General features: G+C 36.9%; 1 protein-coding gene and 1 pseudogene across 1 annotated transcript; both read right to left on the bottom strand.

Annotated features, from left to right (window-relative positions):
• Positions 1–35,746: 35,746 nt before the first annotated feature.
• RASEF (RAS and EF-hand domain containing) lies at positions 35,747–114,164 on the bottom strand. The gene is made up of 17 exons (XM_049770700.1): positions 113,731–114,164; positions 92,930–93,076; positions 89,259–89,349; positions 84,034–84,129; positions 81,928–82,005; positions 69,511–69,626; positions 61,811–61,879; positions 60,682–60,766; positions 57,440–57,528; positions 53,783–54,017; positions 53,358–53,492; positions 53,104–53,251; positions 51,842–51,923; positions 49,445–49,559; positions 43,910–44,029; positions 41,951–42,027; positions 35,747–35,860 (listed from the first exon to the last, which is right to left on the bottom strand). The coding sequence occupies exons 1-17, from the start codon at positions 114,162–114,164 to the stop codon at positions 35,761–35,763; spliced, it is 2,217 nt and encodes a 738-aa protein (XP_049626657.1). The 3' UTR covers positions 35,747–35,760.
• LOC126005361 (uncharacterized) lies at positions 98,610–98,763 on the bottom strand (annotated as a pseudogene).
• Positions 114,165–144,179: the final 30,015 nt, after the last annotated feature.

The raw sequence follows: 144,179 nt of genomic DNA, 5'->3' as shown, positions 1-144,179 counted from the left end.
ATAAGTTTCAAATATGTTTTATTTTAAATAAACATCTGTATTTTATGAATTGGGGGCTTATGGGCACTTCGGTAGAGAACCAATTATTTTTTACATCATAACAAAAAGTTAGAGTATTGGAGCTATATTGTATAAACTGCAATAAAGAAATAAACCACCATTTGTATTATACCACTAAGTTGAAACTGAAAATTCAATTCTATCTTTTATATACCCCTTTGCTCAATTTTCCCACTCCTCCTGCAATTAGTTCCCTCTGATATTACTAATTTGATTTTATGTGGTTATTGTAGTCTACATCTTGTAGAAAAGAAATTGAGACCTATAGAAAAGCGAATTACTTTTTAAAAAAATCAGAATAGAATTACTGAAACTTTTTAGATATTAAATTCATAATGTGAGTCAAATATATTTTACATGGCTATTATGCCCTTTAAGAAATAAACATCCTGATTACTAATTATAAATTATTCTGATTAATAACTATTAAGTCTGATGCATTATTTTGGAGAATAGAGCCATCATCTATGACTAAAAGTATTTTGTGTGTGTCATTAACTTGCAAAAATAACATTTTAGAAAAGAGATGAAGAACTAAGAAGAGGCACAGAAAAACTCTTCAAAATATGCATGAAAAAAATAATGTAAAATAGTTGGAAAATAGTTTACATATCACTTAAAGCTGTTTCTAAGAATAAGCAATTCTCTTTTATAAATATATTTGAGCTTCATGCTACATCCCAGATCTAGATATCACATTTTTTATGAATTCCATTTGAGCCTAAGTATTTTATAAGCTACTATATCTTAATTGTATTCTACTATATTTGTCCTTTGGCCCAGTACGCACAATGCAGCTGTAAATTAAATCCAGTTTTCTTTTCTATTTTTTCTATTTTTCGTTTGATTTGGGGGCCAAAGTAAGAAATGCTCAGGAATTACTCCTGGCAGTGCTCAGGAGATGATGTGGAATGCTGAGGTTTGAACTCAGGTTGACTACATGCAAGGGAAGCTCCCTAACAACTGTACTATCTATCTCTTCAGCCCCATAAACTCAATTTTTCCATCAATGTATAAAGAATATAATTCAGTTACACTACTTCAACTATTACTATTTACCCAAGGACTACTGATATGGATTTGACCTCAAAAGAGAGTGAAAATAAAAATAATCCAAGAATGTATCTGAGATTACTGGAAGCAAAGATAAGTAACAAATTTTCTATTTCCAATGAGATTGGTTCTTTGTTATATAAAAATACACTTGACTTCTTTTTATATGACTATAATTTTATAGTTCCAGAAGAGAAGAAAAATGTTCCTGATGTTTCAGAAATTAAGGAAAAGCAAAAGAAGTTGACAGAACTTAAGAATAAGCACCTAAACAAAAAGAAAGACATTTGCTCAAAAGATACTTCATAAGTGAAAAGGAAAAAATCTATGAATTTTTTTCTATAAAAAAATCTAAGCCTTATCACAAAGATTATAGGCATATATGCAGAAATGAGACTCAAATGTCAAGAATGACAAGAAAAACTGGCAACTCTTACTCATCTGTAGAACCCAAATTGGCATATATCTTCAGGATATGAGGCCTAGAATATGCTTCTTTACCCTCACTGGATCTTAAATCGCACCTTTCCTAAGATCAATAAGCTAATGGGCATTAAAAAAAAAACCCTCTGAATTCAATAAATGAGTTGCTCTATAAAAGTGATTATGGAAAAACCCACAAGAAATCAATTGCCCTAATAGATAATGCATTGATTGCTTGATATCTTAGTAAATACAGCAACACCTTCATGGAGAATCTGATTCCTAAAATCAATCATTGGAAAATGCTTTATAGAATTGAACAACTTCCTCTGGCCCTTCAGATGATCTTTTCCATGAGGTGAAAGGTGAAAAAGTTCTTTCTTTGTAGATGCTAGCAACAAGAATGACTATATCAACTGACTGATTAGAAGGATAAACTAAGATAATTATCATATTATTTTAATCTGATCAGTAAGTAATTGACAGCTTTAAGGCCCAAGAAATAGTACTGAAAGTAAGGACATTGCAGTGTAGGCAGTTTACTTTGGTTCAATCCCACACACCTAAATCCAACCAGAATTTATCCCTAAGCAGAGACCCAGAAATAAACCCTGAGCACAGCTGGCTAAAACCCCCCAAAATAAATAAATAAATATCAAGTGATTTCAAATTGAAAAATGAGGTTCATTTAAAACTACATAAAATCCTATAAGAACCCATATATTTTATAATACAGGGGCGCCTTCCACCCTGCATGTGTCATGTGGACCCAACTTAGATTCCATTAGTGATGAGGCAGCGACAGTCCAATCCCAAGACCTAGATCCCAGACATAGAACTGACACAGTTCCCTGTAACTGCACAAGGAACCAAACTCTCCCTGGAAAATTCCTAATAGTGCTCTAGCACCAACTTGCGCCAGTTTTGATATGACACCTGACAATGAGGAAACAACTTGATATAAGTGCAGGTTGTCCTATCTCATCACCTAAAGGTAATATTTTTGCTCTGTGAAAAAATCAAGATCGCTAACTACAGAAAACTGACTTTTACAACCATGACTGGGTAGACTTATCCTGGGACCAATAAGAAAGACCCTAGCTTAGGCTTTAGCCTAGGATATGTACAAAAGCCAATATCTCTAACTCCAGAGATCTGACTTTGACAACTGCGACAGAGCAGATCTTCTGGAAACATAATGAAAACTATTCCAGACTTCGTCCCAGGATCTGTTCAAAAACCAAGACCACCAATTATAAAAGGTTGATTACAACAACACTGATGGAACAGAACTTCTAGAACCATAGAAAGACTCTATCCTAGGCTTTATCCTATGACCTGTGCAAATACCAAGATCTCTAGTTACAGAGGCCTGATTTTATTATCCACAACTGAGCAGAAATCCACAACTGGCACCATAAAAAGGCCTTGAGATGTGAAAATGAGCATGTATGGAGCCTATTGTTATTCCCATAACTGTATGCTTCAATAGCAGAAAAATCCTATATCTCTTAGTCTCTTAGGCCAAGGGAACTCCCTTTCTAATTTCCCCAATATTTACTGTGCCTATGCAAAAAAAAAAAAAAGGCACAATATCTTGCTACACGAGCCCTCCTTCCTTATTTTCTTGCTTTTTTGTTTTCGTCATGGTTATTGTTTGGTTGTTGTCTTTGTTGCTTTGGTGCTTTTTTCTTAAAGTTGCTAGTTTTGCTTTTTGTTTTTCTTTGTTTTTTGTTTGCTTTTGTTTGTTTTTGTTTGCTTGTTTTGTTTTTTTGGTCATGTTTTTCTTCTTTTTTCCCTTTAGTCTTTTAGTTAATATTTATAACCTCTAGACCAGTGCTTCTCAATTATCTTCTGTCATGCCCCCTAGGAAGAAGAAAACATTTTTCACACCCCTCGCAAAACTGTAAGTATTATCTTTATTAAAAAATACTTTAACCTGCAAAACAAAAATATATCAAATAATTTGAGCTGATTTTTTAATAAGAGGTGATGTCTGGATTAATGGCTACAATGAGCATGTTTTACAATGCATAGCTTTTCAAAGCGGGGTTTGAAGCAGAACACAGCAACTCTCAGCTCCAGAGACATACAGAGACATAAACACGGGGCTTAGTTTGTTATGACAGAGTTTGCTGAGGTCAAACGAGTCCCCCTTTATGGAGCCTTGCATACCCCCTGAGAGGGATGTGCCCACTATTTGAGAACCACTGCTAAACAGACTCCTCCGGGGGTTTTTTCCCCTTTTTTCCTTTATTCTTTTTTCTTTTTCTTTTTTTCTCAAACAGAACCACATATCTTGAATCATCTTGTTCTGCCTCATAAATTGAAGGGGGAAAATTGGATGGTACCAGGATCAAACAGTCATATGAAAATTGAGTAGTAGAAATAAAAAAAAAATGATCAGACTTAAACACCAAATCCAAGTCAACAACAACAGAAATTATGCCCAATCTATACACAGAGGGGACCAGTTATACTAACAAAAGAGGGAAGGGGGCAAAAGAGGGAAATACAGGATGCATGCTGGGAACAGGGGTAGAGGGAGAACAACAATTGTGGTTGGAATGCCCGATTCATTGTCACTCTGTACCTTAAATATCACTGTGAAAGATTCGTAATTCACTTTGGTCACAAAAAAAATTATTTAAAAAAATAAAAAATAAAACTACATAAAATCCCATATTTTCATATTATTACTCATTAAAATATAGAACACAAAACAATGATATACATGATTGATAACATTTGACCTTTCTGGATGCTAACAGTGATTATGAGTGCTAGTTAAATATCCCAGTTTAATGATCTCTTATTAAAATGCCTAAAGTATACTTTTATTTCAGGACTTTATAATAGCAAATAATTAAGTCTTAGCAACATGTCAGGCTTCTTTTTTAAAAGCAAGTAACATGTACTAATTTATTTTATTTTCAGACAACTCTAAGAGGTTAGTCATTTTACAGCAGCAGATGTTGAAATAAGTGATGGCTAGATACAGGCTGAAAAAGAGCACCCCACCAGTTTTAAGGACTTAATAGGATTTTTCTTCCTTTTATCCCAGTCTCTTTCACCCCACGCTTAACTCTTTAATACCTTCCCCTGTTTTGTGGCCAGTTGTAGCTTCTACTTCATATGCCACAAATGTTATTGCACCAAGATTAGGGTGTTTCCTGTTTCTATGATCCTGAACATGTATGTATTTTATGCTCTCCTCTGGACATATTTGATCAAAATAAGGGGAAATTTTCTTAAGGTATTAATTCAAAACCTGTGCCAATACTTTGAACCCTGGCATATATGGTTCCTTGAGCACAACTAGGGGTGATTCCTTAACATAGAGCTAGCATTAAATCCTGAGCATAGCTGGATGTTGCTCAAAAATGAAAACACCAAAAAAACAAACAAAAAAAGAGTGAGGAAAATACCAGTACTCTGAAACTGTTTGGTCCATAAATAGAATATAAGATTTCCCTCTTCTATTTGTATTCTTCTTCTCTAGCAGCTAAAAGCAGAACTGAAGGAAGTGGAAACAGAAAGAAGGCTTTGCCTGAGAGTTTTCATCAGTCAAGTATTAAAGTAATTACTGCACCTGACAAATTCCTTCTTCTTGTTTTAACCTGGTTTTAATAAAAGAAAGATTCAACAATGGTTTATATCATCTGGCGTTGCCTCTAATTTCATCAAGCTCCAATATGAAGACTTGCCACATTTACACTGAAATGCTTTTTCTTGAAGTTCATTTGTAAAGGCAGCCTCTGGGGCTTTAATAATCTTTTCCACAATCTTTCATTTCTAACACACTGTGATTGATAATGGTACCCCGTGGTTCCCCTGTAGATGTGGCAAATTCTCCTTTATATAAGTGCCAGGTAGTCGATGGTAGAGAAAGCATCTACTAATTAAGGACTGAAGGGCAATTTCAAATGTGCTGGCTATAAAGACTTAGTATTTTACATTTAGAATGGGGCCACCTTCAGAGGTAAGATTCTCAATTTGCCAAGACCAGTCTTTATTTCAGGAGCTTGAGAATCTAGGCATTTCTGAACTTTGCTGAAATCTTGAGCAATAAAATGCTGACTGTGTTTAGGAGCCCAAAGTTCTTAAAATAAAGTTATCTGTATTAAGTAGATCACAGGAGTGGTGCTGTTGTTTGAAAAAACATACAAGAACATCTCAAAAAAAATCTTCCAGGATAACTCATCACTAAGTAATGATGTTATTTTAAAAAGTTATTTTCCTGTGACTTTCTAAAAACAAAAACTATAAGCAGATAGCTCATCCTTTTGCACAATTTTAAAAATGCTTAAAATTTAGTCTAATTTGTGAGTAAGAAGTTACAAAATTCATGCTACAGAAGTATGAGTCAGTAATTAAAATTCAGCTGAAATATATTATCCATTTTATTTATGAAGAAAAATACTCAAAAGTACTTCACCCTTCAAAATTTAGAGTATTTCTAATATAGAATGTGCCTAATAAATTCTTATGTGGTCTAATTATTGTGGCTTGCATAAATCTTCTGAATCAGAAAGTTAGCTAGAACCACTGAAATAGAAGACAATGCTTCATATCTCCACACACAGTATTTATTTAAACATTTCTGACTAAAGTACCTCAGTAAGTGTTCTAAAAATTCTCATTCCTGAGATTTGCTAACAGATGTTTCACGGTATGCTAAGCAACCCTGTTTAAATGAGAAAAGTATTGATGGGTGAGAATAGACTGGAAAATAATCAGACCACAGAACTGCAAGGATGGGAGACAGGACCGGAGAGGAACTTGTCCAAGGCAGTCATGGCTTTCTTTTGACCAAACATATATCAAGAAATCATTTGAATGAGGCCAAAAGATTTAATAGTTAACATTTGATATATATGTTTGACCAAGTACTCAATCTACCAATATTTGAGTGAATGATTTCATTTGGTTAATTATTAAAGTTATTAAAATATCATTATGCAAAATGTTTGTTTTCTAGCTTTGTTTTGCTAGTCCTGTAGCTTCCTAGGAAGGCTCACTCCCATGGAGTCTCTGTTAGTTCTGGGAACCTTCAGAAGTACATGTCCTGGATTCTAAAACACATTCCATTTGGTCTTTCCATTTGGCACCCTTGAAATGTTTTGAGACCAGGAAGCTTTGTGAGGACATTTCTGAGTTGCTTTCTTTCTCTAGTGCTTAGTTCTCCAGGAATCCCAGAAGAAACCAACCCTGAAGACAGTAAGACAGGTCAGATTGCAGTGGTCTCTATTATTCTCCTTTGGGCCATGCTCTATGCAAAAACACAGATTCTCTATCAAAATCTTAATGAATATTTTAAGGCAAATATTTAAATTTTATAGATTGAGTCATTTGATAAGATACAGAATATGATGGATAACTCAAAGTGAGATTAATTTCTAAAAAACAGGAAAATGGTATATCAGACAAATTAAAGTTGAGATTAATTTAGACATAATCCAGGCTAGGCAAGTGAAGCCTTTATTTCTCTGTTGATCAGTTACAGAGTGTTAGGGAGGATGTGGGAAGGAAGTGTACTCTTTCTTCAAAAGTGTTCTTGTTAGAACACTTCTTCTGTGACAGGAGCTCTTCTGTGACAGGAGCCTAAATTTTTTAAAAATTTAGTGACCGGCCGGAGTGATAGCACAGTGGTAAGGTGTTTGCCTTGCAAGCAGCCAGTCCAGGATAGACCTTAATTCAATCCCTGGTGTCCCAGATGGTCCCCCGAGCCAGGAGCAATTTTTGAACATATAGCCAGTAGTAACCCCTGAATGTTACCAGCTGTGCCCCTCCCCCCCAAAAAAAGCACTGAGTGGCAAAATAAGACAAAATATAGACATTTCATCCACCTTAATTATATTTACCTATAAATAAATCCTGAAAAATCAAGCAAGATCTTCCACAAATCAAATATTTTTCTTTCAGAATATTTGAAACTTTTACTTGAAGTAAATTCTCATTAATAGTCTTATATTAATAAATATTATTACTAATTTAGTTTTATAGATAAAGTTATATAATTTACATATTGATTTGTATAAATGAATTTAATTAATAATAACATTATTATTGCTTTAATCATCAATAATGCCTTGTGGATAAGAAAATTAATTTACACACACACATGAACACATACTTCTTTAAGGTGGGGGCCATAAGAATCACAAGAAAAGTTTTTTTCTATTTTTTTTAAATAATACATTTAAGCACCATGACTACAAACATGATTGTAGTGGGTTTCAGTCATAAAAAGAACACCCCCCTTCACCAGTGCAACATTCCCTTCACCAATGCCCCTAGTGTCCCTCCTCCCCCCCCCCGCCTGTATTCAAGATAGGAATTCTACTTCTCTCACTCAATAACATTGTTATATTGTCTTAATAGTTGTCAGTGTAGTTATTCCTCTAACAAGGAAAGTTTATAGTAATAAAGATTATTGACCTTGTGATAGCTTTACTCACTATTTGAAATCATTATGCATAATATAATTCTATATATCCATGTCACTTGCCGTTTGATAAAGAATGTTAGCTGTTACATCTTAGTCCTTTTTTTTGGGGGGGGGGCACAACCAGCAGCACTCAGGGATTACTCCTGGCTCTGTTCTTAGAAATCGCTCCTGGCAGGCTCGGGGGACCAACCATATGTGATACTGGGAATAGAGCCAGGGTCCGTTCTGGGTTGGCAATGAGCAAGATAAATGCCCTATCACTGTGCTATCACTCTGGCCACATTCTTAGTCCTTCAACCTTCTTGGTACAACAGGCAGCAGGAGACCTCTCACTTGAGAATTCCAGTTGCGTTACTTGCTTTAATTTTTTCTTTTGAGCAAAGTAAATTACATATCTTTCACAGTAATATTTTAGGTACATATTGATATTGAATCAGGGGAATTCCTACCACCAAAGTTGTCCTTCCACCACCCCCATTCCCAGTATGCATCTCATATCCCCCTTATTTACCCCCCGGGCTGCTAGTATAAGTGGTTCCCTCTGTGTCTAGCTTGTTGTAGAATGGGTATCAATTTTGTTGTCATTGGCTTTGGGTTAGGTGTTTAAGTCCGATCATTTTTATTACTGCTTAATGATCATACAACTGTTTGATCTTGGTACTCTCCATATGTCCCCCTCGATTTCAGAGGTGGAACGACATGGTACAAGTTATGTGGTTTTGTTTGAAGAAAAGAAAAAAATAAAATGGGGTCAAAAATATCAAACAAGCAATAAATGGGTGGAGTCCTTCTAGAAGCTATAAATATTAATTTGGGAGAAGACAAGGAAAAAGAAAGAGAAACACAACAACAATACAAAAAGAGCGATCCAACAAATAATCCAAAAAGCACCACAGCAATAAAGACAACCACTACACAATAACCACTGTCCTAAAATAAAAACAAAACAAAGCGCAAAAAAAGAAAACAACAGCAACAACAGTAACAAATAAAAAAAAATTAATTTGGTTTTTCCTAATGTCTCTGATTTGCCACATGAAGAAAAGACTCTGGATAGTTTTTTAGTCCAAGGATGATGAGAAACTCCTGAGTAAACCCAAATTAAGCTTGAGCCATGGCTCCGAATTTAGAGCACTAGTTCTAGCCTTGCCCATCAAAGTTCACAGGATCCATAGACCATAAGCAAGTCAGAATGCTTGGAAATGCAGTCCAGTTGCAGAATTAGCTGAATAATACAACCTACTCCTCCACTCTACAACAATCTATACCCATAGTGATGAAACTCCTGGAGTATTTTGGGAATTAATTTACAATATATCTAGATCTTTTTAAATTTTCATAGAAATGTGAAATACCTACTTGAATTCTACAGCACAAACTGTAGTGTATAGAAATTTACTATAAAGTTTCCATTTCTGTTGTATGCTAGTATGCATATTTGCTTCACACTCTGTTCCTAACTTATTATTTGATTTCATGATAACTTATCGCATCAATTCTTCAAAAGGAGTAATTTCAATTACATGGAAGCTTCCCAGCATTGTCATTAAGAAGAAAACATAGTAGGCGGCAAAATTCAAGGCTAGATATTCATTCAGAAAAAGTAATAATTACCTCCAAAGTCCACATTTTCTTAATTATAGCATCACTTGAAATAAAGTTACAGCTTTGTCAGCTGTCTTTTTGAATTTGAGCTTGAATAGTTTATGCATTTAGGAGGAAGGGAATTTTTATCATTCAGCATTGTTATGAGCAAAGGTTACTACCAAAACGAAATACATTGCACAGCAGTCTTCATTTTTGAAATAACATATTCTTATGAAATATAAAAACAAATATAAGTACAAATAAACATTGTTGTTACAAATTTCTAAATTCTACTATTTCCTAAAATACAATTGGTTTTTATTTTAAAAGTTTAATTTTTTTTATGAGGTCCAGACAAGAAATAAGAGATACAAGTGCTTCTTGAGATGATACAACAGGTTTTGTTTAAAGAAATGTTCTTGGTTTTTGTGATTCTTTGTTTATGTTTTGGGGTCACACCCAGTAATGCTGAGGGCTTATCTCTCCTGGCAGTTTTTAGGGGACTATGGGGTTCCAGGTATCCTGTGGGCTGCTCAGTAGCTTGTAAGATAAACGTCTCGTGCCCACTGTCCTAGCTCTCTAGCCTCTTATTATTTCTTCTTTAAAAAATAAAATAAATTTAATTCAGTATTTTAAATTAATGTAATTAAGAACTACACTGTTAAACTGGATTCTATATGCTCAATAAATTTAAGATGACTGACCCATGGGGCTTGAAGTGGAAGAAGAGAGGAAGTGAAAGAGAGGAAAAGAGAAATAGACAGTAAATACATTCTGTAAGAAAAGCAGGGACCAGGAAATTTACCAGTCCTTCCTTGTTAGTATTAGTGACCCTGATACTACCTCACCTATATTTTGAGTTTTTAGTTTCTTCTATTCCATCTATCAGTATATAAATAATAAATCATGCAATGTACTCATTAATAAGTGGTTGTATAGTGCTAGTAGCAAAAATTGATTTTTTTAATGATTTTTCTTTCCATGTTTGTGAAAGAAAATGGGAAAATATTTGCCAAGTGAAGGCTCTGATTAAGTAATCTTAGACAGAACTGTTTTATGGGAAATATTAGTCTGAGTTTTAAGAGTAGTTGTTACTGTCCTAGTATTAAAACAAATTTTCTCCAGAACTTTGGAAATGAGGCCTGCCCCTCTAAATCTCTATTTTATTTACTATGAGACACACAACACTTAAATTGTTTTTTTACAACAAGTGTATAAAACTATCATAGAAAGACTTATAGACAATACTATATAAACAATAATATTACAACTAATGAATACACTCCAAAATAAGAATATATAACCACAGACTTCCACATATTATTTGCTCAAGTTAATATTATGATATGTAATACTGGGCAGAAGGCAAAGAAGTCACAAAATTATTCTGATTTTTTGTTTAAGGGCCTATATAACTAAGGAATACTTCTGGATCTATGATCTGGAGATTAAATTTGATGGTACTCTAAGTTGGTTCAGGTCTCACCCTTTGAACTATCTCTCTATCCTTGAACTCCTATTAAAGCAGTAATCCAAGTAAGTTTTGTGATCTGTCTCAATTTACCTATCTATAATCAATATGCTATTCTTTCTAACTCTGTCCAGTATGTCATAAGCATACATACTACCTAAAACCTGGAGTCATATGCAATCACATCCACTTAACTGTGTGCTTTCTGTATTGGTTAATGCTAATCGTTCTGCCTATAACTCTTCCCTTTTACAGCCCCTGGAAAAAGACAAAACATGTTTAAGAGGCCTCTGCTCATGTCCCAGACATATTCCCAGAAGTCCTTCCTTCATCTAATCCCCTTCTTTCTCCAAATCTTTTCCCAGCTTTCACTGCAGGATCTTGTTTCATCATTTTCTTAGCTGTCGGCAGTCTTCCCCTCAGGACTCATCAACTTGACTCCCAACTTACTCTACCTAATGTATGACAGAGATTCAGTCCAGCCTTTCCATGTTCACTATATTTGGCTGCCTGTGGCATCATCTGGAACAAATGAGGCTTCCCAGGTTCAGTTTGAAGGAGATAGCTCCTTGATGAGGGAAGAGTGTGATAAAACTACATTCATTTCTCTCCTCTAGCATTACTATTGCGGGATAAAGCCACAAGCAAATAAAGCTGCTCTTTATTTTAACTCATTATCTGCTGATCACCTAAGTGAAGCAACATTTTTCCCTATCCAACACTCAACCTAAGAAAAAACGCACAGGATTTAGAAGCCCTAAACCAGCTCAATCACTCCCCCTGGTGTGTACTCCTGAAAGTTTACTTTCTCGTGAAAGTGTACTTGCTTCTTTGCTGGGTCAATTTCAATTGACAAAATCTCTCCTTATTTCTGAAGAGAACTAAGATACTGACTGTTGCAAAGTTCACTCTATCTCTCAGAGCACCGTGTCTCTGATGCGTGGAAGAGTTTCAGTTAATTCTACCAATGAATCAAATATTAAGTATGAGTGTGTTTTATTAAAAAGCACATGACTAAAATTGATTGCATTGTGTAGACAAGGCTCCCCTCCAAAAACCTAGAGATGGGAACTTTACCTGCGAATTCTCACAGTACACTTGTTGAATTGAGTGTCCCAAATGTGTGTGTCTCTGAAAATTTGGATAATATAGTTTACCTTACATAACTCTTCCCTATAAAACTAATAGAAGACTTTGTGTTTTTAAAAAACAATTGGCATATTCCTATGCACAGAATGATGCAATAAAAACAAATTCACTACTTCGTCAAACTCATTTGAGAAGGTTAATCTAAAATCTTTCTGTGAGCTCTATGCGCAGTTTTACAGAAACAAAACAGATGAAAGGAAAATCTTTGTGTCTTTCTCATAGAATAGAAACAGATGGTTTATCACAGACATTTTTATAAGTACTACATTCTTCACAGATATGCAAATTTAGACTCAGTGATGAGGGGTTAATTACCCTATTAGTATCTCTGCCTGATATTTCTAACTTTATAATTTTCTCTCTGTTTTTACTATAAAAAAGTAAACCTTTGAAATAAAGTAAAAAAAATCAGAATCTCTAAATTAGCACTAAGTGTCATAAATTTTTGGAACTTTTTTAAATAAATGAATCTAAATAAAACACTCAAGCCTAGAATTGGCTTTGAACAATTTTTACACGAACCTAATATGTAACCCAGGGCAACACCACTTACCCTTTTGATGACATGTTCCTTCATCTGGAAAATGAAAGTGCCATAATAAGGGCTCAGTGCCTTACAGGGCTGAGAGGAAAAGTCATGACTAATTCATTTCCCACATTCAAGACCATAATTGTATAGCATAAAAAAGCATAAGCCAGAAAGGCACCACTGTTTTAAGATTCCTATGTAGACTAAAGAATACTTCAACTGCAAATACAATGGCAAGAGTATTTCAAACTTGGATATTATTAACCCCTAAACTGAAAGGGAGTCTTTCATGGATAAAATATTGGATGAGGCCTCCAGAGAGTCTTGGAGCACATGTCAATGCCTCTTATTATATACTTATTATATACTCTTATTATATATATATACTTATTATATACTCTGATGGCTCAGCAAATTATGTTAAAAATGACAATATTTCCTTGTCTCCATATTCAAACATGTTAGGTTCACTGTCAAAATGTTCACTGTCAGTCCAAGGTTCAAGAATTTCTACTATCATTAGACATCTAGTGTTTCCATAATCATTATTTTACCTTATAGCTTCAATTTAACTTATTATTCACTTTTGAGGGACCCTACTTTTATTAGCATGTTAGAGTTATTTCATGTTAGAGTTATTTCAAAGTTGCTTCATTTTATTTTGTATTATAGAACAAATACTATCAAAAAAGCAATATAAAAATGTCTTTTAAATAGAGAGTGAAAATATCTTACAGAATTTCATGAGCCACTTCAGTGTCTTTTTCTCTATAGTTTTATAAGAACACAAATTACTGGTTTTGACTATTAAAATATATTACATGTACTTTTTTATAAAATACTTTTATTTTAAAATTCTTCATGATCAAGTATATATCTTTCTTTATGACTACATTAGGTGCCTGTGTGAGTCTTTGCTATTAAACAGACATCCTTCTGATAAATTTCTTGCCTAATTTGCTCCAATGAAAATTTTTCTACTCACTGGCCAGAGTGATAGTACAATACATTGGGCCTTGCATGAAACCAACCATGGTTTGAACTCCAGTATCACATATGGTCCTCGAAGTACCAACAGTGATTCTTAAAGTGTAGAGTCAAGAATATGTCATAATAACAGCTAGGTGTGGCCCCAAACAAAAAGCAAGACAGAACAAAAAAAAACCCACAATTTTTCCTATTCATAACCTTCTTATATGTGATATCTTTGTACATTTGTAGAATAATTCATGCAAAATGGGAACTGACAATAGCTTTATAGGATGTCTTTGGGACTGTTAATAAATTAACAATGTCAACATTTATCATTAGTTAAAAATGGCACAACACACTGTCCTATGATATAAATGAAGGGTATACAAAATATGCTGCTGTGTATGACAAAAACTTAATTAGCTATTTTCAAAAATAATATTATAACTTTTAAATGACTGTCTTTTTTTGTTTGCTAAAATGTTCATTTTGATACATGAAATACACTAAGCAACATTTTGCCTGCATCCCATCAAGCAAATTCACTGAGGCATGAGTACTATATAAGCAGTGAAGCGGAAGACCATGCTATTACATGGATAAATGCTCTGGAGTCACTGAAGCAAGACAAAAACAATCACAGGAACATGGGTTTCAGAATATGCTAAAGCAACTGTGTTTAGAGAGGCAGAGAAAGGAAGAGAATTACCCTTAAACGTGAAGAACACAGATCTCATAGATATTCTATAAAAGTATGTGTACCTGGTCTCACTCAGAAAAAAACTAGAGCTTACCCCCCCCATTAGACATTTTAAATGTATCAAGAAGTAATGACCAGTTAGCAGGTATACATTAAAATCCTATAACATGATTTTCTTTTAAACACCCAAAGGTCCACTAGTGGGTTGGCCTGTTTCCCTAATAAGATTTAAGTTAGGTTTTACTTTAGATCATAAAGAAGTCTTGCAAAAGTTTATCTGTGACATCCACAACTGCCCAGTATCAAATAACTACACTAACAACTAGCATGACAATGTTAAAGAATGAGAAAAGTAGAATGCCTGTCGTGAATGCAGGCAGGAGTGGGGGAGAAGGGGGCATTGGTGGTGGGAATGTTGCATTGGTGAAGAGGGGTATTCTGTTTATGACTGAAACCCAACTACAAATATGCTTGTAATAATGGTGCTTAAATAAAGATTTAAAAAAAGAAAAAAAGAGACTATGATTACATCTTCTACGGGAAAGTGAATAATTATAACACACACATTCACTGACAGACTGAGAGAGACCCACACAAGTACACATACACACACACACACACACACACATTTCACATAGCAGTTTCCTAAACAAAACAAATTTCAGTTCATATTCTGTGTCTTTGCCTCGTTAAATTCAGAGAATACCTTTCAATCCCCTTTCTTGTCCTCCTGGTTTGACATTCCTCCTGATTCCTTCCTCTCCCACTGTATTACAGACCATAATTTGTTGTACTTTGTGCTTGACCTCAGCCTTTCTCATTATCTTGTATTTTTCAGGCGCATTTCCAAATGCTGAGCACAAATTCTACTTTTACCTGAGAGGCAATTAGACCAGCCCAATGATCAATCTTTAGTTCATCAGTTTCTCAGGACTTATGTGTTGTAGGGTGCGTGCATGTATCTAATCAGAGATAGACAAGTCCTACTCAGTTATTTCCAAAAGTAAAACTCAAAAGCTTTATCAAGAATTTGGCTTTACTTTTTCCCTAATTCTGTCCATTTTCTTTGAATTATGCTCTCCTTTCCTGTGCAGGTACGATAGTTATAGCAGCTCTCTATCTTCTTTTCCAAGTTCAGCAGAAGATTTTTCTTTTTATATCCACTCCTGAATTCTCAGGAACACATTTTATCATAAGTTTCTGGGTTTAAATAGGTTTCAATCCATTACCTGAATTAATTGTTGTGACTAGAAAATTTGACTACTTTATTTTCATCTGAAATACAGACAAAGAGCATTAAAGAGAAGCTACAGGTTTATTACTGAAAGAAGGAAGAAAAAATGTTGGGGTTGAACAGTTAAGTATGTAGGTTTATTTAACCAAATAAACTGCTTCCTATTTTCAATAATTATTTAAATAAGTAGTCCAAACAAGAATTTCTAAAAACTCACAAAATAAGAATCCTCTATCTGAATGTATTCTTATGAAGCTTTACATAAGCTGAAATGATGTGAAAAGTAAAAAATTAACCAACATGAATTTCTATGGAAATATTTTTAGTATCCCCATATCTCAAATGCAAATTGTCACATAATACAAAAACCTACTATATAATACATAAAACCTAAAAGAATATTCACAATAGTAAAAGAAATTATGACTACATTCAACTTTATGGTATCTTTCTCATTATTTGGATGCTCCCTCTCAAAATGCTTTATATACATTTTGTTTTAGTTATAAAATTAAAAATTCTCATTATAATTCTTTCAATTAATTAAAATTATAGCAACTTACATCTTTAACCAAAGAAAAGTATAGAAACAAAAAGATAGTATAGATTGTAAGATACATGCCTTGCACATCAATGGCTGACATAGGTACAGTTCCTGCTTCTCCACATATAGTCCAACAAGTCATACGAGGAGTGATGTTTACTGAGCGCAAAGCCAGGAGTAAGTTCTTAGAATTGCCAGGTATGTCTCCAAATAAAAAAATATAAAATAAAATAAATTAAACAAGGGGTCGGAATGGTGGCACAAGTGGTAAGGCATCTGCCTTACTGTAGTTCAATCCCCTGGCGTCTCCTATGGTCCCCCAAGCCAGGAGTGATTTTTGAGCACATAGCCAGGAGTAATTCCTGAGTGTCACCGAGTGTGGCCAAAAACCAAAAAATTAATTAATTAATTAATTAATTAAGCAAACTTTTGTAAAGAAGAAACTTTCTTTCCTGAAAGTTCTTAGCAATCACCTCCATACTGGTTTATGCAAAGTGTGCCTCATGGACTAAAATCAGCAGTAGTAGAAAACATATTAAAAATGCGAAATCTCATGCTCCTTGACTTAGGGATTCAGAATCTACATTTAATAGGATCTCTAGTTGATTGATAGATAGATGGATAGATAGAAAAATTGATAAATAGATAAATACAGATATATTAAAGTTAAAAAGTAATTATCTAGACTTACTACTCAATATCTATTATCTATGCCATATGTAAAAAGTGGGTGGAGGCAAATGCACAGTGTATCCCCTAATCATACAATTTGTAAGTAGATTGTCACTCATACTGATGCAAGACACAATCCAGTCTGTCATTATTTAGTAGAAAACTTTACTTCAAGATAATGCCGCTCTGCAAGATAAACTTCTTTCCATCATAATAATGTTTTATTATCAACAATCAAGATATAAGATTCTATTAAGCACAATGGTTCAGAAGTAGATTCTACAAGGAATCCTAGATTTAGACCCAGATTTAGTTCTAGCATTTTCTTGCCCCTAAATTTGGGGAGGTTACTAGTTGCTGAGAAATGCAACTTCCTCATTAAATCTATCTTATAATAATTAAAAAGAGAAGAAAGTGAAGCTAAAGTCATAAATAATACAGTGGGTAGGGTGTTTGCCTTGCATGTAGCCAACCTGGGTTTGATCTCCAGAATCCTATATGGTTCCATAAGTTGACGAGGAGTGGTGTCTGAGTGCAGAAAGGGATATAAGACGTGAGCACCACCAGGTGTGTTCCAAAACCAAAATAAGTAGAAATAAGAAGAAATAAGAAGAAAATAAGAAGAACAAGAACAAGAAAAAATAGAAGATACGGTCAATATGACATCAGAACTGGCACTAGAACTTAGTGGTGGGTTCTGTAAGGTTGATACAGAAGGCTACTTGGACACCTCCATCCTTTCCTTCTTCCAAATAAGAACAACAGAGTTTCTTATTTAAAAAAAAAGTACATAGCCACTGCTCTGATGGGTACACGAGGATCAAAGTACTCAATACAATTTTTATCTTTAAAGTACTAATAAATTTGTGCTGACATTGAAGGCTTCAAAGTTGACATTGAAAGTAACCTCATCAACAGAATCCTAAAATACAGAACTTACGTTGGAGGAAGTGATTGCTCACTGAATCTTGTCCCCACTCACATGCTGTTATATGCCATCATGGAAATTAGAAGTGAATGAAGAATTGTAGACAGATCATAGATGAGAGTGCTGACTCTCTTTGGTTCAATGCCAAGATAACAGAGCCTCTGTGATCAGGATCCTTTGTGATGCAAGTCATAAATGCTGAATAAATGAATGAATGAATAAAAATATCTTACAGTGATTGTAAATTATTCACATTTGAAGTCACTTGTCAACACTGAATATATGATCCAGAACACCTGACTCCTACAAGAGACCCTCCATTTTTCCTGGAGAGTGACTCCTCATCTTAAAGTGCAGGAAACCAGAGGAGCTGGAGATTGTTGGTAAACTTAGCTGGATCTTTACTAAATACCGCTTCCCAATCATTTGTTTCCTATTTATACAATAGTGTTCATAATTTAATTTTGAAATCCCACAAAGGACCATCTCTTTTCTATAGCCAATGAAACAGTAATATGTCATTGAGTCATAATGCATTTCAGCGTTACAAAAACAGTTATGAATTGCCTTAAGCAAAACAAATCCATCTGTGAGTCATTCTTTGTGAGCCATTCAAAGCTACCCAACCATCTAAAAATCAAACTTCTTAGGAATAAATAGGCTACAAGGCGGAAACCTACAAAGTGTCACTTTTAACCTCTAGCAAATTTTCACAGCTGAGTGGCAAACTCCTCCCAAACAACATTTCTAATGGGAGGCTGACAGACTTCTAACTGAAGCAGTTCCACTGTGCCACTATAATAACCTACTTCTTTTGATTGCATTTATTTTTAATGATTATTTTCCCTGCATGCCAATCCAACCTGAGCTGCCAGAGGGGGAAGGGAAAGAAAACTGAAACCGTTGTCTTGAGCTGCACTGCCACCTAGAGGTGTTACTGAAGAACTGGCACAGTTTTAGAAGGCAAGGACCCCCTCTGAACCAAAAGGAGAATTTTGCCCAAGGACTGATAAAATAAAACAACCTGAAATTATTTCCTCGTTGACTTAAAAACATTAGGGTAAAAATGGCATATTCTGGGGCCGGAGAGATAGCATAGCGGTAAGGCGTTTGCCTTGCATGCAGAAGAACAGTGATTGGAATCCCGGCATCCCATATGGTCCCCTGAGCCTGTCAGGAGCGATTTCTGAGCATAGAGCCAGGAGTAACCCCTGAGCACCGCCGGGTCTGACCCAAAACAAACAAACAAACAAACAAAGGCATATTCTTGGAGTTGTTAATTCAAAAGTTATTATTAGACTTACTTAGAAAGATAGGTCCTTTAAGAATTGTTTTTGTGAAAAAAATGGAAATTGCTCTTTCTCTTGACAGTTCTTTGGGTTCCGAGTTAAACTTGATTTGCAGCTAGAAATTAACTGACAATTATTCAGAAATGTATTATTGTGAAAAACTGAATAGACACATATAGTCAGAACTACAATTCAATTACAAAATCAAATGGTATTCAAACATTATTTGGAAGTCAGAAAGGATTGTAAAGATAGAATAGCATATATATGTCAGTTTGTTGGGAAAAAATTTAGTATCTACTTCTAAAGGTCACTATTTTAGGCAATGTTAATTGCACACAAATATAAACTATCATACATAGATATAAAATCTTGTGTTTCATGAAGCACTACCAAAATAATTTAAGATATGTTTCTACAAATTCAGGAGAAAATAACGGGCAGGATTTTGAAAGTTGATGATGTAGTCAACGTTGTTAAGAATATTTTCAATAACAGACTGGACTCACAGACATACAACAATAACAATCATTCAAGAACTTGAGAAATTTTAGCTGCAATCTCATGCAAGCCTCTTTAAATTTAAGAAGTTTAAGGAACACAGATGTTCCAAAAAGACTCTGTTAGTAGAAATCATGCAGCTAATTTCATTTACATCAATTTTGTTTTGAGATTAAAAATTTGTAAAAAAAAAAAAAAAAAAAATATATATATATATAGGGCCAGAGCCGTGGCACAAGTGGTAGGGCATTTGCCTTGCTGCACTAACCTAGGACAAACCTCGGTTCGATCCTCCAGAGTCCCATATGGTCCACCAAGCCAGGAGCAATTTCTGAGCACAGAGCTAGGAGTAACACCTGAGCATCATCGGGTATGGTCCCCCAAAAAAGAAAAAATATATATAAATTTTATAGCATAGTAATATCATTTATAATATTAATGATATAATATTATTAATGGCGTTGGTGAAGATACTGGGTGACTTAGGTGAAGCTGAGAGGAGAGAGGCAGCTTCTCTCAGAAGGGAATTTACCACTTTTTCTCGCCCTACTTCTGCCACCCTGGGGTTAGTTGGGGAGAGCAAGGACTGATAAAGTCAGCAGTGAGTTCCAACACCAATTCCTGCTACCTCCACTATGCAGCCCTCAAGACACACTTGTTGTCCACTTGTTCTGCAAGGACTCAATCCCACCACCCACAGAGATTTCTAAGAGCCATGGACTCAGGCTGGAAGGAGGAATTGTTCTTTGAGGAAAATGGAAAGTCAGACCTAAACCTTACCCAGGCTTCTCAGGTCCATTGCTTTCCTCACAGAAAAGAACATGAGTGGGAGATGAGCAATAAAGTAGAAGCAGATTTTATTTGGAGGTACTGAGAAAGGAGGAGAGAATAAGAGACAGCAAAGTGGTCAAGAGAAAGTGCAACTTCTCCAAAGGTAGAGAGAGCCCTTGTACACAATCCATCCTAAAAGGAGGAAAGACTACATCTCTAGAGGGAGAGGCTGGTGCTCCACACCATGTTCCAGGCAACACTTCTGAGCATTTCCATTGTTTCAAGTTGACTTTTTTTCCAATATGCCCTGCATGGGCCTTTTCACCCAGCTAAGTGTCCTGTTGCTATGGTGATTGGGGGGGTGTAGTTAATGGTTCTCTTTGATATCTCTTTCCTGCTGGAGGGAGTCCAGTCTTCTCTGGGCCTGTAATGGCACCAGGTGATGTTCTTATTAATGATGAAGTAACCGCTCCAAACCCTGTCTCTTGGTTTTATTATATCTTAAGAATTCATTGCCTTGCACGTGGCCAATCTGGGATGGAATCAGGTTTGATCCTGGCATCCCAGATGGTCTCCTGAGCCTGGCAGGAGCAATTTGTGAGTGCAGAGCCAGGAGTAACCCCTGAGTACTGCTGGGTAAAAACGAAAAAAAACAAACAACAAAAAAGGAATTCATTGCTGGGGTCAGAACAATAGCACAATGGGTAGGGTGTTTGCCTTGCATAAGGCCAACCTGGTTTCCATCCTTGTAATCCCATATGGTCAGCTCATTCATCCTAGGAGTAACCCCTGAGTGCAGGTGGGTGTGGCCCCGAAACAAAACAAACAAAAAACATGAACAAAAACGAAGTCATTGCCTTAAGGTAGGTAGGCTGGCTCTTACATATCTACTTGCCTTCAATTAATAATAATACAAAACAAAATTCAAGACTAGGCAAGTTAAGAGTCCCCTTATTGGAAAAGAGACCTTTTCACAAGAATAAAACTTGATGCAGGTAAAATACTTTCCCTTTTTTTGAATGATTATGATCATTTTATAAGAGCATAGTTGAGACAGATAAAATCGTTTCCCATTTTGGTGTATTTATGATGGCTCCAACTACTTGATATTTTATTGACTTGGTTCTCAAGCAATCTCATAAGGTGACCACATTCTATTTCTAGTTATCTATGATAGCCCTAGAAAGTTAAGCAAATTTAGTGCTTGGTTTGTAGCTCAAGGGGTCTGTTTCCTGAGATTTTGTTCTTAACTTTTTTGGTTTTATTTGGGGCCACACAAGGCAGTGCTCAGGGACTACTCCAGGCTCTGCACTCAGGAATTACTCCTAGAGGTATCAGCTTCCTGAAGGCAAACCCCACACATTATACTATAACTCCAGCCCCTGAAATTTAGTGCAATTAAATGATTTCAATAAGTAACAATAAAAATGAGGAACAGGAAAACCAGTCTATAGTAGGAAGCTTGCCACAAAGAGCAGTAAGTGCAGTTAAGAGTAGAGAAAGGTCAACTGTGACAGTGATTGTTGGAACTGATTACTCTGGACATAAACTAGGTGCTGAAAAGAGATAAAGTGACATGCATGGTATCCTTCCATTAAAGATAGTGCAAAACACAGTGTGAAAAAAGAAAAAGAGAGAATAAGAAATACAGAGAGAGAAAGTGAGAGAGAGAGGGAGGGAAGGAGAAGGGGGGCAAAAAGGGCAAAATGCCTGCCCCAAAGACAGGCATGGAGGTGGGTGGATGGGAGAGGAAGGTGGCAGGAAAAGTTCACTGGTGAAGGGTGGTGTACATTCTATGACTGAAACTCAGTATGAACAATTTTGTGACTATAGTGCTTAAATAAGGAAATTATTAAATAAATAAATAAATAAATAACAAGACAGCTGAAAAAAACTATACAGCTTTATTTATTTTTTGAAGCCGTTACTCGAGATGGAACTTCCACTTAACAAAAACCAGGCTATGCCTTGTGTGAGCCTATGAGCCTTCCTGTATTGCTTAGACACCTCTCAGGTCACCACTGTCTGATCAGCAAAGTTAAAAGTGTGTAAACTACCTAGCTGACCACAAGGATCTCAGAGCCTCATCTGTGTCCAGGAGCCAAATTGCTGTTCCTCCTATAAACTTCTCTGATAGGGGCTAAGTCAATCCCTCCAAGGAATTTCCTTTTCCACCCAAAGTTCTTTTACACCTTCCCAGGTTGGTTTGTGGTAGATGTTCAATAAACATTTGAATAGAATCAATGGGGGCCTTTATTTCCAAAGCTTAATCAAGCCAGAGGCATTTTTAATATTGATGTGGTTCCTGGCAGAACTTCTAACCTCATCTGAGATCCCTGATGAAGGAAGATACAAATTGGTCGATTGCTACAGGCATCCATTGTCTCTCCTCAAGATGCCCTTGGGAAGAATTGGGACACTGGGACACTGAAAAGTCTCAATAATTGGGATTTTGAGGGTTCAAAATACTAGCTAAGGGAAATAAGGCTCATCTGCAAATGTCATTAAACTAAACGTGTTTTTGTACTTTATAGATCCTTTCTGATAAGGGTGAAAAGAAGGTCATTGAACTGTAATTCCCAAACCTACATCATGTTCCTCAGTTTAATTATTAAGTTCCATGCTATCAGGTTATAATAAAAACCTAAATTATCTGTGGATTAAAAAACAGAAAAGCAGAGAGATGTAAAATTCCCCAGACATACCCCGAATATTAATCCCATTGAAGCATCTCTTCTGTTTATTTGGTTCAGTATTGAGTATTGAGTACATTAAAGGAGAGATTAACAAATAATCAATAAAGGAATAAATGGGTCAAGGAGTGAAAATTGCCTACACTCATCAAAATTAAAATGTCATCATTGGACAGGCCCCTAACTCCCCTCCCTTCACACACACACTTATATAGCAACACAATGGACAACTATGTAGGACATTGCCTGCTCTTACCATAGCAAAATCTGATTCAAGAAATGCTTTCCATCGACCCAGTTATCCTGGCAAGGTTTTGACAGACTCTGGCAACCTGAGTTCCATAGAGCTAGAAAGTGTTCACAGCATCATATCCAAGATAAAGAGCCAAAGTCCTGTCTGAATGTGTTGTGGCAAATACACTTGTCAAAACCAAGGAGGCTAGTTATGGTAGATATCAGGAATCTACAGAGCCAAGGTGAGGATTCAATAGATCAGAAAACTGGAGAATATGAGCCAAGTAATTTGGCTAGAATGGGAGGAGGCTGATGTATGCCAGCTTTGACACCACAAGTATATTGTTTCTAAAAGCTTTCTTTTTGCATTGTATTATTTTTTAATGGGCAATACATTCTCATGTGACAGTCTTAATAGATTCCAAAGTGCATGTAGAGTGGTAATACTATTTTCTTGCTTGCCTTTAGATTCTTCATTTTTTCATTCCTGAATTCCTACTGGGTCTTTTTCCAGGTAGTGTATACATACAAGCACATGCATTTATATAAAAAAATCACTATTATATTATAATTATAAGTCTACATGTCCTTTTATCAACACACTTTAGACTTCGTTTGTAGCAGTATTGAGTGAATAGCTGACTGATTAATCTTGGTGCTGTATAATACTCCATAGTGAAAAATACATCATTATTTATTTCACTTTTTTGTGCTTAGTCACTGTAAAAAATTTCCATAAAAGATATGCTGTGATAATAAGCACTTTGAATGCACATGAATATATCTGTAAAAGTGAAATTGCTGGATTAAAGAATATGTGTATCTTCCTTGGACTGCAATTACATACTGCTAGAAGTATTATTCTATATATACATCACAGAGCCAATGGTTGCCCCAGCCCTGAGATGAGAGTGGCATTGTCTATAAGGGACACAAAAAAACATTCTAGGATGACCAAAAAAAAGTCATTTGTTACTATTATGACAGAGTTTTTATCTGTTTATATACTCACCAACACTCTTATTTCTGTTGCTTTTTGTTTTATTTTGAGAAAATGCTTAAGATATATACGAGACTCATTATAGTGGAGCCATTTCTAAAAGTGTTCAGGAGCCAAGATTCAAACTCAGTGTCCTGCATGAAAAGCATGCCCATTGAATTCTTGCCCATCCTTTATCCACACTTTAGAGGACAGAAAATAAAGTTAACTTTTAAAGAAAAGTAAGTACACCTTTAATTGTGATAGGCATTGCATAAATTATCCAAGGAGGTGAGGCAAATTAATACTCCAGTCTATGAGTGTGCCTGTTTCTCCAAGCATTAGCCAACACAATTTTTTATCAACCATTTTTAAAACCCCTCAAGCTAAGCAGGAAATGTATCTTTTAATGTTGTGCTTTGATTCTAATGCAAGATGCTAAGCAAAAGTCTTAAGATAAAACTTTTCCTTTAGGCTTTCTTGTTCTCTTAATATGGTTTTGATAAAAGGTGGCGTTATGCCAGGAATCAAATGATCTAGATTTAAACTTGAAGATCACATTGAACCAAGATAGCCCCTGCTTGCTGCCAGTACCTCTATTCCTCGTTACAAGAAAAAATTTTCTCTTCCATAATGCTGTCACTTTTGTGAGAAAAGTTGTTAAAAAATATTTTGAAAGCTGCCTAACAGCAAAGGAAAGAACTCTGGATTTGTATCTAATGAAATTGGACATCACATGCTGATTGTGTAGAGTTCTGACTTTACTAACTGGATAACATAGAGGAAGAAAACCAGTGAATTTCAGATCCAAAAACCAGGATAAACCACCCAGTTATTAATTAGCTGTTCATTTATCTTGGGTAAATGAGTTAACCTTCTCTTGAATCCAGTTTTTTTAAGTGTTGGTTTTTTTTCTAGTATATTTTTCAAAAAGCTGAAGGTTTATTTTCAAATACTCTCTTGGTCTCAGATCTTAATACCATGTAATATAGAAAACTACAATTTCAGATATTATATAAGGAAAGGGCATGCTAAGAAGGCTCACAATAAGATCTTTGCCAAAACCTTTACTACCAAACAATTAATTGACCAAATTTTGCCATTAAAGAGAAAATCACTTGTTCATAGTTCGGTTTCAAGTTTGATTTCAACTGATGCAGATTTTTTTCGGTTTTTTTTTGGGGGGGTGAGGGTTGGGGGTCACAACCGGCTATGCTCAGGGGTTACTCCTGGCTCTGTGCTCAGAAATCGCTCCTGGCAGGCTCAGGGGACCATATGGCAGGCTCAGGATTCGAACCACCATCCTTCTGCATGCAAGGCAAATGCCTTACCTCCATGCTATCTCTCTGGCCCCCTGATGCAGGGTTTTATACAAAATTTTATATTGTAAAGTAATGTGATAGAGGAACTGAGGAGATAGTACAAATAAAGTTGTAATGTGTGCTTTGTTGTATCACCAGACTGTAACCCTGAACTACATGTTCAGTCACACTGGTGGCCACTAGGGAGGCCTCTTAGCCCAAAACATTGGTCTGAGAAGCACCTCAAATGTCTCCAGGCCTATGCCTTGACCATTTCCACCTGATATTGCTAGCAGTGGTCTCTAGGCCACTGGAGCACAGCTAAGAAGACCCTTACAAGATGACTATAAAAATTACTGGCTGATAGTATAGTAATTCGGATACTTACCTTTCATTTCCTGACTCCCCATTTGGCATGTCCTCCAAGACCACCAGGAATAGGCCTTGAGCAACATAAAGTATGGCCCCCCAAACCAAACAATTCACTTTCTGAAAATGCAAAATTAAAAAGCATAAATTCATTTGCATTATGTATTAAAATAGCACATCAGTTTTTAAATCCTTCAGTGACTATCATCATTTCTCCCACCAATCAAAACTAGGGGTTTATCAAGCTATAGCAAATACAAAAGACAGCTAATAATTCACATCAGTCTTGGAAAGCCCTGATTACCAATTATTCAGATAACTTAAATACAACTGCCTGTTCTAGGATTTAATAACAATTTGGTAATGATCTAATTAGTCAATCCTTTGATGGAACATTTGAACATACCCTAAATTTATAAGACAGCTGTGCCCATTACATATCAGAACAGCATCCCTTCCTTTCCTTCTCTGTTAGTGTAGTAGCTTTTGCAATATAGTACTAAGTTCAGCTACAAAGAATATAACCTGGTAGTTGGCATTTTCTAAAAGAAGAATGCATTGTAGCAATAAAGAAGTTATATTTTATTTTATTCTTTAGACTGAATGCCCTATTTTTTGTGTGATTTTTTAAGCAAAATTATCATAAGGCAAATTAGTTGCACTGCAGAAATCCTCAAACGCATAATTAGCATCATTCTCTAAAAGTTGAGAGCTAGGGGCCAGAGCCATGGCGCAGCAGTAGGGCCTAGGGTGTTGACCTTGCATGCAGTTGATCCAGGATGGACCAAGGTTTGATCCTCCCACCCCTGAGTCCCATATGGTCTCTCAAACTAGGAGTGATTTCTGTGTGCACAGCCAGGAGTAACCCCTGAGTGTCACCAGGTGTGGCCCAAAAATTCAAAAAAAAAAAATGAAAGAAAGGAAAGTTGAGAGCTAGATAGACAGTTCTGAAAGAATAACTTAGAATGATTGCCCTGCAAGTGTATCCTAACCTTCCTCCAACTTCCTGTTTCACTAACTATTCTTTTAGTATGTAAAAATCTACCTGAATTACCTGGATTACAGGGCCTTCCCCCACCTTGGGGGGGGTGCTCATGGAAAAAGAAAAGAAAAAGTGCTGGCTTTGTGCTGGAGGAGAAAAAAAGAAGCACTTGGCTTAGGAGCACAGGGCAGGGAGAGCAGATGGCAAAGAGACTCAAGGTGCCTGGGGCGGCCTCACCCAACTCCCCAACTCGTGGACTTTATTGTTATTTTTATTCTACAGCAAGTACCTGGTCAAGAGTTCAATTCCTGTGTACAGCATGTCCAAGCCTAGTACCCCACTGCCTGTGGTACCTGTGAAACCATATATGTTTTCTACACCTTCAGTGAGGTATGTATTAAGAGGCACAAGCCATACTTGTGTTTGGCTGGGCTGTGAGACTGTGAGCATGGGAGCAAGCACTGCACACCCTAGCTGAGTGTGTCTATATCACAACCCAGCATGGAATATTGGAGTGGTCTACAACTAAATTGTGCAAGTGCCACAACATAGGAATGAGCGTGCAGCCTTGTGGAATGGCAATGGAATAAACCATCCCAGACATACTCCCAAATAGCTCTTTTGTTGACTTCTGTATTTATTGCTATAAGGAAACAGAGACTCTTGCTACGGCCCCTTTAAAGGTGAGGACATCAGTTACCAGATGCCTGCCCCTGTAACTGTCACTGGGAGAGAGGGAAAGGAAAGATAAAGGAGAAGAGGGGATAAAGAAGGGAAGGGAGAGGAGGGAGGGGAGGGATGGCAGGAAGGAAGAGGAATAAAGAGGGGAGGGAGAGAGGAAAGGAGGGGAGAGGGGAGGGAAAGAAGAAGGGAGGGAGGGAGGGAGGGAGGGAGGGAGGGAGGGAGGGAGGGAGGGAGGGAGGGAGGGAGGGAGGGAGGGAAAGACGGAAGGGAGGGAGGGAGGAAGTCCATTATTTTAGTTGAAAATTAAAATCAATAATTTGTGAGATGCTTTCTTTCCCAAGGGCATTTATCAGTAAATTGCATAATATCTTAAGATAATACATTTTATTGTTGTTTGGGGGGCAAAACAGCACTGTTTAGGGAATACTCTGGGCTCTACACTCATGAATCACTTCTAGTGGTGCTTTGGGGACCAAATGAGATGCAGGAGGTTGAAACTGGTTGGCTAGTGTGCAAGGCAAATGCACTGCCTGCTGTACTATTGCTCTGGTCCCAAGACATGCACTATTTGAGGCAATTTAATGTAATGCAATGATTCAAATAGACTTGGATTTAACTTTAAGTTCTACTGTTTAGGTTCTTCTTCAATTTAGCAAAATCACTCAACTTGATTAAGTCTGTTTCCTCATCTGTATTGCAAGGAAAACATGAGCAAACAGTAGAAAGTTTGTAGGGTTAAGAAAACACTTAGAAATTATTTGCTTTCCTATCTACAAATAAGAAATGTACAGGGACAAGGGATATGACTTGAAATAATAAAGCACAGGCCTGGCATGTGTGAGACCCTGGTTCTCATTAGCTTGCTATTGTCTTTCTATTTTTTTTTGTTTCATCCATTAAATTGTTTATTAGAAAATGTTTTGAAAGAACATTGTCTTGACCTCACTCGGTGTTGATCATACAGAATTTTTCTTCTCAGGCTGTAAGTAAATAATTATAAACTTCCCTGTCTAAGCATCCCCATTTAACATTATCAGATTAATGATATTGCTAGATAAGCTCCTATTGTCTTTCAAAAGTATTATAATATATATGTAACTGATCCCCAGCACTATTGGCACCCACCCACTTCTCCAGCACTTCTAGATATGTTGATGGATAGCTCTGGCACCCCAAAGAACCAGAGAGCCAAAGTGGTAACAGATGTTTTTAGTTTCCAGCACCAAGCAGGACTGAGTGTCACAGAGTGGCTCCTGATTCCCTGAGTACCAGTGAGGGTGGCTTTTTTTTTTAATAAAAGAAATGTTATCCTCATTGTTTTGCTCAAATCTGAGCTATTTACCAGTGATAGATGTTGTGGGTTCTCTCAGATAAGAATTTAACTGTTTTTGCTATCTAATATTACCTAAGTCAGTTAAATATACACCGTGGTGTGTAATCTAGTTATATTAGTACTTACTATGTGCTCCCACTGAAATCCCATCAAGCCTCCAATCTCAGAAGTCCTAAAGCCCTCAAAACATCAGATCTATTTACAGCCATTTGAACAAGCTATAAATGATAAGCAGCATAAGGATACACATTAACTCAGTGGCTGGAGGCAAAGGCCTAGGAAACGTAAACCCTCCCAGCAGCTAAACAGCTAGAAGTTATCAGTGGCCCCATTTTCTCCAGTTGCTGAGATGACTGCATTTATAATCTTGAAAAGAGTGACACATTCTGCAGAATAAGGATATATTTTGTGTTTTTCTTTTCTTTTCTTTTCTTCCTAACATATTAGAGAATAACCTCCATAATTAACTCTATATAGTGATAGTATATAGTGGGTAATATAGTGATAGTATAGTGGGTAGGGCACTGGCCATGAGCATAGCCAGTCTCTGGCACCTGGTATAGTCCCTCGAGAAGCACCAGAAGTAATTCCTGAACACAGAACCAGGAGTAACCATTGAGCATCACAGGTGTTACCCCAAAACAAAACCAAAAATATGTAGGTGGCCAACTCACTGTCATTTAAGGCAAACTGTGTTAAATGATAAATTTTCATTTCTTGCTTTCAAAATGCATTTAAGATTTTCTAAATCATCAACACATCTTACTACAGAGGGAGAAAAGTGAAAATTTTAGCTGTGTACTTACTTAGGTTCTCCTAGATAGAAGATTACAAAGCAAACTAGTATGAGTTGAGCATTCTAATTTTAGAAAATGTAAATAAGTTAATAATCATAGAAGGAAAAGATAATTATCAAAAATTGCATCATCCATGAAAGTATTAATTTCTCAAACTTGTGAATTATATGTTACTGGCCAAAGAAACTTTGCATAGTGTCCAGAAGATGTTTCAAAGGGTTGGACTACATGCTCTGCATTCTGGAGCTCAAGTTTCATGGCTCCTCTTACACTGCTGGAAGCAACTCCCTATCCCTTCCAGGTGTGGCTCAAAAACAAGCTCTGGATTCTCTACAGGCAGGACTCAGAGCAAGATTGAACCGAGTCTGCTGCATGCAAGGCAAGTACCCTACCTGTAGTACAAGTACAAGTACAAGTGATAACTCCTATACTATCGCTTAAGCCTCCATGTAACAATTGGTGAAATTTTGCTTTCTTGTTTTGTATTTTGTCCTACATAATATCAAGATTTCTTAAACTGTTTCTACTTAAGTCTTTTTTCTCAACCCCAAAAGTATGCGCAAAGTATAGAGAAATCAAAGACTGATAATGTCACGAAGAAATTTATTTTAAAACATTTAAAAGATTACACAACCTCACAATTTAAGGAGCTGGGTCCTATTTAAGCCCCAAATTTATGTCCAGGAAAATGCCAAGAATATACATGGCAAAGTGAATTCTGTACATTAACCCATCCCTTAAGTAACCTGGTAAGTTTCAGGGGTTGTACTACCCACTGAGAACATGTTCCAGGATCTAAACAAGACTCATCAATGGTCTCCAACATTTTTTAAGTGGAGGATAACCACGGTTCCAGGTACCATTCCAAGTTCTTTATTTATTGACTCATTTAGTCCTCAAAACTCACCTAGGAGTAAATTTCTTTTAACACCTCTATTTTACAATAAAGAGTGTAGGGACATAGAGGTTAAATCTTGTTCACAGTTACCTTACTAACAAGGTAAAAGGCTGAGGTTCAAAAAATAAAGCAGACTACAAAGATCAATCAGAATAGAGACCAGAAAAATATGTTGGCTTTTACTTATAGTATCCATAAGTGTTCTATGTATTTATGTGCGAAGAAAAAATTCTGCTACGCCTACCCTATTTAAATTAATTATTGAATCACTTGTCTAAGCACCACATACATCATTATGGACGGAATAGCAGACAATAGTATAATGGCTCAGAACATGTGCATAGTTCAAAAATCCCATCAACTCACAACTTAAAATGGTTAAACTAATGATTTTTTAAACACTTCTCTTTTCCATCTTTGCTATTGCTAATGTGATCAGAGATTTCACACACTCTTGGTTGCACAACCAGCATGTCTACCATGATGCTCACTGGTGGCTGCACTTTTAGTTGTGCTGTTTGTACACATTCCAGCTGTAGTACCTGCTGGTGGTGTTGTGATGCTCATGTTTTTTTGTGGATCACACACCTGATGGAAGTGCACCAAATCTCACAACTCTGATTTGTGTCCCCCAAAGATCAGAGTTGTTGGGATCACACTTGCTGCTTGGGGATGGCACCTAGAATTGCACCTAGGTCGTCACGCTTGCTAAAGAGCATAAGTGATCCCTGGACTCCAACCCACTATTTTGTGATTTAGTAGTGATTTACTAGCATCCAGTAAAAAACATATTTATATTTTCAAGTGCAGATAATTTCTTGATACGAAGATAATATGGTACAATGCCTTTGTGTGATACTTGGTTACCATGTGATCATGAGGCTGGGCAAAGCCATAATGGTGTTAGGTTCAGTGAAATAAATACAGTGTCAGCAAGAGATTTTGAACAAATTATTTTATTACCTAACAGGTTTTGTTTAGAGCAGGTTAAATGAGAAGGTGGTCAAAGGACTGTACAATGCTAGGAATCAAACCCAGGTCTCTGTCATGCAAAGTTCATGCTCCAGATGGTTGGGCTACCTCTCTGGCCTCATAATGACTTTACTGTAACATAACCTTCATGGTAAAAAAAATCTGTACCAAGCCAGTGTGCATGCTGATCTGTCAACAAGTAAACATATGCAGACTCTTCCTAAAAACTCTGAGAATTGAGAGAGAACACTTCATTAAGGAAGTTTACAATCAAACAAAAGTAAGAAAACTAGCTAGGTAGTATAGGTAAGGAGAGAGAAATGAGTAACAGACATCAAAAAGGATGAATTTCTGGTGCTTTGGATGGAATAATAAAGATGACTATAGCATGTTTTTAACAAAATCCTCTACATTCTATATCCTAATCTAGTTAACTTTTTTTATGGTCCTATTAACAAAAATGATTTAATGTGCCATAATACTTGCAGTTGAACAGACTTTGTGCTCTTTCTTTTCTCTCTCTAGTCAGCTGTCCAGACTAGGTAAGACAAATAAATGAGAGGCACAGTTGCATGCAGCCCAGAATTAAAGTCACTATGGGGATGTCTACAGTAAAACTGAATAATATACCCAAAAGTCCAAAAGGAAGCAGGCATCATTGAATTTACAAGACAGGAAATATTTGTGGTTCCTTAAGACATTAACATTGCCATAAAATTACACTTTATAGTACAATTATTAATGGTTTGAAGAAAAATAAACAGTATAAATAAAATATAACCAATACTATAAAATGTAAGCCATATAAATCAAAGTCATAAAACAATTATTTAATACTCACAGGACTCCTTAATATACACATATGAAATTTCTTATACACATAAACAAAAGCCTGAAAAATTGCTCAGAAACTGATTGCTGTATAAATATGACAACTATTGCCTTTAACTTCAATTTTATCTTCAGTCAAGAAATATGTATAATGTCAGTTTATGCAAATCTTATTAAATAATCAAATGTCACATGTCATATAAAGCAGCAAATAAAAAATAATAAAAATGCATTAGGTTAAAAAAAGAAAACACATTAGGTTAAAAGTAAGTGAAAAATATCACCTTAATATTTTCAACTATATCTAATATTAAAATATACAAAAGTTAGTAAATATTTTTACAAAGGCATGTATTGTCATTGATCTTAAATGCTCTAAAAGTTGAAAAACTGAGTCAATCTACTTTCACAAATGTATCAAATTAAGTCTACGTTAAAAACAAAATTTTCTTTTCTTTCTAAAAATATACTTTTTAAATTTAAGAGTGCTTTCATGAAATAAAAGTTTGGTCCAACTGTGACCTCCCAGCAATGCAGCTGAAAGAGCATTTCTTTAAATAAGATTAATGTTAATCAGGGGAATGTCTTTTGACTTGAATTCTGCTGTCAAAATGTTTATTGGAAAAAATTTCCTCAAACATCTATCAAAGGTGCTGTATAGTTTTCTAATCTACTAGAGTGTATTAGCTATATAATAACACAGACACAGACCAAGATAGTACTTCTGTATCAAATTAACTCTATGTATATACATTGTCCAACCCCCCAAAATAAACAAATGAACAAAACAGATAAACACTTTGGGGGAAAATAAAGGCAATATGGTAATGTGTACTCTGAGGTATTTTAATACTTTGTGCAACTGTACCAAATACCTCAACATGTGATCTACATGTCAAAATATAAACATCTATTTTAATAATCACCACAGAAGACACCTAGTAAATGTAATTGTCAAAACATTTGCCTCACTATCATAATAGAAAAAAACACCACCATTTCCTCCCCATTCCAGGTGGAAAATTTCCTACAAGCATGGCATGTTTTAAATTAGAAATGTAACTATTGGGGCTGGAGCAATAGCACAGCGGTAAGGCATTTGCCTTGCATGCTGCCAACACAGGACGGATTGTGGTTTGAATCCTGGCATCCTATATGGTCCCCGAGTCTGCCAGGAGGAACTTTTGAGCATAGAGCCAGGAGTAACTCCTGAGCACTACCAGGTGTGACCCAAAACCCAAAATAATAATAATAATAATAATAATAATAATAACTTCAGTAAACAAGAATTTAAAACCTGGTATAAAAGTCATAAACAAAAGGAGAAATGCTACAGTGAATTATTTTAAATCAATAGAAGGATTTTTTAAAAACATACAATGCACTGATAATAGTTATCATTTAAAGTTTTCACAGTAAGGTACTGAGAACTAGACTTGCACTAAATTAAGTTCTGAACGAAAATTCAAGTCTCTAAAATGGGAATCACATACCTAGTTCAGATTACTGAAAACCCTAAACCAGGCTCTGATAATGTCACTGGTTCTTAAAGACATTTCAATGTTTGAAGGCATGGCAAGATCTAACAGGTAAATGGTGAAAAATGAGTTGCCCAGTCTCATTAAAAAAGGAAGGAGGCTTTCCAACTATTTTCCCAGAACTCTTTAAAAATTCCAATTCTGGGAACTATCACTCTGGGAATGTAGATCATCTGCCTTGCATGTGGCAGACCCAGGTTTAATTCTTGGCATCCCATATGGTCCCAATCACCACTAAGAGTAACTCCTGAGTGCAGAGCTAGGAGCAACTACTGAACATCGCCACGTATAGCCCCTAAACAAACAAACAAATGAAGATAGTAGTTTTTCACTGTACATCATTTAAGGAAATAATGCCGACCAAATAAAAGGGGAGATTGCATTATATTAGAGATAATAACTTTTTTTTTTTTTAGTTTTTTTGGGCCACACCCATTTGATGCTCAGGGGTTACTCCTGGCTAAGCACTCAGAAATTGTCCCTGGCTTGGGGAGACCATATGGGACGCCAGGGGATCGAACCGCGGTCACAGTCCTTCCTTGGCTAGCGCTTGCAAGGCAGACACCTTACCTCTAGCGCCACCTCACCGGCCCCAACTTTATTTCTTTATGCTTTCCCTCACTAGAGTCCCAGGTAATAACAGGGTATTTGGGATTTTCTGGGCTCAGGAAACAACAGGAAGGGTCAAGCTTCATAACTGTTTAGCTTCTGGCATTTTTTAGGCCACCAAGCCAGAATCTGGGGCTCAAGTTCATTATTTTAAATTACAGAAAATGTTAACTTATACATATTTTCCTGCAGGAAAATGTACCTACCATTGAATGCACCCCTTTAAAATGTGTTTAATTTTTAAGTATTTTACATAATTGTGGAACATAACCATTATCTATTTTCAGAACATGCTAATCATAAAAAAAAAACCCACAATACACCTATTAAGAATCACTTTTAGTTCTTAGCTTTATCCAGTCCTGGACTTGGATGGTTCTTTTTTATTTTTTTTAATTAAAAGAGACAACATGCCTGGGTGTTGTACTTATCAGTTGTATGTGATTTAATAAATTTTCATTTAAAATTTTAATACTGAATTTAAGCCAAAGCCTTCATAAGAGTCCTGAAATTATAAGATATTCTTTTTATATGTAACTATTTTTGTTGTAAAAATGCCTTTTTTCTTTCTAAAGGAAACATCTTTCTGTCTTCCATAGAGGCTAAAATATTATCATTTTTTCTCAATTAAAGTTCATTGCTTCAGAAGTGATAAAAATCAATACTCCAATATGAAAAAAAATACCAACAATAAGGATCTTTATTAACTATGGGCCACTGGGTTCTCCTACATTGGTGCTTTAAATGCTACAGTATGATCTGAGGAATCAAGACTTTCCAGGACAAATGAGTTGTTTTACAGTTGAGGAACCAAGTAAAACATGGACTTAGAATACAGGAATAGTGCATGGCAAAGTCAGAATGAAAAGCCCTTTTTCTGGTACCCAGGCATTGAACAGTTTAAGTAAATGTTCTAAGTTTTCTACAAAGTTGGCATTACATGAATCGAATTGTGTCTGTTTTTTTTGCATAGGTTCAATATATACATCTTATTTCCCCCATTTAAAAATATTTACATGTTCCCTTGTAAGAAACAGTAGGCACAAATGGTTCATTGAAACAGCAAAAGAGAATTGAGGTTCTGGAAAGACATGAACACATAATTCATCTTTCCCACGCAGATGCTCTCATATCATAATAGTAAGATGCAAATGTCCTTCTCTGGAAGCAAAGTCTTCATATTCATAGACCAAGGATGTTTTAAATTTAACCATTGCAACAGTTTTTCATCTGGGCTGACTTTTTGGAAGCCATCAGATTGGTAACAGATTTGCTGTCATCCTCATCGGTTCTTTTCTTCACTTCCCTGGAAGAGAAGAGATCGAGATAACCACTGCTTTGAGAGATTGAAAAGAAGAAAAATAATAAGTAAAAAAATCCTTAATGTTGCTATAGTAAAGTTTTAAAGTAAAACTACATGTGGTCAAATTTTGGTTAACACACATGCATACTTGCTTGATATCTGCTTGATAGGTAACATAAGCATTATCCTGACGTTAGAGATTAGGAAATGAAGTTTCAGGGAAAAGATAAGAATACAAGCTAACCCATTACATCCTGCAAGATGATGCACTTTCACTTCAAAGCACATTCATGAGAATCTGTTGCAGTAGCAATAAAAAATTAGTCCCACTCTCATATGCAAAATCCAGGTCATTTAACAAATGTCCAATTTATGCAGAACTCCAAGATCCTTTATGAATCTTTGTGAATCCAAGTGTCCATCTTTTATGGGCACTAATGAAGCCTTGGAAACATGTCTATATAACTTCTTACAAGGTCATAATGTGTGTACAGTACAAATACAACAATACAAATACAACAGATACCCCAAATTTGTTCTGGAGTTCAAGAAATGAAGGCTTCTTGAATATGGAGCTTCATAGAAACTTTGTCACTCAGGAACATTATGAAAGATTAAGGAGTGCTTATTCAGTTAATGAGAAGAGAGTTTAGGTGCAAAGAACAAAAAACACACAGGCGAAGGAGCATTCAAGAGCTCATCAGTGGAAGTATTAAGTTTGCTTTCTGTGATGATCATTTACAACATAAAATATTCGGGACAGCTGTCTAAACAGGGCTAAGAACAACTGTACTTTTTGTTTTGTTTTGTTTTTGTTTTTGTTTTGGGCCACATCCAGTGACACTCAGGGGTTACTCCTGGCTATGCGCTCAGAAATCGCTCCTGGCTTGGGGGACCATATAGGACACGGGGGTGGGGGTCGAACTGCGGTCTGTCTTAGACTACCGCTTGCGCCACTGCTCTGGCCCCAAAGAACAGCTGCACTTCTAAGACAATTTTCCCCCTGGGATTTGAGAGGTTTCTAAGAAAAAAAGCATAGCACTTCAAATAGTTAACCAAACAGTTATGTTCACACTTTAAATCCAAATTTTATTTCAGATAGTCTCAAAACTCTTCTAATTCATTTTTGATATGACATGGCATGACATGAAGAGACTATAACATAAATCATCTCATGAGTCTCAGTATAGAATGCTCTTTTTGTTTTGACATACATGGAACTTTCTAAACGCTCTAAAGTTTTGGTACATGATGACTTCACTTGGGGAGAACAGATTGCTTTCATTTGTGACTTCAGATGCCTTGATAGCCAAATCTGAAGGCAAGGTAAAAAGCAAATTTAACTCTACATATTTGCTTCTTTGTAATTTTCACACTTGACACATTATTGATATTCATGAAACCCCACGCTAGTCCATAATGAAATTACCATAAGAAAACTATAATTTATCAGGATTCACAAGTTTTTCTTGTTACTTTTATTGTTGGAAGTATTAAATGCTAACTGCAATGTGCCTAGTATCTGGATGAAGTTATCTCATTATCAAACTTAATTTGTACAGAAGGTTTTTTCTTTTCGTTTAAAAAATTGACTATGTAACACCATGGTTTACAAGATTGTTCATAACACAATTGTTACATATTTTAGTTACAAAGTTGTTCATAGTTGACTTTCAGTCATATAGTGTACTACACCCTTCATCAGTGCACATTTCCCACCACCAATATTCCCAGTTTCCCTTCTTCCGTCTCCCCTGCCTGCCTCTGTGCAGACATTTTCCTTCTCTATCTCTCTTTGACTTATTTCCTTTTAGACACTGTGGCTTGCAATGTTGTTATTAAAAGGGTATCAAGCATATCATTTTATCTCCTTTCACCCAATCTTATCCAAAATGATCATTTCAAACTTTCATAGTCGTGGCAGTCCTTTCTCTGCCCTAACTGAACTCCCCCCATTTTTTGTAGCAAGCTTCCCACCATGGGCTGGTCCTCCTGGCCTTCATCCCTAGAGTCTCTGAGTATTATTATCTTACTATTTTTTATTGTATCCCACAAATGAGTGCAATAATTCTATATCTATTCTATTCTGACTCATTTCACTCAGCATAATACTGTCCATATGAATCCGTATATAAGAAAATATCAGACTTCATTTTTTCCTAAAGCTGTATTATGTACATTGTGTAAATGTACCACTGTTGATCTATCTACAAATCTGTTCTCAGGTACTTGTGTTGTTTCCAGATTCTGGCTATTGTAAATAGTGTTGTGACAAACAGAGAAATGCCGTTTTCTTTAATATTTTCTAAATATAGTATCATGTCATCTAAAGTGAGAGCTTAAGTTCTTCCTTGCCTGTGTGGATGCCCTTGATATTTATTTCTTGCCCATTGCTATGTCAAGTATTCTAGTACACATAGAAGTGGTGAGAGTGGGCAAACATTTTATGCCAGACATTAAGAGAAAAGGCTTTTAGTTTTTCCCTACTAAGTATAGTGTTTGTTGGGAGTTTGTGGTAAATGGCATTGACTATATTATGGAGGTAACTGATATTATGGAGGTTAGATAGAGCAGGTGCTCTATCTTGGAAAATGTCACATGTTCCATGGAGAAGAATGTGTATTTAGCTTTTTAAGTCTCCAACTATGACTGTGTTGCTATTTATATTTCATGTTTTAAGTATGTTGCCTGCTTCTCATATGGTAGATATATGTTTGGGAGTGTGATTTCTTACTGATGTATCCCTTGATAATTAAGCAATGACCCTCTTTGTTGGTTTTGAGTCTGAAAAGTTCCTGAGATGTTGTTTATCATTATTCTTTCTTCAAACTTGAATAATAGTCTGGCTGAGTGAAATATTCTTGGTGAGGCACTTACTTCATTGAATATTTTTACTATATCCTACAGGACAATATCCTTTCACTATATCCTTTTCCCAGAGGATTGCTTATGATAAATCTGCTGAAAATCTTATAAACACTCTTTTGTACATAACTTCCTTGTTTGATCTTGTTAATTTCAGTGTTCTATGTTTATGGTTTTCATCATTGTGACTCGGATGTGTCATGGTGTATGTTAGATTTGTGTCTCTTTGGGCTGGTAATATTGGGCGTGCATGATGTGAGTGCATGAGCGCTTTATCTCTGGAAACTTCACAGCAATAATGTCTTTGACTGTTGATTCTTTATAGGGTTGTTTTTTTTTTTTTACCCTGGCTCTCTGGTAGCCCAATGATTCTTAAATTGTTTCTGCTGAATGTAGCCCCAAATTCCCTTGTCTGCTAATTTAATTTGAGGATTTTTTTTCCCAACTTCTGTTCATTTAAGAATTGTTTTCAACCTCTGTTGTCAGAGACATAATGCCGCTCATCTTCCAGCTCACTGATTCTGTCCTCAGTTGCTGCTACCCTGCTGGTGAGGCCTTTCAGTGAGTTTTTCATTTTGTCTATGAAGTTTTTCGGTTATGTAATTTGTGTTTGAAGTTTCCTCATTTCTTTTCTCATAACCTCTTGAGTCTTACTGGTATTTTGTTACATGGCTTCTTTGAGATCCCTGAAACTTTAACATTTCCTCTCTAAAGTCCTTATCAGAGAGGCTAAATAGGTGGCTGTAGATACTATTTGGACCTTCAGAACTACCATGTTCATGCACTAAGCATGGTGGGGGGTTCTGTGCTGCTTTCACATTGTGTCCTTTGCAGTGTAATATTGTTTGTTATGCATTGCAGTGAGGCTCATTGACTAGAATTAATGTGTAGCCATAGAGCAAAGCAGACCAGTTGTGTTCTTGGGATACAATGACCTGGGATGAAAATAGCTCTTTTGAATCAAAGAGGACCCTTTGCCAGTCTGTTTCTGCCTCTGTTTCTTTGGACTCTAAATATGGGAAGCATAAACGAGTTGGCTGTCATGCCCCTTCTGCTTATCCTAGTGCTTTTCTTTCCCACAGGTTGCATTTATCTTGAGTGAAAATGGCTCCTCTGAGTCGAAGAGGATCCCACTGCCAGTTTTTTCTGTCTACCTTTGTTTCTTGGGACTGTGCACAGGAATTTTTAAGTTAAGATATATACCTGGGTACTTCCTGACATGCCCCAAAGCCATGATACTGCAGCTGAGGATAAAGATACAGAGGCTTAAGATGTTTCCCATATTTATTTATTATAGAATTGAATAGAATTGATTCTGCACTCGGTGTGGGATATGCCCCTTTGGAGTCATTAAATTTAAATGATTCTATACCACACTTGTGCATTACACAGTGATTATGTTCGTCCATAAACTAAAGTTACTCTCTGTATAATCACACTGTCAACTAGTAAGGATATTAGAAATGATCTTCTTTGTCCCTCTCTCAATAGTTTGCAGATTATAAATGCCTGAAGGATGCCAGAGACTTGGACTGGAATTTCAGTTTTGAGTCTCCTGATAGCCTGGCCCATTAGTAATGTGGACAGAAGTCAACAGAGAGGTACTTATATCTAAAGTATCCTTTCCCACTGCAATGGAGCAATATGACAGCAGTACCTAAGGCTAAAGTGACGACCAGAAATGCTCTAAGGACTAGTAGTCCCCACAACCATGTGTCTTAGCCAGCACACCACTTCTATCCATTATACCTCAGAACACATTCATAAATACAACACAAGCAGCCAACAAAACATTTCTAACCAGAACATGTCAGAATTTCATGAACACTCATATAATCATCTCTTTAGCACAGTCAAATATAGCTTCCTTTAATGGGACCCTCCTCCCCCTCACCTCTTACTATTGTGTCTTGTGTAGTCAAAAAGAAAGGGGCACAGGGACACGGAATCCACTACTTCACCCAAGTTGTAAAGAATTCTCTTAGGTTCTGAAGAAAAATGAAATCAGCCTATAATTCTACTAATCACAAGCAAAAAAACATAGTGTTCAATTGAATCCATACACACATTTATGCAATTTTCTGTTATCTGTATTAGGACACATAAAAAGTTAGCAGCATTTTTTATTTTACTATGATGAGTTCCAGTGTGGTAGCTGCCTTGGTTTCCTATTGAACTGATGTTAAAAGAGCTACTGTTCAAAAGAATGAGTTTTAGCCTAAGGCATCTGCCAAAACCTATCTCAAACTAATGCTAGACTGGCCATCAGATGTTATGGGGCCTGATATTGATTCTGTCAAATGAGGGCAACTGTCTCTCCTAAATATAATCTGAGCATTCAATATAAAGAATACTCTTCTACTATGTACTATAAAATCAAACCACTAATAGAAAACCATATTTAAAACACTGCAAAATATTTGAATTTTTAATATGTAGAAGAAAAAAATTTTCATACCAAATTTAATTATTGTTTTCTAATAATTGAGAATCACATGCTTAAAATTATACTTTTGCTTACTCAGCAATTAAAGATAATAAACCTAGATTTTATGAATATAAACTTTTTTTCCACTTTTGTCCAGATATTCACTTGCCTTTTTAGGCAAGTAAAGACTTGCCTTTTCATTCATGGGACAAAACTCAATGTGAATGCAATAAATGTAAATGTAATAGACAATGTTATTTTCTAAGAATATTTCAAGAATTGAGAGCCAAATTCAGAACCAAATTCTTCACTACTCTGATATTCATCTTAATATATGTCACAATATGTTGTTTTACTATTGATTCAATTTTATTAGCTTAATAATTACTGGGCAATAATTTTAACAAAATGCTTCCAACTGGCACAATACACAATAGTTTTGTTCTCCCTTTACCCAGGAAAATGGTATAATAATTATACTCATAGTAGTCTTTGGTTTATATGGTTCCTAGAAATAATTAATACAAGTCATCTATTCACTGTGTAGAATAATTTTGCATAAATAAGCAACATCTCAGCTGTACTTGTGTTTTTTCATAGTACAGCTATTTTGCCAATGTTTACAGAATGAATCCACAAGGTAACAACTTTTTTATGTAATCTATGATTTAACTGTTTCCCAAACTACCAGTAAATATAAGACAGTTTCCCAACACATATTAATGGCCAAGAAATTTGATCCCAGCACCAGCTTAGTGAAAATTCAATTGTACATCTAGTTTTCCAAATGTTAAGATTACCGAGCAAGATGGAGAACAGCTTCCAATACATTTGAACCATCTTTGGCACTTGTTTCACAAAATAAGGCATTGTAAGTCTGTGGAAAAAAATATACAATAAAATGAAGAATTGCTCTTGAGATTTAGAAGCTCAATATTGCTAAAACTAGTGACTATTCTCTAGTTCTGCTCCAAGTGGTCATGAGTAAAATTGCTGATCATCTTTTTTGCTCTAAAACGTGCAATATTTTCTGTACATTTAAAAATGACATATAAATGCTTGATCATGGCTCACCAGGCCTACCTTATCTATGGTCCAATCAGTTACTCACTTTACTTCACAGCACTCTAATTGCCCTGACCATCCCTTTACTTCACCAATGACCCAAATTCAATCCAATCTTAGGGCCTCAGGGTCTGTGATTTTATTGCCAAGACATATCTTATCTTCATCTACCTCCTTCACCATCAATTCCTACCTGCTTTTTGGGTTATATGAATTGTTTCCTAACCCTAAAATTTCATGTTAGGTCTTAAGTTATGAAACCTTAGAGCCTTCGATATATTTCTGTTTAAATATTTAAATATTCTACAGTTAAATATTCCTGCAATTAAGTTATGAAATAGAGCCTTCAATATATTTCTGCAGTTAAATATTTCTGCAATTAAATTAGTATAATTATATAATTATAATTTATGATTTTAAAATCATTTTTGTGTCTTCATTCAAAATGTAGGAAGAAAATAATTTCCCTAGGAAGGAAGAAACATGTATGGTGTGGGATTGAGTATGGATTACACAAAGCTGCCATGAGACAAAGGAGTATATGATGGCTTCTCTGGGTAGGAAGAAAGAACAGAAAGAAATAACGGTAACAAACTCTATCATGTGAATCCTCAAGTCCATAGACAATCTATAAAATGTGGCATCAGAATTCTTTTCTAGCACAAATGGGAAGTGCTGCTGCTGAGTTCTATAGCCAGGAATATTATGGGGGATTGGTGACGTTGGGTATAAAGACCAACTTTGGGGATCCAGTAGAGGTCCAAAGAAGACTACAACTGTGCTAATGATTTGGATAGGAATGAGTTCTATTTCTTACACAGACACATAAGCCACAACAATGTCTAACTATTCCATACAATTAAGCAAAATCTGAGAAAAATGTATCTCATTCTTTACCACCCATGCAATCACTCTACAACATTTTATGCCCCTGACATAGTAAACTTTTTAAATCAAACCCACATATTCAAAATAGGGCATCCATGGACGGAGCCAGAGCAATAACTCAGCATGCCTTGCATGCAGCTGACCTGGGTTTGATCTCTAGCATCCCATATGGTCCCATGAGCCTTCCAGGAATTACTTCTGAGTGCAGAGCCAGAGTAACCCGTGTGTGTTGCTGGGTGTGCCCTCTTCCAAAAAAAGAAAGAATAGGGCATCCATAGTTTTTCCTTTACCTGACTCAGAACTAGAAGAACCATGGAAGAACTTGAGGACAAGAAAAACAAGTAAATTTTGGATCAATGAAACATGATGAGAGAAAATAAGGAATAAAGGCCAGAGAGATAGCATAGTGGTATGGAATTTGCCTTGCAAGCAGCCAACCCAGGACCAATGGTGGTTTAAATCCTGGCATCCCATCTGGTCCCCCGTGCCTGTCAAAAATGATTTCTAAGCAGAGAGCCAGGAGAAACCCCTGAGCGCCGCTGGTGTGACCCAAAAAACAAAAACAAACAAACAAACAAAAAAAAGAAAGAATTTTCACCAAAAAAATTAATATTTGATGGGTTTAATCCTCAAGAAAATTACTTGTATTCTTGAAAGACTTTGGGTAGGGGTTATTATTGGGAGTTGTGCCTGAATAAATACAGAAGTCCTATTACATATTATAGAGATGAACTAAAGTATCTCTTTAAGCAGTGATAGAAAAAAATGAATGAAATTTTCAAATTAGAATCCTCCTTCATTCTTACCATGGCCAGTTTTTCTCCAAAGTGTCCTGGGACACATTTTTGTCTTTCTGCTTCAGAAGTATCCCGAAGATCAGCCTTGTTTCCTACCAGCATGAGAGGGATGCTCTCATGAGTTGCATCCTACCACAAAGTAAAAAAAAAAAAATGTAACCATGCATAAAATAAAAGACAAGAGCAAATCCAGCAAGAGCTGCTAGAAAGCCTAGCAAGAGATGTGTGTGTCCATTACACACTCATGCATGATGGAGGGAGTTTATGCAATCAGAGGAATATGTAGGGCCCTCAAGAATGTGAACACAGAGTGGTAAACTGTCCAGATCAAAACACCCTGGCTGTGATATTTCAACCTCTGAGAATACCCCACAACATATAGACAGAACATCATGAAGAGACCAATGGAATAGACTTGAATATTCAGAGAATGCCCCTCAGACTTTCAATCAATTAATCTTTGATAATGGGGCAAGAAATGCAAAATGGAACAAGGAAAGCCTCTTCAACAAGTCGTGTTGGGACAACTGGTCAAAAAAGCAAACTCGGACCTCTAACACCATGCACAAAGGTCAGGAAATGGGGGACAACAGTGGTGGAAAAGTTGCACTGGTGAAGGCAATGTTCATTTAATGGCTGAAACCCAATTACAAGCATGGTTGTCTTCTAAAAAAAATCCTGAGGGGCTAAGGGTTGTTTCAGAGTCCTTCGTCCAGAGGTGATAATACCTCCAGGCACAAGAACTTCTCTGTCCTGACGGCAATTAAACAAGAGGGAGAAATATGAAAAAAAAAAAAAAAAAACTTTAAACCAAAGTTTAAAACAAAGAAAAATGGTCTCTTAAAAACCCACACAGCTCATTCAGAGAGATGATCCTCTTCTGAGGTTAGTCCATTCCAAAAATTTCATAAGGATTCTTTTCAAACTTAAATAAATCTGTCACTTTCCTGCCCTGAGTTTATGAATGAATTTTTCTCTCTCAGAGAGAAACACAAGATGAAGCTGCCAATTCTTTCAGTAACACTGTCAATACCATATAATGTACTAATAATCTTCAATTTAACCTATGCAAACCTCTCATCCCAACTTAGGTTAACTCCCTAAAATCACTGGGTGCAGAGGCCTCAATACTGTTATGATGATCTGAGTGATCCCCAATAAATAGGTGCTAAAGAAGAAACATATCCTTGGGCGCTAGTACTAAACTGCCTGCCTGATTGCTCAAATAGTTCCAGAAGAGGTTCCAGAACACTCCTGACTATAACTTTGGATCCCTTCCTGTAATGGAAACCTCAGGCTCCAAAACTAGGACCTGGAGAAATGCAGAAGCAAACATTAATGCAGGAAATAATCCACACAGTGAAAGGGGGAAAGAATGGGTTCAGGAATTCCAACACTCAACCAGGAATCACAAAACACACGCTTTGGCTCCTAAGAAGGAAAGCAGTTTTGTGAAGGAATGGAAGAATGAATGTACAGACTTCCGGAAACCTGGGCTTTTATTAGCAAGAACCAGAACACACCCTATGGTGGAGAAGGAATACTAAGTAGGAAGGGACTCAATAGTCTAATCATTAGATCACACCCTAGTGTGGAGAATAAATACTAACCAGGGTGGGACCCAGTAATCCAACACCCTCCCCACCCAGAAGGCACAAACCACCAAGAAAAAGAATATAAACTTTTTATTTTATTTATTCTCTCCTCAGGTAACTTTCCTTCAAGTGAAGGCACAACAGTAAAGGGAAAGGGAGAAAGGGCTGAATCGTTCAAAGTTCTTTCCCTTGACAATGTCCTAGCAATGTGCACAAGGAAGCACATTTTTTTGGTAGAAAAATTTTACAACCGGCTGTAAAAATAAATAAATAAATAAATAAATAAATAAATAAGCAAGTGGCTTTTATTGTTTACCTGAAGAAACTGAATTGGAACTCAACCAGAAATATGTATTCTGAGTTCTCTCCTTTCTGTAGAAAATGTTACTCTGTCTCTTTGCTCCCTCATTGTTTCTAATAATTCTTACCTCACTATACATCCCCTCTTGAAATTCTTTTCTGTGAGTATAAGTCTTAGACCTGGGTTGAAATTAGGACTGATCTTATATTTCCTATGAAAAGCAATTTTTCACTCCAACCTGAGTTCAATGGCTCCTTGGAAAATACCTGATGACAGGGATCATGCCCCACACCTGGCAGATCAAGTAGAACTTGGGTACAGTATGATGACTGCCAATGCAGAACTGGTTGATATATAAGCTCTGTACTGTGAATGTGTTCAGAGTAAAATTTACAGGTCCTAAACTTTCCAGGTACTTTTCTATGACTGAGGTGGGTAAAGAGGAAGATGTGAACATTCATCTCAAGGCTATAACTTTCTTTTCCCCAAGTCATACATATTACCTATAACACTTTGGTAACCTGCTCAGGGTTCAAGAGGGAAATATTTCTCAAGTATTCAGTTAAGTTTGCATCTAAATAGCTTCCAAAGTCATATTACCTTATGTTCAGGTCTACTGGTAAAAATGCTAATGATTAGAATTTTCCAGGGTTTCCTTAGATAAGCTTCCCAATAGATTCTACCCTTTTTTTTTTTTTTTTTTTTTTTGGTTTTGGGGCCACACCCGGCGGTGCTCAGGGAGTATTCCTGGCTGTCTGCTCAGAAATAACTCCTGGCAGGCATGGGGGACCATATGGGACACTGGGATTCGAACCAACCACCTTTGGTCCTGGATCGGCTGCTTGCAAGGCAAACACCACTGTGCTATCTCTCCGGGCCCAGATTCTACCCTTTTAAGGCAATAATGTAATTGGATTGACTTTAAGGATTCTATGATCACAAGATGCACTTCAATATTAATTATCAAAAATATTGTGACAATAAATGTTTATTATGAGATTTGTAAATTACACAGTATACATAGCTACACAAGGTGTTGGCAGAGATAGTATATGGGCTGGACTTTCCCTGGAGCTAATGTTCTAGAATTTTATGAACTTAACCTTTGTTGCAAAGTCTATTGGTAAATTATAAAAGAAAAAAATTAGAAAGGAAGCAAAAAAGGAAACCCAAAAAGTGGTAAGTCAGTTCCAATAATCATTTACTAAAAATGTTTACAAGAAGCCATTTAACAAAGCATCCTAATGTGTATATGTTGAGGTTGGGGGTAGGGGTTGATGCCTGTTATTAATCTAACCATGTGGTTGGCCAAAAGTTTGTGCTAGTCTTCTCTTTGAAATAGATTCCTTTGGATGTAGGGACCAGAGAGATAGCATGGAGGTAAGGTGTTTGCCTTGAATGCAGAAGGTCAGTGGTTTGAATACTGGCATCCCATATGGTCCCCTGAGCCTGCCAGGAGCAATTTATGAGCATAGAGCCAGGAGTAACCCCTAAGCACGGCCGGGTGTGACCCAAAAACAAACAAAACAAAAAACAAAAAACAAAAAAAAGATTCCTTTGGATATAGATGCCTATGTAATTAAAGTTCCAGCCAGGCATTGTATGACAACAAAGAAAAGTCAACTCTAGGAGCTTATAATAAATAACTTCTCAGTTTTGGACTAAAAACACTACCTACTGGATGGGGCTACCATAACTACACTACATAATGCCCAATTCTTCATGATAAAGCCTTTATGCTGCTGTCTCTTTTCCTATTACACTTAATTAACCTTTTTTATATTGATTGCTTATGTCTCCTTCACCATTGTAAAATTTCCAGAAAGCAGGCCTCTTCATTTTATATCTCCTCATCATTCAAACAGTACAAGTACAGAATATGTAGCCTAAATTACTTTTGAATGAGTAAAAGTTGGGAAAAGATATCATGTGTCTCCATTCAGTTTCTAGCTAAATCTTCAAATCAAATTATTCATGACTTGAAAGTAAATGGCCATAATCTTAACTCATAAATTTATGGGATAATGTAATTTATAAGTTTTCAAATGAAGTATTTTCATTATAAATTCATGAGACTAGTTCTAGAATATCAATCATTCTCTTCTGGACTCCCTGGGTTATTTTTGTGGCTGTCTATGTGCTAGCTCTTCCATGAAATTTTAGATAATTTTATTTGTTTGGGAGCTACACTCGGTGGTGCCCAGTGCTAATTCCTGTATCTTCCCTTGAGAACTACTTCTGATGTACTCTTAGGACCATATGGAGTTCCAGGGATTGACCCTGGGTTCACTGCATATAAGGCTACTGTTTTATATATATGTGTATATGTATATATGTACATATACATTATAAATAAGACCCTACCCTTTTACTATCACTCCACATGCACACATTCAAACACATATTTTCTTAATGTGACACTCAATGTGGTGCTTGCTTTTTCAAAGAATAGCATCCTATATGGTCCCCTCCAGGCCTGCCAAGATTTACCCTGGGAACCATTAGGTGTAGCTCACACCTTCTTCCCATATATGTGTCTTTGTAATTTTATTTTTTGTTTGTTTGAGGGCCACATCTTGTAATGTTCAGGAATTACTCCTGGCTCTGCACTCAAAAATTACTCCTGATGTGTTCAGGGAACCAGATGGAATGCCAGTATCTAACTTGGATCAGCATTATGCAAGGCAGATACCTTATCCATTGACATCTCTCTCCAGCCTCTGTAATTTTAATTCATGTTAATTCTTCAAAATAAAATGTACAGTTATTTACTTACTATCATCTGTGTTTTAATCCAGATTAGTTACTTCTCACACCATTCAGTGAAAAAAGCAATATTATTGTTTGGATTTTGTTTTATATAAAAATCCAAGACAGGGCTAATTGAACAATCTAGAAACTAACTTGAGATCACAAAAGCATTGAGAGTCTGTTGAAAACCATAGGTAATAGACTTACTTGAAAACTTACATTGGTCAAGATAGTTTTTATTTTCCAAGATTGAGTTGAACCATAGATTAAATTGTAGCTTGAAATTGCTTAATAATTACTGGTAGTATATTATGACTAGAGTCATTTCCTACTTAAAAAGTTATTTTCCAACAAGCCCAAACAGATGAAAAAAAATGACATGAACATTTTCACTTAGTCATAAGAAAGTCCAAGTGCTAACAACATCTTTGAAATAACAACTGATATTTCAATAGTAAGGATAAGTAAATACCCAAGCCATTACTGTAATAACATGAAGAACACAGTTACTAGAAGACTTGGAGTTTGTTCATGTCCAGATAGTGTCCCAACTGTCATTGCTTATGTAAAAATTGCTAGACATTCAATCACATTAAATACTCACTCACACCAACCCATTCACCTGAGCTACAGTGTCCTGGGTTACATGCATTTTTCATTCACTTCCAATATTTTTATTTTGTCTATAAGAAAAATCAGAAACTGTATTCCCAGTAACTCACACTGGTGTTACCTTTGGTTTTCTGAAAATGTGCCAGCAGCTGAGAAATAAAACAGTACATCCAAGTATTCCTGGAAACTTTAACATGCAGTCTTCCTGATAGGGTCAAGGTTTCTCATTCACTTTATAAAGAGAAAGACTATTTTCCATGAAACAGAATAATTCTCATTTCTTACCTCAATCATATCTACCCATTCTCGTACATTAAGAAAGCTTTTCTCACAAGTAACATCATATAGCAGCAAGACACCATCAGCTCTTCTGAAGTAAGACTTGGCAATACTTCTGAATCTGGAAAAAAGAAAAGAATGTAGGCAATGATTTAGTCAGTCAGGTGCAACTTCATCCTTTATCTATTTTTTTGTTTGTTTGTTTTTGTTTTTGTTTTTTTTTGTTTTTGGGCCACACCCAGCGGTGCTCAGGGGTTACTCCTGGCTGTCTGCTCAGAAATAGCTCCTGGCAGGCACGGGGGACCATATGGGACACCGGGATTTGAACCAACCACCTTAGGTCCTGGATCGGCTGCTTGCAAGGCAAACGCTGCTATGCTATCTCTCCAGGCCCGATCCTTTATCTCTTTTATATTCTCTCCTCATCTTCTAAAATAAGCCCCATCTGAGAATCTATTATCAAAATGTTACTGTTAAATAGGAATCCCTATAGCCTAGCACTGGGGTCCTCAAATTATGACCTATAGACCTCATGCAGCCTACCAAGAACATTTATCTAGCCCACCAGGTGTTTTTGCTACCGCTGCCTATCCTGCTTAGCAGCTGATTCGTCCTGGCCTGCAATATGCATGTGTGGGATGTGTGCCACACTCTCTGACTCGCCTCCTTCTCTCTGTCTCTCTATTCCTCCTCTCAGTCTCAGAGACAAGTCCTCCAACTATGGCCCACCAAAAGTAGGCCCATGGTCCCAGTGAAATACTGGTAAGTTCATTGATTTAACTTTACTTGTTCAACATTTTAAATATTCTATTTGTTCCCTTTTTTAACTTCAAAAAAAGATAGGTTCAGTGTGCATAGGAATTTGTTTAGTTTTTTTTAACTATAGTCAGGCCCTCCAACAGTCTTGAGGGACAGTGAACTGGCCTCCTGCTTAAAAAGTTTGAGGACCCTGGTCTAACATGACTCAGAAAAAAAAGTAATAATAATAAGATGAGAACTTGGTTTACTGGCATAAAAAAGTCAATTCAATTTCTCTGCAAACAATACCAGGAATATCTACAACCCCCAATGACTGAACATAATTCCTATAAATTTCAGCTTCAGTCATAAGTTATATGAACCCACACCTAGAGAGAAGTATAGAAGGAAATTGGACATTAGAAAAAAATACTTGGGGGCCGGGCAGTGGCGCTAGAGGTAAGGTGCCTGCCTTGCCTGCGCTAGCCTAGGACGGACCGCGGTTCGATCCCCCGGGGTTCGATCCCCCGGCATCCCATATGGTCCCCCAAGCCAGGCGTGACTTCTGAGCACATAGCCGGGAGTAACCCCTGAGCATCACGGGGTGTGACCCAAAAACCAAAAAAAAAGAAAAAAAAAGAAAAAAATACTTGGGGGGGTGTTGATTATGCAATACCCCCCAAGTATTTTTACCCTAATGTGTGTGGATGAGAGTGAAGTATTACACCAAGGTGGAAAACAATGAACCAATAGTTTTATTTTACATAACTGTGGAGGGCTCACTTGGGAAGCATACTCAACATACATGTGCCAGCTCTATGCAATTGCAAATATTTTATAGTAGATAGTACTATAAAATGGCATTATTTTTATGAAAATGGTGCAAACCACAAATATTTTTAAATGTACAAAGTCCTGGTATGCCAGACAATAAGTCCTCATGGGTTGGTACTTGCTTCCATTCACTCTTGAATCTTATTACCTGAATGGTGTGTTATTCAGAGATTGGCAAAAACACCATTCAAACTTATGAAACAACTGGACACATTCCATTCTAGACAAGATTCAACATTGTGTTTAATATGCCTGAGAACAAGACTAAGTAAATTTGAGTTTGCTACTTAGTTTTCGCCTCTGCCTTTAAAATCAAGGGAGCAGACAGGTTCTATTCTCTGTCTTTAATTCTTCCCATAGCCAAGTAGCTCCTCACACTGTCAATGCACTCGAAAGTATGATCTGACCTAAATTCTTTTGTTCGGAGAGAACAAACTCTTTACCCAACTGAACTGTAGCTAAAAGGAAGCTTGAAAGAGCCTCTCATCATATATTCAATAAAAAAGTAAATGGGAGAAAAAGTAAGAAAAAGATAAGCATACCTGAAGTGTTATACCATATAATCTTATAGTAAGATACACTTGTATCATGTTAAGTATTCAACACACAATGGGGCCGGTGAGGTGGCGCTACAGGTAAGATGTCTGCCTTGCAAGCGCTAGCCAAGGAAGGACCACGATTCGATCCCCGGCATCCCATAAGCCAGGGGCAATTTCTGAGCATCAAATGGGTGTGGCCCAATTAAAAAAAAAAGAATTCAACACACACCTGTCTCTAAGATTTGCTTGAGAAAACCTCGGCAGAGCCTGAAGCTTTAGGAAAAGCACGTACCTCTCCTGACCAGCCGTATCCCAGAGCTGCAGTACTGTTTGCTCTCCATCTACAAAGAGAGTTTTCATTTGGAAGTCAACTCCTGAAAAGGAGTAAAAGAGAACATGTTAATATCTATATTAATTTACATTTTTACTTTCAACATTCATTTTAATTTCAAGCCCTTTCAGATGAGACAAATGTCATTCAAACAAAGTCCATCACGTTGAATAAAAAACCTGGCCTTCAGATGCTTTGTAATTCAGATCATACAAGAAGCATATGGATGTCCCTTAAATTCAGCTTCATCTGTAGTTTGGAAAACTACTAAAGTAAAATGTATGATGTTTTCTCATAATTAAAAATTATTAAACAAAATATTTATCAGTAAATATGTACATGCAATGAAATATGTATATGCGTATGGAGATGCATGTAGACATATATGGTCTTCTGCTCTAGAAATTGAACCAACTACTGTAAGTCTTTATATTAACCAGATTACAGCTTTGTTTTCTTGAAGGGTATAATGAATTCATAAATTTACAAAGATGTTCATTGTAAAGATGCAACTGTTCCTTTATTTCTGAATATTGACTAGGGATTATTTGCAAATCCTCAAGGATTTTTGCTCATTACTATGTAAATTTAAGATAGCAGAATACATCTACTTTCCTTGTTCTGAGACACCTCTCATGTATTTCATAAATAAATATAAATGCTCATGTATTTCCTCATGGAGGAGGCGAGAGAGTATACATATGGCTATGAATTTTACCATAATAACAATTTATAAATATTTCACTTTATCAACATCAAATGATCCCTTATCACAAAGACTATTCTGTGTAAAACTAGATATCTCTAGTAGAAGTGATTTTTTTTTATAAATGTGGGTTTCATCCACTTCTCTACTTTGGGATGTAAGTTCCTGGCAGCTGGAACTCAGTAACTTTGTTCACTGTGTAGTCATAGTACCTTCAACAGTACCTGGTTTGAGGTAAATGTCAGAAGAAGTTTGCTAATCATGTGTTAGCTTGGCTGATCTTACTCTGACCTTTATTAATCTCCTGTCCTAAAGTTGGGTCTTAATCAAAGTAGAAGTATAATTCCATAAACAAGGACACAAACAAATATCCCTCACAGACACAAAGATACAAATTCCTTTATATGTAGATACGAAGTGGGAGGAGAGAAAAGGTTTATTTCTGTGTATTTAATCACTAGATAAAATAAAACCATAAATAAGGTCATTTTCCCATTAACTGGGAAAGGAATCATACCCAAGGTAGCGAATGTATTTCCTCGAAATTCATTCTTACAGAGTCTCATGAGGAAACTTGACTTGCCCACTGCAGCATCTCCAGCAAGTACAATCTTATAAGCCCTCTGTGATGAGGCAGATTTATGATTGTCATCTTCCATATCTGTCTGGAGGGGAAAAAATGGACCAGTTTTCTTCTCAATAAGTTATATGGCATAGACAATAAATTAATTAGTTAATTAATTAAATAAAAATAAAAGTTCCAGAAAATACCTGTGGCGAAAGTGCTGAGATGATCTTTCTGGAACTAACAGTGCTGCTTTCGTTAATGGAATCTGAGGGCTTCCAGTTTAAGACAGAAACTGCTCCATCTGAACCATATGTTTCTTCATCCCTTATATCAGGAACCTGTTTATTTTTTTAAAAAAAGATAAAAATTATTTTAAAAAGTTAGTTCCTCATTATATTCCTGAATAAAAAGAAGAAAAATATGCTACTAAATGTATTATGTTAGAGACTAGAGTGGCCACAAATGACACTCTATGAGAGTTTCTTCCAAACTTTGTGGAAGAATGTTCTATTGATTGTGCTGCATATTCATGACTTTTCAGATAGATTTTCATGACATTACCACCCAACAGGATGACAGATTTTTATCAAAGATAAGGCAAGCAATAGTACTGATTTAAAGGGCTTACATCTGTGTCAGAAGCATCAGCCCCAAAGTGCTCCTGTATGCCACGTGACCTCTGAAATCCTCTCTGGTGCTTGTCTTCCACCTCTGAGTCATACTCATTGTAATCTCTTAAGGTAGACATGCCACTGTCAAAGCAACTCTCGGGCAGGCTATCAACTTCACAATTAGTCCTCTGCATAGGATCACAGAGGGCCAATGAGTCACAGTCTTCATCCACATAAGAAGAGTGAGATGATCTGGTGACAAAAGAAAAGATGGCTTTACCTGAAGCTCATGCTGCCTTGATAATATAGTACAGTGGTGCTTTTAAGACCAACATTCTCACCTTTGTCAAGAATCACAATGAAATCCATGACTGAACAAAAGGGGAGATACAATTGTCAACGTAATAACAATTCTTTTTTTGCAATAAATAATTGGGATAAAAACTTCAAACCAAACATTTGATAAGTGAAGCTAATTTTTAATTACCATATTTTCTGATATAAAATGAGTAACATTAGCCAAGATGTGTTGACAAACATGTATGTAGAACAAAGAAACTTTGTACTGCTATTGTGTGCTTCTAACTTTCTACTTCATAAGATTTCTGAGAAAACAGATGTAAAGGCTGCTTCAATATTAGGAGACTCAAAACCCTAAGATATGAAAAAAGCTTCAGTTCATTCAAATTATTTCTCAAAGATTTCTCTCTTTAAATACTGGAAGATGTAATGCAGAATAAGAACAAATTTTGGAGGAAGACAAAATAAGGTCAACAGGTAAACTTTTTTGAAAGCCTATTTCTAATCAAAGCTTAATACAGTCTAATCAGAAAGGGCCAATGGATTAGGTACATAGAAATCCTGATGTAAGAAATGATGAGATGAATATGCTAAAAGAACCAAGTCTTGGTTCTAAGTAGGAATTGCATAGTAAATTTTACTAGCTAAGAATATGTGTACATGTATACATCTGTTGTTTTCTAATTTATGAAATTTATTTTCTAAGGTTTTAGTTTGAACTTATAAGGAACCCCCCAAAACTTATTCATATTTAATAGTACAGAATACTTTGGGTCCATGTCACTACTGGTTGTTCAGAAGCAGTTTTTCTAAAAACTATATTTTTCATAAGGAAGAAATTAAATCCCAAATTAATAAAGCACTTTTCTATAGATTTAGGTCAGACTTTCTCAAACTCAGCTTATAAACCTGACTTTATTAAAGTAAAATATTTACCTATTCAAAGAACATTTTCATTATAATGAAATATATGAAAATATAAAGAAGTTCTTAGGAAAAAAAAACATACAGCTAAGCCACATATACAAGTTAAAATACAATGAGGACATAAAAGTAATTAGATTAAATTTGCAACACAGTTATAAAAAAGTTTTATATTAGAAAGATCAGAAAGAAAAATTTAATGTTAACTCATTTTATCAAAGTAGTCACAGACCCAAAAGAAGCACATGCCCAGTCTACAAGTGATTCATAGCTGAATTTTAAGATGAAAAGCAAAAAATGTATTATATTCCTGCTACTCAGAGGAACCAGGATGCGAAGAGAAATGTCTCTGTCCCTTAAAATCTACTATAAAGCATCAATTATTCAGTAGTTAAAATCTTATTCATCAGACATTTGAAAAAGTCAATCGTGGTGAAATTTCTGAAATAATGTTGACATAAGTAGTATCTTTTCTTTATGTGCTTAGAACTAACCCTGAGTATAGTCCAGAGAAGAATAAAATGACACCTATACATTTTTCCCTCAAAAACAGTAGCTAGCTGTTATTAATCAATGCACTGCTAAACATTTTGTTTCACAAATCAGTGAGCAATGTAAGCATCGTATGTATGCAAAGACAATAAACAATTGGTTCTAGTGATAGTACTTCCTGTAGGGAAACTGATTGGTTTGTTAGCATCATGATAGAAAATGCACTATTCTTTACTCCAAGAATAAAGCACTACAATTAAAAGGAAACTAACACTAATCATTAAGGTCCATCAGAAATAGAAACCTGAATACCTATACTTCATACATTAAATTCTACTTTCAAACTGTGACAGTAGCAACATTGAACATATTTTCAGGTACATGCACTTTCCATTTTTATTACTAGATCAAATGTTAGGTTGGGCTAAGTATTTGATTTCACTGATCCAAAATAGTAAAAATAAATTATAGTTTTCAGTATTCTGACTTTTATCAAACTTTCATGGTACTCCACACAATAGTCATATTGTGTATGGCCATATTTCAGAGTACTCCACACAATAGCCACACTCCACAATGTGCCATATTATTATTTGCTTTCAAAGTATACTTTTCTTGAACATAGCTCACATAATATAATGAATTTATATTAAACATTAAACTTATATTAAACCTAGAGTCTCAGCATCATATAACTATATACTGAAATATGATATAACTGAGTTTCACTAGTTTTTTAGTGAAACATCTCTTACTGAGTCTACTTTTATGCAACAGAACATGAATAAGAATAAAGGGTGAAATATTAGAAATGAGCTTTGTAGGGCAGTATCAAGGTCCCAATACAAGATGGATATTATGGATATATAGAATATATGCACACAATACTATCAATATGAAAACAAAGAGAAAAAATTTCCACTGACTGTCCCAATATAAACCAGTGCTAGAACAGCCTGCCCTCCTCCCAGAGCGCATTCCCATTAGTGTAGGGAGAGATAGGGGGAAAGTCTGTTGACCCCTATAGAGTCCACTTAGACCGGTGCCCAGGGAAAGACTGAAGTCCAGGGGAGAAAAACCTTATACCTGGCAAGAGCTGGTCTCCAGAATCAAGGACAAAATCGGAAGCCAGATGTCTGCCCACCCTCCTCCCCATGCACCTTCCCCCTGTAGTATGGAGGGAGGGGGGAACCTGAGGACCACTAAGAGTCCACCTGAACCCACTTCTGGCCATCTGAGCTGGCACCCAGGAAAGGCCTGGAGTCAGGGGAAAAAGACAAGGATGGCAGGGGGCCTGCCAAGCCTCCCAGCACTCCCCAGGCTAGGGAGAAAGGCTCTGGTATGGGGCCTCCCCAAACCCCATACCTGGCAAGAGCTGGTCTCCAGAATCATAGAGAAAACCGGAAGGTGCCTCAGTCCCAACCCTTACTTCCCCCCATTCTCCCATGTAGGTGCAGCTAATGACATGAAGCTCATCACATAGAATGATAAGTGCAGTTAGAGAAATAACTACACCGAAAACTATCATAATAATGTGAATAAATGAGGAAAAAAGAAAGCCTGTCTCGAGTACAGGTGTGGGGTTGGAGGGGAGTAGGTAGATCTGGGAAATTGGTGGTGGGAATCCTGCACTGGTGAAGGAGGGTTGTTCTTTACATGACTGTAATCATACAACTACAATTATATTTGTAATCATGGTGTTTAAATAAAGATAATTTTAAAAAATATTAAAAAAAAGAATAAAGGGTGAGCATATATAAAACAAAGTCATTATAATATCTTAAGGAAATAGCTTATTCCTCTCTTAAAATTTTTAATCTTTGCATTTGTTATTGCATAAATTTAAGAACAGATTAGAGAAAGTAAGAAACCAACTAAGTAACTCACCATAACAAAATATACTTTTCTTCTAACTTTGAATTAGAATTGAAATAAAGAGTAAGTAGATATTAACATACCTGTCATAGCCCAAAGGTTGAGGAGAATGACCATTAAATTTGGGGCTGCTTCTAGAAATTGTATTTCCTGGTGACACATTAGTTATGCGCTGTAATATATAAGTAATATTTAGTACTCCTTTTTTTAACTTATATGTATGTAAAATGTAAAATGCATATATAAAATGGTAGTAGGCAGACAAAATAGACTGCTTTTTAAACTGCAGCAAATTAGTTAAAAGCTGGGATCCTGCCTGAGCAAACTGAAAACTGAGCAAAACTGAAATCAAGAAAACTGACAAAGGAAATCAAATCACACAATAAAAACAAATCACACAATAAAATTTAAAAATGTGCATGTCCAGGAGACAGAATAGGGGTGTGGGAGTAGGGGGGAACCTGGGTCAATTGTAAAGGAAAGATGACACTGATGGTGGAACTAGTGCTTGAACACTGTATGCCTAACACTTGGCTATGAAAAACTGCTAATCACAATGTCTTAATAAATTTAAAAACTTCTCCCTTCTTGCCACATCTTACTCCCAAACTTTATGGCATAAGCCATGAAGGAGTTCCCCAGGTTTTCCAGGTCTCCATTATATCAGCTTATTTTTCTTAATAATCTGTTTCTTTTTAAACCTTCCACTTAATGAATGACTTATTTGTACTCAGTGCTATAATACTAGGATCTTCAAGATAACTTCAAGATAACTGCACCCCCAAAAAAACTTTTTGGGGGGCGCTTTTGGGGCCACACCCAGTGATGCTCAGGAGTTACTCCTAGCTGATATGACTCCACCCCGGATTTATGTTTAACTACCTGCAAGGCCCGCCCTTTCCTGGGAGGCATCTTGGGCCGATATTATGTGTATCATTACCTGCAAGGTCTTCCCAGGAAAGGAAGGGATCTTGGGGAGATTATAAAGGCCACATGAGAAGAAATTTGCATTTACCTGGATGAAGAGCTATGGCTAAGGGAGAAGGGAGAATGCAGGGCTGAATGCGTAAATGGTTAGAAGCCAGAAGTGTTGTCTAGGGCCTGAATAAAGCTGATACTTCCTGAAGCCTGTCTGAGTGAGTCTGATTCCCCTCGCTCTCATGAAGCTTCAGACCCAAAGGCTGAAGGGGGTTGCAGAGCCACGTGGCCTGGGATGGCAGAGAAAAGCCCCTCCATGTGTCCACCACCATCCAAGCCCATCCTAAGGGCTGTAACTCTACAGCTATGTGCTCAGAAATTGCTCCTGGCTTGAGAGACCATATGGGATGCCAGGGGATCGAACCTAGGTCTGTCTTAGGTTAACATGTGCAAGGCAAATGCCTACCTCTTGCACCACTGCTCCTGTCCCTCCCCCAGAAAAAGTTTTTTGAGGAGGCTTTCTCATTCTCACCCTCAAAATCCCAATTGGATTTGTTCCCCTGGGAAAAGTAAGGCCTCAATTTGGATAATTTCATCCAACATCAGAATTTTCCATTATCTTCTCTCCATTGGGCAATATTTGATTTGTGTTTCCATGAAGTCACTTCCATCCTGTGTGTGCATATCTAAACTCTTTACAGAAGTCTTAATTCTTTAGGACATCTGACACATCATTTTCTGGTTTACTTCTCATAAGAATTCAGTAACATTAGGCTTTTATATTCTTAAAGAAGCATCAAATCGATTAAATTTTTTAATCTGGAAAATATCTCATTATTGTAAGGCTTATCTATCAAAAGTTCCTTTATTTTTTTGAAATTTTATTTTATTGAAATCATGTACTTACAAAGTCCTTCATAGTTGGATTTCAGACATATAATGAATCAGGGCCAATTACACCACCAGTGTTAACTTTTCTCCATCAATGGTCCCAGAGTACATATATAGGACCTATATAGTAGATTCTATAGAGTATACCACCCTTTGCCCTCTGGTGTGCCAGCACAACAGGCCCATTTTAAGTATAGATTGTTATAGTTTTGGTCTCTTGATTCTGTTGTTGACTTTGGCTTGGATATTTAGTTCTATCCTTTTTTATCTCCTCCACCAACACACCTGAGACTACTTGGCTCCTTATTCCCATCCTTTCTTTTTTTTCTTTCTTCTTAATTTTATAGAAAAATGCAGAAATGAGGTTAGACAAAGTAATTCATGTCCTAAAGTTCTATGAAAAAGGTGGGAGCCCCTATTTAAAAGATAAAAAAGGGGTGGCAGTTTTTTTTGCATAGGTCCAGCAAAAGTTTGGAAAATAAAAAGAAAAAAACCTTTGACCTAAAGACAGGGTGTCACTACCCATAACGCATCCTGCCATAAGACCAACTACAGGCTCCAGGCATATTAAGTTGTCTAAACCCAAAGTCTTTCTTCATTGTCCTAGGGAAAGTTCTCCTCAATCACAGGTGCTGCAGCCAGGCTTCAATAATTAGAAAGCTTGGCTTTTTGTATAGATCCTTTGTCAAAGTCAGGGTGTCACAGAGCATCATCTGGTTTCATTTCACCACCCTAAAAGCAATTTGCTGTTATTTCCAAGTGCCAGGGTGTCATATAAACCCACCCTGAAGCAAACCAGTGCCAGGACAGTATTAGGGTCTTCCTCAGCAGAAGTTCATTTCTTGCTGCTGGTGCAGAAAACCATGTCAGTTCCAGAGATGGGATTTTAGGATCACGGGTAAAAAGTTAATGTCCAATTGACTGAAGCATAAGTCAAATCACTGTGACAAATATTCAGGCTGAAAGGCCCCTCCATAAAAAGAAAAATTAGGAGTCCCTATCCATATTAGATAAAAACTTCTTTCTTTTCTACGATTTCCCTATTTTAATGTCTCTATGAAAAAAGGTACAATGCCACAGGATATTATGGTGGTAAAACAATCCCTGTGACCAGGTTCTAACATGAACTTCAAACCCAAGAGAAACTTATTTACTAAAATTTCCTACTAAACAAATCCAAAGAAATCTACATAAGGCAGGGGTCTCAAACTAAATTTACCTGGGGGCTGCAGGAGGCAAAGTCGGGGTGATCCTTGAGTGCAAAGTCAGTAGTAAGCCTTGAACATTGGGGGGTGTTACCCAAACAACTAAAACAAAACAAAACAAAAAAAGATTCCTCTAGGGCAGGGCCACAAAATGCTGTATGGAGGGCCACAAATGGCCCGCGGGCCGCGAGTTTGAGACCCCTGACATAAGGAAATACACAATAAAAATTGTACCTATTAAGGAAATACACCCAAAGAAATATAATAGTCTAGTACAAGAAAGAACAAAATGTATGAAAGTCATGGCATACCAAAGATCTGTTGAACTTATTGTAACTATTTTCTAGAGCACTTCTTAGGCCATCGTTAGTGTCATGAAGTTTTCGGTTTGCTGTTCTGCAGAGAAAGATAATAAAATAAATAACTAAAAGAGGACAAATTCTGTGAAGATAAACATTGAGAGGTTCACAATGAAAGGTTCTTTCAGGCAGAGAGGTTCAGAATATGAAACTACTTACCAGTTCTTACAAGTTTCTACCACTTTCCTTCAAATCTCATACACTAAGATCATACTTCATTTCAACAAGTACAACTTAAGTGGTTATCCTCTCTCTTGAGAGGTCTCAAGGAAATTTCCTCATTTTTATGAGGAAATGAGCTCTACTGAGATACCAACGATTCCCTTAGGTTAGGTAGCTCCACTATTTGAATAAATCGTATGTTGGTTCCTTTACCCAGAATGCCTGAATCTGGATGGTTTCTTGCTATACTCTAACTCCACTAAATACACATCAGCTGGGGTGTATGCAGGGTGCCAAATCACACTTCTTTCTTCAAATTTCTTCTCCACCTTACTCATTGGCCCAGTGTCATTCCACCAGGAAGTTCTGTGTACCAATTCAAAACTCCAAGTTCATCTTGGTTTAAATTCCAACTCAGGTACTTTCAAGTGACTTCTGGAAGTTACCAAACCTCAACATCCTCTTTAAAATGAGCACTATGACAGGGTCTTTTTCTTAAGATGTATTCATTCATCACTTCATTTGTGATTCAGGTTGTCATCACTTCCTCCAGGGAAGTTTCTTGGACCTTAGAGGTCAGATTGCAGATTCCACAATATCCTTTAGAAACAAGTACTATCTCTGTCTACTTTGGCAATTTTTACTAATTTCTGTAATGACTGACTAGTTTGTATTTTATTCCCTTAAACAATCCCATACAGACTTTTTCCCTAAGCTCCTAAAATGCTTGATCCATCAAAGATACTGAGTGAAGCTACATAAAAGAATCATTTCTTAAATGAATATCAAAGACCTAACTGGATATACTGAAGTGATATGGAAATACAGAAGAAACCCAGGTGAGAACAGAGAAGCTCAAATTATATAAACATGCATGTCATTAAGTTAATGAAAATTAGTATTTCACATGAGAACTTACTGGAGTATTTCAATTTGCCTCTCAAGATTATTTCGATCTTCTGTGTACTCTTGGATTATTTGCAGATCCCTGTAAAAATATTTTTTTACATTGGAATAAGAATTAAGTGTTCTATTTGGTCCTCCCTTATCTATGTGTTTCATCCTTTTCAAAATTGTATGTCTCTTGTCATGCTTCTCTACTTAATTGTGTTAATGCTTGGTTCCTCTGTGCTTCAGTCCATGACCCCCATGTATATACATACCCTCCTCCCCTCTCAGCACCCACTAGTTCTTCTAGCCCTAACATGCCCTAGCTCTCTTTCTCACTGGGTCCAAGTATTAAGCTGCTATGTTCCCTCCCAACAAGCAACCATATTACCAGTAATTTAGATTCCTCTTACTCTCATGTATAATCCTTCTCTGCTCATTTCCAGTCTTAGCTTGGAATTTCAACTATTTTCTCCTTTCTTGTGATCATTTCTTCTCTCCTTCTACCCCAACCCTAAACCAGAGAATTCACCAATGCAGACTTTCTCAGTTTTCTAGAACCTAGAAAACCACACCAAGTGACTTCTTTGCTACATTATGAAGCTCTGATCTCCATCCCAGAAAGTCCATTCAGAATATTTGTTACTTATCCCAGATCCTGTTCCTTTATAGCTACTTTTCTAAATATACAAAATCCCTTTACTAGCTTCCCAAACCCCAGATCATTAAATATTATCCATTTAAACTGACTTTCCATTATCTTGATAAAGATTAAAATTTCTTCAATTACTTTGAGAAATTTAAGTCCTAGACTATAGTGTTGAATATAAGATATTTAACAAATTATGAAAAACAATTTTGTGGAACAGTTGATTGGTCTGAGAATGATGTTTGCACCATCTAACCTATAATACTTTTATAGCCAAGTCTACCCTCACTAGCAGTGATTCCTAGGAATTAGATGTTATAGTAACATGCATAAATTTTCCTTATCATCATACTTCCCAGCTTCATATTAATGAGCACTGACTTACTCCCATTTACCACCCTCGATGGGTCATTTATACAACTGCAAAAATTGATCCATCAACTATATATACATTTGTACATGTGAGTATGGCCACCTTTATTTTTATAGTCAATTCTTACGTGTGTCTGTGTTGTACAAAAGCCTTCTACTATCTCTATTGGCTCACCTGCCAATTAGCAAAACATTTTCTGTTGCTTCACTATGCTCATCTATCTTGGATTTGTTACTTTCCCTATTAAACCCATTACCCATATAGCTCAACACCACTTGTGATCTGCAGTTCCACCCCACTCCCATTTAACCTCATACCCCCTACCCCACATCCTGTCAACCTCATGTCACTGTGAACTGCCACTCGTGACCAGAATGATTTCAGCTCATGACTCCACCCAGCTACTCAGAGTACTTCCATTGCCTCCCTGGCTGCCCTCAAATAACAGATTACCTCATTAGCTGAAGTAGTCATCCAGATTCTGCCTACCTTGGACTTGCTCACAATAGACTAGGAGGGATATGTGGATTTCTTTATATGTATTCTTTGGGGGACATTATTTTTGTCTTGGACTTGTTCAACAGACTAAAGGGGATATGTGTATTTCTTTATATGTTTTTTTGGGGGGAACAATGCTATTATATCTATGTGTCAGGGATAATAAACTATGACTGCAACTGAGTAATAGATACTACAATCTAGTCATAGCCCCCAGATACTCTAATGGTACTTTGTGACTATATCTTTTTCCTGTTTCACACAAATCCAGTAAAATGAGATATCTTATTGAATGAAATGAGTTCCTATATATTAGGGATAGGAACTCCAAAATTTAAATGTTTCTGGAGGGTACAAACCATGAACATTTGCCATATTGGCTTAAGTATCAATTAAGTTTCAATTGCTCTTATATTGGCCATACAACCTAAATTCTGGATCCCATCAATGGAACCAGGATAGGGTTTTGAGCCACCCTGGCAATGATGGAACCAGAAACAGGATTCATGCCACTCTGAAAATGACTTGCAACCAGGGAAGGCTTCATGCCATCCTGGCAACAACTTGCAAACAGAACAAGTTTCATGATGCCCTGGCAATAACATAGGACCTGAGAGAGCCAAAAGGCTCTAGTGTGGTACCTAAAAACAATAACCACTACTGAGATGATGGAAAGGGAACGTTTTTCTTTTCCTAGGATCTAGAAGAATGACCCTCTTTAAGTGAAATGAAGACTGATCTGAAGCCTGCAGTTGAAAGGTATAACCAAATGCTTCCTATGAAAGGTCCACCTGGCTCTTATATTGGTTAAAAGTATTTTTCTTTTCTTAAAAAAAAAAAAGTATTTTTCTTTTCTTAGTCCCAGCTTTAATGCACCTTTTTTAATGCTACTTTTACTACTTTTCTTTAAGCTCTGACTTGGATTTCTACACATCTTGTAGGGAACAATATAATATGATCAATCTGGCCAATCTTGTGGGGAACAATATATCATGATCAATCTGGCCCAACTTGTACTTTGTGTTCAGTAAACAGAAAGGGAAATTGGTAGTTCACATCTTACTTTATTCCAATATAAAGACTTCAGCCCTTGTACCCACTGCCCTTCACCCAAGGCTTTTAAAATGTAAAATTCTACCTAGACTGCATTAGCTCAATTTAGGTACTTTTGTCTGTTACTGGACCCTCCCAAGGCCTGAGGGATGGACTAAGGTGAATAAAGGTGGTTGGTTTTGGCAGGCTCAAGACCACTATGTTGGAAGCCTTCTTATCCTGTGTTTGGCTTTGATTATTAATTGTTCTTAACTAACCTGCATACCAGACCCATTTCCACAGGGTTGGATTAGAGTGTCTGGAGCCCAATAGTACTGGAAATACTTGTCACAGAAATTAGACAATAAAAAGGCATCAAGGGCATCCACATAGGATAGGAAAAAGTGAAGCTCTTTCTGTTTTCAAATATGATACTATATCTAGAAAATCCTAAACACTCCACAAAAAAGCTTCTAGAAACAAAAGGCTTATATTGTAAAGTGGCAAGCTACAAGGTTAATATGCAAAAATCCATAGAAATGTTCCCTTTCCATCATCTTCTTGGTAGTGGTTATTGTTGTTAGGTACCACACTAGAGCCTTTCAGCTCTCTCAAGTCCTGTTTTTTTTCTATACACAAAGAATAAAAGAGAAGAAAAGTTATTTAAAAAAAACTTTCACAATTGTGCTTAAGAAAATCAAGTGCCTTGAAGCCAACTTTACTAAAAAGTTGAGAAAGCTATATAAAGAAGATTATAAAAACACTGCATTAAAAAATAAAAGAGAACACCAAGAAATGGAAATAAAAACCCTGAAAATAGACTGGAGGAATTAACATCATTAAAATGTCAAAACCTCCTAAAGCATTATATAAATTTAATGCAATCCCTATAAAAAGCCCCATGACATTTTTTCAAAGAAGTGAATCAGTTCTTCCTGAAATTCAGATGGAGAAATAAACATCCACAAATAGCTAAAGCAATCCCTGCAAAAAAAAGAAGAAAAAATGGAAGGAATCACTTTCCTAAATTTTAACTGTATTGTAAAATAGTATTCATTAAAACAGCATGGTATATAAAGATAGACCCTCAGATCAATGGAAAATACCTTAAGATCCAGAATTGTGCCCATAAATTTATGAACAATTAATTTTTGTTAAAGTAACAATAAATATAAAGTAGAGCGAAGAAAACATATTTAACAAATGGTTCTGGGAAAACTGATTAAAAACATGCAAAAAAAAATGAACAGATCTCTCCTTAACACCATGAATAAAGGAAGGTCAAATAAAAAGATTAAAACTTGATATAAATCTAAAACCTTAATGTATTCGAAAAAAACGTAGACAGAAGACCCCATGACATTGAAGCTAAACGCATCTTTAGAGAGAAATCACTACCTGGCCAAGCAGGCAGAAGAAAAGAGAAACAATTAAAGAGAAACATTAAACTTCTCAGCTTCTGCATTTCAAGGTAAATAGTAAATACAAAAAGTAAATGCACAGACTGCCCATGAAATGGGAGAAAATATTCACTCAATACTCATCAGATAAGGATTAATATCTAAGATATACAAGGCACCAATAGAACCTTTCAAGGAGAAAAAAAAAATCTAACCCCATTCAAAAATGGGGAGAAGAAATGAACAGACAGGGCCAGAGAGATAGCACAATGGTAGGACGTTTGCCTTGCACCTGGTGGACCAGGATGGACCCTGGTTCAACTCCTGGCATCCCATCAGTCCCCTGAGACTGCTGCGGGGGGTAGGAATTTCTGAGTGCAGAGCCAGTAGTAACTCCTGGGTGCTGCAGGTGTGGCCCAAACACACACACACACACACACACACACACACACACACACACACACACACACACACAGACATAACTTCAAAAATAAATACAGATGGCCAAAAAGAAAATGCAAAAATTCTCCACATCACTAATCATCAGGAAGCTACAAATCAAAACAACAATGAGATATCATCTCATACCACAGTAACAGACACACATCACAAAAACAAGAACTAGCAGTGCTGGCATGCATGCAGGTAGAAAGGGACTCTCATTCACTCTTGATGGGAAATGCAGACTAAGCCAGCCTTTTGGGAAAACAATATGGACATTCCTCAAAAAGCTAAAAATTGAGCTTCCATATGAGCCAGCAATACCACTCCTAAGGATATACACCAGGAATACAAAAATACAATATAAAATTCCCTCTGCATGCCTATATTTATCAAAGCACTATTAGCTAATAAATTGAATCTGGAAATAACGCCGGTACCCAACAACAGACGGGTAGCAAAAGAAACTGTGGTATAACTACACAATGCAATGTTACGAAGCCTTTAGGAGATATGAAGTCATGAAATTTGCTTATACATGAATGGACATGGAGATTAAATGCTGAGTGAAATGAGTCAGACAGAAAGGGATAGACATAGAGTAATTTCATTCATTTGTGGGATATAAGATAAACAAGAGATAGGTGTAATAATATCCAGAGAAAACAGAGATAAGGATCTAATCCAGTCCAGAGTAGGAAGCTTGACACAAAGAGCAGTGAGTGCATTTAAAGTAGAGAAGGGTCTAATAGGACATGATAGTTGGAACTGATCATTCTGGACAAGAACTTGATGCTGATGGATAAAAATGACATGAAAGGGGCCCGGAGAGATAGCGCAGCGGTGTTTGCCTTGCAAGCAGCCGATCCAGGACCTAAGGTGGTTGGTTCGAATCCCGGTGTCCCATATGGTCCCCCGTGCCTGCCGGGAGCTGTTTCTGAGCAGACAGCCAGGAGTAACCCCTGAGCACCGCCGGGTGTGGCCCAAAAACAGAAAAAAAAAATGACATGAAAGGCATCCTTCCATTAACAATAGTGCATGTTTTGAGCCTGTAGTTGGTCTTATGGCAGAATGTTTCATGGGTAGGGACTTTTTTATTTGTTTTTGTTTTGGGCCACACCCAGTGATGCTCGGGGGTTACTCCTGGCTATGTGCTCAAAAATTGATCCTGTCTAGGGGGACCATAGGGGACGACAGGGGTTCCAACCATCCTAGGTTAGCGTCTGTAAGGCAAGCGCCTTCCCACTTGCACTACCACTCTGGCCCCAGTAGGGACTTTTTCAGTCTTAGTTTTTTAGACTCTTTTAGTTTTGTTTTGTTTTTTCTATTTCCCCAATTTTAGCTATGCTTGTGTAAACAAAACAAAAACCTGCCACCTCTTTTTTTTTTTCATCTTTTAGATAGGGGCTCCCACCTTTTTCATAGATCCTTGGGACATAAATTATTTTGTTTTATTTCATATTCTATAAAATTAAGAATAAAAAAGAGAAAGGATTGGGGTCAGGGTCCAAGTGGTCTCTGGTGCATTGGTGGAGGAGACAAAAAAAGGACAGAACTAAACATTCAAGCCAACGTCAACAACAATAGAATCACAAGACCCAGACTATAACAATATAAATTTAAAATGGGCCTGTTATTCTGGCATGACAGAGGACAAAGGGTGGTGTACTGTATAGGATGTACTATAGAGGATGTACTCTGGGAACATTGGTAGAGCAAGGTTAACACTGGTGGTGTGATTGCCCTGATTTATTATATGTTTGAAATCCAACTATGAAGGACTTTGTAAGTCACAGTGGTTTCAATAAAATAAAAAATGAAAAAATAAGTTAAAAAGGGACCAGAGAGATATCATGGAGGTAAGGCGTTTGCCTTTCATGCAGAAGTTCGGTGGTTCGAATCCCGGCATCCCATATGGTCCCCTGAGCCTCCAGGAGTGATTTCTGAACATAGAGCCAGGAGTAAACCCTGAGCACTGCCAGGTATGACCCAAAAGCAAAAACAAAAAAAAAGTTAAAAAATAGTACAAACCACAGTGTCTAAAAGAAAAGAAGAGAGAGAGAGAGAGAGAGAGAGAGAGAGAGAGAGAGAGAGAGAGAGAGAGAGAGAGAGAGAGAGAGAGAGATTAAATAGTCTGCCAGGTTTAGGGTCTGGGAATGGAAGGGAAATATGAAACATTGGTAGTAGAAAGAGTACACTGGTGAAGGGTGGAATACATTGTATGACTGAAACTCAACAACAAATAATTTTGTAACCACAGTGTTTAAATAAAGCAATAAAGTATAAAAATGAGGTATTGTCCACATCACATAACAACTCCCCTAACTTAAAGCTGATAGAAGCAGTATTTCTAATAGTGCACTTTTAAAATCCATAAACTTTAAGGTTTTCATTTTATGAATTAAATGAGTGCCAAAGAAAGTTCATGAAATAGGATGCTTGCCTTGCACATGGCCAACTAATATTCAATCCTTATATGTACCCCATATATCCTCTAAGCTCATTAGAAGTGATCCCTGAGTGCATTGCCAGGAGTAAGCCCTATGCCCCACCAGGTGTGGCCCAAAAAATAAATAACAACAACAACAACAAAAATGTTTATGAACTCAAAAAGAAGACTTTTCTCCAGACTCCTAACTCCTCCTATAGCTCAGGTTAATGGAAAATACTTGTTAATGGTAAATAATTTATACACTCTGCTTCCCACTACAACATTTTAATTCTGATTAAGTTTGCAGACAAAAACGAGATGTTTTCTACAAGTGTGTATTTTTGTGTTATGAATGTGTATAGACATACATGTGAATGAGTATTTAGAGACAAACGAGTTCTGTGAATGTTATTGTATTTTATATTTGAATGTCACTATATAGCCATGTATGCTTATAAAGAGAAAGGTAGGTACAAATACTTGTTTCAATGTAGCTGCCTATATTTTATTTTTCTCAGACTGCCAAAGTATGGAAAAAGAAAATTAGGTGTCTTAAATACCTGTCTTTCCCTTTTCTTATACCATAGGTCATTTTAAATGGCATTACATTACATTTGACATTTTGGAACAGTCCCTGTTCCCAGGTAATCCAAACATTTATTAAATGGTGCATAGTACTATACAAATAATATTTCAAATAGTGTTTCAATATTTGTTTCAAATAATTAAATTTGTTGTTAAGAATATTTGTATACTAAGAAACATGACACTGAAAGTACAGGTTGAGAAAATGAAAACATATTAATAAAGTTAGTAAATAGCCCTATAAGTAATAGTACTTAATTTAGCTTTATTTATATCAACAACCTTTCTATTCAATTCAAAAATTAAACATTAAATTTCATACCTTTCAGAATTCAGACTCTGATCAGCATAATCACTTTTCAAAGCATCCAATTCACTCTGAAGAAAAGCTATGTTTGTCTGTGCTTCTATAAGGTCTTTCTTAACTTTCTGATTTTCCTAGAGAAAGGAAGAGTTCAATACAATAGATTATAGAGTTCACCTGGGAAAAATGAACGAATAATGGACTCTCCAATACAGACTCCAGATTTCAAAAATCTCCAAATTTTTAGGTTTAAAATCATCAATGCAAGGTAATTTGAAATGAAAATGATTAAAAAGTTAAACTCTTAAAGGTAATTTTTTTCCTTTTACAAAACACTTTTGACATTTGGTACTGAACAACCAACAGTCAAGATGCACTTTAAAACATTATTGGAAAAGAAATTGATATATTTTAAGGCATTTAAATATTTAAATAATATTTAGTGAATGCTATGAAAACCAATAATAAGTATTATTATTACTAGCACTTGTTACAATGCAGACCAGTTACTTTTTAACATTTAATAACATTCTGAAGGTTTGTGCTTAAAATAAGCCAGTATGCAAGGCCAGAGCAATTGCATTGCAGTAGGGCATTTGCTTGCCTTGCATGCGTCCAACACCTGACGGACCCCGGTTTGATTCCCGATGTCCTATAAGGTTTCCCCAGCCTGCAGAAGCCAAGAGTATGACCCAAAAAAAAAAAAAAAAAAAAGCCAGTATGCATATGAAATTTTATTTTTAATAGAAGGAAGAAAAAGAACGATATTATTAAGAAGTATGAATATGAATGTATTGCATTTTATGCACCCATCATAAAACAATAACATGCAATATTTGTTAGGAAATATTCCAATAAAAATTATAAGAATGGGACATGAGCACATTAACACTAAAGTAACTAAACTCTTTTTAAAAACAAAAACCGGGACTTCCGGCCATCAACACTAAAGCCCTGCGGCTAATCCGGAGAGGTCTGTAAAAATGGCCAAAAAAACACTTGGCACCCCAACCTAGGGAACCCTAACTTGGCGGGGGTGGGGCGCAGGGACCCCAGAGACACCTCTTGAGGTCAGGGCTCACAAACCAGACCCTCCCCCAAGGTTCCTTTCTTAGCCTCCTAAACCAAAGCTCCACACCCACTCAGGAGAGGGCTGCACTAACTGCCCAGAGCCCAGCTGCCCCACAAACCTCACAGTTTATACCAGATGATTCTAGGCAGATGAGCCCCAACATTTCTTTCCTTTAGAAAATAAAAAGCCCCCAAACCAGAACAACAACCCAACTAAACAGCGCCCCTGATCTGAAAGGTCATAGGTGGGAAAGCAGGCAAGGAAACATATCAAAGAAAATTATTTTAAAAGCCTCTAAATACTTAACAAACTAGGACTAATGGATTTATCCAGGTGTTCCATTCTCAGAAGTGAAATACACATTCTTTCAAGTAATCATGGAGCCTTCTCTAAGATAGATCATGCCTTCAGACACAAACATAATTTACAAAAAGTCACAAATGTAAGAACTATTCGCAGTACCCTATCAGATCACAACACAACAGAGATTGACTGTAAAATGATGTGGAGAAAAATCTAACACTTGGAGACTAAACAACATGCTCCTCAACAATAACTGGATCAAAGATGAAATCAAGGAAGAAATTAAAAAATGCCCAAGACAAATGACATAAAGAAACAAATTGCAAAATCTATGGGACACTGCAAAAGCAATATTTGGGGGGAAACTCAGAGCAATGCAGGCCTATGTTAGGAATGAGAAAAATGACCAAATCAACTATTTAAAGAAACACCTTAAGTATCTGAAAAAACAGCAGAAAAGGAACCCAAACACAGGTAGAAGAAAAGAAATAATAAAAACCAGAGCAGAAACAACATAGAAACAAAGAAAACAATATAAAGAATCAATGAGAACAGGAGATTTTTTTTTTGAAAGAATAAACAAGATAGACAAAACACTGGCAAGACTCACAAGGAAAAAACAGGCAAAAAAAAATTGGATCACAAATGAAAGAGAAGAGATTACAACAGAACCTCAAGAAAAACAATACAATATTATGAACAACTGTACTCAGTTAAGTTAAAGAACCCAGAAGAAATTAACAGTTTCCTGGAAAAATATCACCTCCCAAGACTTAATAAAGAGGAAGCAGAAAGCTTAATCAGGCCAACCACAAGTAAAGAAATTGAAACAGTAATTAAAAAATTTCTCAAGAACAAAAGTCCAGATGGTTTTACAGGTGAATTCTATCAAACATTAAGAAAAGAATTCTACCATTAATCCTAAGACTATTCCAAACATCTAAAAGATAGGAATATCCCTAAACCCAGGTATGAGCTAATATCATGCTCATTCCCAAAGCTGACAAAGATACCACCAAGAAAGAAAACTATAAACCAATTTCACTAATGAACATGGATCCAAAAACCCCTAACAAAATCTTAGCAAAAAGAATCCAACAACACAGGGGACAGAGTGTTGGCGCAAGCATTAAGGCTTTTGCCTTATACACGCTAACCTAGGATGGACTGCAGTTCGATCCCCCAGTGTCACATATGGTTCCCCAAGCCAGGAATAACCCCTGAGCTGAGTTAACGGGTGTGACCCAAAAAGAAAACAAAACAAAAGAATACAAAAACACATCAAAAATTTTCATTATAACCAAGTGGGTTTAATCCCAGGGATCCATGGATAGTTCAACATACAAATCAATAAACATCATAAACCACATCAACAAAAAGACAAAAACCACATGATCACATCAATCGAAGCAGAGAAGACATCTGACAAACTCCAACACCCATTCATGATGAAAACACTCAGCAAAATAGGGGTGAAAGAAACCTTCCTCAGGATAGTTACAGTGATCTATAAGAAACCCATTATTATTGATGGCGAAAAACTGAAAGCACTTCCACTAAGAACAGGCAGGCACTAGTCAAGGCTGTCAATTGTCTCCACTCTTATTCAACATAATATTAGAAATCCTAGCAATAGCAATCAGATGAGAAGGGACTCAAGGAAATTCAAATAGGAAAAGAGGAAGTCAAACTATATTTGCAGATGATATGATGATATCTATCAAAAACCTTTAAGAGTCCACGGAAAAGTTCCTAGAAACAATAAAAAAATACAGCAAAGAAGCCAGCTACCAAGTCAGTACACTAAGGACAGTTGCCTTCCTTTATACAAATAAAAAATTAGAGGCAAAAAAGATAAAGGGTCCAACCCAATTAAAATAGTATCTAAAAAAGCAAGTACCAAGGAATCAACCAAACAAGAGAAGTAAAAGAACTGTACCATGAAAATTTCAAAACACTTCAAAAAGATATTTAAGATGACCTAAAGAATTGGAAGAAAATACCACGTTCATGGGTAGAAAGAATCAATATCATGAAAATGACCATCTTTTCTAAACTACTATGTAGATTCAATGCAGTCCCTATTCAAATTCAGATATCATTTTTAAGGACTTAGAACAATCAATTATAAAGTTCATGTGGAACCACAAAGGAACTAGATTAGCCAAATCCATATTTAAAAAAAGAAAGAAACAGGGTGGCATCTCTTTACCTAAATTGAACTTTACTACAGAGCTAGAGTGATCAAAACAGCATGGTACTGGAACAAAAACAGTCTCAAACCAATGGTCAGAATAGAATATCTAGTGACATATCACCAAATATATGGTCAACTAATATTTTACAAAGGAGCCAAGAATTTGAAATGGAACAAAAACAGTCTCTTCACCAATGGTGTTGGAACAATTGGATAGCCATGTGTAAAAAACTAAAGATTGATCTGTACCTCACACCTTACACAAAAGTCAACTAAAAATGGATTAAAGATCTTTAAATCAGACCCAAAGCTATAAAGTTCATTGAGAAAAACATAGGCAGAACACTCCAAGACTTGGATCTCAAAGAAGTCTTCCATGATAGAATGCCAATGCCAAGAGTCAGCATCAAACCTAAATAAATGGGACTACATCAAACTAAAAAAATTTTTGTATGACAAAAGAAACACTGGTTTAAACTAGAAGACAACTAACGGAATAGGAAAAAATTTCACACTCAACACAGATAAGGTTTGATATATAGGATATACAAAGCACTCACAAAGGTTAGCTCTACAAAAGCCTAAAAAAAACCCCATAAAATAAAAACAGGAGAAGAGGAGCTGGAGCGATAACACAGCAGTAGTGCATTTGCCTTGCACACAGATAACCCAGGACAGACCTTGATTAGACCCCCAGCTTAGTAATCTAGATGTGAAAATTATATTTATCCTAAAATTTTCCATGCACAATCTAACTCTGAAAGCTTTATTTAGCAAAATCTATCCCACCATTGATAGTGTGCCTAGAAATTGAAAAAGCTCCCCCACCCCCACAATGTGCAGGCCACATTTTTTAAGCACTCTGATCCATCCTACAAATGTAACCTATAAATATATCTCCAATATCTGTCTCTAAGTGGGTATGAGTGTATTTGGAGGACTCCTCTATGTTTGTATAATGTTTGTCTATGTTTGTAATGTACATAATCCCTACCTATATTGTATATAGTCTCTGTTGTATATTACCCCCCTCCTCCCATTCACCACCTTACAAAACCCCTTCTACCCTCTCATTCCCTCAACCTGATCCTTTATCTCTCTCTATTTAACCCTCTACCCTCAGTTCTTAACTCCTCAGGAACCAGAACCTTCCATCTGCCCTAGCAAGCTATCACCCAACTCCCAAAGCAAAAAAAAAAAAAAAAAACATCTCAGCACCTCATCTCTTGCCCCAGTAAGAAGCTGCAGCCACTGCTCCTGCTTACTCATTCCATGAGGCCTTTTTCTCCCACCTCCCCTCATTGTGAACTGTTGCTTGCTACCTGATTTGGCTCCACAAAGACCCCCAGCTTGAAGATACTACCTGATCCCTGACTGCTACAAACCATGTCTCAGACTCCACAAGAACATGGTAAGGATGAAAATGTTCCCTGGATCTTATCCCCACTAGACTATCTGCCATGGAGGCAGGCAGTGGGAAGGCTAGAGAAGCATGCATTATTAAAAATGTGCAATCATATTAAATTTGTCAATATAAATCCAATTCTGTTTGTCCCTTTCATACCAGTTTTAATTTAGTTCATTTATCATCTCTGAGTGGAATCATAGATGATTTGTCTTTTTTCATACCTTAATAAACATGAAAATTATATTGTAGAAACCCCTCCACAGGCTTTTTCTTATCTTTTCCTAGCAAGGCAACTTTGCCTTAAACAAGAAAAAAAAAGTCTTCAAGATGGTTTAAAAGAGTGAAGTTCTCAATGTCAATGAGCGAGGGAAGTAGAAAGCCTGCCTCGAATACAGGTGGGGAGGGAGGTGCGGAGCATTGGTGATAGGAATGTGGCACTGGTGAAGGGGGAGTGTTCTATTTATGACTGAAACCAAACTATAATCATGTTTTAATCGCTGTGTTTAAATAGATTATTTTTAAAATGAGGACTATTTTATATAAAATAAAGTGAAGCTCTTTTGTCGTAAAAATTTAAAAAACATTAATGAATTATTATTTACAAAGCAGTTTCTAAAAGAAATTCTACAAAGTTGTTCATGATTAAGCTTCAGTTATACAATGTGCAACTTGAACCTTCACCAATGCATATTTCCTGCCACCAGTGTTCCCAGTTTCCCTCCCACCATTCCTCTCTAACCTCCCCACTGCCTGCCTCCATGGAAGATTTTTCTTCTCTATTTCTTCTCTTTCTCCCTTTCTCTCTTCTCTCTCCCTTTCTCTCTACTCTATCTATATATTCCTTTTTAACAATAGTTTGCAATATTGTTACTAAAGGGGTATCATACATATAACTTTGCCTTCTTTCTGTATACAGTCCTTGTCCAGAATGATAGTTTCCAGTTATCACTGTCATTGTATCTCTTCTCTGTCATAAATGCACCTCCCTACTCTTTATGCCAAGCTTCCTACTACAAACCAGCCCTCCTATATCTCATTTTTATTCTTTTGGGGTTTTATTACCATAGTATTATTTTATATCCACATGTGAGTTGAATCATCCTATGCCTATTCCTTTCCCTCTGACTCATTTCATTCAGCATAATGGTCTCCATATCCACCCACATATAAACAATTATCAGGACTTCAATTTTCCTAATGGTTGCATAGTATTCCATTGTGCAGATGTTCTAGTTTCTTTATCCATTCATCTGTTCTTGAATACTTTGGTTGTTTCCAGATTGTGGCTATTATGAATAATGTTTTAATGAGCATATGAGTATTTTTTTCTGCATTGTTTTTGGATCCCTAGGGAGTGCTATTATTCAGTCAGATGGAAATACAATTTCTAGTTTTTTGAAGAATATCCATAAAGTTTTCTAAAAAGGTTGGACTAGTCAACATTACCAGCAGCACATCCACAACATAATTGGTTTTTCTTACTCTTTTTGGTGTGTAGCAATCTCTGTGGTGCGAGATATTTTATTATACTTTCAGTGAATCTCTTCTCCCCATTTTTTGACAGAGTTCTATGATTTTTTTCTTAAATTCTACCAGTACCTTATAAATCATAAATATTAACCCCTTATCAGATGAGTATTAGGTAAATAATTTCTCCCATTCAATGTGCAGTCTTTGTATCCTAGTCACCATATCCTTGGAGATTTAATGTAGTCCCTTTTGTTTATCTTTACTTCCACTTGCTTGGTCAGTGGTATTCCATCCTTGAAGATGGCTTTAGCTTCAAGGTAATGGAATTTTACCTATATTTTTCTCTATGCACCTTAAGGCTTAATGTTTGATATCAAGGTCTTTAATCCATTTTTATCTTATTTTTGTGCATTGATTTTAGAAAAGAGTGAGTTATTTGTTTTTGTTTTAGTTTTTGTGTGTTAATAACCAGTTTTCCCAATGCTGAACAGGCTTTGCTTGTTCCACTTCATATTTTTGCTCCTTAATTGAATATTAACTATTCATATGCATACAGGTCTGCCTCAAGATATTCAAATTTATTCCACTGATGTGAGAGTTGTTTTTATTCCAATACCATGCTGTAAAATGATTACTACTTTATAGTTTTGATTGATATTGGGGAAAGTGACACCTCCAATCTTCTTGTTCTTAAGGATCATTTTAGCTATTGTGGAAGTTTCTTGTTCTATATGAATTTCAGAAGTGATTAGTCTATTTCCTTGTAATGTGTCATGGGTATCCTTATAAAGATTGCATTAAATCTGCACTATACAATGCTCTAGAAAGTATTGACTTTTTTTTTTTTGATTTTTGGCTCACACCTGGCAGCGCTCAGGGGTTACTCCTGGCTCTATGCTCAGGAATTGCCCGTTAGGCACAGGGAACCATATGAGATGTCGGGATTTGAACCACAGTCCTTCTGCATGCAAGGCAAACACTTTACCTCCATGCTATCTCTCCGGCCCCATTTTTTTTTTGGTATTGACATTTTAATAATGTTAATCCTTTCAATCCATGAGCAGAGAGGATGTGCTTCCTTTAACTTGTCCTCCTTTGTTTCTTAAAGTACTGTTTTGTAGTATTCTTTGTGTAGGTCTTTCACCTTTTTTAAGTTGATTCCAAACACTTGATTTTCTGAGATAACAATTGTTAATCTTTTTTCTCTTTCATTATTTGTATATAGAAAAGCCATGGATTTCTGTGCATTAGTTTATCGTCAGACACTTTAATATAACAATCTATTTTCCTAGAAGTGTTTTTGTGGAGTCTTTAAAATTTCTTAAATATAGTACTATGTCATTGCAAATAGTGAGTGCTTCTTATTTCCCTATGTGGATGACTTTGATATATTTTCCTTTCCTAATTGCTATAGCAAGTACATCCAGTATTGTGTTTAATATAAATGGCCAGATTGGGCAAACTTGTCTGATGCCAGATCTTAAAGGAAAAACATTTAGCTTTTAGCATTGAGTGTAATGATTTCTGTGGGCTTGTACTAAAAGGCATTGACTATATTGAGGAATGTTTCTTCAATTCCCATACTGTTGGGAATTCATGAATGGGTACTGGATCTTGTCAATGCTTTTCTTCATCTATTGATATGGTCATATAATTTTTATTTTTTTCTTTCATTGATATGGTATATTGATTGTTTTGCATTATATTAGATGATTCCTCATGCTTTTGACTTTGCTTCTTCATAGTTTTCTTCATGACTCTCTGGGACCCCATTGATTCTTAAGTTGTTTCTGTTGAATTTGTTACAAAGTTTTCTTGTCATGTGTTCATTTATTTTGAGGCTTTTTTCATCTTCTGGTGTTGTTTGGAGGCTTTCTACACTTCATCTTTCAAGTAATCAATTTGTTCCTCAACAGCTATTACACTGTTGCTGATGCCTTCCTTTGGATTTTTCATTTTGCTTACCAAATTTTTCAGTTGTGACATTTCTGTTCATATTCTTTTAATTTCTGTTCTCATGTCCTATGTTTTAGTGGTATTATATTTCATTGTTTCTTTGAGTTTATTGAGCATCCTAAGCATCTCTGAACTTCCTTTCAGAGGTAATATAGGGATTAGTACTAACTGGATATGCAAGATTTCTGTCTTCATCCACCAGATGAGAATGGGGTTTTGCACCATGTCTTACCATGGTTCTTTTTGTAGTCTCAAAGTGCTTAGTTCCTATGTAACTGTCAGTCTTTCCCACAACTAGAGAGGTCTCAAGTGAGTATATATTATAGAAATTATACTGTGGCCATATAAGTGATCATTCTCTCTGGGTTCTGTGGCCTCACTTTGTTGTGCTAACCAAGTTCTTTTTCTCAGGCATCCAAGCAGCCAGAGCAGAGAAGGTCCCCAGCTTCTTTGAAATCTGTGCCCTGGAAAGGAGCAGAATTCTTGCACTGAATGCTCAATACCTCAAATTTAATCCCTACCAAAGTCTGGCTTCTGCAAGTGTTGCCAATTTACAGCACTGGTGAAATCCCAAAGTTGTGGAAGGGATCTTTTAGACCACTGAGCCCAAGCAGGACTAAACTCCCAGTTGTACCTAATCAGGAGGCAATTATGGTCAACAGTCCAAGAATCACAGGGAACCCCATATTCCAAAACACAGCTGAAGAGATCCACCACCCTTGAAAATAAATAAAAGAATCATCCAAGAAAAACTAAAGTGCCTCTTTGCAAAATCAACACCCACTCATTCAGGTAATCACTTCTATAGACTAACAGCCAGCACTCCATAGAAGCTTCTGTGAAGACACTTTCTGAAGCAGATCCAGCAGCAAGTAGATCTATTTTGCAAAGATACCGTATATACTCGAGTATAAGCTGAGTTTTTCTTTCTTTTTTTATTAATAATTTTTATTTTGACCAAAGTGGATTACAAATCATTCACAGTAGTATTTTACGTACATAGTGACATTGAATCAGGGGCATTCCCACCACCAATGTTGTCCTTCCTGTTCCCAACATGCATCCCATATCACCCTTCCTTTGCCCCCCAGACTACTAGTATAAGTGGTCCCTTCGGTGTCTAGCTTGTTGTAGATTGGGTATCGAGTTTTTCTGACACAAAATTTGTGCCAAAAATATGAACTCAGCTTATACTCGGGTCATAAAGGTTATTTGATTTGGTACTCACGCCAAATCAAATGGATGTAGTTTCCAGTCATCTTCTGCCTTCTGCTAGAGGCCCCAGAGCGGTACTTCAGCTCAGTCCACAAGTCCCAGGTGAGCTGAAGAGGTAGGCAGCTAAACTGAACTGTATGACACTATTTAACTATTTATCCCACAATATTCTGCGCTTTGTATGAGACCGACAGAGTGATGATGATATCTGCGAACTCAGTGATGATGACAATGTCTATGCTAATACCCTCACATCAGATACAGCTGAAGCTCTGGTTGGACATACAGATGAGGAGGAGGAGGAATACAGTTTTGAAGGACTTTAACGTCTGTGATTTAGCTTTATTACCTGTTAAGCTACGGTTTTCTGCACTTTATTTAAAGTTTTAAGTGATTGTTGCAAGTTTTTCTTTAGCGATAAATATTGAAAAACATTTAACCTACTGATTCCTCAATTTTTGTAATTGTTTTGGGTATATATATGTTTTCATATGGTTTTATATATGGTTTTTATATGGTTTTACTTATGTTTTTGGGTCACACCCAGCAGCGCTCAGGGATTTCTCCTAGCTCTACACTCAGAAATCACTCCTTGCAGGCTCAGAGGACCATATGGAATTCCAGGATTAGAACTATCATCCTGGGGCCGGGCGGTGGCGCTAAAGGTAAGGTGCCTGCCTTGCCTGCACTAACCTTGGACGGACCGCAGTTCGATCCCCCGGTGTCCCATATGGTCCCCCAAGCCAGGAGCAACTTCTGAGCACATAGCCAGGAGTAACCCCTGAGCGTTACTGGGTGTGGCCCAAAAACCAAAAAAAAAAAAAAAAAGAACTATCATCCTTCTGCATGCAAGGCAAATGCCCTACCTCCATGCTATCTCTCCGGCATTGAGTGTATATTTTTATTTTTGAAATTTACCAGTGGCTGCTGCATTTTCCACCTTGATTTATACTAGAGTCACTAAGTTTTCCCAGTTTTTAGGGTAAAATTAGGGGGGATTCGGCTTGTACTCGGGTTGGCTTATACTCGAGTATATATGGTACTCAAGAATTCTATAGCAATTTCCTATAATAATCAGAAATTCCAAGAAAGGCTATGGATGGTGACTTTAAAAAAATCCATAAAATAAAAAATGAAACTGACAGTTTCCAATATTCATATGTTCAAAGAGAAAAAAATATTTGCATAAGAACAACAAACAGATTGTAATATTATTTGTTTTAGAAAAGTGATAGTTTCTTTATACAACAAGAATCCAAAAATTGAACCAGAAAGAAAACAAGCAAGTACACGAGGAAACCATGACTATAATAAAATTATATAATAAAAATTATATATAGCAAAACAATCATATAGCAAAGCAAGATAAATAAAGGAGATTCATTTGACCATGAAGCTTGGAAAGAGGCACAGGGCAAATGAATGGAAAGAAAGAAAAACAATTCTAATTCATTCTAGCTTCCTTATTGGTTCTGCAGTGGGACTAGTGTCACAATAAAGGAAATGTTCTTTACTGACTACTGTGTCTTAGAGTCCAGGCCAAAAGAAAACTTTTAAAATCTTAATAGTGAAACATATGATAATGCCATCAATTTTTTTTTTTTTTTGGTTTTTGGGCCACACCCGGTAATGCTCAGGGGTAACTCCTGGCTATGCGCTCAGAAGTCGCTCCTGGCTTGGGGGACCATATGGGACGCCGGGGGATCGAACCACGGTTCATCCAAGGCTAGCGCAGGCAAGGCAGGCACCTTACCTCCAGCGCCACCGCCCGGCCCCCAATGCCATCAATTTTAACAAGAGTAAGAATGAAGAAAGAGTTGGCAGGTGAAGGCAAGGAACAGAAAGAAGAGAGTGGGAGGAATGGGAGGCACAACGTGCTAACCTTGTCAGAAAGCAGGATTTTTTAAATTTATTTTAAATCACCATGAGATACAGTAACAAAGTTGATCATGATTGAGTTTCAGTCATACACTATCCAACACCCATCCATTCACCTGTGCACATTTCCTGCCACCAATATCCTGTTTGCTTCTTGTTCTTCCACTGATCGCCCCACCCCCCCTTGTCTGCCTCTATAGCAAAAATAGACATTTTTCTTCTTCTTCTTTTTTTTTTTTTTTTTGGTTTTTGGGCCACACCCGGTAATGCTCAGGGGTTACTCCTGTCTATGCACTCATAAGTCACTCCTGGCTTGGGGACCATATGGGACACCGGGGGATCGAACCGCGGTCCGTCCTAGGCTAGCGCTGGCAAGGCAGACACCTTACCTCTAGCGCCACCATGCTGGCCCAGACATTTTTCTTCTTTCTCTTTCTTTTCTTCTTTCTTCTTTCTCTATCTGTCCCTCTCTCTTGTTCTCTCTTGTTCACTCTCTCTTCTCTTTTTCCCTTTTATTATTTTTTATAATAACTTTATTTAAGCACCTTGATTACAAACATCACTGTAGTTGGGTTTCAGTCAAAAGAACACCCCCCTTCACCTGTGCAACATTCCCACCACCAATGTCCCCCATATCCCTCCCTGCTTCACCTGCACTCAAGACAGGCATTCTAAATCTCTCACTCATTAACATAGTTATGAAAGCAGGATTAACTCCTAAGGTTTCAGGGTTATGTTGTTATTACTTTGCATAAAACACAAGTAAAATTATCCTCAATAGGTATGAGTTTTATTGAGGGAAATATCTTACATAAACAAAAGTCAGTTCTTCTCTTTAAGATCCTATTCTTTAAATACTGATATAGAGCATGGTTATGCTTAGAAAATAATAGCCTAACAGGAAATATATTTACATAAGTAAAAAGTAATTCCTACCATTGACAGATCATAAATTTGTTTTTTTAATGCAGACACATCTTCTTTTTGATTTATATGCTTTGACTGTTCTTCTAGCTGAAAAATAAATAAAATTTGTATGTTACAAATCAACTTATGAGGGATAGAGCTAATGAAATATTCTGTCAATTAGCTATGGAAATATCTAGAAGTCTTTTAATTTACAACATCAATAGCCTCAACAATTTGAAATTTTGCCTTAGTAAATTAATGCCTAAAAATATGTTCCATTGTTTAACACATTTTTTGGAAACAACTTTTTTTTTTAGATTTTGGGCCACACACAGTGACACTCAAGGGTTACTCCTGGCTATGCACTCAGAAATCACTCCTGGCTTGGGTGATCCCAGAGGGGATTGAACCATGGTCTGGTCCGTCCTGGGTCAGCAACGTGCAAGGCAAACGCCTTACTGCTGTGCCATCACTCTGGCCCCTTTTGAAAACAATTTAAAAGACCCTTTGGGAACTATTCCTTCATTAAGTAATCTTATCCCTACTTTTCCAGTTATGTTGTTATGAACAGAGACACTTATGCTCTCCTTAAACTCTTTAAGGCATATTACACTTTTCAATCCCATATTCTAATTACTTATCAGTACTCTCTCTCCGATTAAACTCTTAAATTTTTAAGAGCAAAGTAAATATCAACATTTACCTATATTCTTTTTTCATAGTACTGTCAAAGAATATTTACAAAATCAGTTAATGTATTAGGAAGCTAGAGACAGAAAACACAAAATTACTTAAATATACACATGAATTTTGCTTCCTGAAAAACTCATTCATACTTTCAGATGAAATCGTTTCATGAATACCTATTAACACAGATGTCTCTCCTTCTTACATTCCTTGGGAGTTATGGCTATTGATACTCACAAATAAGCTTTTATAATATTTATGCCTTATAAAAACATATGTCTTATTTCACTGAGTTTCATCAAATTCTAAGTATGACACTGCTGGAATATTTTGTTCTTGCAAATGAAACCAACAGAAAGTTCTCACAATTATATCATGATTGCCACCTTCTCCCTACAACTAAAAGGAGTCAGTGACTTTAGAATATGTAGGGAATTTTCACAGACAAAAAAGAAGAAAAATACTTTCTGAGAAGATGGGCAATTATAATAAACTTTTAAGGCCTTCTATAGTTCTAGAAAATCTAACATATTCTTGAATAATCTGTTTCAGTATCTTATAAAAACACTCTATAGGAAAGGTATGGGACTTGGAGCAAATTTGTTAAACTTTCTGGAATTAAGTGTTCTCATTTCAAATATAGGATATTTACACCTTCTTCAAAGTGTGAAAGTTGATATTCTTTAATTATAAAAAAGATCCCAATGTGCCTCAAAGCCAATAAAATATTTGTTTTTATGGTTACATAGTAAAGTTAGTTATTAATCCCACTTTCAAATTAGAAATGCAAGGCAGTTGTGTAAGGTGCATAAAGCCCAATAAGAGCTCAATAATGACTAATGACTTGTTCTCAAATCTTATTGTTCTGAGTCTATTTGGACTTCACCTTGTCTTAGATTAAGGTCAAATAATACAACATTTTTAGTCCACAAATTATAGTGAGGTCAGTGACTAGGAGGATCAGTTCATCTAAATTCTGTAATACAAACAAGTGTGTATAATATAATGACCTTAAATTAAATCTAAGGTTTTCATTGATAATTTCTCAAAAAACTGGGAGTTATCTTAGTAATTTCAAAGTTTTAAACTGAAATAGCCTACACAATATGATTAACCACCCTTTAATCGCACTGGAAGGAGCACTGACAGTTAATATTTACATAAGCAGGGAATCAAAGTGGAATGCCCAAATTCACAGTACCTAATTTAGGACAATCTATTATAGAAGTGAATCCATATTGTATTCAATATAATCTAGTAAGCTTGGACCAGTAGTTGAAAGTCTATACTTTAAGCATCTTAGCCCAAACTTTGCATTCAGTGATATCAACTTAGTAGCTTGAAGCTGACAATAATGTCAATATTTATAACTTCATAATATCATTGTGAATAGTTTCATATATTGACATACTGGAGTGATTACTAAATGGAGCTGACACTAAGTACCTTTTTAAGTTTCTTTATTGTCACTTGCAGATCTCCCACTTCTGTTTCATATTGACGTCTTAAGTCAGTGAGGGCTTCCTCAGCTTTTCTTTTCTCCTGAAAGTAAAATAAAAGTTGATCTAAATAGGTTATTCAGAATAACACAGACAAGAAAGCTTGTGTTGTACAAGTCTTATTCCAGGTTTTCTAAACAAGGATCATGGGAGCTAATCAAATGACCAGTTTTAAAACAATTCTGAAACTGAAACCCACCAAAGCAAAAAAAAAAAAAAAAAAAAACAAACTGTAGAATCTCACCTTCCAACAAATATCACCTAGAGTGACAACTTCTAAGTCCATTACTTTGTGAAGGAGGAGCTGTAGCACATCACTTGTCTAGTTAATTAATTATTTCTGTAATTAACTAAAAGATAAGGCACAGCCAAAGACCTTCCGCGTTGTCTGATCCTATCATGTCTCAGCACTTGGGAAAGGCAGGTGGGATTGTTGTTTGCTGATTTTAATCTCATCACCTGCAATTTGCTTGTTTTCCAATTAGCTGATCCTCTCTATGTGTGACCCTTGAAACAGAAAGGCAAAAGTACACCACAGCTGTTCAAGACTGATGCCTTTCTGAACCCAAGCATCTTCAAGTTTTATTTTTATCTTAACAACTTATAAACCATTATGCCCCACATGTGACAATCAAACATGTTTCTGTTAATAATGTATGTAAAGTTGAGTTTACAGATACTTATCAATAATCTATTACAACCTGAAACTATACTAAGCATCCCAGGGAAGAGTGTGATCAGTGCAAAGGAATGTTTTCATGTATCTTGCAGGAGGGTAAAAAGCAAAATATGATTTCAGGAAGGGATATTAGGAGTAAGAGTGAAGAGTCCATAGAAAGCTAGATGAAGTAAGATAAAACTTTATTGCAGAGATGGCAGGACCCCAAGTCTGAACAGCTATCTGATGAACAGAACAACTTACTGAAACCCAAATGCTTTCATTTCCTTCACATTGGATGAATGTTAGTATGACACTTCAATACCCAAATAACTTAAATAATTTATACAAATTCAATAACCCAGGTAAATGAAATGTTCTATGTTTTAAAGAAGAGAAACCTAGTCTTGACAATCCAGTCCTAGAAGCAATGATGTCCAGTGTAGCCTAGATAAGAGATGTTGCTATCAAAGGCACCAACATAGATATGGACATGAATACAAGATGCAGCTCTGAATATATGTGATTTTTGTGTGTGACCTATCCATAAAATATGACAAAGCACATTTAATAAAGAGAGAGAGAAGATGGGTAAAGAAGGGAAGCATCAGAATGAAGCACAAGAAAACTTGAGTGGGTGGATATATCCAATATCATACTGTGGTGATGACTTACACGAGTGTGAATACACACTAATGTATTCACAGAATCTGTCCCTTGCCATTTATTCAGAGTGTCATTCTGCATTAAATGTATGGCATAATTTTAAATACTATATTGTCTATGGTTTATTCAGTGTTTAATAAAGAAAAAAAACATTATCTAGCCCGTCCCAATTTTAAGGTAGAAGAAAGGAAATCAGACAGAAAGGCATGTCAAATAAGAGGCAATAGTTTAAATCAAAGTATGACAAGTTTCCAGAAAAATAATATATAAGGTACATATCTCAACTCATTCTAATAGAATGCTTTGATTAAAAATATTTTAAGCCAATTAACTTCTATGGGCACAGATAAAAATACAATAAACAAAATTTTAGCAAAATCTGTTCAACTATATATATAAATAAAATACAAATATTATAACTAAGTAAATTTTATTCCATTATACAGATACATCTAAAATTTACTGTATTACTCTGTATGAATATTTTATAAAAGGAAAATATAAAAGTTTCAATAAAGAGAAATTTTTAACAAATTCAGCATCTTGACAAAACCTATAAACAACTTAGAACAAAAGGATATGCTCAATTTAATAAAGGGCATCTATAAACCATAGGCCACCAATACTGAACTTTGTGTCAGAATTAATATCTGCCCTCAACACTTTTATTCTCACAAATCCAGCAAGAAAAAAAAGATAATTGACATCAGTAAGAAGTAAAACCAATTTAGTTCATAGATTACATAGAGACATACTTAGAAAATCAAACATGCTAGAAAAGTTACTGGCTGCAAAAATGTAGACAATGCAATAAGGTAAAAGACCAATATACAAAAATCAAACATATAACTGTATACAAACAATCTTAAATTATCGTTTTAACACAATGTTTAGAGTAGTATTACAAGATCAAATATGTAGAATAAATCTAAGAAATCATTTATTAAGATCTATGAACTGAACACTGTAAGTACTGATAAGCAAAATAAAAAATTTAGAGTATCTAAATCATTTATCTTTATATGCAATGCAGTTCAAACCACCAGCATGTATGTATATGCATGTATGCATGTATATATGTTTTAAAATTGAGTAACATGAGGTCTCAAATAACCATAATTTTAAAAAATGTGGAACCCAGGAAATTGTTTCCTTATAATTAGCATTATAAATTGCTACAGGCTTGGGAAGTTAAATTAGATAAAATAGATAATTACAGTAAAGGTTAAATTGTTGGTAAAAGTGGCATTATCTTTTCATAGATAATTAAGTGTTGACTGCATATTGATTCTGAAGGAAAGACAATTGATTCTCTTAAATATGAAACACACTGTTAAGTTTCATGGTGGGGCCGGAGAGATAGCACATATAAGGCATTTGTCTGGCATGTGGCCAACCCCAGACAGCCTTTGGTTCTATTCCAGATATCCCATATGGTCCCCCAAGACTGCCAATAACAATTTCTGAGTGCAAAGCCAGGAGTAACCCCTGAGCACCAACAGGGGTGACCCCAAACCAAAAAACAAAAAATGAAACATGGGTCCCAATGAAAAAAAAAACTATTCTTCAAAGGGCAGTAGAAAACCCTGCCATTCCATATTGCCTCATTCTACCTATCACTTTCAAAAGAAAATATAAAAGATTGTCTCCAACATGTTGAAAAAGACGATGCATTACTATCATAAAGACCCTCACACAATAAGTGGGTATGTTTTATTTAGAAAGATTTTAGGGGTCGGAGTGATAGCAGAGTGGTAGGGTATTTTGCTTTGTACATGGCCAACCTGGGACAGACCTAGGTTCGATCCCCAGCAACCAATATGGTCCCCTTTGAAAAAGAAAAACTAGAAAATCCTTAGTAATTTGCCTACTGCCTCCTTTCAACTCTCTATCTCTCTTTCTCTCTCTCTCTCTCTTTCTCTCTCTTTCTCTCTCTTTCTCTCTCTCCTCTCTCTCTCCTCTCTCTCTATCTTTCTCACTCTCTCTTGTGTTCTCTTGCCTCTGATTCTGTCCAGGATCCCCGGGGAGCAGTAAAGCTCTCTATGTCAGTATAGCTCACTCAGGGAATCAGAGATTAAGTACAGAATGGAGACTAGAAGACACTGGCAAAGTAGGTGTCGTTCAGAGGCTTAAGCTGCTCAGCTGGCATGATGTTCGAAAAGTTCAGAGGCCACAGTTACACAGTCTGACTGGTTGCACAAGCCATTACCTATAAAGGGAGAATGGAAGCTCAGTGTCACTGATATGCAGTTCTTGTAGCAGATCCAAAGAAACTGGAAATAATTTAATGAACAGAAAAAAGCTGTATCTCTATTATTGACAACAAACTTGGAAAGAACTTAAGAAGAAGAAACAAGACTGCAGAAAATTAAGTAAGCATGATAAGTGAGTGCCAAGAGGATGAAGAAAGAAAAAAAGGAACAAAAGTTATCATTTCATTGTTCCTAGACTACAGTAAGTCAAGTGATAATGAACGAAGACCTGTTTTATTTCAGCTGAATCGTGACCGTTAAACCATTAACTGATAAAACTGAAAGACAAAACAGAGATGGCAGATAAAATATAGAGGTTAGGACATTTTCTTTACATGTCGTCAAACCTTGTTTGATCCCCATCAGGGAATGTCATCCCAAGAAACCCACCAGGAGCGATTTGTAAGCACAGAGCCAGAACGCACCCTGAGCACTGCTGGGGTATGTGTAGTACCTTAAACCAAACAAAAGGTTGAAGCAAACAAACCCAATACTACATAGGTGAGGAAGCTGCTTACAGCAAAAAATGAGACATATACACTTATCATACTGACATATAGGCACTGAAAGGCTCTCTAATAAGTCAACATAGTCAATGTTAAAGAATCTGGGTGGAATTTTCCAGTGCTAAAGTGAATATAAGAGTAGCAAGACTAAGCTACTTTTTCAGGGTCACCTGACCTAGATAACTGCAGCTAGAAGACTAAGAAAATCGATGACAATACTCAAAATCTTCTCATTCCATTTTGTTGTCTCTCAGAGTTAATGGGGCAAACCAAAAGTAAGAGAAAGAAAAAAAGAATTTTCAACCTGACATTAACCGCTGAAAGGAGTATGTCAAATTTTGGGTTTCAGTGGAAATGATTTACTCAAATCTATTATATGAGGAAAATATAATTATTTCCTGAACACAGCAAATCCTTGAAGGTAACATCCAAATTTAACCCTAAATTCTCTGCTGAAGAATTTTCTAACATAAAACACCAAAGTTGAAAAATGAATTTTCATTTCCTTGTAATTAAGATATAGGATTGGCAGTAGTCCGAGATATTTCAATAGTCATGTGGAAAAGTCAGGCCACCACCCTCTATGTAATGCTGGTTCTGCCAACTTCAGGGCTCCTCTCTCCTTTATTTCTCTGGCAGAGGCCCCTCACCTCCAGCCTGAAGCACTCTCCACTCCCAGTTGCTAGGTATCACATGTGTTGCTTCTTGACTGCACTTGTGGCTAACTGAAATTATTTCCTTTATTTAATTGAAATTATTATTATTTTCTTTTTTTGATTTTTGGGTCATACCCGGCAGTGCTCAGGGGTTACTACTGGCTCTACGCTCAGAAATCGCTCCTGGCAGGCCCAGAGGACCATATGGGATGCCAGGATTTGAACCACCGACCTTCTGCATGCAAGGCAAATGCACTACCTCCATGCAATCTCTCCGGCCCCTAATTGAAATTATTTAATGGCTTGTTCTCGCTCTTTGCTCTACCCACTAAAAGCCATAAGCACTATAAATGCTTCTGTTGAAGGAGTCTCTGTGGGAACATGGATTTTGCTATGAAAGGTGCTGAAGGGGTGATCTGGTCCAACAAACTCACATCTTTCCGTGTCTTGTTTTCTGCAGCCTGAATCCTCTGATCCATTTCCTCTTCCATCTCACTCAGCTGTATGGCTGCTTTGTCTTGGGCTCTGAAATTCAAGAGAATATATACTGTTCGTATTCTATTGAATCTAAACTATTAAGGGAAACTTGTACCATATCTATTTCAAGTTACCAATTTCACAGATAAGCAAAAATACACGATTTAAAAGTGTGAGATTTGCATGTAGTGGACTTAGACTCAATCCTCAACATCCCATTTGGTCCCTTAAGCACAGAACTGGAGTCAATGCAGATCTAAGAGAGTCAGGAGTAAGCCCTAAATTACCCCCCCTCCATGGCACTTAAATTAGATCTTAAATAAATGGAACAAATGAAATAAATGGTATTATGCCAAATAAGAGGAAAATACTAATCACTTGGAGATCCTCAAATTCTGACAATCCTTTGAATCCAGATGCTATAACTTTGAAAAACTTTATTAAAAGCATAAAATGTAATATACTACAGATGGCAAGAGAAAAAAAAGGAAAAGTACATCAACTATTTATAATCATTTTCTAATATTCTAGTTTCAAGTTTTGTTTTACTGAAGTTGCTCCTTTTTGTAGTACAATCAATAAGTCCCATCTCTATGAAGACAGGGTATTATGATCTGCTAAAAGTCAAAAGTAGAACGATTTCATTGAAAAGAGATCCAAAACGGTTTATTTAACAATAGTCTAAAATAGAACTGTGGGAGACTTTTTCATGAAAAAAAAAGTTAGACCTCCATCTAACACCCTGCACAAAGGTCAAATTCAAATGGATTAAAGACCTTGATATCAGAGCCAAAACTATAAGCTACATAGAAGAAAACAAATGCAAAACACTCCATGACATTGAGACTAAAGGCAGATGCCTCAAGGAATAAACAGCATTATCCAAATAAGTGGAAGCATAGATAAATAGATAGAATTATATTAAGCTGAGAAGCTTCTGCACCTCAAAGGAAACTGTAACAGGATACAAAGGCCACCCACAGATGAGAGAAACTATTTGCCCAATACCCATCAGAATTGGGACTAATATTTAAGATATACAAGGTACAGACATAACTTAAAAAAAGAAAAACATCTAACCCCATCAAAAAAATGGGAAGAAGAAATAGACAATACCTCAAAGAAATACAAATGGATAAAAGACATATGAAAAAATGCTCCACATCATTAATCATCAAAGAAATGCAAATAAAAACAACAATGAGGTATGTCACATCACAGAGACTGGCACACATCACAAAGAATAAGAACAACAAGGACGTGGGGAGAAAGGAAATCTTATTCACTGCTGGTGGGAATGCCACCTTGTTCAGCCTTTATGGAAAAAAACATGGAGATTCTTCAAAAACTTGAAATTTAGCTCTCATATGATCCAGCTATACTATTTCTAGAACTATACCCTAGGAACATAAAAACACAACACAGAAAGGCCTTCTTCACACCTATATTCATTGCAGCACTATTTACAATAGCCAGAATCTGGAAACAACCCAGATGCCTGCAACAGATGAGTGGCTAAAGAAACTATGGTACACATACACAATGAAACACTATGCAGCTGTCAGAGATGAAGTCATGAAATTTTTTTATACATGAATGGACATGGAAACTATTATGCTGAGTGAAATAAGTCAGAGGGAGAGAGATAGACACATAATAGTCTCACTCATCTATGGGTTTTAAGAAAAATAAAAGACATTATTGTAATAACACATAGAGACAATAGAGATGAGAGTTGGAAGGTCTGGCCCACAAAGAATGGTGAGTTCAGTTAGAGAAATAACTACATTGACAACTACCATGACAATGGCAGTGAGTGAGAAAAATATAATGCCTGTCTTGAATACAGACAAGCTGAGGAGGAGGAGGAGGGAAATGGAAGGCATTTGTTGTGGGAATGTTGCACTGGTGAAGGGGAGTGTTCTTTTTTTTTTATAACTAAAACCCAACTACAAACATGCTTGTAATCATAATGCTTAAATAAAGATGTCCAACAAGTAATAAGTAGATCTTAAAGATGTGGTACATCTTACAAACAATGGAATACTACATAATTCTAGAGAATGACAATCATTCAAATTGATGTAACATGAATGGAACTAGAATATATCATGTTAAATAAAGTAATCCAGAAAATGAAGGATAAATACAGGATGGTACCACTTATATGTGGTATTTAGAATAATTGCATAAAGCAAGGGTCTCAAACTCAATTTACCTGGGGGTCGCAGGAGGCAAAGTCGGGGTGATCTTTGAGTGCAAAGTCAGTAGTGAGCCTTGAACATTGGGGAGTGTGACCCAAACAACTAAAACAAAACAAAACAAAAAAAGATTCCTCTAGGGCAGGGCCACAAAATGTTGTATGGAGAGCCACAAATGGCCCGCGGGCCACGAGTTTGAGACTCCTGATATAAAGGAATGCACAAAACTTTAAATTTAAAAAAAAATTAAATACTGCTATTTAAAGTCTAGGGATTTTTGTTGATAGTAACTTTGGGGGGGTTGATTGTTTTATTTTTCTCATTTCTGGGGTCACACACAAAAATACTCAGGTTACTCCTGGCTGTACACTCAGGAATTCCTCCTGGGGGTAATCAGGGGACCATCTGGGTTGCCAGGGATCAAATCCAGTCAGCTGCATGCGAGGAAAATGCCCTACCCACTGAACTATCACTCTGGTCTTGATAATAACTTTTTAATTTTTGGTCAACACTAAAATTGTTCATAACTAAGTCCTTTCTACCTTTGCTAAAACACTTTCCCAGCCATTTTTCTAGACAGCTACTCCTCAACATCCAAGATTGCTATGCATATGCTACATCTGTAGCTCCCTTTTATCCTGAGAGTAGAAGGGAGGGATACATCAGGTTAATTTATAACAGCACTCTCTACCCCAGTTATTCCTAATTCCCAAATGTATGACAAATTGACAATTCCCACCGTAACCTCATCTAGGGCTGCTACCAGGATAATGGGAATCTCCCTTCAGCATCAAGCACAGAGAAAATACTTGAGACCCTATTTCAACCAAAAATAAGAGTTAAGATGGAAAGTCTTTAGCTAAGAATATAAGGGAATGTCTGCAAGTAGAACTCTTTTAAAAACATTTTAATAAGGCTAAGGGTGAGCTTTGGGAGGTCGTGAGTTTTGTATTTAATCCATAGAGCATGTAAGGAGAAGTGAAAAATATAGCTCAACACACTGTGAAGGAAGCACTAAATAGGAAGAGGACAATACAGCTGGTGATAACATAGGAATGCCATACTTTTGCTCTCATGTGGTTTTACACAATACTATAGTAGCAATCATGTGCATGTGGAGGGACACCCTAGCAATCTCTGCAAGGGTCACTGAGTAACATACAATGTATGTGCACAATATGTTAGTTATTTGCCACTTTTCATTGTACACCCTCATGACTCAGATGAGTTTGCTGCTATTATAATCCACATTCCACAGAGCTATACAGAATTTCATGATCTAAGGACCACCTGGTAGCCCAGTGAAAGTCCCTGTCAGGCAAAACTGAGGAGAGAGCAGTCAGGAACTGAAAATATTCATAAGAAACCCCTTATTAGAGAGCCACCTAAGGACCCCAGATACCAAACAATAAAAAGGACTTCAATACCTTTTCACTGCAATAGCCAGGTTTTCCATTTCTGTGTTTTGAAGTCTGATCTCCCGAATAAAGTTCTTGATAATATGTTCATATGGCTGAATTAGTCTTGGTTCTACAAGGTTGATATTTTGATACAACGTACTAACTTGTTCTTTTCTGGAAAAAAAAAGTTGATTTTCTTTTTAATTAAATAAAACGACACAAAACTTGAAAAGACAAATTTCAGAATCTTTTTGTTTTGTTTTTGGGCCACACCCGGTGACACTCAGGGGTTATTCCTGGCTATGCGCTCAGAAATCGCTCCTCCCTTGGGGAACCATATGGGACATCAGGGGATCGAACTATAGTCAGTACTAGGCAGATGCCTTACCACTTGCACCATCACTCTGGCCCCAATGTTCAGAATCTTTTTAAGGAAAGACACATTAAGTAAAATCAAAGCAAAACAAAACAACAAAGGAGGAAAAGGCAGGAAAGCTAGAATAACCTAGATGGGTAGGAGATGCTGTTTGTGATGCCATTACTGTCCATAATACTCTCTTATAAGAAAATAGAAATTCCCAGTTTTATTGAGGTATGACTGACAAAAGTCAATTAAAGCTTTACAAAAGGTGAATTTGACCATTTTTTATATAAAGAGACAGAGAACCACAGAGGATAGAGGAAATAAATTGAAGGGAATTTAAAATAAGATATATTTCTGTCAACTGTTTTTCCTTTCATAGGTAAATGTGGTCTGGAAGAAATAGCACAGAGCTTGCCTTGCATGCACTGACCCAGATTTGATCCCTGGAAACCCATATATATTAAATACTTCCAGGAATTAATTCCTAAATGCAGAGCCAGAAGGAAATGCTGAATCTCACCAAATGTAGCCCCACAACAAAACAAAAAATAAAAAGTAAATATATTTACAAAAGAATATATTTATAGGTAATTCCTACAACAACCACTGATTAGATATATTTCAGCCTATAAGAGTCACACACAGCTGGCTGAAGATCACCTGTTAATGCTCAAAGGACCACAGTGTTGGGGATCAAACCTGGACTCCAACAGGCAAAGCCTTATATCCATTCTTTTAGCCAGTTGAAATTTTATAGAATTTCATATGTAATTTATATGCAGCATCCTATTATTAAATGCACTTATTACTAAATAATTTCTATTAAAAAGCACAAACATTTCTAGAGAGAAATTGATAAAACTCGTCTACAGGATAAAGGAAGAAGAAAGGCAGCTATGCCCCCTGGATTCAAGCTTAGGAACTGAAATGTCGAGTTGTTCTTTGGATTTTGTGTTTTTATTTTGTTGTTTGTTTAAGGGTCCACACCAGGCAATGCTCAGAGATTATTTGTCGCTCTGTGTTCAAGAATCACTCCTGGTGGATTCAAGGGACCACATGGGTTTCTGGGGGGTGGAACCTAGTCTGGCTGTCTGCAAAGCAATCGCCCTATCTGTTGTACTATGGCTTTGACCCCTGAAATGTCAAGTTGCTCAAACTTCCTACAACCTGGCTGGAAATAGAAGATATGTTGAGTGAAGGAAGCCAGAAGAAGTAAGACAAACACAGGATGTTCTCACTTATCTATGATATATAAAATAATTGTATTAGAAAATGTAAGGTAGTACAGGGGGGATGCCTGATCACCTTTGTCTCCAAAACCCAGGAGGAAAAAGAAAGAAAAGAAAAATCAAGGCAGAAAGGAAGAAGATGATAAAGGGAAGTAATAGGGGAACAGGAGTCTGGACTTTGTTTTATTGGTAATATGGGAAAGTGGTGTAGCAATAAACCCAAAGCACAGACTCAAAAACACTGAAAGCGTAAGGTCTAAGCTGAAATCAACAACTTTTAATGTGTCTGCCATGGCAGCAGGCAGTGGGTGGGGGGTGATGAAGTAAGGGCATACTGGCAATGGGAGATGACATTCATTGTGGGACTGGTGTTGAAATATTATATGCCTAAAAATCAACTACAAGTAACTTTGTAAATCAAAGTTCTTTAATTCTATTTTAAAAATTAAAATAAAATACTGAGTTGTCAAATTCATACACCATTAGTGCATGTAACTGATATGGGTATAACAAAAAAACATACAGATGAAAGAGATTAGGAAAAGAAGTGTGCACTGCATACAGGAAGTGGAGGCATGTTTCAATCCTTAGTACCAGATTCTCCCGAGGTGTAACCTCTGGGCACTGCTTAGAATAGCTCCTGACAGTAACAGGTGTAATCCAAACAACCAAACCAAAACAAAACAAAAATCATGGACTCTTGACTATAGGCCTAAATGTAAAATACAGAGCAGAAGAATTTTGGACCAGAGAAATAACACAGTGGATAGGAAGTTTGCCTTGTGCAGCCAAATCTCAAAATGACTCAGGTTCAATTCTCAGCATCCCATATGGTCCCCCCAGCTTACCAGGAGCAATTTCTGAGCCCAGAGCCAGGAGTAATCCCCGAGAACCACCAGGTGTGACCCAACCCCCCAAAAAAGAATTTATATATAATAATATACAACATAGATTATTCAGAGTATAATAGGGTCTTCTTTAAACAACAGAGAAAGGCATGATTCAGCAATGAAACAGTTCATCAGCTACTTTTCATTCAAATCTATTCTATGAAAGACAAGTCTATAAAGTTATATAAAAAACTATAAAACAAGCCATCATGTGGAAAAATATATTTGTAATAGGTACCTCTGGTAAAGAATTGTTATCCAAAACAAGTACAGATCTCTTAAAACTCAACAATAAGAAAACAAACAAAATAATTAAAATATGTACTAAAAACTGTAACAAACTTTTTACAGAAGATGGCATAAATGTGATAAAGAAGCATATGAAAAGTTTTTCTACATGATATATAATAATGGAAATACCATTATTAACAAGGAAAATAAACCACTGTCCACATTTCAAACAGGCTGACTTCAAGCAAGTTAATGCCAACAAGCTGAAATTCCCAAGGTGCAGCTGAGTTTGAGCCACTTGACATCACCATGAAATGCATTTGGGATGTCACTTAGATGGTCAGAGTGCTGTTCTGTAACCTGGAAACCTGGGTATGTCCTCCAAATGTGCTCAAGTCTTTGAGGTGGTCCAGATCCTTTGCAAAATATGTTCGAAATGTCTGCTTTTGTACTCTATTGCCAGCTGCATGGAAATGTCCCACTCCCAATTAGACAGTCTACAAAACATGGTCCTTGCTCTTGCCTGTGTTCTGAACCTAATTCTTTTGGATCATAAGCTGATGAGCCCACTGATAAAATCAACCAAAATCTCCCATTTCTAAAAGTGTGCTGCTTGGTTTTTCAATGACTTTGGTGGGAATTTCCACATTACAAACATATTACAAAGGCCACATTCTGGTATACTTGTAACACCAACTACTAGTAAGGATGGAGAGCAAGAAGAATTTTCATTGACTGCTGATGACAATGCACTTTGGAAAAAAATAGTAGTTTTTTTAAAAGCTCAAATATCCTTTTATTGTGAAGTATAAAAAAACATGATCCTTGCTACTTTCTCAAAGGAGTTAAAAATGTATGTTCACATTAAACCTACAATAAATGTTTATGGAAATTTTATATCTAATGGTCCAAACTGAGAAGCAGCAAATTGTTTCTTCAGTAGGCAAATAGATACACCCAAGCAAAAAAATATTTTTCAGCACTATTATTATAATCTCCAATACAATTGGAGGTATGAGAAATCTGCAATAGAGCATATACAACTATCAATTACAAAAAGCAACAATTGGAGCAGAAGAGGACGATTTGTCTTGCACGTTACCAACCAGAGTTCAATCCCTGGCATCCCATATTGTTCTCTGAATACTGCCAGTTGTAATTCCTGAGCACAGAGTCAGGAGTAACCCCTGAAGACCACAGGATGTGGCTCCAAACAGAAAAAAAGGGGAATAAAAGCAACATTCTGTTTATAGAGATACTGATATACAGGCATGGGATAGGCAGAGAGACAAAAACCTGGCCATGCTAAAAAGCTCCACCTGAATTAGTAAACAGTCCTAAAAACATATTATCTTTCTATTGTGACAACCCTTTGTAGTAGTTCAAATCTGTATCCAGTTCAAATGTAACTAGAAATGCTTTCATATTTTGCAATACTTCTAAACATCACTGACTTTTAATAAATTGTAAAATACAAAAATAACTTTCCAAGGGAAAGATGGCAGCTAATGTATAACTTGCTCACCAAAATGTATTAACTGACATCCAAGGGGTTGAAAGAGACATGGCATCACAATATCCTAGATGGGATTTTAGATGGGATTCTTAAGAGATTCTAGAACTAAAAACTTTTTTTTAAAAGGACCCTGGGAGAAGTTTATGAAATCTGAACAAAGTACCAATTTTAGTCAGTAATAACATAAAATGTTATTATTGCAACAAATATTCTACTCAAGGCCAGGTGTTTACACCCAAGTTGTAGTATCTGAACATTATCGTGGTGATTACTTTCTCTTTTTACCCTTCCTTACCCTCCTTTCATGTTGCTGCGATGTGCAATGATAGCACAATTGTGGTACTTGCACACTTTCTTCAGTGGTCACTTGGAGCATACACTTGCTTGCAGTACTTACAAAGTTATGTTGCTCCAAAGGTTACAAGGCAAAAGATCATCAATAGCAGTTTTACCAAGTTGTTAACAAATAATGTAGGTTGGCACTGGGGATTAAAGCTGAAGCTGCACATGTAGTATGCTATCACTGAGCTATATCCCATGGCTCTACTTTCTCTAGACACTACCATCAGTGAGGTTTTGAAAATATCTGCAAGATTGAAGAAGTATTTGACAAATTATTCTAATTGTCTTATGTTGGAGTTTGCTTTTATTTTTTTTCTGGTATACTAATCCCCTAAGTTGTCACAATCTTATATTTTTTTAATCTATCCAAACACTTTCATCAAATTATTTAATGTCATACGAAAAACTACCTTCAGATTTTGAAGCTATTAGCAGTTAGGATAACTTCAAAACTAAAACTAAAAATAGGATGCACTGATGATAGTCAGGTTTCATGATGAGTTAAAATGCTGCACATACTTGATTCCAAATAACTATGATCTAGAATTCCTAAATACTTGGAAAAATTTTTGCTAGATCTCCTATTTTTTCACTTGATTAATTTACATTTTGCTCTGGACTAGAATAGTGTAGAAAATTCCTACAATTTTAAAGCATCGAAGAAGCATCTAATTCAAAAGAAGAATCCACTATAGACAGATATTTAAGGGATCTTCTTCTGAATGTAGAACTTGCCAAAATATTTGTTAAATAAAGTACTTTAGCCGGGCGGTGGCGCTAAAGGCAAGGTGCCTGCCTTGCCTGCACTAGCCTTGGACAGATCGCGGTTCGATCCGGTGTCCCATATGGTCCCCCAAGCCAGGAGCAACTTCTGAGCACATAGCCAGGAGCAACTCCTGAGCGTTACCGGGTGTGGCCCAAAAAACAAAAAACAAAAAACAAAAAAAAAAAAAGAAAGTACTTTAAATGTAGACAAAAATATAGAAGCTATGCCGTTCATGTGTTGAAATGTTCATATTTGTCAATATTTAGACATATTATATAAAAAATAGACTATATCCTCTACTTACCAATTTGCTCAAGCTTATCACAGAACTTAAACTTCAGCACTTGTATAAAATGTTTTTTTTCCCCCCAGGGGAGAGCGCACAGTCCCCCACTATCACAAATTATGCAGTCGAATTTCCCACATTTGGAAAAATCGCAGGGGTCAGCACACCCGGAATACAATGGGAGAGGCTCGCCCTGGCCCTGGAGAAACCATGGTATCTCCCCTGCCAGGTATGTATATAAAATGTTTCTTAATTAAAAAACATTAATAGCTAATGCTCCCCAAATTTTAAATTTAATAATATGTAATTCTAAAAAAGTGATAAAAATGTTATGAGAAAAAGAACAATATAATATTATTCACAAGAGTACTGTGATTAATAGCATTTGAGATAGAATGAGTTAATGATTAAAATACCTGAATATTTTCTAAAGTTAACAATTCTACTTAGTCACTTTTATCAATCACTAATTGATAAAAATCTTTATATTAGCATACCTTAACTTTTTTATATCTTTTTAAATTACCTTTTAAATAAAATGAGTTACAAGTACACATATATGATTAAAAACTAGTGAGTCAAGTACATTAATAAAATTATATATTAGTTTATCCTGTTTAATCATGCATACACTATCCTTTGAAGAATTAATTTTATGCTCACTTTTCCTTAACCTGGTTTGACAACATACAGTATCAGAAAGGCTTTCCTGAGAATTATCTTCTCTTTGAAAGCTCACTCTCTCTCTGGGTCTAAGAAATCCCTCCTAGCGAAGTCCATCCCCCATTATTTGACTCTATTTTACCAGCCCTAGGGCATCCTTTGCTGCACTAGAACTCTAACCCACAACAGATCCAGCATTCATGACTGAATCAAGCTGGAGGCTAAGGAAGAAGTAGAGGAAGCTGGCAGCAATCAGGTAAATTTCTGTACAGGATCTCAGGAAAGCTAAGGACTACCACAGTAAAATAAAAAAAAAAAGACTGAATGAAGGGAATTTAAGATCAATTTTGCCAGTTACTCTGGCTTCCAAGCTAGAAAGGCAATCCTTTTCTGATCACAGAAAAAGAAACTAGAAACTAGAAAGCATGCGAGATGGGATGTGAGCTCTACAGATGAAAACATCCTGCCTCATGATTGCCTTCTCCTTCCTTTTCACTACATCTTTCCATTGCTTCCCACAGGTTAAGTGCCCTATATCTACCATAGTCTACACTTAAAGCTGAATAGTCTAAAATTATCAACTAAAGAAACTATCCACTGAAATTTGTAACCTCCCTTCAGCTTAATGGGGGATGGGGGGGTGGGGCTGTTATTGTGAGTTGGGGCTGCTGAAATTAGAACTCCAGATGAATAGTTAAAATAATGTTGAAAATTCTGAACATATTTCTTCAGTAAGAAGTTACGGTGAATTTTTTGGGGGGGGCCCTATGACACTCAGAGGTTACTACTGGCTATATGCTCAGAAATCCCTCCTGGCTTGGGGGACCATATGAGATGCTGGGGATCAAACCCAGATCCATCCTGGGTCAACCACGTGCAAGGCAAACTCCTTACCACTACACTATAGCCCCAGCCCCAGGGTGATATTTTAATAAAAGAATACTTATCTCTTAAAGCTAATAAGTGATTCCAAAAGCATAAATTAAATAATAATTTGATGTAGATCAGCACTTTTATTTTTGTAATTAATATCTTTATTTAAACACCTTAATTACAAACATGATTGTGATTGGGTTTCAGTCATGTCAAGAGCACCCCCCTTCACCAGTGCAATATTCCCATCACCAATGTCCCAAATCTCCCTCCTCCCCACCCCACCCCTGCCTGTACTCTAGACAGGCTTTAAATTTCAATAATTATTAATACACCAGTGTCCATAAATGATAAGGATGTGTCTATCTCCAAATGACTTATTAATATACTACAGAAACCTAAGTACCAATAAAGGACATATGTTCTTGAGTGAGAGATAGTATCGTGGGTAGGGCAATTGCCTTGCATGCAGTTGGCCTGAATTTGCTTTTTGACACCACATCTGGTCACCCAAATAGCGACAGCAATGTCCCTGAGCAGAGAACCTGGAGTAAGTCATGAGCTCAGACAAGTGTGCCCCCAATATCAAAAAATAAACAGTTTATTCTGAAATACTGATGAAATCAACTTGTTCATGCGACAGAACATTTTTGTGTTGACTAGAATATATGTTGAATAATTATTTGAACATATAACATTTACTATCAATACATATATTATCAATTATTTGAACATATAAATGTTATTATCAATTACGCCTTTAGTATTATGGTCATGTTTTTCAATTATTTTAATTATGACTATAAACCTCACATTTTATGATATGATACGATATGATAGTGATGAGAAAATTTTCTAGAAATTGTATACAACTACTCTGTTTTGAGGAGTCTTTCTCAAACCCTGCAAAATTTTTCTATAATTAAACAAGAACTTCTTTTCTAGAACATAGTTGAACTCTCTTAAATTGCAACTACATACATACATGTACTATTTGTTTAGTAACTATACAGAAACAGAATTTTTAAAGCTACTCTTAATTTTGAGAATTATTGATTTGACTTTTACTCTGCTGCCTAACCATCAACTGAAAATAAAATCAATAATTTGTAGTTGGTCATATGAAAGAATAAGGATCCAAAATGTCAAAGTAAAGCAAAGTAAGTTGTAGGCATTTTCTTACAAATTTTAACACATTTCTCCCTTTAAAATAAAAGATTAACATCTTCAATTCAACATTTCAGCAAAGAATCTGATTGAAGACCTTGATCCTATTCACTGGTGCCTGAGTAATTTCCTCACTGCCAAGGAAGGCTTCCTAAGACAAATGTCAAAGCTCTCCAACTGTCTATTTCAACCTGCTAAAAAAGCTTAATTACTTTTTCATTTGATTTCCTGAGGAACCAAAGGGTGCTTATAGAATATAGAAAGGATATGATTAAAAATATAATTAGCTAAAAATTCTATTAATATCTGACTTTCTCACATTATACAAGAATCAATTTTCCTGAATATTAGTCTGCTTTTTCCCCTAGCCTAAGTGGACTAGATCCCACTTAAAGAGCAAAAAGGCTAAAGATTTGAAAACACTGTCTTAATTGAGCCATCAACTCAACACACAGATGCGTCATATCAGGAAAAAAACAATTTTGGTAAGCTGTGTATTTACACTGATTACATTTATTAATTTCCATTCAAAGCTTAACTCTTCCATGGTTCCTGGTTCCATTTCCTGGCAGTAAGAACCACCGCCCCTCTCCCCAGTATGGGCAAAAAAAACCATCAGTACATCAGCAGAACTTGGTCTAAAGCTACAAAACAAAATGGAAATAAATACATAGTGGTTGTTTTAAAACAAGTACTAAAGAGAAAGTGGTGATCGTTATAAAAATTTATTCCATGAAATGAACAAATAAATATGAACAAAGAGAATCCATAAAGCAGTTCTGTTTGCTTACATATATAATTTTTGTAGCATTTCTCCAAGATTCAAGAAGTCTGAACATTAAAAATAACTCTGATGACCAATTATTAGGTTAAGCATTAAGACACAGATGTATCCTGTCAAAAGTCTAAGTGACTCTTGGCTAGATGCTGTTTATTGCTTGCATGTATTCGTGAATTCTGCAATACATGTTTTGTGTTTGTCTTCCTAAATGACATAATGTCTACAAAGAATTTAGAATATGGTTGCCTTTGATCATTTTTTCTTTATATAATGTCTTTATTTATACAATTTGATTACAAACATGATTGTAGTTGGGTTTCAATCATATAAAGAACACCCACCATCACCAGTGCGACATTTCCATCAGCAATCCCCCAAATATCCCACCTCCCTAACCCCCCTGCCTGTATTTGAGACAGGCTTTCTACTTCCCTCATTCATTCACATTGTTATGTTAGTTGTCAGTATAGTTGTTTCTTTAACTGCACCCACCACTCTTTGTGGTAAGCTTCATATCAGAAGCTGGACCTTCCAGCCTTCATCTCTATTGTCTCTAAGAATTATTACAAAAAAGTCTTTTATTTTTCTTAAAACCCATAAATGAGTAATATTATTCTGTGTCTATATCTCTTCCTCTGACTTATTTCACTCAGCATAATAGATTTCATGTATGTCCCAGCATAGGAAAATTTCATGACTTCATCTCTCCTGACAGCTGCATAATATGCCATTGTGCATATGTACCACAGTTTTTTTTTTTTTTAGCCATTCATCTGTTGAAGGGCATTCTTGGTTATTTCTAAAGTCTGGCTATTGTAAATAGTGCTGCTTTATATATAAAGGCATCAGCAGGAGATGGGACCGCCTTTGGGCTGGGAGCCCCTACCTGGTCCATGAACAATGATGAAATCAAGTTGATAAAGTTTGCTGGGGACTCTCTGAGCAGTCTCCTGCAGGGATCAGAAAGCACTTTTGGTAATTTTTAACATAAACAAAAATAAATCAATATGAAAAAGAAAAATGTAAACAATAACAATAATTTCACAACAAAGCACTCTAAGTTATTTGAAAATTAGGTGTTCTAAGCCACCACAAAATTCATAAAAAAAAAATGCTGAAAACCAAGAAAAAAAACCTGAGAGGCCCCTACTTGGCAGAGGAATAACAGGCATACAAATGCCTGTTCTGAACTCTTAAAGCACAATTCTAATATCTCTTGCCCTTTACTTTCTGAGTGTTCAGCAGATGAAGGTGCTTAAGAAAACAGAAAGTACTTACTACTGTCCTAAAAAATGTGAGAATCTACAGGATGAGCCAGAATGAAACCATGCTTCTGTGATGATGATAACCCTGGGCTGGAAAGGAAGACTTAAATGATCTTGCAAACAGCTATTAACAATAATAGATTTTGGGGCTAGAGCAATAATAGCACAGCGGCAGGGCATTTGCCTTGCATGCTGCTGATCTAGGACAGACCTTGGTTCGATCACCCAGTGTTCCATATGAATCCCTCCCCCCCCCCCCGAGCCAGCAACAATTTCTGAGCACAGGAGTATACCCTGAGCTTCACAGGGTGTGGCCCAAAAAGAAAAAAAAATAGATTTCATCAATGTATATGTTTTATGAAAAGGCTGTAACTATAGTACTCAAGTAACAACCAAAATTAAAAAGATCCAAATGGCTCTGCACAGTAAAACTGATTACTGATCTGTGATATTTTCACACAGAAAAGAGTGCACTGCAATAGAAATAACATACCTACATATACTATCTCATATATATTGTGGGTAAGAAGCCAAGCAAGAAAGCTCTAAAAAAATTAATGTTTAACCTTTTAAATTACTTTTTATTTATTTATCTTTGTGATTCTGTGGCTTACAATATTGCTAATAATGGTTTCTTATGTGGCTCCAAACACCATTTTTTTGAGTCTACGTAAATACGTAAAAGTAAACAAGTCATGGACCGGAGAGATAGTACAGCAGATAAGGCATTTCTCTTTCACATGTCTAACCCAGGTTTAATCTCCGGTACCCTATATGATCCCCTCAGTCTCACCAGAAATGATTTCTGATCACAGAACCAGAAATAAACCTTGAACACCACCATGTGTGGCCTCCAAATTAAACAAAAACTTGATCAGCAAACGCTACTGACTACTGTTGGCATGCAGAGACCTGTAGTAATTGCAAAGCAGTTGTGGTGCAGGAGGGCTTCATGTGGATGTAAGTATGGTAGAATAGGGTCATAAATCTGTAAATAAGCTTTATGTACTTTTCTGTATAGGTATATCTTTGATGAATGCATTAAAAATATACAAGATACCTAAAGAAGTATATATAACTCATCTTGATGGTAAATTCAATCATGAACACATTTTAAAATTCAATTTCAAAGAACCTGAGGCAAAATTTTGAAGATTAGCTTTAATGCTTTATTTTGACATTGTCTTTCTGGAGCTATTTATCTTTTTGAAAGTAACTCCCAACCAAATGTGTCTACACGGGGCATAGATTTATAAGGGGAAAATCAGGCTAGAGAAGGCTTGTATCTAGATCTTGGGACTCTGGGCTAGTAAAAGGTCACTGAAATTATTTTTAATAGCTCCTTGTAAAGTCTTGGAAAACTTTCTAAAGTATACAAAAAGGTAAACAGTAATTAAACTGCCCATCTCATCCCTCTTTTCTCCTTGTTCCAACAGAGTTAACATACAAAAAAATTCACCAGGGGCATTTATTTTTAAATATATATGTTTCCATAAGTCTGTGGAAGTGCCTGAAACATGCCATTTCTACAACTTTCCCTAGATAGTGTCAATGCTGATGGTCAGGAAAAGATGAGTGGCAGAAGTGACATAATTTAAACTCTTTGCTGGGCTTCTGGAGTGAAAAACATTTTATTGTGGGAATATGAGTGTAATGCAGGTGACTTTCTTCTGGCTTTCTTTTGAGAACTACTTCTGGCTTCCCTGGACCTGTCACACAGCAGCCACTGTTAGCAATATACCAAATCAAGACAAAAACTAGTAGGTGGGTATAGCAGATTAAAAATTTATTAAGGACTGTCTTACTATTTCTAATTAAAAGTCAGTTTTAGGGCTTCTTGGCACAATGCATTTCCTACAGCATTTGCAGACAAGAGAGACTGGAAGATGGACAAAGAAAAGAGAATTAAGCAATTATTTTGCTTGGGGAAAGGGTGGCGATGTAGAAGTCTCATAAAGCTTTCATAATGGTACCTTAGATCACTTATATCTATATGTCACCTAGGTAAGGCTGAGGTCGCAATTACTTTTATGAAGAGTGAGACTGGGTGGAAAGTGAGATAGTAAGGTAAAAATGGGGCAACCACAAACCCTCTAGTCCTGGAGGGCATCTTAGTACCAGAAACAAGACAAAATTTTCTTGAGCTACAAAAAAAGTTAGTAACTTTAAAGTCACCCTCATAATACGGCATGTTGTTTTGAAGTGTTTAAGTATTGGGAAGGGATGAAGAAAGAATATAACATTTACAGAGTTTTTTTTCTAGTTTCAAATAAGTTTTGAGGGGGCCACACTTGGAGTTACTCCTGGCTATGCACTCAGAAATTGCTCCTGGCTTGGGGGGTGGGGGCGCATATAGGATTCCGGGGGATCAAACCACTGACCATCCAAGGCTAGTGCCAGCAAGGCCTTATCACTTCATGCCACTGCTTAGGCCCCTAGTTTCAAATAATTATGTAAAAGTTTTATAGTACAATTTTGTAAGCTTGGGGGCACTACATGGTGTTCTGAGATACTTTCTAATCTAATTCCTACAACATAGGGAGTCTCAAAAACTTAGGGTATAAGTAAAGATTTACTAGAGCTGAGAGTTCATTTGTGTCGACTTAGCTAGGCAAGACTATGGAACTGAAAGTTTGGCCCATGAATATGTTAATGCTTCTGTGAAATTTCCTGTACCTTAACCTTACGTCAGTAGATATTAAATCAAGCGGATTAGCTTCCGTAATGAAAGCAGGCCCCATTCAATCTGTTGAGGAACTGGCCTCAGTGGAAAATGACTGACCTCCCCAAAGGAGGGAATTCTTCTCCCTCAAAGTTGCAGTGGCACCTCTGCTCCAGTCCACCTGTCTACAGACTATAAACCTTTCAGTTTCCACAACTGTTGCTTTGATTTCTAGAAAATGGTGGAATAAGAAGCAAATCAAGGGCACCCCCACAGAATTGACAAAATTTGTATCAAAAACTGAACTAGACAGAATCCTGTGTGGTGTCACACTGGGGACATTTGCATCAATCTGCTATGGAACAATAATAGCAGTTGGACTTGAAAGATAAGAAAACCAGCCCCACCAGAATGGAGGAGGAACAAAGTATAAACTACTAAGGTGCAGAATTTGCATGGGACAAAGGGAGGTATGACCCCAGCCATAAAATTTTGCTCTTAAAATCCCAATCTGGACTGGAGTCCAGTACAAGTAAGACACTTACTTTGCATGCAGCCAACCTGGGTTCAATCCTAGGCACTGAGGACCACTAGGTGTGATACTTGAGCATAAAGTTGAGAGTAAACCCTAAGCATAGCCTGATGTAGACTCCCCCCCCAAAATAATCCAAAATAAGTGCATTTGTTGCAAGAGTTAACCAAGATCTACAAGACTGGCACAAAGAGCAGACCTTTGCAAACCATCAGTGAGCTGCCATTTCTGGTCCCTCTAGGAACAAGCATCAGTTTGAGAACAAATTCCACCACTCTAGGCTGGTGAACTTGTGCTTTTTCACTACCACTAAGCTAACTGTTCCCTCCCTGTCTACATCTGACGTGATGTATTCATATGGCATATGGCATGAATGTCTAGAATCAGAAATGGGTTTATCACAAGCCCACCCACCCCCCAAAAAAAAGAAATTAGTTTGCTGAGACTAAATAAGGACACAGAATTGCCTGCTGTGCCCATTTCTGTCTCTTTTTGAACTCAACATTTCATACACCAGACTGGTCAAACCGGATCAGACTGCAGGTAGCCTTGACTACAGCAATAAAAAGGCTGCCAGGAGCAAGCAAACACACATATCCTAGTATATATCAGGTGTGTTGGTTTTTGGAGGTGCTACTGCAGGCTCCTCATCAAAAACCCCCATTCGCCCCTCAAGTTTGTTGGATATGGACAACACAGCTACCACAGGACACCAGGAATGCCAAACATGGGCATATAGCACTGGCCTAGACATCCATTTAGGGCTATCGCTGATGCGATAAACCTGTGGCTACAAATTCCCAGCAATAATCTATAGTGGCACAACTCAGAGTGACCGTCTCTGGATAGAATTAGTAAGAATGAACCTCAGATTGTCACCCAAGCCTACACAGAAATAGACTCAACCACTAGCCTTCCCGAGTACCATCAGGAGCAACTATCAAGCATCAAGCTTAGAGAAGCCTCAGCACTGACATGTGTGAACCCAATAAAAATTAATACAAATAAAAATTAATTAATTAGGAGCTAGAGAGAGTACATAAAGTCAATTTTGATTCTATCTCAGCACTACAAAGTCCCTGAGCATGAGAGCTCAGTCCTGAAGATCCCAAAGCACTGCTGGGTAGCCTAGGAAATCCCCAGCACTGCAGAGCCCCAGCATTATAATATATTAAGCAGCACTTATGAGCCCCCTCCCAATTAATTAAAATAAAACAAAATCAGGGAGCTAACTCATTAAAGTGATTTGTCTTATATTTTATCAAAGTGGAAACAAAAAGTGTTAGTCTTCTAAGATTCCAAGCCACAATTATAAAGACTCCTACAGGGTGTGTAGTCCATCCTATTTGACATGACATATCTATATATTGGGGCATATGAAAGGAGGCTATTTTGCAGGGTTTTTTTTTCTAGTAGAAGGCAACTTCTTTAATTTCCAAATATTGAAAGTTCCCAGGTACTGAAGAAGGTTCAGGAACAGGCTCCCTTAAAGCCTGAATTAGGTCTGCCGTCAGTTACACCTAGGACACTGGCATGGTAAATATTCAGAAAAAACATCTGAATAACTGGTTTCATTTATCATTTTATAAGAAACAGAGATTAAACCCTTAATGGTTAAAATTCTCTTTTCTATTTAATTAGCATGACTAAAAGCAACTATGATTTGATGATCCCAAATATTTACAAGTTAAAGCATTGAAACTGCTTTGAGAAACTAATTCCAAGGAAATCATCTGATATCCCAAATTCCACCACTATAACATACCTTTGGCAAATAGTATTTACTTCCCATTTTATCACCTGATATGAGATTAATATAATCAGATAAAAGCAGCTTGAATAACTGATAATCTCACCCATTTTTTCCTTCCAACTACATAATGTAGTCAAGTGCTACTCAAGTTTTAACATGTTGTGCATGTTAAATATCCAAACAATAGAGAGGAAGACCAGGAAGACCAGTCCAGTGTAAGTAAGGGACCACTAAGACAATGATAGTTGGAATTGATCACACCAGACAAGAACTGGAGATAAGATAGGCAAGGTACCTTTCATTAACAATAGTACAAGCCACAGTTCATAAAAGGGAAAAGTGGAGGAGGGAAAGAGAGAGAAAGAGTAATAAAATACTTGCCTGAGAGGCAGGTGCGGGGGGGGGGGGGAGGAAAACTAGGAACTTTGATGGTGGGAAATGTCAACGGGTAAAGGGTGGTGTACTTGGTCTATGTTGTAAGACTAAAACTAAAGCATGAACAACTTTGTAACCATGATGTTTAAATAAAAGGAAAAAAAAAGACACTGATGAAAATTCTTGGGGGCACTTTGAGGAAAAAACCATAAATGTTAGTACTATTATAATCACGTGAACTGACAATAGTAAAAATATTTAGTTCAAAAGAAAATGAAAAGAAATTTTGATGCATTCTGATAATATGCTCCTCTCTACTTGATTTTGGGGTGGGTTTTTTGTTTTAAGTATTCTGAGGTCATTGCAGTGTTCAGCTATTATTCCTGACTTGAAGAATTACTCAAGGATCACTCCTGGCACGAGTCAGAGTACCATTTGCAATGCCAGGAATCAAATCTGGATTGACAGCTTCTAAGTAAAGTGCCTAAACTATTTGCCTGCTCCTTGTCTACTAGTAAGCAACCTCTTGGTTCTAAAAATCATCTTAATTAAGTGGGACTAGTGTTCATCTTTGATCTTTTGCTCTCAATTTTAGTAGTCATCCTTATTACCAGGCCTAACTAAACCGTATTGACTGTCCACACATAGTTCACATTATGTGTCATATCGTATGTGTTAGTTTTGGTGCTTCTTATATAGAAAAGTCACAAAGGTTTTAAGGAGTCTTGTATTTGAGCAAATCCCAATCTCAGTCTGTCTAGCAATATTATAAGCACACAGGTGCATCTTTCCTTGGATAGCGTTATTGTGGAGGTAATCGTGCCTATTCACAAACCATACTGGTGCAATGGCAGAAACCCCAAGTTTCTATTTGTGATAAACTTACCAAAATGAATCAATTTACAACACTCAAAATTCTCTGTTCAGTAAGGAAAATAGAAAAGTTCCAACTTTAACTAGAAAAGAGGCAAGGTAGATCTCCATCAAGTGCTCAAAGTGTGTGCTTTTTCCTTCTTTTCTTTCCTTTTCCCTCTGAATACCATAGCAATTCACAACAGACACTGGTGAAACCAGAGAAAAGTGACAAATGAACACACACACATACACACAATTATTTAACTGCATGCTCATTATGTGAAGCAAGCCACCAAAAAGTTACCAAAACTTACTCAATGCTTTCAGCAAGTAATCTTAGTACAGTTTTCAGTGTCTACTGAGTACAAAATCCTCCTTTCATCAAAATAATATTCACTTAACTTAGCTAAACAAGATTCTTTTAAGTCTGTTCTCTCTTTCCTCTAATGGAACCAAGTGTCCTTTCCTGGGCTCTTCTTTGACTAGTCCAACTTTCCTTTCTAAATAACCTTACATAAATACTGCTTTGCCCTTTCTGATTTCACCTGCTGGCCAAGTTCCAGCATACCAGGAAGTGGTAAGAGCTAATTCTGGCTTCACAGCATTTATAGTCACTCATCCAGTTCAAATAAACAGGTCACTAGGCTGCCTGGGACATTCACCTCCTTAGCCTTTCATGGAAAGGAGTCTACTTTTTTTTTTTTAATTTTTTTTGGTTTTTGGGTCACACCCGACAGCGCTCTGGGATTAATCCTGACTCTAGGCTCAGAAATCGCCCCTGGCAGCACAGGGGACCACCATATGGGATGCCGGAATTCGAACCACCGTCCTTCTGCATGTACGGCAAACGCCTTACATCCATGCTATCTCTCCAGCCCCTGGAGTCTACAATTTTCTAAGAAAAAAATAACTACTACTACTTTAAAGTGTTAGTATCTTTCATAATACAATAATAGTTTCTCTCAAATATTAAAAATGATGACTGAGTTTAACCGAAAATAGCTTAATATTTTCTCCTAAGAATTTGAGTAACCTTTGAAATCAAAAATCCACACTTTATATTTTGCCTCTACAGGAACCAGACAGTTTTTACCTCTGATATCTATTTTCAAACTAGACACTTTTATTTTGCTGGAAAAGAGACCTGGGAAGGATGCCATCGGAGGAATATGGAATGCCAGAAGATGGGCTAGAATACCAGACAAAAATATCACGAGTCTCCAGAGACACACATTTCCCCAAGAATTAAAAGGTAGATAACAAAATAGATGAGATTATTTAATTAAAACACTAATTACTGTAATTCAGCAAGCTCAAGTGTTATTTCACTTTTTAGGACAAACTTAATGAAAACTACACTACATTATAATATCACACAAATTTTAGCTGTGTAGCACTCTAAATCAACATATGCATAGACTACATTTACATCACCACTAAAAGTCCAAAATTCACATTTTATCATAAAATTGACCCCTTTTGCTCTATGCCCCTTCCCTTCTGGTTACCACTAATTTGGTCTTATAGTCTACGTTTTTATTTTACTTTCCTTTAATTTGATTAATTAAATAAAAAATCATTTCAAATGATCCCCAAATACAATGGATGAAAAGTAATAAATACAGAATTTTTAAAAGATAAAATTTCAAGGACTGGAGTAATAGTACAGCAAGCAGGATGTTTGCTTTGCACACATCCAATCCTGGTTCAGTCCCCAGTTCCCCATATGGTCCTGAGTCCACCAGAATGATACTGAGCACAGAGCCAGGAGTAAACCCTGAGTGTAGCCAGGTGTAGATCAAAAGCAAAAAATAAAAATAAAAATTTGAGAATTCAAAGAGAGCTTCTCTTTGCAGCTATCTGTTTCTACACAAGGTTTCCTGAAACAAACAAAACAACCCTCATGCTTTACACATTATGACAGTCATTTTTGAGAAATGTTTCTTCCACACTAAAAACTTCTTTAAGGACAGGAACTCCATCCCATCCCTGTCTCGGTTAGTTTGCTAAATTACCTTAGCTGAAATATTGGCACTACTATTATCAATAACAAAAACTGCAACCACATTTGGAAAGCAAAGAGGGAAGGTCAACAGCTGTAGGAGGAAGTGGAATGGAAGTCATTCAATTTACCAAAATAGTTAGAGACTGCCATGGTGATAATCAGATGAAGCAACTCAGGTCAGTTCTTTTCCACACTGGGTAAGTACAGGATGGCAAATATTGTACTTGCTAATCTAGAATTAGAATAAGGTGGGGCTTAGAATATAAACCTAACAGTTGACCATAGTGATCATTACATTTAATAACTTCTGATGAGCAAGGAAAGGTGCATCATAAGCTCATCATCAATATGAGTTGTATATTATTAATCTTAGTAAGGTCATTAGAATCACCTAAAGGTTAAGTGTCAAAATATTTGCTGCTGAAACTTAATAAATAGAAAATTTATAGGGCCAGAGAGATAACATGGAGGTAGAGCATTTGCCTTGCATGCAGAAGGACAGTGGTTTGAATTCCAGCATCCCATATGGTCCTCTGAGCCTGCTAGGAGCGATATCTGAGCATAGAGCCAGGAGTAACTCCTGAGCGCTGTGGGGTGTGACCCAAAAACCAAAAAAAAAAAAAAAAAAAAAAAGAAAAAGGAAAAGTAAAAAATTTATTTGTATGTTTGTGCCTAAAATATACTGACTTCGTTTTTCTTTATTCCTCAAAGTAGTGCCTATTTTTAATTAGCATGGAACCAAAGCAAGGTGGAGATGAGAGTTGATCCGAAGAATATCATTTCGGTAAATGTTTAAATTCTTCTACTTCCTTGATGGACACACTGAATTTTAACTCATTTGTAAATAAAAAATACATTCATATAGGTATCACACCCACTTTCTCTACACAATCGATCCTATAGTGCAATGAATCACTTCACACCCAGTTCTAAACTGGCGGGAGACAAGGGTGGAGTTGGAAACAAGAACACTCAGCTGTAAACTCACCAGGCCATAGATACCTTACAGAGCTGTTTCTGAGTCTTAAGTCTCAGGTATCTGAAATGAAAGCCAAAATGATGCCTTTCAGGCCTGTTTTGGAAACGAGTCAGCATCTATCAAATGTCAGCTGATATTCAAACAGAATGTAGAAAAAACATTTTGCAGCATTCACGGGGAAAAAAAAGGTGTAAATTCAGAGACATCAAAGCAAGGAAGGAAAATGAATCCCAACAGAATCAAGCCTAGTTTTCCCCCTGGGACTTAAGAACATGCTCTTACATTAACAACGTGAGAACAAGACTTAACGGAGTAGTGCAGAAGTTAAGAGTTCGTCATTTTATTGTTTTATACAAGAGTAAGATTCTTTTTTTTCAGTTCAGCTCATATGGGATCAAATCCCTGCCTTTATTTTAAATGAAAAGTCCCTAGATATCATTTCGTCTAAATTTCTGAGTGTACATTTCTCCAGCTATCAAAGACATGAAAATCTACCTCACACAAGTTAGGCAAAAGATAAAATAGGTGGACTTTGTAAAACACCTGGCACACAGAAGAAAGCACTGAATATTTTATTTTTGTATGCAGCAATATACAAGTCACAATGCTTCATTTTTCACAAGTCTCAAGAAAACGAGACATAGGACCTGTGCCTACGGAGGACACCAAATTCCGGGGTCCAGATGGAAACCCACAGTGAGAGTGAAGGGCACTGTCCTGCGTGGTGATGTCTGTGGCTCAATGCAAGTATTTTCTCCAACTAAGGATTTCACTAGAGTCTGGAATTGATATCGTGCCCATCTCCGGGTTGAGACAAATGGAACTTTTCCCCCATTGGAGTCTGAATGAGCTCCCTCCTTTCCTTACCTCTAAGAGTTTCTCAATTGTTCAGTGCTCAGGAATTACTCCTGACTCGGACCTCAGACCTCACTCCTGACCAGGTTGGACTCAGAGGACTTTAAGTGATACTGAGGATCCAATCAAGACGTGCAAGGCAAACGCCCTACCTGCTGTTCTATCACTCCAGGCCCATTTGCTTGACCTTTTCTTCTCGAAAGACCAGGGCCTCCTAGATCCACCGGTTGCTCCGTCCACACCCTCTACTTGACTTTCCCAGTGACCACACACCCCCAAAGATCCCACAAACACCCCCCAAATATTCCATGCGGACCTCGTGGAGAAACCTAGCTCTAGGCGATCACTTCTAGGGTGACGGGGACAAAGCCACGTACTGCAAGAGCAGAACAGGGGGGGGGGGCGGCGTCAGCGTCCCCACCCGCACACAGACACGCACCTGGGGATGAACTGGGCCTCGTCCCCGAGCCGAGCCTGGAAGTCCTGCCACGCCTGGCCCGGATTCGCGGAGCCCGCGGGAGCGGCCAGAGCCAGCGGCCCGTCCGCGCCGTCCTCGCCGCCGTCCTCGCTGCCATCCGTGTGTTCGAGTCCCGTCCCGGCGGCCCAAGAACCCCGCGGCGACTCTCCGCCCCAGGGCCGGCCACCGCGCCGGGCCCCGCGGAAGCCGCGCGCGAACTCCTGGAAGGTGATGGCGCCGTCGCGGTCGGCGTCCAGCCGCTGGAACACGGTGTCGGCCTCCTCGGGCCGCACGCGCAGCTCCGCGCACAGCGCGCCGAACTCCTCGCGCTCCAGGCGGCCCGATCGGTTCGCGTCGCACGCGGCGAAAACGTAGCGCAGCCGGGCCAGGGAGTCGCGCTCGCCGTCCGCCTCCATCCCGCAGCCCGAGGGCTCTCACGTCCCGCGCGCTGCGGCCACAGCTGGAAGCGCACAGCCGCGAGCTGCTCTCCGGGAGAAGAGGCGCCTTCTGCTGGTCTAGAGGGCGAGGTCAGGGGGTGATCGGGCGCTGCGGGTTCCCGCGGAGACCCCAGGCACGGAGCTCTGAGGGTCCCCCCACCCAGTGGGTAGCGAAAAAAGGGCGAGCGCCCAAAGTTGGCACCCGGCACCGGAGCGCTCTCCGCTCTGCCAGCCGCGCGCCCAGCGCTCCTTTTCCCCCGGCGGCGGCGCCGCCCAGCAGGCGGGGATAGGGCTCCGGTTCCCACGCCTCCCGCTGCGCCCCAGTCCCCAACCTCCAGTCTCAAAACTTGGGGGACCAGGGGCTGGAGCGGTCGGTGGCCCAAGCGGTGTCTGTCTGCCTTGCCCACACTAACCTAGGTCGGACTGCGGTTCGATCCCCCAGCGTCCCATATGGTCCCCCAAGTCGGGAACGATTTCTGAATGCATAGCCAGGAGTAACCCCTGAGAGTCACCGGGTGTGGCCCAAAAAAAACCAAACAGAAAAATAAAAGAACAAGAGTAGAGTGGACAGGCAAGACCAGGGTTGAGGCAGGTCCTTGGCCTTAAAGACTGGAGCTCCGACTAAGCCAAAAAGCTTGGCGCTCCCATATGTAATGGAGAGATGAGCAGATGAGCGTGCGAAAAAGCTAACTGAACAGAAAAGGGGATATAGAAAGGTTAGGAAGTCAGGTTCCAAATTTTGTGCACTGCATTCCCTTACAGTTAATTGGAATTGCAGAACTTACGTTGTCTTAATTGTATAAGGCATATGTACCTGAAGGTGGCATTCTCTGACTTTACATTCCTAAACGCATCCAATATTAAAATTAAACTTTTGTACGACATAAAAATCACAGAGATGTCCAAAGTCAGGTACTGTTTCTCATCCTGTTTGCCAGCTCAATTACCCAAAGGCCTTGGCAGGTACTTATCGTTATACAACGGCATGGGATAGGTTTTTCCGTTTTCACAAAGTTTAAGGGAGATTATATATTAGAATGTATATTACCCTTAGATCATAAAGACTTATTTCAGCAATGGATACAAAGTATTTAAAATTTACCCTTTATAATTTTAATAAATTACCTTACATTTCCAAGAGACCCTTACTTTACAAACGAATTCCACCTGTTTCTTATTGCCTTTAAAAGGGTATTGTCATCATTTCTACTCTTTTCACATCATTCCTTACTTCTCTTTTAAGATATTCATATACACGACCATTTCTTTATGACTAGATTCATTTTATTTCATTCTAAATTCCATTGCTAATAGCTTGATCTTTTTTAATATAAAAAGTTAAGGGATCTTAGTTGAAAAATTTTGTCGGACTAGTGTTCTTAAACATAAAGCCAAGTGCTGAGCATATTACTGTTTCTTGAACAGTAAAATAAAAAACGGACAGCATTCACAGCATCTATGTAATGAGTGCTGTAAATAGCACCGATAATTTCCATCTCTAAATCTCACTAGCAAATAAAGAGAACCTGCCATAGCAATCTAAATTAATATAGTTCTATTCAAGTAACCAGCAAATGCATTGAAGTGAATGTTTTATTAGTACAATATAAATTACTATTGATTTTGAGTTTATATGATTTCCTGATTATTTTAAAATTTGATTTTCCATATAAACCAAGTCATCGAGTGCTACCTTAACAATCCTGTAATAACATTTTATAAATATAGTGATTAAATATTATCACCATATGTGTTTAATCAATACCTGTTTCGCTAAATAAGCTAATACTTTTATTTCTTTTTTTTTTTAACTTTTATTTCTTAAGAAATGCTTTCTTGGGGCCGGCCGGGCGGTGGAGCTAAAGGTAAGGTGCCTGCCTTGCCTGCGCTAGCCTTGGACGGACCGCGGTTCGATCCCCCAGTGTCCCATATGGTCCCCCAAGCCAGGAGCGACTTCTGAGCGCATAGCCAGGAGTAACCCCTGAGCGTTACCGGGTGTGGCCCAAAAACCAAAAAAAAAAAAAAAAAGAAATGCTTTCTTGAAGGCTAATTAGGAACCTTCATTCCTGAACTCACTTTGACTTTTGCTTTTATTATTTCATTAATCTTTGATCTACTCTGCTTTTTCTATGTACCCCTTCTTTAAAAAGTTACCAAGAAGTATGGGTTATTCCAAATGACTTGTGAACCCATCTAATTTCCATTGTTATTAATGTTTTCAGACATCTATATCCTTTACCTATCTTTGCATAACAACACAGCAAATGTTATTTGTTCATAATTCCATTATCAACCTGGGTGGGGTTCAGAGGAATGGTTTTCAGCTGATTTTCCTGGTATCCCTCAAACAGTAGAGGTTATTCAGGTTCCAGTTGCAGCTGCCTGATACAGACTGTCAAGCTGCACCTGTGTCTCCCAGAGGTTTTATCACATAATGCTATCATAAGAGGATAAGCCCCAATGCACAATTGCTTTCGAACATCATCTTGTGTCATGTTTGCTGATAACCATGAGACCAAAAGAAAAAAAGAAAAGAAAAAAGGAAGGAGGGCTGGTGTGGCAAGGGTTTTTGTTTGTTTGTTTGTTTGTTTTTGTTTTTGTGTTGGTGTGCATTTTTGTTGTCTTTGTTTCTTGGGTTTTTTGTTTGTTGTTGTTGTTTTTGCATAGGCACAGTAAATATTGAGGAAATTAAAAAGGGAATTCACTTGGCCTAAAGATACAGGGTTGCTCCGCCCTTGAAGCATACTGCCATGGGAATAACTACAGACTCCATACATGCTCCTTGTCACATCCCAAGGAATTTTTATGGTGCCAGGAAACTTTCCACTCAGGTGTGGCTGATAAAATCTGGCCTCTAACTAGACATCTTGATATTTTCACAAGTCGTAGGATGAAGCCTAGGATAGCATCTTTCTGTATGGTCCTAGCAGTTCTAGTCCATCACTGTTGTTGTAATCAGTCTTGGTGGTCTTGGTCTTTGCACAGATCCAAGGATGAGCCTAGGATAGAGTCCTTCATTATGTTTCCAGAAGATCTACTCTGTCACAGTTGTCAAAGTCAGACCTCTGGAATTAGAGATCTTGGTTATTGTATAAATCCTAGGCCAAAGTCTAGGCTAGGGTCTTTCTTATTGGTTCTAGGATAAGTCCTGTCCAATCATGGTTGTCAGCGTCAGTCTTCTGTAGTAAGTGATCTTGGTTTTTGCACAGATCAAAGGATGATGTGTCTTCTGATTTCATCTTACCATTAGATAATTAGATAGGACAACCTGCTCTTAGATCAAGTTGTTGCCATTTCCTCATTGTCAGGATGTCATATGAAAACTGGTGAAAGTTGGTGCTAGAGCAGTATTAGGAATTTCCCAGGGGTACTTTGGTTCCTGGTGCTGTTATAGGGAACCGTGTACATTCTGTTTCTGGGCTCTAGGGCTCAGGATTGGACGGTCGCTGTCTGATCACATGACACATGTTCAGGGTGGGAGGTGCCCTTGTATTATAAAATGTATGGATTCTTATCCCTACTAGATAAGAGCTTGTTCTTATACATAATATTTCCCCTTTTTTATTTTGCCTTTACAAAAAGGAATGGTGCCATGTTATATTGCTGGTGCATTTGGGGGTAAGAACGTCAGGCTACACAATATCTGTGCCCTGGTTTTGATCTGAGCTTTTATCCCAGGCAAGACTTTTTCTTGTAGGTTTTTGTATTAAGCAGAACCAAAACAGGTGAAATTAAAGAGAAAAAAGAAAATATATATATATACAAATTAAAAGAAATAAATACAAAATAAATACAAAATAAAATTTAAAAGGTAATTGGAGAAAAATACAGTGATATAAGAGGCTACCTTACATTTGGGAATAAACAGACTCAAAGGTATTATTATAGAGGTATTAAACATATAAAGGAAATATAGGCTTCCCCATTCTCTTTTGAGATATTCTTGTGGGGGATGAAATCTGGGGCACATTTTTATCACACACCCTGTTCTTGTTGAGTTCGATAAGTAATTTGCAGCAGAAAGGGGTGAGATAGAGTCCTTGTGCTGGGGGTGCTGCTAGAGCTGAATCCAGTATCATGCAACAGTCCACACTTGGGGAGGTGAGAAAAAGGGCCACACAGCATGAGTCAGCAGGAATGTTTCTTGCTGGGGCATGAGATGTGGGGCTGAGAGGGCGTCCTTTTGCTTTGGGAGCTGGGTGATGGTTTATTGGAGCAGAGGTCGGTCTTGATATCTAATGAGTTAAGAATTGAGGATGAAGAAAGTTAAATAAGGAGGGATATCAAATCATGATTGGAGGGTGAAAGGATAGAAGAATTTCTGATGGGGGAGGAGGTATAGTATATAGGAGGGGCTATAGACACTTTAGGCATGGATTGTTTACAATTTTGGTTTGGCACTCAGAAGCGAGGGAGTCCACTGTTTATAAACTCATGCCCACATAATACAGACATTAGTTATCTATTCTTAAGTCGTTGTTAGAGGCCTGACCCTCATAGGATGGGTCTGAACTCTTAAGAAATAATTGAATTAAGTAAAGATAAATAATTACTTATAGATTAGGAGAGATAGAAAGGGAGAACAAAAGATAAGAGAGAAAAGAAAAATGAGTAAATACAGTAGAAATAAGTTAAAATTTAAAAAGTTGGCCATTGCATCAGAGTTGGAATGTTTTCTAATTTCTAGGCACTTCATCACTGACGAGGGTGGACCTTGCTAAATGACGGTTAAAGGATTAGATAGTGGCTGGAACATTTTAGGATATGCATAGTTTTCGCATCTAGAGTACTAAGCAATGTGGTAGTGAGGACTATAGAGGTGGCTACCCTATGTAGTATTGTCCATTACATCTTAGGTATCGTGGTTCCTTTCTTAAAGAGAAATGGACAGCATGGGTTTTATTTAACCTACATTGATTTGATGTAGAATAAGAAGAAAAAAAGGGGAGAAGGAGAAGGAAAGAAGAAGTAGGGAAGAGAGAGAAAGGAAATGGTAATTTTCAAAAATGTATTCCATAAGTAGGACTTGTAACATAAGTCTGTGGTACGCTGTTAACCGTTTCAGTGGTCTGAATGATTATATTATTTAGATTTTACTAGATAACATAAGCAAAAAGAAATGGGTAAATTATTTTATCGAGACATTATCATAATAAACACTGTATATGGTAGCTAGCATGACTGAGCAACGAGGTGTAAAATTAGGATGTCCACCCTTTGTTTCCAAGAACCACTGTGGATACAGAAGCTGAAGGGTTATTTTATACTTGGTAAAATTGGGAAATTAAAAAATATTGTTAGTAATCACTGCAGCTAGAGTCTCTGGCTTCTCATCCTATTCTTCACCTGGTTCTGTGGATAAATACCTTAAGACATTATTATAGACTTCGTAGTTAGAGGATGATTACATACCTATTCACTCAAAACCACTGTTTTCATTGTTGCTGGGTTGGGATAGTTGAGGCTTTGTGTTGCCCCTCTTCCACTTGATTTGAACACTTCTCGCTAAATGCTGACAACTATGGTGCTTAGAGTTTCTACCCTATTAGACCATTGTATTTGTTCATGGAGTATTATATGTATATATAGTATATATTCTAGATCCCTCAGATATGTGCTATCATTCTGTATTTATCCTTCTGGTTTATTCATTTAACATAGTATGTTCTAGATACATCCATGTTGCTGAAAAATTCATTATCGTATTGTTTCTAACTGCTATGTAGTATTCCATTGTGTATAAGTACCACATCTTCATGATCCACTCATCTGTTGGTGAGCATCCAGGTTGGTTCCAAATCTTGGCTAATGTGCTGAATGCTGTGATAAATAGTGGAGTGCATATATATTTTGAGATGAATTCCTTATGTGTTGGGGAGTGTGATTCCTGGGTTATATGGCAGCTCAATTCTGAGTTTATTGAGCACTCTTCATCCTGTTTTCCATAGGGGTTGGACCAGGCAGCATTCCCACCAGCAGTAGATGAGAGTTCCTTTCTTACCACATCCCCACCAACAGAAATTGATCCCGCTATTTTTGATGTGTGGTATAATGTGGTACCTCATTGTTGTTTTTATTTGGATTTCCCTAACGATAAGTAATGGTGAGCATGTTTTCATGTGTTTATTGGCCATCTTTTGATCTTTTTCGAAGTGTCTATTCATTTCCTCTCCCCATTTTTTATGACTTTATTAGATTTTTGAAGCTCACTTTTCTAAGTGCTTTGTATATTCTAGATATTAACCCTTTATCTGATGTGTTGAGTGCAAAAATTTTTTTCCATTCCACTAACTGACTTCTAGCTTTAACCAAGTTCTCTTTTGACATGCAGAAACTTTTTAGTTTGCTGTAGTCCCATTTATTTAGGTTTGATGCTAAAATTCTTGCCTTTGACATTTTATTGTCAAAGACTTTTTTGATATACAGGTCTTGAAAATGTTCTGCCTAATTTTTCCTCAATGAACTTTACAGATTCAGGTCTGAGTTGACTTTTGTGTAAGGTGTGAGGTATGGATCAACATTTAATTTCTTACAGGTGATTATCTAGTTGTTCCAACACCATTTGTTGAAGAGACTGTCTTTGTTCCATTTCAAGTTCTTGGTCTTTTGTCAAATACTAATTGACCGTATATTTTGGGGTATATCCCTGGATATTCTATTCTAATTCAGTGGTCTGAGACTCTGTCTTTGTTTCAGTACCATGCTGTTTTGATCACTATGGCTTTTAAGTAAAGTTTCAGGTTAGGTAAAGAGATGCCACCCAGCTTCTTGTTTTTCAGTATGTATTTTGCTAGTCTGGATCTTTTCAGAAATTTTTATTAATTTTGTAATTAATTGTTCTAAGTTTTTAAAAAATGATCTCTGAATTTGGATAGGAATTACATTGAGTCTACATAGAAGTTTAGGTAAGATAGCCATTTTGACAATGTTGATCTACCTACCCATGAGCATGGGCTATTCTTCCATTTCCTTAGGTCATCTTCAATTTCTTTCTGAAGTGTTTTGAAGTTTTTATGGTATAGGTCCTTCACTTCTCTTGTCAGGTTGATTCCTAGGTATTTGATAATTTTGGATGCTATTTTAAATGGAATGACTCCTTAATATCTTTCTCCTCTACTTCGTTATTTGTATAGAGGAATGCTACTGTCTATTGACTTTGTAGCCAGCCACTTTGCTGTATTGGTTAATTGTTTCTAGGAGTTTTACTGTGGACCCTTTAGGGTTTTCGATGTATATCATCATATCATCTTCAAAAAGAGATAGTTTGAGTTTCTCTTTCCCTATTTGGATTCCTTTGATTCACTACTTCTGTCTGATTGCTATTGCTAGGACTTCTAAAACTATATTAATAAGAGCAGAGACAGTGGACAGCAGAAGGCCATTGATTTTTGTATATTAATTTTGTAGTACTACTAGGATTTCTATTGTTCCATCAACTATGCCACCTTTGATTATATTATCAACATAATATTACCTTATTATTATTATTATTTTGTTTGGTTTGGACATATCCAGTGGTACTCAGGGCTCAATCCTGATTAGTCTATCAAGAATCAAATCACTCCTGTGAGATCTGAGGACCATAAGGGCTGTTGTGGCTCAAACCAGATCTGTTTCATGCAAGCCAAATACAACACTCTATAGTATTGCTCCAGTGTTACACCTTATTCTTAAAAAAATGTATCAAATAACTCTTCTCTCTGATGCCTAAGCACAGACCAATTTTTAAACTCACTGAAAGAGTTAGAACCTGTTCCTAATAAAGCTCTAAAATTTTATTGTGACCTGTAATGTATAAGATTGTTGCTCAGACCATAATTTGTCCAGGGGCTCTGGAGCCACTCTCCATTTGACCCTATTGTTGTTTGGGTCAAGCATTGAATAAAATACCACTAGACAGTATGTTTATAAACTATATTTGTGTTCATTAGAGTTATTTTTAAATTACTTCATTTAAACACCGTGGCTACAAGTTGTTCATAATAGAGTTGTTCTTTTTACAGTTACAAAGTTGTTCATGATTGAGTTTCAGTCATACAATGTACAACATTCTTTAACAGTGTACATTTGCAGCTACTAAAGTGTCCAGCTTCCCTCCTCCTCCCCCCCATCTCCCCTGCCTGCCTCTGTAGCAGACATTTTTATTTTTCTTCTCTTTTCTCTCTTTCTTTATTTTTTCTTTATTTTTTCTTTCTTTCTTTCTTTCTTTTTTCTTTCTTTCTTTCTTTCTTTCTTTCTTTCTTTCTTCTTTCTTTCTTTTTTCTTTCTTTCTTTCTCTCTCTCTGTCCTCCATCCCTCTTTTTTCCTCATTTAGACACTGATTTGCAATATTGTTAGTGAAGAGGTATCATGCACATCACTTTATCTTCTTTCAACATCTAGTTCTTGTCCAGAGTGATCATTTCCAACTACCAGTGTCATAGTAGTCCCTTCTCTACCCTAACTGCACTCCCTCCCTATTTGTGACAAGCTTATCATGGACTGACACTCCTGCTTCTCATCTCTATTGTCTCTGGATATTCTTACCATACTATCTTTTTTATATGCCACAAATAATTGTGATTATTCTTTGTCTATCCCTCTCCTTCTGACTCATTTTGCTCTCAGCATAATACTCTCTATATCCATACATGTATAAGCAAATTTTAAGACTTCATTTATCCTAATAACTGCATAGTATTTTATTGTGTTCAGTTTTTTACTTTTTTGGTTGTTCTGTTGAAGAATAACACATTTTGAAATAAAACTTAAAAAATGTTTCCTAGAGGGTGCTTATAAATTTTATGTTGTTTTTCATTCTAGTGTTTGCTTAAATAAGATTGGGAGGAGGAGAGAGAGCAGTACAGTTTCAAACTAATTTGTAAGTAACATGTACATATGAACAGTTTATCTGAAATAGTCATGTACATCAGTAAAATAAGAGTTAATATCTCATTCAGTTTACTTAGAGTAGAAGTTTCTGTGCACTGAAAAAGTCCATTGAAAAGCATTGACTTACAGGAAGAATAAGGAGCTCTTCATTTATTGGAAATGTAAGATACTTCAACCAAACCATAAAGGTACTAAGAAAGGTTTTTAGTATCCCTAGTTAATATACTCAAAGGGTTATATAATCTGTTTCTAATTTTTCTTTCAGGAAATAAAGAAAAGAGAAAAGAAAGATAGTGGAGGCATTTCTTTATTACTTTAGCATCCAGAAATAGCTAACCAGGAATTTGAGATCACTGAGAACTCTTTGAGAGGCAATGAATTGGTAGGTAAGGAGAGCTTGCCTACAATTATCAGAAGAATTTTTACAAAGAACAACTTCTTTCAGGCTGTGATTAAGGATAAAAATCAGAGAAAATCTTGTCTGAGATTATATTCTAAAAAAATTTAAAAAATGAAAAAGTCACCAAATTTTTTATTAAAAATACACTTCTAAAGCAAATTTGTAAAAGAGTCATAGAAAATACCTTTTAGGACAGATTCAGATTAACTTTTTATACCCATATAATCAAATATTTCCTATATTTGACTATAGGAACTTTTAGGTTTTTTATTTATAATTTTTATTGCTCCAGGCTTTCCATTATCACTGCTAAGTTGAATGTGCTTTGGAAAACTGTTTAAGTGTATTATGGTAGTGAAGGAGGAAGTATGTCTCCTTGCCCCTACTTTATAAATTGGCTTTTCTTCCTAGTGTGTGGAATAAGCTCTATCCCTGGACCTCTCTTCACCCAAGAAATGATATATGTTTTTAAAGAGGTGCATTAACAAAGGGCAAATCCAAATGGATTAAAGACCTTGATATTGGGCCTGAAACCATAAGATATATAGAACAACATGTAAGTAAGACTCCATGACATTGAGACTAACGGTATCTTCAAGGAGAAAACAAGTGGAAGCAGAGATAAACAGATGGGACTATATTATGTTAAGAAACTTCTGCACCTCAAAGGAAATAGTGCCTAGGATACAAAGCCACCCAAAGAATGGGAGAAACTCTTCATTCAATACTCATCAGATAAGGGGCTAATATAAAAATATACAAGATACTGACAGAATTTAACAAGAAAAAATCTAACCCCATAAAAAAATGGGGAAAAGAAATGAACAGACACTACCTTAAAGAAGAAATACAAATGGCCAAAAGACACATGAAAAAAAGTTCCACATCACTAATCATCAGGGAGATGTAAATCAAAACAACAATGAGGTACCATCTCAATCCACATAGACTGGCACACAACACAAAGAACAAGAACAATCAGTGCTTGTGGGGATGTGGGAGAAAGGAATTCTTATTCACTGCTGGTGGGAATGCCGTCCAGTCCAGCCTTTATGGAAAACAATATGGAAATTCCTCAAAAAACTGAAAATTGAGCTCCCATATGCTCTAGCTACATCACTCCTAGGGATATACCCTAGGAACACAAAAATACAATACAAAAATCCCTTCCTCACACATATGTTTATTGCAATATGTTTATTTACAATAGCCAGACTCTGGAAACAACCACGATGTCCTTCAATAGATGAATGGCTAAAGAAACTGGTACATACACAGAATGGAATATTATGCAGCCTTCAGGATAAAGTCATGAAAATTTTTTATATGTGGATGTACATGGAATCTATTATGTGAGTGAAATAAGAGGGAAAGAGATAGATGCAGAATAGTCTTACTCATTTATGGGTTTTAAGAAAAATAAAAGACATTATTGTAATAAAGTCCAGAGAATATAGAGATGAGGGCTGGAAAGACCAGCTCACAACATGAAGCTCACCACAAAGTACATTTAGGGATATAACTACACTAACAACTATCATGACAATCTTAATGAGTGATAGAAGTAGAATGCCTGTCTCAAATACAGGCAGGGGTATGGAAGGAGTGAGGGAGCATTGGTAGTGGGAATGTTGCACGGGTGAAGGGGGGTGTTCTGTTTATAACTGAAACCCACCTACAATAATGCTTGTAATCATGGTGCTTAAAGATTTTATTAAAAATAAATAAATAAATAAAAGTTTCAAGTTGCAGAATTAAATAAATAAATAAGTAAATAAAAAAATAGGTGCATTAAGGTCTGCCATATAGGATCACCTTCAGGTGAAAGAGCCTTCCTCAAAACCTGACAATGCTGAAGTTATTCTGCTTTTGAAAAATCCAATAAACCTTTCACAATGGAACTAAATATCCAGGTACTGGCATTCTGCTTAGAAAATAATTATTAGACTCAGGAACTCTTGAATTCAGTCCTCTCATAAATATCAACTTGTTGGCTACTATTCTTATAGTAGTTATAGAAAATACTTTTGAATGTTTTTCAAAACATATGTCAGTAAATGTCTTTCTCGGTTTTTTTTCTGGTTGCATAAATATGAAAAAAGAAAAATAAATAACTATATAACTCTGATATTTTTTCATTCCCTTTGGATCATTTTTTAAACTAAAAGCACTTTGTTAAACTTCCTCTAAATTTAAATTGTTTCTATAATTTAAAAAATAGCAGTTACATGTGTGTGTGTCAGTTATCTGATTTGACATACTTGTATTCACAAATAAAAGAGCAGAAAAGCAATTACATACTAGAACCTAACTGAACAAGAAATCCTTCATTGTCATTTATTTTCTTAATCATATTGTAGTTTAGGTAACATGCTTACAATAGTGTTGATATTTATGGTTTTGACTCAGTTACTGCACCTTCATTGCCACCAAAATACCCAAAATATTCTACTACTGTTCTTATTTTACTTCTAGTTCCCTATTCTTTGTCCTTGCTCACTGGTCATTGCTTGGTAATTTTATAATCCAAGCTTAAGAGTTTGTTGTTTTTCAAGATATCTGTTCCATTATTTTGTTTCTCTATATAGCACAAACAGATCTTCTGTCTTAAAATAAGTTTGGACTTATTTTACTTAACATGATTTCTTTCAATTTTTTGTAGTGAATTACAATATTTTACTTATCTTCATAGCTGCATAATATTCAAATGTGTTTATATAAAACAATTTCCTTATCCATTCATTTCTCATTAAATATGTGGGTTATTTTCCACAGATGTATTTTGGACTAAGTGCTGCAGTGATGTGCAAATATCTTTACAAATTGATGTGTTTGGGTTTCAGGTAAAAGATTTCAAGAAGTTGAACAACTGAGTCATGTTAGGGGCTCTATTATATGTTTGGGAAATTTCCTTGCTATTTTCCATAAGATGGAATATTACATTGGCAAGATATTTTTGCATCTCTGCCTACACTGATGTTTGCAGTCTATTTAATATATTCCATTCTCATTGTAGAGATATATCATTGTTCTCATATGTATTTACTTGATTAAAAATGATAAGCATTTTTTTAAATGCCTGTCTACCAAATTTAGAGGAAGTATCTTAATTACCTAATTGTGATGGATTTATTGCTTTATCAGTTGTTGAGCTTTCAGTATTATATGTATCTTGCTTATTAGTCCTTTATCTGATGAGATTTGAATACAATTTTATTTTATTTGTATGTGGCTATCATAGATATTTGTTAAATAGGTTTTTCTTCCTCCATTTCATTCTGTTTCATTTCATGTCCCATCTTCTATTAGGAAATTAGATTACTTTATACTAATATTCAAAGGTTTAGTAAAAACTAGAAGGCTTATTACTATATTTAAAGCTATATTTTTATACTAATAGAAGTATTAGAAACTTGGTCAGTAAAACTTGTAGTGTAAGTTAATTGTATAGTAAGTAATAATTTCAAGTAATGTTCAAGGTTGAGAGGCAAATAAGTAATCTGAAATACTAAAACATTTGAGAAAATATTTGATTTCTGAGATTTTTGGTGACCTAAATTTATAGAATTACTTACCAAAAATAAATATTAGGTTATATTTTTAATGTTTGAAAACTTGCTCTGTTTTATTTGAACTTGTGTCAGAATTACCAGAATCACCGTTTTCTGATGACCCTGCCAAATCACCCCTCTATGATTCCTTTGGTGTCACCAATCTGACCAAATTTAGGTATGCTGGTCTTTGGGCAGATATCACCAGAGCTTCATGGGGCAAGTGTGGACATCTTCCCTCAAATCTTCCTTCCTCCAGGAAGTCTGGAAGCCATAATCATGCCCACACAATTGCCATTTTAGAATTATTATTACTTTTTATTTTATTATTATTATAAATAAATTATTTCTTTTTAGTTTTATAGAAAAACGAGAGAATATGTGATAAAATAAAATAATTCATGTCCTGAGGTTCTATGAAAAAGGAAGAGCCCCAATTTAAAGGATAAGAGATAAAAATATACAATACAGTAAAAAGTTTCCAAAAAGGTGTGTATATGGTAGGTTTTTGTTTTTTTTTGGTGGGGTTTATTTTGCATAGGAAGCAAAATATGGGAAAATAGAAAGGAAAAACCTTTGGTCTAAAAGCAAGGAGACTTTACCCATGAAGCATCCTGGCAAAAGATCAACTAGAGGCTCTGGGCATATTAAATTGTCTAACCCCAAAGTCTTTCTCTATGGTCCCAATAAAAGTTCTTCACAATCACAGTTGTCTAGGTCAGGTTTCTGTAGTTAAAAACCCTGTTTTTTATTTTACAGATTTTATGTCGAAGTCAGGGTGACACGGGGTGTCTTCTGATTTCATCTCACCATTAGGTGGCAATGCAGAGAACCCTGCCCTAAAAGCAGGTTGTTGCTGTAACCAGGTCATTTATGCCAGGGCATATTAGGGCCTTGCCTGGTAGAAGTATGATTTCTTGTGCTGATGTAGAAAACCATTGCTTTTTCTATAGATGGAATCCAAAGTTCAGGGGTGAATGACCAATGTCTGATCTTCTGAAGCCTAAGCAAGACACTATGCAAGTGTTCAGGGTGTAAGGCCCACTGCAATATAAAATTGATGTGTTCCTATCCTTATTAGAGAAGAACTTGTTTCCACAAGTAAGATTCCCCCCTTTTAATGTACTATGCAAAAAGGAACAATGGCACATGGTACTACAGATGAATGTAGGGGTAAAAATAATACGCTAAACAATCCCCATAACCTGGTTCTAACATGAACTGGGAGCCCAAGAGAAACTTATTTACTAGAATTTCCTACTAAATAGTTCCCAAATAAAGGAATGGGAGAAAACTGCCACTACATAATAAAATAGACAATAAGAGCTTACCTATTAAGTAAATACATATAAAGAAATATTCAAAGGAGATATGCATATCCCATGTCCCCTTGAAGTCTTTTCTGGAGCAGAGCTTCAGCTGGGGCCTTGTGGAGTCTGAAAAATGGCTTCCAGCAGTCCCATATCAGAAAATGTCCTTGAGCTGGGGTCTCTCAAAATTCTAATCTGGTAGTGAAGAATAGTCCATAACAAAGGAAAGAAGGGGAAAGGGGCCTCCAAGAGCAAATCAGCAGCAGTGCTAGTAGCAGCTTTTTTTCAGGCTGAGGCAAGGCAAGCTGGGAATCTATCTTTTCACTTTGGGCTGGTTGGCTGCTGGCTGTGATGGGGGGGAACATTCTGGTTTTGTGGAGTTAACCTTTGTGCAAACTTGTATATCCTAGAAATTAACCCTTTATCTGTTGAGTGCAAAAATTTTCTCCCAATCAGTTAGTTGCCTTCTAATTTTAGTTCGTATTTCTTTTGCCATACAAAAACTTTTTAATTTGATGTAGTTCCATTTATTTATGTTTGATGCTATAACTCTTGCATTGGCATTCTATCGTCGAGACTTCTGTGAACTCCATGCAGCCAGAGCAGTGGCATAGCAATAAGGCCTTTCATGTGCTAGCCTAGGAGGGACCGTGGTTCGATCCCCCGGCATCCCATATGGTTCCCCAAGCCGGGAGCAATTTCTAAGCACATAGCCAGGAGTAACCCCTGTAAGTCACTGGGTGTGGCCAAAAAACAAACAAACAAAAAACAGCAATCTTGGAGTGTTCTATGTTTTCCTCAATTAACATTATGGATTCAGGTGTAATATCAAGATATTTAATTCACTTTGAATTGACTTGTATAAGGTGCAAGATATAGATCAGTATTTAATTTTTTACATATAGCTGTCCAATTGTTCCAACGCCATTTGTTAAAGAGACTTTGTTCCATTTCATGTTCTTGGCTCTTTTGTGAAAGATTAGTTGACCAATGCTTGGGGGTTGCCACTGGAGATTCTATTCTGACCCATTGGTCTGAGACTTTTTTTAGTCCCAGTATCATGCTATTTTGATCACTATAGCTTTGTAGTAAAGCTGTAATTTAGGTAAAGAGAAGACACCCAGTTTCTTGTTTTTTAATATAAATTTGACTAATCTGGTCTTTTGTGGTTCCACATGAACTTTATAATTGATTGTCCTAAGTCCCTGCAAAATGTCTGAATTTGAATAGGAATTGTATTGAATCTATATAGTAGTTTAGGAATGATGGTCATTTTGATGATACTGATTCTTCCAATCCATGAGCATGAGATTTTCTTCCAATTCCTTAGCTCTTCTCCAATTTATTTCTGAAATGTTTTAAAGTTTTCATGGTATAATTCTTTCACCTCTCTTATTAGGTTTATTCCTAGGTACGTGATATTTTTAGATACTATTTTAAATGGGATGGACTAATTAATCTCTTTCTCCTCTGATTTGTTATTTGTATAGAGGAATGCTACTGTCTTTTGTATTGACTTTGTATCCGGCCACTTTGCTGTATTGATTTATTGTTTCTAGGAGCTTTTCTGTGGACTCTCTATGATATAAGTTGAAATGCATCTGCCTGGTTTGGGAAAAGGAGGACTGATGGGTAGAAGGAGGGTTTCAGTAATGGCACTGGAACCCAGAAGGAGGCTGAGGGAAGACTAGAAAAAAGGCCCCTTTCATGCTTGGTGGAGGGTATTAGGGCAGGAGTTTCCCTGTTTTCACCTAAAAATAGACCTGATTGACCCCAGGGGGCAAAAGATCACCAATGACAATGACTCTGGAACCTGAAAGAAAACTGATAAAAGACCAAAAAGACATCCCTATTTGCAATTGGTGGAAGGGATTGACATGAGGTTCCCTATTCTCACCCAGACACAACCTGGCTGGCCCCAAGGAACAGATGATTGGTAATAGTAATGAAACCCAGAAGGAGGCTGAAGGAAAGCTGGAAAGAAGGTCCCCTTCACACTTGGTAGAGGGGATTAGTTCAGAACTTATCCTGTTCCCACCCAGCCACAGTCCTGACTGTCCCCAGATGGGTTAATTTTTTTTTTATTAGTTCATACTTGTGTTTGAGGTTTGGCTTTTGCTATTCTTAAAAATTTGTTAATTTCAATTCACTCACATGTCTTGATCCATGTTTATGTTAAGATCTGAGAAGAAATCTGTCATTTTCTGTTCTTAATAGGGTTGATCCATCTAGACTGTTGTAGAAGAGGATTGGACATGGGCATGGGTACATTAGACTTACTCTTCTAAGTAAGACAGAATAATGCAAAGGTTACATGAGGTTTAACGTCAGCATGTGACTAGAAATTGGCAATACCCTGCACAGATAGATGAAACTTCCCCAAGATGCTGCTAGCAGCAATTGTTCCCAGGGTCACCTCCAGGGATATCTAGCCTAGAGGCTCCAACAGGTAGCATTTACCACAGACTTGATCACAATGCATCAAACTGTAGTTCAGAAGAGCAATATCAAAATGGTACTGACAAAAACAAAAATTACTTTAAACCTAAAAAGTTCAGTTCTCTAAACAATTGTTATTGAGCTTCATGGCCACAGTCTCTACCAGCAACCATGCAAGAGTGTTTTAATATACACAAATCAATTAAAATAGTATGACATATTCACAAAAGCTAAAACAGTGAATACAGGCACAGTTTTCCACAATATTCCAATGCCATTCTTGAGAAAAAATTAGCAAAAATAAATAAATAAATAAAAATTTCAATGATCTTGATACATTGGAAATCCACAAAAAAGCCTTATACTGAATGGTAAGTAACTGAAAGCCTTCTCTCTCAAATCAGGCACAGTTAGGATATCCACTATTATTCAATAATCTTGCAGATGATGGAGTGTTTGGGCCATATTCAACAATGCTCAGGGCTTATTCCTGACTCTGTGCTCTTTGATCACTACTGGTAGTGCAACTGTTTTACAAATATTTTCATGTAGTCTTTAACTCTGAAAGTTTCTCTGTAATGATGTCCTTGACTATTGATTCTTCCTGTGGATTTTCTTCCTGTGTTTCTGGGACTCCAGTGATTCTTATATCGTTTCTGTTGAATTTATCAAACACTTCTATTTTTATCTGTTCACATTCTTTGAGTATTTTTCCCATTGCCTGATCATTTGCTTTAAGGTTCTTTTCCAATCTCTTCTGGTTATGGGGTTGTTATACATCTTATCTTCCAGCTCACTAATTCTGTCCTCAGTTCCTGTTACTCTGTTGGAGAAGCTTTCCCTAGAGTTTTTTATTTCAACTACCAAGTTTTTCAGTCCCATTATTTCAGTTTGGAGTGTTCTGATTTCTATCTTTGTGATTTGTTCAGATAGATCTATGCTTTCTATTTATATTCTAAACTCCTTATTTGATAGGCTAATTAGGTGGTTGATATTTTTTTGGTCATCAGAGCTGCCATCTTCATCCTCTATGCATGCTGTTGTCCTGCGTTGTTTCCCCATCATCACACGTGTAGTGTGTTTTTTACTATGTATTGCAATGGGGCTCATGTTCTCGAAGATGTGCTCGACTGTGGAACAAATAACTGAAAATCTTTGTAGGCATAGACAAGCCTACCTGTGTGCTGGGCCACTAAGAGATTTTTTTTTTTCTGGAGTCTTCTTTGGCTGTTGCACACCGGGAATTTGTATACTTAAGTCTGTGACTATTTGTGCACCAACTTCTTCTGTAAAATGGGCATAATGAATGACAGCATTTTTAACTAGTGGATGGTAAAGCAGCACCCAGCCCTGCGGCCTCTCCAGGGCATTGTAGATCAAAGTTTGGAAGTGCCATGCGTGATTCCCTGTGGCCTGACGGCTCATGGGAGTCTTGGCCAGGAGCCTAAGGCTCTGCAGGGTCCTCCGGGGCCCCTCAGCCTGGCCACTACTTTCCAGCAGCCGTGTCCTGTCCCAGTCAGTGCCAGCTCCTAGCGCCAATGTGCCAGGCTCTGTGTCGCTGGACGCTGGCCCCACTCTCCATACGTTGTCACCTCATGTGAGCTCAACAGTGGTCCCCAGAGCCCCTGCCACCTGCAGCAGAGGGAGAGGGAACACAGAATAGTCTCACTCATCTATGTGTTTAAAATTAAAAGACATTGAAATAATTTCCAGAGATGAGGGCCAGAAGGACCAGCTCACGATATTAAGCTCACCACAAAGAATGGTAAGTGCAGTTAGAGAAATAACTACACTGAGAACTAAAAATGACTAAAAATGTCAGTGAATGAGGGAAGTAGAAAGCCTGTCTCAAATACAGGCGGGGGGGGGGGGAGGAGATAGGGGTATTGGTGATGAAAAGGTTGCACTGGTGAAGGAAGGTGTTCTTTATATGACAAACCCAACTACAATCATGTTTGTAATCACAGTGCTTAAATAAAGATATTATTTTAAAAAGTAATAATATTCTTATGATAAAAATAAATATGTTCAGTTATTTTACTTCTTAGATTATTCCACTTTGCTGTTATCTATGTCTATAGCAATTTTGAAGCATTTCCTTCTTTAAGATTCAAGAGAATCTTGAGTGTTAGACACTTTAATAGCTTAGGCATTTTGTGCTATTTCTTGATCCTTCTGGTCCCAATATAAAATAAAGAGAACTTCTCCATAATCAGTTTAGAACTTTTTCAGCTAACTTATGATCCAAAAGTTTCAAAGTCACCAGACAAATTTAATGACTGAGAATGTAGAAAGATAAAATGGAAATGGTGGGAAGAAAAGAGATTCAATAGCCAGGGCAGGTATAAGAGAGTCAGAAGAGATTATCAGTCAGTTCCTGGGGATCTGTACACCAGACCCAGGAATTGATCCTAGAGAACAAGAGAGTGTAGAAGCCTATTTAAGTGACAAAACAACAGGGATCTTAAGGGGGGAAGAGTAGTAAAATATGATTAAGTATGAAATATAGACACACCCAGAGAAAGGTGTGAGCAAACAAGACAGAATTGCCCACTGAAGTTTCAACTGTGGGAAGCCTTTTGGGAGAGTTTCATAGTGTCTGTCTCCTTCCTCAATAGTCCAGATGGATTAACCCTATTTAGGACAGAGTCTCTAGCAGGTTGTTGGTATTGTACTCTGAAAATAATGATTAGCATGTCAAGTGTCCATAGTTGGGCTGTCCAGGCTTACAGAAAGGACCACATAGGGCCCTTGAAAGTCTCTGAGGCACCTCTCCTGGGGGGGAATTAAGTTACCAGAATCCCAAGAGCAGTGACCATCTGCATGTGGTGATAAGTCATCTTGCTAGGGCTTCCAAATGTAAGGGAATTTCACAAAACACAGATGAGCATTACTTGGGCCAAATTAGGAGAATCTATTTAAAAAGAAGTAAGCAATCATAAATAAGATATTATTTAAAAAGAAAATAAAAGAAGTAAGCAATTATGATAGGACTAGCATCCCAAAAAACTCATCGGTCTGAACAAAGTCAGGGGTGAGTTTATAAAAGTAAAAAAACACATTCTGGTCAGAGCGTGAATACAATGGGTAAGGACCTGCAGGAGTTCGGATTAACTAAGCAAGTTACAGGGAAAAAAAGTTAGTTAATGGTTAAACTGGTTTACAACACGGAGAACAATTGGCTTGTGTTTATATGCGGACAATCATGGATATGGGGGTTGTGATTCTGAGAACTAAACAGTTTGCTAATGAGGATACACCTGGATCTTGCAACAATGAAGAGGAGTTACCTTCCTGCTGACAGACTAGAAGTAATCCTGTAGTATTCCCTTATGTCAGGAGCTACCAGCTCCATAGCAGCAAATGAAAGGAAGTCCCAGCCAAGTTCTTTGTCTCCATTTCCCTCTCTCTTCTCTTTCTTTCTTTTCTATTCTCTCTCTTCCCTCTGCTCTTTCCCCTCTTCTTTCCCCCTCTTCTCTTCTCTATCTCTTTATATCTGTCTGCCTGCCTAAGTCTATTGTGCTCTCTATCTTTATCTCTCTCTCTCTCCCTCTATCTCCTCCCACCCCATATGCTTGCAGACTGCAGTATTAGGTAGGGCTCACATGCACCCAGAGAGATGACATATTCAGGCAGGGCTCTGAAGCCCAATGACAGGTATTGAGCACAGGAGAATCACCCACAAACACATGATGGTGGCCATAGACTAAGAAAGCAGGGACAGCATGGGAATCTCACCCATGGGCATATCATTATAGATATAAGGAAAAGCATTAAAAAGTTGTTAGAATAGTTTAATGTGTTTTTTTCCTCACAATTTCTCAAAAATGTAATTCTCAGAAACTGGATAGGTAATACAGCCGATAGGATATTTGCCTTGCATGCAACACAACTAGGTTCAATACTTGGCATCCCATAGAGTCCCCTGAGCAAAACCAGGAATAATTCCTGACTAAAGAGCCAGGAGTAATCTCTGAACATCACCAGTGTGGCCCAAAAATAAAGAAAAGGGGGCTAAAGCAATAGCAAAGTGGGTAGGGCATTTGCCTTGCATGCAGCAGACCTGGGAAGGACCTGGGTTTGATTCCCTAGCATCCCACATGGTCAGGAGCAATTTCTGAGCACAGAGCCAGGAGTAACCCCTAAGCACAGCCAGGTGTGGCCCCCAAACTTAATAAATAAATAAATAAATGTTAAAAGTTAAGAAAGACGTTCATAACCTCTTTGGGAGTAAAATATTTCTCTTCTGCTGTTTCCTAACATCCTGACCAGAACCTCCAGAATATGACAATGTGGAAAAGATACCAGAAGCAAAGGGCAGCATGTGGCATGATTCCATGGACACCAAGTATTCAGAAAGGGTAACTCACAGAGATGAAAAAGAGATTCCAGACTTCTGAAGCTGGAGTGGGAGCTGAGATCAGAATGGACTGGTTTTAAATTAGCATGAGGGACTTTGGGTCTGGGTGATGGAAATATAGAAAGTTGTATGGTAGAAAGGATTGTACAACTATAAATGTTCCATAATGTCTAAAAATATTGAATTTGACCCTTAGAATGAATTACATTTATGCTTTGTAATATATACTTCAATAAAGTGGTTAGAAAAAAAGAAAGAAAGAAAGAAAGAGAAAGAAAAGAGAGAGAAAGAAAGAAAGAAAGAAAGAAAGAAAGAAAGAAGGAAGGAAGGAAGGAAGGAAGGAAGGAAGGAAGGAAGGAAGGAAGGAAGGAAGGAAGGAAGGAAGGAAGGAAGGAAGGAAGGAAGAAAGAAAGAAAGAAAGAAAGAAAGAAAGAAAGAAAGAAAGAAAGAAAGAAAGAAAGAAAGAAAGAAGAAAGAAAGAAGAAAGAAAGAAAGAAAGAAAGAAAGAAAGAAAGAAAGAAAGAAAGAAAGAAAGAAAGAAAGAAAGAAAGAAAGAAAGAAAGAAGGAAGGAAGGAAGGAAGGAAGGAAGGAAGGAAGGAAGGAAGGAAGGAAGGAAGGAAGGAAGGAAGGAAGGAAGGAAGGAAGGAAGAAAAATTTAACACTCGACCTTGGCCATGCATCTCTCATTCCTCAGCTAGTGCTCTTGCCCTCTGGGACTGCTAGTACATCTTCCTGAAAGAAGTTCACACCATGGCCATTTCTGACTTAATTTCTACGCAGTAACAACAGGAAGGAGGAGGAATAGCATTGCATGAAGGTCCTGAATTTGATCCCCTAGAATAGCACCCCCCAAAAAAAACCATTGCCAAGTATAAACCCTGGCCCCTTAGCATTACAATTACGAAACTCAAGAAAAAAAGTAAAGGTAACAGAGGGAAAGATAGAAATATGTAAGCACTTCATTTTGAGATTCATGGAGAAATATAGTAAATTCAGATAATTATTGTTAACACTTTAGATATATAATTAATATAATGAAGTGAAAATAATAATTACCTTAAACAATTGACCTCAGATTACTGCACATGAGAATATTTATTTGGAATATCTCAATATCCTCATATAAGAAAATAATTTGTGGAATGACATTTGAAATTTTCTTCCATTTGCCTGGTGCTAGAAAATGTGAGGAAACACATAGAACTAAGGAAAGAGAACTAGAGAGAGGCTGGAATCAGCAAGGTGAAATGCTATTGCTGAAACAATTGAAGGACTTGTGTGAGTATACTGTGTTTGCTTTTTGTCAGTCCTTCTTATGGTTTCTGGAAGCATTCTTAGTGGTTTATTCTATTCCTAAGAAGAAGCTGAGTTAGCGCTGAGCAAACAAAAGGAAACAGAGACCCAAGAGATAATAGGACAAGTAGGTCATGAGACTATTTGCTCAAATCATAGGCATAGAATTTTGAAATTTTTAAGCAAATATTTCCTTTGATCTCAAGAATGAAAAGGCCTTTTCCAGGATAAGGGTTTTCAGTATAATGTAAAGCATGAGATCTCAAAGGCTGATTTCTGAACAACAGCAATAACATTATGGACAAAATTATTAGAAATTAGGTTGTTTCTCCCATGACTTACCAAATAAAAACTTCAGAAGTGGAATGCACAGAAAGTAGAGTCACTGACACCAAGCATATTTTGCAACATTGGTCAGATATTTGATTCACCTGCAATCTGATGATAAAAATAATGATGTCAAAAAGTACCATTCTCAACCATTATAAAACTTTACTCTTGAAGGGGTTTTAAGGGAGAGCACAGGGGTATATGCTCAGAGGTTACTACTCCTGGCTCCTCTGCACTCAGGAATTCTGGAGGTGCTCAGCAGAGCATAGGGAATACTGGAGATACTGGAGATAGAACTCTGTACAAGACAAATGCCCTACCTGCTGTGTTATCACTTGTGCCCAATAACAGGTTAAATTATACTTGAAAGAAACAAGTTATTGAAAAGTAGTAGGAAACAAATCAGACTATTAAAGAGCCTTGAGATTCCTAACAAGGCAGTTTTGTATTTTTTTTTAAAAAAAATTTTTATTAAATCATTGTGAGATACAGAGTGAAAAAATTATTGATGGCTAAGTTTCAGTCATACACTATTCCAATACCTTTCACTGGTGTTCATTTCACGCCATCAATTTCCCCAGTTTCCCTCCTGTTCCCCACACAATCACCTCTATTCTGCCTTTATGACAGATAATTTTTCTCTCTGTGTCTCTCTTTTCTGTTTCTGTCTGTCTCTTTCCTCTGTGTGTGTGTCTCTCTCTCCCCCTTGTTTCTTTTTTTTTTATAATTTTTTTATTTTGAATTATGAGAATAAAAGATGCAAAGAAAGAGGATAAGGTAAAGTTACAGTGGAAGGACAATCACCCATAACATAATTATCAGAAGTCCCCTTGTTGATATCTTAACTTTGAACTTTCACCAAAGAAAGTTAAGATAAATAAAACAGAATCCATGTGCAATTACTTTGTCCCTCAAGTCCCCAGATTGTAGCACATTATAATATTTCTTAACAGCACACAAGGCAATCTAAAGCCATCAAACTTACATAACTCCTTAAACATTAGAGGCATAGTATTTTTTACATTTCCATGTACATGCATATTAGCTTAAGTTAACCTCAAATTTTAAGTGGGTGCGTTTTAAGGATTAGAGTCAAAGGAGCACAGTAAAAACGGTGTTAGAGTGGCAATTGTTGTTTGCATAGGCCCACCAAAATATGAGAGGCATGGAAAGGAATAACCTTGGCCTAAATACAAAGAGATCCTACCCCTGAAGTTTCCTGGCGTAAGACCAGCTCTAGGCCTCAGGAAAGTTATCGTTCGATCCAAGACATTGTCTGTAGTGCCAACACACTTTTCACACAGTCTCTGTTGTTGGTCTCATGTTTCTGTATTAAAGATTCTGGAATCTGCATGTCCTACATTGAAGTCATGATGTGGAGTGCCTTCTCGTTTCACCTCACCATGAAAGGGCAATGCAGGAAGCCCTTTCCTGTAAGCAGGTTGTTGTTGTTAAGTTTTCTCAGTGTTAAGGGAAGTCTCTTTTGAGCAGGACGATGTCTGAGCAGTGGTAGGGTCTTCCGTGGTAGAGGATTGCTTCCAGGTGATGTTATAGACAAACCTCACAATTAAGGGGCAATACAGCAAGTCCTGTCCAGTAAGCAGGTCTTTGTTCTTGTTGTCTTCTCAGTGTTAAGGGGTGTTTCTTTTGAGTAGATGTCAGAGCAGCTGTAGGGTCTTTCCTGGTACAGGAATGCCACCAGGTGATGTTATATACAACCTTGGATGTTTTGTAAATGTCTTCTGTAGATCAAGGGGTGAATGGAGAATGCCCATTCTTCTGAGGCCTGTGCCATGTCTTTATGTCAATGTTCAGGGTGTAAGGTCTCATTGCACTACAAGATTTGTATGTTCCCATTCTTATTAGATAAGAACTTATTGGTATGTATAGTATTTTTCCATGTTAGTGTGCCTACGCAAACAAGATATAAAGCCACGTGGTGCTATCAGATATATGGGGGCATAAGAACATTTCCAACAAGACCCATGACTTGGTTCAAACATAAGTATTAAACTGAGGGATTCTTTCACACCAAATTCCATATTGAGCAGTTCACAAAGAGAAGATAAAAAACATGGGGGGGATCATCACTGTATAAGAAAGTATTTAGCAAAAGTTATAGCCGTCAAAGAAAACACCCATAAAATGTTGAAAAGATATGTGTCCTTTTTATGCCTTTAAAAATAGTTGGGTGGGTGTTAACTCTAGGGCACCACTTTGGTCTGTGACTTAGGACTCAACAGTACTTAAGTTAGAAAGGGTATAAAAGGAGTAATGATGATAGGAGTTAAAGAAGTTAAAGAGAAATATGAACTTATGAAGGGGTATGCAAAAGGGCAGAGTACAAAATGGACATTCTGCATACATAAAAACATAATTCAATGATAGTGAGTACTATTAAAGTTTCTTGTGAGAGTACTATTAAAGTTTCTTGTGAGAGTACTATTACAGTTTCTTGTGAGAGTACTATTAATGTTTCTTGTGAGAGTACTATTAATGTTTCTTGTGAGAGTACTATTAATGTTTCTTGTGCGCGCGAGGGCGATAGCCCCCGCGCGATTTTGAAAATGTAGACTGGACAGAGATTACCAGTGCCAGCCAAACCTCCTCCTGCTAGACTCCCAGCTCCCAGGAAGGAGAGATCCTTCAAGAAGCTGGGAGACCAGAAGCTCAGAGCCCCACCCAGACCCTCCCTAAGGAGCCGCATGGATAGTGGGGGAAGGCCTAGGGTACCTTCAGGCTCCACCAAGGGACCCAACTCACCGGCTTGCCCAGGCGTGTGGCCCGGGGAAGCCCTGGAGATCTGGAGCAAGGCGGCAGAGGGGTGCTGGGGTTACCCAAGTCCTGCACCCCCCCCTAGGCCTGGCCAAGCAGGCCTCCGGCATGGCGGGGGCCTGCCAAACCTCCTCCTGCTAGACTCCCGGCTCCCAGGAAGGAGAGATCCTTCAAGAAGCTGGGAGACCAGAAGCTCAGAGCCCCACCCAGACCCTCCCTAAGGAGCCGCATGGATAGTGGGGGAAGGCCTAGGGTACCTTCAGGCTCCACCAAGGGACCCAACTCACCGGCTTGCCCAGGCGTGTGGCCCGGGGAAGCCCTGGAGATCTGGAGCAAGGCGGCAGAGGGGTGCTGGGGTTACCCAAGTCCTGCACCCCCCCTAGGCCTGGCCAAGCAGGCCTCCGGCATGGCGGGGGCCTGCCAAACCTCCTCCTGCTAGACTCCCCGGCAGTTTTGTATTTATAGAAATTTTTGGAAAACCATTTCCTGTCAGGTACTTGAGTGTATGCTAATGACTACAACTCTTACCCTATTTTTTCACCTAATTAAACCCGTATACCAGGGGTCTCAAACTTGCAGTCTGTGGGCTATTTGTGGCCCTTTGTACAACATTTTGTGGCCCGCGGCCGGCTTTCAAATATTGCAGTATTCGCGATTATTCACTTACCGAATAATCGCAATAAAAATTGCATTAGGAGTGCCAGGAGGCTTGGCAGGCCCCAGCCGACCTTGTCTTTTTCCTCTGACTCCAGCCCTTCCCTGAGTGCCAGCTCAGATGGCCAGAAGTGGGTTCAGGTGGACTCTTAGGGGTCCTCAGGCTTCCCCCCTCCATCCGTAAGGTTAACTTATACTTGGAATTAAACAGACTAGGGGTGTATTGTTATAGAGGTATTAAACACATAAAGGAAATATAGGCTTCCCCATTACGTCTTTTGAGATTTTCTTGTGGGAGGTGTAATCCAGGGGACTTTTTATCACATATTGTATCTTATTAAATTTTTAATAATATTTTATTTAAACACCTTGATTACAAACATGATTGTGATTGGGTTTTAGTCATATAAAGAGCACCCCCCATCACCAGTGCAGCAGTCCCATCTCCAATGTTCCAAATATCCCTCCTCCCTACCCCACCCCTGCCTGTACTCTAGACAGGCTTTCTATTTCCTTCATATATTTTCTTTGTTAGGATAGTTCTCAATGTAGTTATTTTTCTAACTAAACTCATCACTCTTTGTGGTGAGCTTCATGTCATGAGCTGGAACTTCCAGTCCTCCTCTCTTTTGTCTCTGAAAATTATTGCAAAAGTGTCTTTCATTTTTCTTAAAACCCATAGATGAGTGAGACCATCTTATTAAATTTGAGAAATGTTTTGCAGCCATAAGAGATCTGGTAGTGTCCCTTGGGCTGGGGGTTCTTCTGGGGCTGAATCAGTAGCATACAACAGTCCACAATTAGGAGAGTGGGAAGAAGGGCCATAAAGCATGAGTCAGCAGGAGTGTTGGTTGTAGTTTCTTGCCAAGGAACTGAGAGGGTGCCCTTTCATTTTGGAAGTTTGGTGGTGATTTATTGAGTCAAAAAATTGGTCTTGGTACCTAATGGGTTGAGGACTGAGGGTGGAGAGGGTTAAATAAGAAATGATAATGGATCAGGGTTGGGGGATGAGAGGATAGAAGGATTTCTGATGGGGGGAGGAAGAATAATATGTAGGAGGGGCTATATACACTTTAGACATGGCTTGTTTACATTTTAGATTTGGCAATCAGAGAGGAGTTCACTGTCAAAAAACTCATGCCCACATAAAGACAGACATTAGAGTTCTATTCTTAGGTTGTTGTTGGAGGCCTGACCTTCATAGGCTGGGCCTGAGATTTTAAAAAATAATTGGGTTAAGAAGAGATAAATAATTGGCTAAGATCCATATTAGGAAAGAAAGGGGGAAACAAAAGATAAGAGAGAAAAGAAAATAAGGATAAGTAAATACAGTGAAATTAGGTTGAAAAATGTTGGGCTGGTGCATCGGTGTTGGAAGGTTTTCCACATTCAAGGCTCTTTATCGCTGACTGGGGTGGTCTTTGCTAGATAATGGTTTCAGGGTTATATAGTGGTCAGAGCTTTTTAGTATAGGCACAGTTTTCGTGTCTAGAGTATTAAGTAATGTGATAGTTAGGGCAATAAGGTGTGGCTATCATAAGTAGCTTTATCTGCTGCATCTTAACTATGGGGATACTTTTCTTAAGGAACAACTGACAGTGAGGGCTTTATTTAACATAGATTAAAATAAATTGAATTTATTTAGCATAGAAGAATAAAGAAAAGAGGAAGAAAAAAGTGAGGGAAAAAGAGAGAGGAGAAAGAAAAAATGAAAAAAAAATGTAGTGGTTTGCCAAAATGTGTTCGATGAGTGGGACCTATAAGATAAGTCTGTGATGTACCATTGAATATTCCAGTAGTCTGGATGATCATATGCTTTGGGACCTAATAGAGGACATAAACAAAAGAAAGTGAGTAAATTAGAGTATTTTATCAAGGCATTGTCATAATGAACACTGTATATGCTATCTACTATGGTTGAACACCGAGGATTATAATTATGGCGTCCACCATTTGTTTCCAAGGCCCACTGTGGACAAAGAAGGTGAAGGGTTATTTTACACTTGATAAAATTAAGGCATTAAAGCATATTATTAATATTCACTGTAACAAGAGTCCCAGGCTTCCAAGCCTAGTCTTCACCAAGTTCTGTGAATAAATATAATAGAACATTATTAGAGACCATTGTAGATAGAGATTAATTGCCTACCTATTCATTATGAGCTGTTGTTTCTGTCATTGCTGGTTTCTTTAGGTTATAATGGGTGTTTTGATCTTTGTGTTGCCCTTTTCCACTTCGTTTGAGCACTTCTCCTATTATAAGCTGGAACCTATGGTGTTTGGAGTTTCTATCCTTTCCACCCTTGTATTTGTTCATGGATTGTGATATGTAAATATGATATATATTCTAAACACCTCAAAGAAGTGCTATCATTCTGTATTTGTCCTTTTTCTTCTGGCTTATTTTGTTTAACATAATATTTTCGAGGTCCATCCATGTTTGCTGCAAAATCAATGTTTGTATCATTTCTAACTGCTATGTAATATTTTATTGTGTATAAATACCACATCTTCATGATCCAATCATCTGTTGTTGGGCATTGAGGTTGGTTCTAAATCTTGGCTATTGTGCTGAATGCTGCGATTAATAGTAGGGTGCATACATATTTTTGGGATGAATATTCTTCCGTCTTGGGAGTGCGATTGCTGGGTCAAATGGCAGCTCAATTCTGTGTTTACTAAGCACCCTCCATACTGTTTTCCATAGGGATGGACCAGGCAACATTCCAACCAGCAGTGGATGAGAGTCCTGCCAATAGAGATTGGTCCCGCCTTTTTTTATATGTACCATCCTCACTGGTGTAAGGTGGTACCTCATTGTTGACTTGATTTGAATTTCCCTAATGATGAGTGATGGTGAACATGTTTTCATGTGTCTCATGCCCATCTGTCGGTCTTCCTTGGAAAAGTTTCTATTCATTTCTTCTACCCATTTTTCTATGGCTTTATTAGGTTTTGTGGAGCTCACCTTTCTGAGTGTTTTTTATATCCTAGATATCAACCCTTTATCTGTTGTGTTGAGTGTAAAAATTTTTTCCCATTCTGTTAGCTGTCTTCTGGTTTTAGCCAGTATTTCTCTTGCCATACAGAAACTCTTTAGTTTAATGTAGCCCCACTTATTTAGGCTTGATGCTATTACTTTTGCCATTGGCATTACATTGTCAAAGACTTTTTGAGGTATAAGTCTTGGAGTGTTCTGCCTATTTTTCCCTCAATGAACTTTATAAATTTGGGTTTGATTTCTAGGTTTTTAATCTATTTTGAGTTGATTTTTGTGTAGGGTATGAGTATGGATCAATCTTTTAGATTTTTACAAGTGGTTATCCAGTTGTTCCAACAGCATTTGTTGAGGACTGTCTTTGTTCCATTTCAGGTTCTTGGATCCTTTGTCAAATATTAGTTGACCATATATTTGGGAGTATATACCTGGATCTTCTGTTCTAACCCACTAGTCTGATACTCTGTCTTTGTCCCAGTATCATGCTGTTTTGATAATTATAGCTTTGTAATAAAGCTTCAGATTAGGTAAAGAAATGCCACCCAGTTTTTTGTTTTTCAGTATGGATTTGGCTAACCTAGGTCTTTTGTGGTTCAGAGGCCATTTCTATCATTGATTTTAAAATTAAATTTTAGCATTTATAATTAGGAGATGAGTTTACTTGTGGTTGGAAAAATTTAAAGAAGTCCACTTGCCTGCACAAGATGAACCTCCCTGTTTTAATCTAAGAAAACTCATTTTAGCCATAGTACTAATGTGCTTTGATGTATATGTCCCTGCATAGTTTGGTGGCCACCCTATCTAAACTTTTGATGAACCTACTAATTGTAATATTGTGCTAGGATATATAAGCCCCCATATAAGCATGAAGCAAAGTAATGATCCATTTTCAGCAATAAAAACAGGATCTTGAACCTCTGAACATTGTCTAAAGTTTCTGGTAGTTGCATAGCCTAGACCCATTGGTATGATTAACTAGTGCAAATAAAGACCTTTTGTTCTTTCATAGATC

Source organism: Suncus etruscus, chromosome 3, assembly GCF_024139225.1.
Source record: "Suncus etruscus isolate mSunEtr1 chromosome 3, mSunEtr1.pri.cur, whole genome shotgun sequence".
NCBI lineage: Eukaryota > Metazoa > Chordata > Mammalia > Eulipotyphla > Soricidae > Suncus > Suncus etruscus.
This window is presented reverse-complemented; position numbering and strand designations above follow the sequence as displayed.

Excerpts from the sequence above, each read along its gene's own strand:
- RASEF (XM_049770700.1), bottom strand. The coding sequence starts at position 114,164 with ATGGAGGCGGACGGCGAGCGCGACTCCCTGGCCCGGCTGCGCTACGTT. Across the intron at positions 69,627-81,927 it reads AAATTTATGATCTGTCAATG|GAAAATCAGAAAGTTAAGAA; the intron begins GTAGGAATTACT and ends TCCTTTCTCTAG. Across the intron at positions 42,028-43,909 it reads TTGGAGAAAAACTGGCCATG|ACTTACAATGCCTTATTTTG; the intron begins GTAAGAATGAAG and ends TTTTTTCCACAG.